Here is a 144,179-nt window from a genome sequence, read left to right on the forward strand (position 1 = left end):
AATACATGCAAAATTACAACAGAAAAGATCCACACATCAGACAATATAGGGAAATTTACATATTGTAACTAAGGCCATATGTTCACACAATATTGTTACAGAAAACCCTATATTACATAAGTATTTATTTTTCCTAATAAACCTACTAAGATCTTAGCACCACAATTCATCCAGGTTCTAGAACTAAAGATCTAAACTTTATTTTCCTTAGAAGGGAAGAGAAACCACCCTTTCCAAGTGATCTTAATATACCTTTCCAAAACCTGTTATGATACAAAGAATAGCTTTGCATTGTGTAAAACTTACTAAAATTAAGTAAGCACCATATAAATATTCTTAAAACTTTTTTTGGTAGAAGCTCATGCCAAGCTCAAGTTTCCTTGACAAGATTTTCACTTTTTATTCCTACAAGAAAAATGAGTAACATTTCCTTCTGGGTAAGGGTAAAGTGGTGAGACAAAACGATAAGATGAAGTTAGTACCAAAGGCAATCTTTAAAATTTAGGACTAATTTTTAAACAAGCAACTTTTATGGGGGAAAAAAATCCATTAATTTCATAAATTTTTATGCGACTGTCTGAAGGTCTTTTGAGGACTTTTACCTTCAATTATTTTTCATCAAGAGCACAAAGTTTAATTTAGGGAGATTTATTAGACATCTGTAGTTAACATGGTGCTGATTAAAAAAAGAAAAAAAAAAAGAAAAGAAAAGAAAAAAGGAAAGAAAGTGAAAAGTATTTCAAGATCACATTTTCATGGTGACTATTGCCTAGAAAATCAATTGTAGTTGTAGTGAACAGATAAGCCTTAGACTCATGAAATTCTGGACTGGAATAACAACTCTAAAACAGAATGGCTATGAGAAATAGGCCAAGTTCTTTAACTTTTTGATATCAAACATGAAGACCATTGTGTAGCCCAATCCAGATTAAAATATAATTGGAAAATACTTAGCAATATCAATAAAACTACAATAGTTTCATACAAAACTACAATACAAAAAACAAAAAATACAATGTTAAGATGTAGTTTTCAAAGTTAACATGAGGCCCATAGGGATCCCAAGATCTAGTGGCTCATTTCCATTTGAGTGTGCTGCCACTTCTTTAAGAAACTCTCAGGCTCTAAGCAGCAGAGAAGGGACCAACCTGAACTGGCAGAAGTATTTCTTCACCTACCCTTCTACAGCATCAAAGAAAGCCCAAGTCTATTTGTCTCCCAATCCTACCCTTTTCCTACCCCTAGATATTTACTTAAGTCTCATAACAAATTTTTGCCATTACTTAACTTATCTAAACCAGTAAATTACAGATAAAAATACAGTATATAATCTTAAAATTCAAATACCACATTGTTCAACTCAACAGATTAAACAAAAACATTTAATATTAATACAGAAACAAGTTCCAAAGTATAGTTTGTATTTCTGCTACTCATGAATTCATTTCAGGAGTAGACTGGAGATGGGAACAATTGACAAATCAAAGCCAGTTATGTTGTTAGAAGAGTTACCAGTTCTGTCCTACCTTATCCTCATGGCTTTAAAAATACCAGCTCCCAGAAAAGAGTTGGATTTAATCACAGTGTAAAATTTAGAAAACTAAATGTAGACATTATGTTAAAACACACACAGTAATAAAACCATAAAAGACAGTATAAAAATACCTCTGCATTAAGTTCATAATGCAAAAACATACAGAAATTTTAATGCCAATTCACAACATAATACAGTATTTTTTTTTTTTTTTACAAAGGAAATTTATACATACTGTTGAACAAGCAAGAATACTACATTGTGGAAAAAGGCTTTCACTACTGCTAGGGTGCTTATGCATTCATCTACATTAAGAGGAATGTTCAGTTTTTCCTTCTTGCAGGATATTGAAGTTTACTTCCTAATGAAAATTTGTTATAACCACCTTCTTAGACGTAAGACTTCAGTTCTGTGTACTATATACAATAATATATAAAGCCCAATATCAAACTTTTTATTAAACAAAGTAAAATTCTAACTGCATGATGAAAGAATTCTTTAACACTCTAACTTAGAATGTTACTGATATACATCAATTTCTCAGGTCACATTTTGTTTCTATACGTGTGTGTACATGTGCACATATATATATACACACACACACACACACAGAGATATATCTACATACATACATGTATGTATGTGTATTATGTACAAACACACACACACACACACACACATATATATATCTTTTTTAAAAAACAATAATTCAGCATCTATTACCACAACCTTGGTAATCCTTGGATGGTAATCTGGACCCTGCTCAAAATACTCCATAAAATTGGAAAGTTCTCTTAACCACTGATCCTAACTGGGAAACTCAAGAGCATCTTCGATTTTTGCTTTCCTAACGAAACAAGTTTTCCCAAAGTGGAGGTTTCCTTTAAAAGGATGCGTTGCTCCCCTGGATCTTTCTTTTCAACCCCGTGCCTAACTCGCCTCCCAAAAAGACAGCTGGAGTTTATGGAGGCTACATAAAGATAAGGCTTCAAAACAGGAGTGAGCAGATGAATCCAAGGTCCCTCTAAAAGGCCTCTTTGCCACTTCTGCAGTTTTTCAGAAGGTAAAAATAACTTTGACATAGCCACATAAAACTGAAGTCTATAACACAAAGCAAAATAGTCTGTTTGGACTTAAGGAAAGAGGAGATACTTTTCCCTGCCACATCTTGCAACCTTCTCCCCCTTTCAAACTGGAATAAACTTTAAAAAGAATTTGGCCAGGAGAGAATATTGTGAGTGTAGAAGAGAAAATGCTCCTTTCCCTCAGCTGGGAAAGGTCCTTGTGACAACAGTCTAACTCCACCTCCACAAAGCCAAGGTGTTTCAGGATGATATGACTACCATAAGCTAGAGTCAAACTGCTTTGTTTTGTCACGTACATTTATCACCCATTTAAAAAAGAAATGGATCAGGAACCCTACACCACTGATTCTTATTTGGATTCAAAAGTAAACTCAGAACTTCAAAAAGTGCTAGTTGTTCTGACGACCCTAGAAACATAGAAGTGGTATCAGTTCTGAGGTTCAAAAATTAACTTACTGCCATCACTGCAGCAGTCAACATATTCATGGTTAAGTGATAAAGGGAATAGAAATTTCTCCAAGAGTTGGTCCCCATTACTAATATGAACATAAATATTTAAAGCAGACAGAATATCTGACCAATCTGCAACAGATTAACAATTCCTCCCCCCTCAATTAGCACCCTGCCAGCTGAGCAGCAGTTAGTGCCTTCCTGGTTTTGTATATGACACCACAGCATCGTCAGGAAGCATCTTTGAATTTGAAATCCATTGTTCCAAAGTGCACAAAGTTCAAGGCACAGAGTGGAAAAAAAAGTGAACCAATGAGAATTCAGAATATTTATGACAAAGCAGTTAAGTAATCTCTTTTAACACACTTTCTAATGCTAAACAAAGGACCAACTCTTGAAAAGGGGTATTGTTTTGTTTTTGGACAAAAAATACTGTATTGTAATGATTTTTTTTAAGTAAAAGATATCTTGACATATGGAACTGATATATACACCAACACACTAAACAGTCCACAAATAAACAAAAAATAAGTGCAAAAAAATATTCTTCTGGTCTTTTGCAGGAAGCTGCTGAATTTGGGCTGCCGATTTTCACTGAGTAATGTTTCTCAAGATACCTGTTCCTCACAGAAGAGGTGTGGATAAAATTTACTGTTGAAAGATTGTCACCTCTCAAAATTATCCCCAGGTCTAGCAGCAACTGACTTTTTAGGAAAAATTAGAAAACCAAGTATGAAGTCCAACCTCCTCTTCCAAGTCTAACTTGGCAACAGAGCCCCTGAGTCTTAGCAGGGCCCAAGTTGGTGCTCTGGATACAATTCCAGCTCCTCCAGGGTCTCCTTTAGGAACGAAAGCACATCCAGGACACATTCACTATCTGTACCCTCTGGAACTGGCACATGCTGCTGAGCCATCTGAAAAAACATTTTAATAGTAAGTAATTGTGTACATAAAATGCCATTCAATACTACTTTAGGGGTTTTTGCTATTCCCCTAGCCCACATGACCTCCTCCCCAAATCCCCATGCTACAAAGAAGGGGTTTTATAAAAATATTCTGGATAAAACTAAATGGCACAATATGTAAGGGTCATGAGAGGTGCAAGACCACCCAGCACATAAAACTGGGTCAACATTTATTCTGGTTAGATTCTGAACAGTGCCAACTTCTTCACAACCACCCACCACCAACTTGACTACCCTATTGCAACTACCTGCAGGACAGTCAGTTTGAACTTCATGAAAAGTTGGTCCTTATGTGGACACCTGTTTCATCAAGAAACACATCAATGTTAAAACACTTCAGAACAAAGACAACATTTTTGACTTTTAAAAATAAAGAATAAAAAATGTTATTACTTACTATAAGCTAATTCTTCTCCAGCTCTCTTACGTGACTGATCACCTCTAGGAAAATAAAAACAAGGGTAAACAGGACTGGTTTACTGGCAGAGGTACAAGGGAAAAAATGTTCTTAATTATGATATACATTATCATAATGCAATGCCATCCATTAGAATATCTAGGTTTTTTAAAAAGATAAGTTGTGCCATCAAGAACATGAGGTCATTGTCAATCCTCCCATCTTCTAGTGACTACATGGCTCACCAATGACTTTAAATATATTAATATAAATACATGAGATTTCCCCTGTTAGAGGGAAAGCTCTTTGAAGACAGGGGACCATTTCTCCCTTGTCTACATATTCCCAATGCATAAAACATAGTAGGCATGACTAATCAATTCTAATCCAAGAAACAACTTTAAATCAAGATAATAAAAAGCAATATGGCCACAAACTCGGAACTTGAATCATATACATTTTAAAATATAGCCAACTCCCAATTATTTACACTTAATGGAAGGACGACGACTATGACAATTTATATTTTGCTTTGGAATTTTATTTTTGTATAATATGACAGATTTGAATGGGATAAGAAATGTATGAATCTATTAATGCAGTGTTTCCATGTTCTCAACTTGAGTAAGCATCAATTCTGACAAACGAAGTTTTTTTTTTTTTTTTTTTTTTTTTTTTTTTTTTTTTTTTTAAATCATGAATTTATGAAACAGGCAGAGAGGAGCCAACCCCCTTCTTTTCCTGGTGCTTGTTCATTTTCTCCACAAATCCTGTCATTTATCTTAGAGGTGACTGGGTTGCCAGCACTGCTAGTGATTTCTACAATTTTAGACAAATCCTTAGATCCACCAACAAGTAAACACCTGAAGGGCCATACCTGAGAAACCTATAATGAAACTAAACAAATTTTGAAATGTTGATAAACATCACCCTAATGTACCATGCCTTTCTTCAAAAAAAGAGGGGGAAAGGGAGGAGCTGGATATAGATATCTAATTTTCAGATTCCTCTATTTCTCACTTTATAGGTAAGTAAAAAAAAAAAAAAAAGGAAGCTAAAATTGGTAAATCCATAGTATATTAGTAGCAAAAACTGGAATTAGTCATTGCATTACCTATAATCCACGTTCTTCTGTGCCTTCATCCAGGCATTTTATGCAATATATGAAATCTCTTTTATGCTTAAGATTACTTAAGTAATGTTTTAATTTCCTATAGTAATTATTTATGAATTATTAAAGTACAAGTATAAATTTCATAGTTTTGAATTATCTCTCCAAATTTATGTATTTTCCTGATCTGAAAAATGCTAAGTTGAAAAATACATTATTTCTAATACTCAACATGGATAATTTAGATTCAAATGTTATCAATGAGGGAAATTTTTCATTTATTAAATAATATTTAAAAATAAGTTTGTAAAACTCTAAATTGTTACCTGCAATACTTTGCTAACAGCCAAATCAATTTCAGCTTATTGTAACATTCTTCATAGGAATAATTCTTAACAAAGGATGTTCAAGGACCCTCCATTTGTGATATAAAGATTCATGAAAATTTTTCATTATTTCACCTCAATAAGACAATTAAAAACATAAAACAGATACCATGGAAGACTACAAATGTACACAATGTAAAAAGTCTACAAATATGGAAGAACTCTGAAAATAAAACCATAATCATTTGAACCTATCCACCTATCAAATCAATATACAACCAATTGGTATGTCATCTAACCCACACTTAGAGACAAACTATGAGCTATTCTTGAATCGTAATCTCTATTGCCATGTGGATATAGTAAGTTTTTTTTAGTTTCAATTACATAAAGAAAAATGGACCAACATATTTATGGTATTTAATTTTCTTTTATAAAATAAATTATTCATTATACGATTAGGAAATTTTAATTTACTATTAAAAGTAGTTGGTGGTTACTTCCAAGTACACCAAATGCAGGTGTAAATTAGGAATGGTTAAATACCTTTTCAAGTTGAGCACACACTTTAAAAGCTCAGAATTAAGCTTACTTTCCATTATTTGATTTCAGATGACAAACCATAGCATGCAAAGTTAATTCAATTAAAGAATAGGAAAAATTTGACTCCAGGAAAGAATAAAGAATGAAACAGTTAAATAGGAAAAATGACTTCGACTCATGATATTGTGTTTTAAAACAAGGCCAATCTGTAGAATTCTATTCACTAACATCTTTTCCAACTCACTAGCTCAAATGTGAATGTACTCACTAGCAACTAATAACACAGTATGAATCCAACAACATTTATATATTGGACAAAACACTGCAAAGACTTCTGTGGCACACTCTATTAAATCTTGGGCATAGTGCTGGATTCCAACATAATGTGATGGGAATATAATCTTAAATGAAAAAGTGGTTTGCAAAGCTGTGCAGTATAATCTTGTGGTTGGCTGAGCATAAACCATAAAATGACTGCTCATATCAGAATAGCCAGTAACAGAATTATTATTAGATAACTGTACTATATTCTTGATTTTTCTCGCTTCAGTGGATACAATTTCTTCAAAAACTGCTCTGGCCAAATAATGATCAAAAAAGCAACTGAATTTTACAGAGCATAATTTATAAGACCCATCAACAAGCTCTTAGGAGTAAAAGGGTGACTTTTGCATTAGCCTAAGTATGGTTTCTGTAAATCCCCTCTGAATAGTAGTGGGAGGATAAAAAGTTGGACTGGAATAGTTGTATATGATGACATGAGCTTATATTGCCTGTTCCAACCAAAGCACTGTCAGTATAATTTAAGAGGAGAGTTTAATCCTCACAATAAACGTATAACCATAAATTTAATTATATAAAAGCACAATTAACTTGATTATAATTAAATCTATTTTAATCTTATTATGTCCTGGAATATTGCTTGATACTTAAATTTCAACCAGAAGCTGAGCAAAGGAAATTGAGTTTTTCCAAGTAAAATAAAACTTTTAATCATTTTTATGGATGTAAAGGATTTGGTCTTAATCACATGATTCTGTTATGCATTTAAGTTGGCATTTATTCTCAGAATTTATACCTGAACAGATCTGATGAGACATTTGAACTGTGCCTAAAGCCTCCAAACCCCAAGCCTTAAAATGCCTTGTCCCAAGGACTGGAGAAATGTTCTGCACATTCACTTATGCTAACAAATTATTCTGGCACACAGCATGTTCATTCTTCAGAGAAACAATAAAATGAAAGTGCCTTGAGGACAGAGATTATGTCATCATTTACCCATCAAAGGGCATAATATACAAAGGTATTTAATGAATATTTGCTAAATGATATGGCTATACTCTTACACCACCTTCCTCACAGTTCAAATATGAAAACAAACAAACAAAAAATGTTTAAAGCAGTATAAATTATCCCCAGTCCCATGCAGTCTACCTTTTATTGGCAGAAACAGGGCTTCGGGTTTAGGAAAATTACTTTTTAGCCTATGGATACTTACCCTTTATTGTGTTCTAGACTCCTTTGGCAATAACCTATATATCTCTTTCTCAGAAAAAAAAAATGTTTCTAAATATATAAATAACTAAGATTACAAAAGAAAACAATTATATTAAAATATGGTTATAATTTTTTTCCCTGAGGCTATCGAGCTTAAGTGACTTGCCCAGGGTCACACAGCTAGGAAGTTTTAAGTGTCTAAGGTCAGATTTGAACTCAAGTCCTCCTGACTTCAGGGCTCCATCTACTGTGCCACTTAGCTGCCATGTTTACAAATAATTTTTTAAAAATTAATGGTACCCAGGTTTCAAAAAAACAAAACAAAACAAAAACTACCCTTGTTTTAAGCCAGGGGTTCTCAAACTACAGCCCACAGGCCAGATGCTGCTCACTGAGGATGTTTATGTGGCCCCCCAGGTTATGGCAAATGGGCTGAGGGGCGGAGACAGAGTGTGAGCTTTTGTTTTTACTACAGTCTGGCCCTCCAACAGTCTGAGGGACAGTGAACTGTCCTCCTATTTAAAAAGTTTGAGGACCACTGTTTTAAGCCATCTATAAATGCTAAATCATCAGTACATTAAATAAAAATGAGTAGACAAAAAACATAAACCAAATCATATCAATATTGACATTCCCATTATAAAAAATTAGAGACAAAAAGGAAATTTCAGCTAAATGGAATTAAAATTATATGGGTTCTCTAGATCCAGAGGAGCTGGTTGGATACTTATGCATCCAAAAGCAATGAAGAAACAGGTCATGAGACACTGCGTAATCTTACATTGGTGAAATGTACAAAAAAAGATCCACAATGAAAATAATTGCCTCCATCATCACCTGTTGCAGAGAAAAAATGAGGTTAGAAAAAAAAAAAATACATGAAAAAAGTTGATAAGCCTCTCCATATTAAATCAACATATACTTTTATACTTTGGAATTTCATTTCATGGCTGAATATGAGGGAAAGTAACCAAAAAATCTAGGAAGCATGGTTTAAAATTAAAAAAATGGGAAAAGCCAAAGTCATATATAGAAACATACTCAAAAGCAAATAATAGGGGAGAATTCTGGAAAGATGGAAGGGTAGATTGGTAAATTTCAAGCTCTCCAGGTTTCCCCCATAAATAGAACAAATTTGTGCCTTAAGGCAAACATAGACTGGTAAAAAGTCAAGAAGACTTGGGTCAGAACAGGGGTCCTCCCAACACAACCTGAGATGATCCAAAGAAAGACTTATGGCCAGGGATTAACCCTCGTGAAGTACAAAAATGCCTATTATCTCCAAAGAAACACCAAGTGAGGAACCCTAGGTCTAGGTGGGTGTCCGGAGCCTCCCAGGAACCACAGAAACTATCAGCTCCTTATATTGTGTGGAATCCAAGTCTGAGACCAGAAAGACTGAGGACATGTTGGCTGACAACCAGGCCCAGCTGTGTCACAGAGAAGTGGCCCTTGGCAAGAAGTACCAGCACTTGCTGAGCACACTTGTGGAGGAGAAGGGGAACAGCTCTTGATAAGAAAGAAGAGCTGAGGTAAAGTCAGAAGCCCCATCCCCCCACTTCAGGATTAGAGTTATTTACATTAATACCTCTCATTTAAAAAAAAATAAAAATAAAAATGAACATGCTTCAAAGAACCCCACCATAGAAACTTAATATGGGAACAGGGAAGATGGGTTCATTTTCAGAGGACGCTGAAGTAAAAAGAGCTGCTTCTACACCCAAGAATAATGTGAAATGGCTCTCTGCCTGCCTAGGGAGAATTTATAGAAGAACTGAAAAAATTTAAAAATCAAACGAATGACAATGAAGAAAAACTAAAATAATAATAAAAACCATCCAAGAAATGATTATGAAAAAAAAGTTAACCAACTAGAAAAGGAGGTAGAGAGTCTCAAAGATGAAAGCAACTCTTTGAAAATTACAATTGGGCAAGGGGAAGCCAATGAAATTATGAGAGACTAAGAAATAAGATTATAAAAAGAATGAAAAAATAGAACAAAATGTGAAATATAAGAAAAATAACAGATCTGGAGAACAAATCAAGAAGAGAAAATATAGGAGCAATTGGATTGCCTGAAAGTTGAGACCAAAAAAAGGGACCTTGACACAAATTTATGCAAGAAATAATACAAGAATTTAACTTATACTTTTAACATATTTAACATATATTGATTGGTCAAACTTGCCATCTGGGGGAGGGGGGGAGGGGAGGAGGGGAAAAATTGGAATAAAAGGTTTTGCAATTGTCAATGCTGAAAAATTACCCATGCATATATCTTGTAAATAAAAATATATTTAAAAAGAAAGAAAAGAAAAGAAAAGAAAAGAAAAGAAAAGAAAAGAAAAGAAAAGAAAAGAAAAGAAAAGAAAAGAAAAGAAAAGAAAAGAAAAGAAAAGAAAAGAAAAGAAAAGAAAAGAAAAGAAAAGAAAAGAAAAAAAAGAAAAAAAAGAAAGAAAAGAAAAGAAAAGAAAAGAAAAGAAAAGAAAAGAAAAGAAAAAGAAAAAGAAAAAGAAAAGAAAAGAAGAAAAAATAGAAGAGAAATGTCCTAGAATGTCAAAACATTAGGGGAAAGTAGAAATAGAAAATATTTCTTCACCACCAATCATCACCTCAAAGAGATCCTTTGTGAAAAACACATGGGAATATTGCTGCCAAATTTGGAAAGCCCCAGATCAAAAAGAACATTTTGCAAGAAACAAGAAAAAACCAATTCAAATAAGCTAGAGCTACAATTAGAATTGTACAGAACTTATCAGTTGCTACATAGTAAAAGACAGCAGATCTTGGAATCATACCTATAGAGAATCAAAAGAACTAGGCCTACAGCCAAAAATATCATATCCAGCAAAACATAATACTGGATGAGGAAAAAAATATACATTAATGAATTTTCAGATTTTCAGAATTTTCTTTCATGCAAACCTGAACTTAATAGAAAATTTAATCTATAAGAGCCAATATCAAGGATCAATTTCAAAAAAACTCAACATGGGCAAATTGTATGTTTTTGTTGTTGTTGTTTTAACAAGGGAACTAAATACCATATGTTTAAGATTGAAATCAACAATAAGGCAGTTCAAAAGAAAGACTGGCAGTCTGATGTACAAATGAGCAAAAGAACAGACACAGAATCATTAGAAGGGGTACAAGGGGTCATAGTCCCAAAAACCTATTCACATTGGGAATGGGTTAAATAGGCAACACTAAATATATATATATATATATATATATATATATATATATATATATATATATATATATATATATATATATATATATATATATATATGCATATATATGTATATGCAGGGTATAGCATCCTCCAAAATCTAGAAAGAAATAAGCGAAGAAGGATGTGTGGATGGGGAAGCAAAGAGTGAGGGAAGAAGACCCATAAGTGGAGAGAGATTAAGAAAGAGCAAGGCAAGTTAGGAGCAGAATTAAAGACTGAGAAGGTAAGCGTACTTTTCAGAAGAAAGTCATAAGGCAATCATCCAAATAACATTGGAAAATAAAAAGAAATTATATTTCAAGTGAAAGGAAGTGATTGGTTACTAATGTAGAAGTCATTTACAAATTAACTCTCTACATAGTCAGACAGAATATGACACATGACTGAGACAATTTTGACCTAACCTAGATGGGTTGTTTATGTACAAAACTGAAAAATGGGGTAAAAGATTAATTTTGATAAAACATTAAATCATAGCTACAATAAGGAAACAAAAAAAGCCTAGAAACACTCGCTGTTGGTAAACATTTGATTTCTTTGTCAAAGTAAGGCAGAAGATAAAGGCACAAGTTTTTATAAACTCAAATCTTATGGAGATTTCAATGGTATAAAATTATGATTAGGAAGTAAATGAATTAGAAAAAAAAAGGTAAACAGATACTATAAATGGAAAATGACAAGGATTCAGAATTCAAAAGGAAGAGAAGAGTTGTATAGCAGCTTTGCAACTAGGAAGAACAACAGTTTGGGTGCTAAGTCTGGAGTCAGGAAGAGTTCAAATTCAACATCAGACACTTATTAGCTATGTGATGCTAAGCAAATTATTTACCTGTTTGCCTCAGTTTCTTCAACTGTAAAACAGAAATAATAATAGCACCTGCCTTTCAGGGTTGTTGTGAGGATCACATGAGAGTGCCTAAATCACAGTGCCTAATAGATGATAAAGATTTTATTGATTTATTCCCTCCCTCTGCTCACTCCCATCCCGTCCCCGACAGTGCAGAACTGCCCCGCTCTCATCCTACCTAAGACAAGGGGCTATGCTTTTATCACCCAGTGATACCATATGGCTAAGGGATATAAAATGTCAGTTTTAAAAGAATTTAAGGGATCACTCAAAGGTCAATGACACTGTATGTGATGGGCACACAAAGGCTGCAACAAGCTACCAAGAGAGAACTGGGCAGGAAGAAAAATGCCAGACACATATGAAAGAAGCCCAAGTAAGGCTACTGATATCCATGTAATGTCACAACTACCAGAGGTAGGCTCCTTAGGACCATGAACAGACACCCCTCTGTGGGGAGTTTAAGGTGGACATCAATAGACTTTTCTGCACAAGTGGAACCAACACCCATATTGATGAAAACCTAGAACCGTGTAAATAACAATTTTTAAGAGAATATCTAGCTTAGAAGGTACATATTTTTAAGATGATCTCTAAAAATAAATGCAAATGCTTTTGGATCATACAAGATAGTGGGGTTTTCTCCAGACCACTTAGATTCTTTGAAATCTCCAAAAACAGATTTCAGTTTAAAATAAAAGATTCCGGTAAAGCAATTTACACAAAATCCACAATTTAAAAGTAATAAGAAGCAACTACTGATTCTGCTAACTACTATTGTATAAAGTAATATAGAGACAACCTAGGAGAAATCCAGAAGTATTCCAAAAGAACATGACAAATCAAAAAGCCTGAAATCCATAATGCAGGAGGAAATGCAACACAGCTGATATGTATAATAACTTTGCTGAACTTTTTTATTCCCCTTCTTTTTTTATTCTTTGTTTGAAGAAACTTTTTGAAGGGGAGTAGAGGGATATAGAAATGAATGGATGTTAAAATCTAGATTTCCACCCCCCCAATATCTTAAAAGACTAATTTCAGTTTAATGTATTTGTGATTTCATGGGGACCACTCTACCAGGACAAGTAGCAATGCTTGCTTGCTTTCTCATGTTATCATTCCTGCCCATATCTTTCCATAAATTCTCCACAAGACAATCTATCCAATGCACTTCAGGCTCTGCTTCAGGACTTAATCTTTCACAGGTACCTGTGAAATGCCTAAGCTGCCCAGCCATTTTTCCTCAAATGGTTAGTTGAATTCCTTTTCATCCAAGCCCTTTAGTATATCTTTTATACTTCTTTTCTTTTTCTTTTTTTTTCCTATGGCTGGGGTTAAGTGACTTGCCTAGGGTCACATAGCTAGGAAGTGTTATGTGTCTGAGACCTATCTTTTATACTTCTTAAGTGCATATTATGGACAATATGTTTCACGATATCTAAACATACCTTGCTCCTTCTTTTCATTGCCCTAAATCAGCTTTGATTTAAATTCCTTGAAGAGAAGCTACAATTTGTAAAACACCACATTTGTCTCATTACCAGAAAAATATAGATATTAAAAAGATTAGTTTGTGTTTCAGAAAGCAGACTAGGACTCAAGTGCTGGTAATTTCCCAAAAGTATTACAGCTGACTCTCCTATTCGATTGGAGCCCCAGTTTACTGTCAATAATGCATATGGTCAATCCATATGCAATATCACGCCAATTTTTTGTACTGATAGACACGATCTAAAAATAAGCCATCTATCCAGATGCATGTCACAATCTAGATAATATGCATTCTCCCAATATCCACTTAATTTTTTCTGTGTACATCACTGAAGTAATCTTGGGACTTAGATTCAATCTTCACAATGTCATCCACAAACAAGAATCTAGAGAAACACCTCATTATGTTTTGCAAGTAAGTGTAAATACTTAAGTATTTACTTATTAAATAATCTTTCATTTAAAAATAGTGCTATCCCTTGGCTGCTCGTTATCTCCACTGAAAAGAGAGTTGTTGTTTTTTACCAGTTTAGGTTATCTGAGGGTTCTTTTGACTTCATGCCATGACAACTTCTTACATCAGTTAAACATCTCTAAGAAAAAGTAACTGATGGTAAGGTTAATGGTAAATTAATAATGGTAAATGATGGTAAAAAAGTTAATGATTTACCTGTCAATTTTTCAGAATCAATAACAAATAATATGCAATTATTTTCTCTTTATCCTTTTTTTTTAATAATGGTATTTATTTTTACTTTGCTTTTAATCAATTAGTCTGATGGTAGAGACAGATGATTTAAGAAATATTTCCCAAATCAGGAACCTATACTTTGCCATCAAATGAGAGAAATCCATTTTTTATCTGATAGCAACTCAAAATGAGAGTAACTCCTCTTTGAATTCTGGCCAGTGGAGAGTTATAACACTGCTGTAACTCATGCTACTCACTTGACAAGTAAGCAGTGAGACTTTACCCAGTCAATATATACAGACTGATAATGTAAAGAAGCAGCAGGATATGGTACGCTAACAAACAATGTAAGTGTATAGTCCTTCAACAAGCCCCCTCCAGAAACCTAAAAACAGAAGTATAGCCACCAATATCTTCATTTACAAAGGAAAACACAAACTAACCTTTTTAATATCTATATTTTTCTGGTAATGAGACAAATGTGGTGTTTTACAAATTGTAGCTTCTCTTCAAAGAGCTCACATCAGATGTTGTACTAATGAAGAGAATATAATTATGTTTTACTATTCATCACTGAAGGGAAAACATATATAACTGCAGATTTGTAAAAGAACTATTATCTCAGTCAAGGTTACCCCAAAGATTCAGGTAAACACCAGAATCTTTGAGAAGTCCTTGTTTGCAAGAGTATGTTCACCTGCAGCTCTGAAATAAGGAGTCAAGAAAGAAGTCAAAAGAGGCCATGCTCGCTCCTTTCCAAAATTTAATATCCTATCAGCAGTTGATATACAATTATTCCTTTAAAAAGAAATACTCAATCATCTTCATCTTCACTAAAGGCAAGCCTGGTTTTGTAACCATGCTAGGGAATCTTCAATTTTCTCAATGGAGGGAGGGAGGGGAGAAGGAAGGGAAGAAGGGAGGAAGGGAGGAAAGGAGGGAGAGAAGAAAGGTGAGAGGGAGGAAGGAAGGGAGGAAGGAAAGGAGGAAGGAAGAGATAGAGGGAGGGAGGAAAGAGGGGGGGGAGGAAGGGGAGGAAGGAAGGGAGGAAGGGAGGAAGGGAGGAAGGGAGGAAGGGAGGGAGGAAGGGAGGGAGGGAGGGAGGGAGGGAGGGAGGGAGGGAGGAAGGAAGGAAGGAAGGAAGGAAGGAAGGAAGGAAGGAAGGAAGGAAGGAAGGAAGGAAGGAAGGAAGGAAGGAAGGAAGGAAGGAAGGAAGGAAGGAAGGAAGGAAGGAAGGAAGGAAGGAAGGAAGGAAGGAAGGAAGGAAGGAAGGAAGGAAGGAAGGAAGGAAGGAAGGAAGGAAGGAGAAAAAATTTTTCAGGGAAAAATAAAAACACAAATCTTTTTTTTTTAAAAAAGGCACTCTTTAGGAACATTTTATTATACTGTATTTTAACTCAACTGGCTAAAATGTTACTTACCTATTTAGAAATACCAAAGTCCAAAAGTAATTAACTTCTTTACCCAATTTTTATGATTAGGAAATGGAGGCAATGTGAAGTCTGTATAAGTAAAAATTATCTTCCCTTCTGGGAATACCTACTCTAAGGGAAGCTCTAAAAAAGGATTCTTGGTCTTTTTTGTGACATGAACCTCTTTAGAAGTCCAGTTAAGCCTATGGATAGTTCCCTTCCCAGAATTTTTTAAATGCAGAAAATATGAAGAAATACAAAGGAAATCAATTACAATGAAAGACAGCAATCACACTATTTCAAAAGCAAATTCATTAACTCCAGATAAAGAACCCCTACTATGGAACTTTATAAAATGCAATAAAATCTCTTCTCTAACCTGCCATGGCACCCATTCCCTATTTTAACACACTAAAAATGTTTTCCTATCTTGTGGCAACCCACTGATCACTGATCAAACTACTGAAGAAGCCTTCCTTATACTGAGCTGCAGCTGTAGCCCTAGTTCATAAGAGTTCGTACTGAAGCATCATCAAATGTACCTTGCAAATCCGTTTTGTAAAAGGTCTCTCTGGAGTTTCTGATCTTGAGCTGCATATTGCTGAAGCTCTGATTCCACTGCAGGTGGAAGTATGTTTGGGATGAATTTAGAAAATAAAGCTGGTGCCATCTGAACCCACTCTGAAAGGAAGAAAAAAAAAATGAAATGGAGAGTTTGAGAGTTTATTTTGTTTGAAAGGCAAAATTATATCAATGTAAGCTTTAAGATAAAAGTATATCAATGTAAGCTTTAAGATAAAATAAAATTATGATTAAAAGATTTCCCTCCTCTACTACTAAATTAAAAAAACTTGCTTATCTACTATGTATATGCCACTTAGTAGGCTATCAAAGATGAAGTATTGTCATTACTCTCCAGAAGCAGGCAAATTTAAACACACAATTAAGTATGGAACAAAATAGCATGTGCAAAGAAGGACAAAATGAGAGTTTTAGTGAGAGGGACAAGGACATCTTTTGAGGAATTTTCATATAAGCAGTCATAGGGATTGTGAGTGGAAACACAGGAAAGAAGGCTATTGCTCCCTTTGTATTACCAATGGTAGTACTAATTTATTACCTGCTCACAGAAAAAGGGGGGGGGGGGAGAAATGGTACATGTACAATTGTTGTTTAGTTGTGTGCAACTTTTCTTGACTTTATTTGAAGTTTTCTTGTCAGCAATTCTGGAATGGTTTGCCATTTCCTCCTCATTTTATAGATAAGGAATGTAAGGCAAACATCATTAAGTGATTTGCCCAGGAGCATACAGCTAATAAACATCTTAGGCTAAACCTGAACTCATGTCTTCCTGTGCTCTATCCACTGTGCTGCCTCGCTGCCTATATACAATCACATGCCCTAGGAGATGTTGGAAGAAATGTGAATCTAGACAACTGAATTTTTGTTCACTTATCTATCAGAAGAATTCACAACCCCTTTCTTCCCACCCCAATTGTTATGAAAATTATTTTACATGTAATATATACATACACACAGAGACAAACACAATCACCCTGTTCTGTATTTTTTCATATAACTTTTTCATAGAATGTAAAAGATCTTCCTTACTTCGGAAAATAGTCATGAGATTTTAAGCCATTGTTAGTTAAAACTTAGCTCTCTTTCTACTGAAAAAGAAAGAACTTTTAGGTGTTTTGGGGAGTTTAAGATAAAAGAAACAAGCAGTGTGCCTTAGTGGAATCAAAGAGCCATGGATTTAAGTCTTCTCTATGACTGGACTATATGACTCTTAACTCACCAAAGAGTTACTGATCAGCATAGGGAGACAAATCTGGCTCACCAGAAGTTTCTTTTACGAATTAAATCCTAAGTTTAGATCCTTTCCTCCCTCCCCAACAAAGATTAAAGCAAATAGGTAGGATTTGAGGTTTCTAAAACCATAAACTATGTCTTAGGAACTGAATCTTTGTAAGATGAATACAGTACATTACAAACTCTTCAATGTAGAAATACAGTCTTGAAAGTCTTAGCTCAATTTTAAGCAATCAAAGCTTAAAATTTTAACTTAACTTTTCAACTTTTTAAACATTTTCAGGACATCTTCTGTAATGGCTATTGCTAGTAATATAAATGTGCCAAAAATAAATTTCTCAGAAAATATCTAAAATAGCAAAGGATGTCTCAATGGGGGGAAAAATTGTTTAACAGGTCAGTTCTTGAACATCAAGTTCTCACAAGAACACTGAATCCTATTACATGAACTCCAGCATAGATAAAATAGATTGTAAAGAAATATGTACCAACATTTATTTTTACCCTAAGAGATTAACTTTAATCTAAGATTCTTTTCATTAGTTGTGTTAAAAACCACATCCAATGTAGCCATCTATTCAGCATATAGAAGTCTGAAATACCATAAAATATCTAGTTGCCTTCCAACATGAAAATATTATTCATAGGCTAACTCTCAGTAATCATCACATGACCCTTTCTAGCACTACTGTTTAATTTTTTTTTTTTAAGTTCAGTTCAATAAGATGTGTAACAAATTACTCAAGGGATTTTGGTCAAAAATTATCAGATATATAATCTAGTAAAAACTTCATAAAAATTTATAATAGTATAACATTAAATTTTGTAAACAACTAGGGAGATAATGGTATACAACTGTTATATACACTGGAATATAACTGTCTGTGGGCATTAGGAATTTAAGAATTTGTAGAAAATTAGGAAGGGAAGCAGGCAGCCTTTATATTCTACATCAATCTTGATATGCTTCATGTTTAGGTTGTCTAGCACAGAAACTCCTTGGAATCCTCAACAGAAATATAATAATTAAGACTAAATGGGATGATTACACCACAGTTATTAAATGTTTTAGATTCATCCAAAGAAATATTATCAAAGTTTATAGGTTTTAAAATAGTGCTCCAAATTTTAAAAATTATTTCTAGAGAGTATTGTTTAAGTTTTTTTTTATTTTTTTAAATTAAAATAGGAATTTGCTTCGGGTAACTTCCATTCAGATGGAACAAAGATTCAAAACTTCTCAGTCTGATATTGAAGACTGTCCATAATCTGCCAGATTATCACCTTTGAAAAATCTCATTCTATTCTAATCTCCCATTACTAATTTTATAATTTATTTTAATTACTCACTGACTCCAGCTATCTTCTGTACTTTGCTCCTGCCATCTCACAAGCTTAAGAATGACCTTAATCCCACTCCACCCCTCCATTTTTTACTAGTGAAATACTACCATCTTTCAAGATCTTATTCAAACACTGCTTCTTTTACAAAGACATCCTTGGCTCCTCTTCTCTCAAAAGAGTTCACAAAATTGAAGCTGGACAAGATAGCCATGAACATCTAGTCCAAATCATAACAAAAAACAATCTCCTAAAAAACATACCCAATAAGTAGTCATTTAGCCTTTGACTGAAAACTTCCCAATGAGGAGAAACCCACAACTTCTCAAGAATCTGTCCTACTACAAGGAAATATTAATTAGAAGAATCTACACTCTTACACTCTATTTACTAAGAAGTTCCTGAAGTCTCTTCTATGAATATTCTTGGCCTCTTAAAAAAATTCTCCAAAAGGGACTGTCTTTGGAGGACATATTCACATCAATATATCTAATATGCAAATCCAGTAAAAACTAAGTAAGTGCCCATGAATAAGAAAACAATAATCATGATGATGAGGACTAACATTTATGTAGCACTTGTTATATATGCCAAACACTTGCAATCATCTCATCTGATCCTCACAATAACCCTGAGTCCTATTATTATCCCTATTTTACAGATGAAAAAACTGAGACAAACAGAGGTTAAGTGACTTGGTCAGGATCACAAAGCTAATAAGTGTCTAAGACTGAATTTGACTCCAGGGTCAGTACTAGGGACACAAAGACAAAAACTGAAGTCCCTGACTTCAAGGAGTTTGTAATCTATCAGGTGCACAGCATACATACATAGAAAAATATACTACTAAAAAGCAATCTGGACAAAAAATTAACCCCTTAGATGACTTGGGGAAGGTTGCACCTGCAATGAGTTTTGAAAGAAGCAGCTAAGAATTCTGAGAGGCTCATCTCAGGAAAAAGAACATTTTAGTCATGGTGACAGATGATACAAATGAAGAGGCAGGAAATAATGTCAAGTTCAGGAAGAGTAAGGAGTCCAGTTTGGCTGGAATGAAGCATGCATGAAAGGGAATTATATGAAATCACAATACATTAAGATATACTGGAGACATCCTAATAGGGCTTGAATCCAGAGTATGAAATTTGTATTTTGTTGGAGAGATGATAGAGATTATCTTGTGGTAAAGAGTGAATTGGATTTGCTTTTCAAATTCCTTTGGTAACTGAGGACTCTGTGTGACATCAGACAAGTCCAAACTATCTGAGTCTTAGTTTCTTTATGTAAAAGAGGATGAACAACAATGCTATACACTTCGCATCCTTACAACAGCCCTGTGATATGAGTACTCTTATCTTACAGAGATGAAACTGAACCTCAGAGGGATGCTGAGTTATCGAGTTTGACAGTTAATAAATGTCAACCCCCAGATCTGCCTCAACAGTAACAGCTCTCTACTTAAAGGCCATTTTGCCACTAAGTCCTATGACATCAGGAGCTATGTTTTATTCATTTCTGCATTTTCTATTGTGACTAGTGCAATGGTTTGGGCCTGGTAAATTACTTTGAAATGCCTGTTAAATTCAATAAAGTCTTTTGGGATTCCTGTCACATTTATGCTGCTCTTATTTCAGGACAAATATACTAGAAGAACATGCAAAAATATCCATATGCATCCATGGGCCTTAGGTACATCAATGCATTTAGAAACATTTGTTCAAAATCAGCATTATTTTGACACTTTCAGACCAGCAGTTTATATTTCTGCCTGGTAAGATAAAAATTCTATATGCAAGCAAAGAAGATGTAGAGACTCTTTAAAAGAAGTGTATCAATCCACAAAAGTTAAAACATGAAATCGAGTTTCTTCAAAGGACTTTTTTGCTACCATTTAACTTTTCCTTTTCCTAAATCCTACTTTAAAGCATAATTTTGCCTAGACCATCATTCTCATGTCACAATGATCAATACCAGAGAGACAACTAGTTTGATGTCAACAAGACCTGGGCTCCAGTACTACAGCTTTGCTAGCTAAGTGAATTTAGTTCCAGAAAATTATCTAATATTATAGGAGGCAGAGTAATTATATGATGACATTGATCGAGGGAGTTCCCTCCCTCAGCATTCCATAACCCAGTGAAATCAAAGGAATAGAGCTACTCAACCTCATTCCCACAAGGGCAATGAAAATTTAATCTTTTCCAAGTAATTACTTCAAAACTCTGGCAGTTACATGATACTTAACTTTTCTAGCCTCAGTTTCCTCATCTATAAAATGAGGACAAAATATCTCCCAAGACTATTATAAGAATCATATGAGGTAACATAGGCAAATTTTAAAAGTGCCATTTAAGTGCTGGCTAATATCTACCACTTGAACAACCTATAAAGCAGCAAATTAAATAAACACAATTAAATGACATCCTATCAAGCTTCACAGAAGAGAAGATTTAAAATACATCTTTAATTTTTTAAAAAATTAAACCATTACACTCTTGGTTGAGGGTGACTCAATCTTTTCAATTCTTTTCAGAGGAAAAAGGTAATGTTTACCTGGTCTAAGTGTATACAAGCCTTTCACAATATTTGCCATAGTTGAAGGTGTTATTTGAAATGGTGTTGACTGGGCTTCTAAAAGCAAAGCTGAAAATAAAAAGAAAAAAATTGGTTACAAAAGCTAAAACACATACTGATCCCCAAAGCTGCTGTTTAAAAGTATTTATCCTGTTTCACCTGCTCCTCTAAGAAAAGCTTGTTTAAAACTTCTACAAAAGATTTACATGTAACTAAAGAGACATTAAATTCTGACATACATGAGGGTCTGTGGAAATGTCTAATGAAAATGACCCAATGTCTACATGTTCTAGCATATGTCACATTTTAATATTATCTCTCATGTTACTATAAGTTGCTAAATCAAAGGGTTTGCATTACGGCAATAGAATATTTTCTAGATTTTAATTTTAGACCATAAATAATCTCAAAAGGTCATTATCCCCTATCTTTTCATAATATAAGTTTCCTATCAAGTGAAGTCAATAAATCATGACAAGGAAAGGTCAGAAAAATAAAATTTCCAGATTGAAATAGTTGAGTTTATGCTTTGAATGAGATAATTAAGCTGCTTTAAAAATCCCAAATGAAAAAGAAAGGAATGGTCTCAAAGTTTCCTTTTTATTAATAAGGATTTACTGAAATTCATTAACATTAATGTATTCATTATAAAAATTATTAGAGTAATTACTCTAGATAACCAACCACTAACATAAAAATTATAACTACTAATTTTCCATTAAGTAAGCTCTTAGTAATTTTTTGGCAATTACGAAAGTATGAAACAATATGGACACTATTATTTATAGCTAGTCTTCCAAATAAGTCAATAGCAGAGTTTTACTGTGTAGTAAAACAAATAAGTTTTGAAAAACTAGCTGTATACTCTGGCATAAAATTACAAAAAACAATTCTTGATTTATTTACATTTTATATATATATATATATATATACACACACATATACACACTCAAATGTCTCTGTGATCTCATTGATTAAGGAATTCATTCCAAAATAGACTGCAATCTATCTTATCTGCCTATTTCATGTTACTCAGGTCCATGGCTTCAACAAAGGCTTGTCCAACAGAGTTCATCTGATTTGCTGGAGGCCTTGTTCTCTTTGCCCTTAAAGCATCAGTGGAACACGCCAACGGCCTATCTGAAACCCTCTTCTCTCTTACTATGTGACCAGCCTTGAAAATATTTTTAATTCCTAATTATCAGTTTCTTCTTAGATATGTGCTGCAGGCACCATGGGCCTCTCTACTGCCCACTCTGTGATATTCATTTTTAGTTTTCCATAGCAACACAAGTAAAATGTGAATACTGAAAGTATGGGCTTTTGCTCTCATGAGAAGTTTGCGAACAGTAAAAGAGCTTGGCAATTTCTCTAAAGTAATCCAGCCTGCTCTCCTCTGGTTTGCTGAACAAACTCTTTAAGACATATATCCAAATACAAGTTAATATGTAAGCAATAGGTGTTCTTCATCTACTTGATCTTCCCTAGGTGGATGACTAGGCCATACTTCTTTGAATGGTTACAGAAGGTCACATGACTTCGTGCAATTAGCACAATGCTATCCAAAGACACAAATATCTGGAGGACTTCAACATCCAGAGATAAAAACCCTCCTTGACCTAGATAATGAATGCTGGATTTCTTCTACCACAATGATAAATACCTTTGGTAGAGAATAAATCTCCCTGATTCATGCCTCCCTTGATTTTTACTATCAAAAGGTCACTGCATATGGAGCAGCTAGGTGACACAGTGGATAGAGCACCAGCTCTGAAGTCAGGAGGACCCGAGTTCAAATCTGGTCTCAGACACTTAACACTTCCTAGCTGTGTGATCCTGGGCAAGTCACTTAGTCCCAATTGCCTCAAAAATAAATAAATAGAGAGAAAGAGAGAGATAAAAATCAAAAAACAAAAACAAAACAGAATTATTTCTATTAAGTTTTCTAAGAAACCTAAATTTTCTTGCTGCATAAACAGGAGATATCTTGTAAAAGATGTAATAAAGTTGTGTCTTGTCTTAACAAGGCAAATTTTTTCATAACCAACAAGCGCAATGAGATCACTCTTAAAAAAAGAAGCATTTTTTCATGAGATATGAGAAATATCTTTTGACAAGATAAGCCTTTTGTAATTTAAAAAATGCTCAAAGTGAGTTACACTTAAAGTTAACCTAATGAAGTATATCACATCCTTAGTCATTTAATTATAATTTCATCTGGAAAAAATCTTGATTGTTTAATGCTATAACAATTTTTACGGTTATATCCAAATTTAATTAATAACAAATATTCAAGAAAGTGAATTTTATTATTGAATGCCAAATGTTAAGTCATATCTCTAAAGGCTCCCCAAAACTTCAAGATGTTAGCTCTATCCTAGTAGTAGAGCAATTATCATGGGCATTCAATAAACACTGCTGTCACTAAATTGTTACTATTCAACCAAATGTTTCAGTAAAGCAAAGGTAAATGCCTGGACTGTGCTGCCAAGTTAGATAAATATCTAGATACGAAAATTACACATCTTAAAATACACTATGCTTTGGGATAAGCACAAGTTTAAAAACACAGATAAATTTAACTAAAGCCTCTTTTAAAATTAAGAAAAACAAGTACACCTAAGAATTTATTCAGTAAGAAAAGATGATAGTATTGTATAGTAAAGAGTAGTAGAGTCAAAGAATCTAGATCCAAAAGCTGGCTCCAACATTTAACTCTGTATACAAACTGTTAGTTTCAGTTCTCACATCTCCAAAATGGGAATACACTCCCTACTTTCCAGTGTGAAAGAAAAATGGGAGTGAGGAGGAAGCACTTTATAATTATGAGCTCATGGCAACATAATAAAATGGCATAAATGTGAAAGTGCTTTGAAGTCTCAATGCTTACATAATACATTTAAAATTAATATAAAAGAAGCAGTTATTAGTACTGATAACCACCAAAGATGAATTGTAAACTTTTGCTTGACATTATTTTTCTCCTTCTTCTCTCTTTTTTTCCCTATCTCATATTTCTCTTTAAGTAAACTCTTCTGCTAATTTTAATGTGCAAAATGACATCAATCTCTTTGTAAATCAAAACACTCATCTCCCCAGACACTTTCTGAAATTAGCTGATCAAAATCTTTGTATGTTTATCTTAGTTTGTCCATTCCCCAAAGATTATCACAATGTGGCTTCTTTTGCCTTATGATAATCTTAGTTCCAAAAGCATATAACTAGTTGAAACCAAAATAACTATTTTCTTTTGATAGAGAAGACAAATGTTTTAAACTGGCTAAAAAAAGGTATGATTATTCTACTCAGCCAGATATTCAAAGAATACTACAGGTATCTAACATAATATTTTTATACATGCAATCAAAGATCAGTGTTCAGAATTATTCATGAAATAAATGAAATAATTACTCTCTAAAACTCAGAGATTCAATTTTGACATTTCGTTCTGAGAATTTTCTGCACCCAGCAATATATCTTTGATGACCAGGTCTTCTACAGAAACCTCAAGCTACAAGAGAAGTTACCAGTTAGTTGATCTGATAATCCATTTTCCACAGGAGAAAAAAAAAGATATCTACTGGCTGGATAAATATGGAGGGACTGGGGAATGTTTTAAATTCCTACTCCTAAAGAAAGGCTTATAGTTAAGCTCAAAGATAAAAAGAATAATGGATTTAAATCCATAAAACAAGAGTAGTTGTTTTTTTTTTTAAAGAAAAATTAATAAATGTAACTGCATCACTATTGTTTAGATTATTTATTTGTTTGTTTATTTGTTTATTAAGTCGTAGAGTTTTTAGATCTGGTCACCTTTTCCTTGCTGGGTGCTTTAAAGAAAGTAAAAAATGTAACATAATTCTGCAGACTAAAGAAATGATAACTCTTAGAGACCAGACCATTTCTATAAAACTTTTATGCCTAAGAAGGAAACCAAAAAACCCCTCTGTAATAAAAACAGGTAGGTGGTGCAGTAAAGCAATCGAGGGCCTTTAAGTCAAGGATCTGAGTTCAAATATGAACTTGTCACTAGCTGAGTCTCTTAGCCCTGACTGCTTAGTCATAAATAAATAAATGTATGCCCTATAAAGAGATCCACAAATTCAACCATTTGGATATGTAAAAAGAAACTGAGGGAGTTATTTACTAATTGTAAAAATTCTTTCCAACTTTTTTTAAAAGATAGTATAACTAGCTGATTGTTAGCAAGTCACTTAATCTCTGTGCCTCAGTTTCTTCATCTGCAAAAATGGAGGTAATATCTGTACTATCTCACACAGCTATGGTAAATGAGACAAAAGATTTAAAGCAATATATGAAAGTCAGCTATACTTTCTAAAAATTATTCCCTTTCATCTCTAATTCACAATATCACCATCTAATATTAAAGAAAAATTTTAATGAGCAATGGAGCTTTATGGAATAAAATGGTATACAAAATGAAAAACATAACAGAACAGTATTTATGAACTGAACAGTAAAGTCAAGTAATCTGGATATTAAACCAGGTTAAAAAAATTTAAATATCCTCAAATATTTTAAAATGTAAAATATGTTGCATGCTAATTTAGATAATTTAGTTTTATCTACAATATAATTTTAAAATTTAAAACAAAATAATATTAGACTATTCTTTTGTGCCTTTGATGCCAAGTATTGCCAGTTTTCAGAAATAAAACAAATGATATAATCATGAAAGCACGATTCTTCCAAAAGATTTAGGTTTAATCAGAAAATTTTTGTGGAACAATTTTAAAATCTCCCCAATTTTCATAAGTTAGATAGGTTTACTTACGCATTAGACTGTAAATGTGCTTTTCTGCAACATGTTCTGTAAACAGCTTTATAAGATCATCTTTTAAGTCTCTGTTAAGCTTGGTTTCTATGTAAAATTTATTCTGCAAAATAAGATAAACAACATTTAGAAGCAAATAATCATTACAATTAAGTAATTCACTAAAACAATTTTTACTTTTAAGTAACTAGGAAGGAGTGCTATATCTCCAAAAATAATTTCTACCAAAGTCATCTTTAAGTTTTAGATGTATAACTTTGTCCAACATCATGAAATAATGCTAACACCTATAAGATTTTAAGAGAAATTATGTTGTTTCTGGTTCATAGGCAATTCCATAGGACTAAAACAAGTAGAAATGAAGACTTCTTAGTAGAGGAGAAAACAGCAGAAGTTGAAACTTACAATCTTCCAATCATTCTCAAGTTAAAAAACTGCATTACAGAAGAAGAAAAGGGGGCCAGTGATACAATAGGTTAGTGTAATAGATGAACTGAGCTTGTGTCAACTTATTTAACTTAACTGTTTCAACAACATTTAGGGGAAAAAAAACTTATCCCGAGTGAGGTCTTTTCTCTCTTCCCCATTCAGTTCTCTATCTCCCTTCCCACATCCTTCAAGCTACTCATTACAAAATAATGTATTATTCTAAAATCTTTGGGCCCAACTTGAATCAACAAACTTTATCAAGATGTGATGAAACTTCTAAGAAAAACCATGCTCATCTTTTTCAAGGATGACACAAAAGCAAAAAGCCCTTGATTGATCCATATAAGAACACCACCTTCATTCTCTATGCACTGACCAAAGTACAGCATTGGGAGAATAAGCAAGAAATCTTTGATTCTGATGTGGGGAAACCCTGAAACTGTCCTGACTTAGGGGTAAATGCTTGAGAACTCTTTGAAGGAGGGAAACTCCTTGAACTCTCCTGGGAGAGGCCTGCTAGTGGTTTTATTCTGTTATCTTGATGGGACTAGTTGAGTCCAGGACCACTCTGCCTATTTAGCTCAAATTTAAGTAATCTCATTTAGCTGGAGATCTATATTTTTATAGCTCCCTATTGAGCTGAAGATTGGCTCAGGACTACTCCTAGTAAATCGTCCCATTCTACAGGAAATCTAGGCCTGGGGGCAGTAATCTCATTGGGACTCATTTCTTTGCAGAGGCCCATAGCAGGAACATGACATGCTAAAGAACCTGTCTCTCTCCTTGGCATAGCTGCCTGTGAGGACCATCTGCCCCCTGAGAAGTCATTCTCTTTTCAGTGTCAGCTTCCATTTCCCTAACAGGACCTGGCAGAGGGCCAAAAGCAGGCCTCATTCCAGGCCAAGGGATCTCTCCTTGTCACAGCTGCCAAGAACCCTCTGCCCACTGTGAAAAGATTCACTTTTCTCAGTGTTAACATTCCTCTTTACCTCTCTTTTGGGATTTTTCTGCTAGGAACTTTACCTTGCCACTGAGGAAGTCAGTCTTCCTAGCAAAGGCTAATCAATTCCAACAATAAACTTTTTTGCCAGTCTAACTTTTCGGGTTTGTAAATTCTTTTATGACAGCCCTGTGCTGCCCAGAAGGGGGTTCTCCACAACTCTCCACCCTGTGCCAAACCTCATCAATTCTTCAGTCCATGCAAATATTTCTAGATCATCTATGATGAGATTCAAAGGAAAATTCTTTGTGTATCTCTCATTTCCTATCTCTCCTGACTCCTCTGTTTATTTCTACCCACTACCTTGCCCTTTTCTTACTTAACCTATTACTTATCCCCAAGGATCCCTCCCTTATCCTCTCCTTCAACCATTTTCCCCTCACCCGCTGCATCCACACCTCACTGTTTCTGCACGCATGGGCTATGTGGTAGATCCTTCTCTCCCAAACATGCTTCTCAGCAGCACTGCTGGGCCTGGAGTATCTTATCAGCAGAGTTTCCCTTAATCTCAGAAACATGACTCCCCAGCTGTGTGAGAGATGAAAATTCCTATGGCAGGAGCAAAGGCTACCTTCCAACCCAGGAAGCCACAGTCCTCACTGCTTCCTGATTCGGAGGGGCTGACCTGGAAATCTTTACACTTCACACAGGCCAAATCTCCATCCAGCAATTTTTCTTCAGGTCTTCTCTGTTTGTTCCAAGGGAGACCACTATTCTTCCCCAACTCCTATTTTTTTTTTTTTACCACCTCTCCACTCACCATGAGGTAGTATTTTGCCTTGTTTGTGGGGAAAATCTGGAGAGCTTGGAATTTTTTGACCTATTCCACCATTTCCCAAGAATCCTCCTGTACAAAATTAACACATTCTTCTTTAAAGAATATTGGCAATTCTACTGTTAGTGTGTGATACTGTTTTCTACTAAGTGCCAATAAAGGGCACTGAATAGTAAGCATTATTTATGCTCAAGCATCTCAGAAAACAACTAGTTCAATATCTTCATTTTACAGATAAGGAAACTAAGATCTAGAGAAGTCAAGTGACTTATCTAAATTACAAAGACACTAAACAGAAAAATTGAGAAAAAGCTAAGGCTATATAATCAGTCTCTAAATTCACATCTATCTTTCTATTTTTGTTTCTTACTGTTCTTAAGAGGGGACCATTCTAAGAGGTCCTTGGTTCAATATAATTACATTTTAAACAAGTGGCACAAGTTGGACACTTCTCAAGCTGCTTATTTCTCCATCATTCTCAGCCACAGCTACACAAAGAGCTGGTCATACTCTTGATTTTGCCATCAAACACAAGTGCAATGTTCTGAATTCTTGAAATTCCCCTATTCTCTCTATTGTCATTCTACCTGTCTTGCATTGCAATCCCAAACCCTGTTCTTTGTCCTCACCATTACTTCCAATCCTTCCATTTCTTTCTTTTCCAGGCCATCATCTCTGCAGTAGCTACATTTTTCCCCTTCTCTATTCTGACAACTTGAAGAACCAATCCCTCAATACACTGTCTTCTCAAGTCCTTTGTCATCTTATGGCACTATTAAACTTGCTTCACCCACCCTTAAACTTGAATTGTTCACTATCCACTGCCCTTGCTCCTACTCATTTGTTGAACAAGCAGAGAAAATTATTAAACCATGCTACACAGGTCTACTACAAGTTTGTGTTAATCTCATTTGAGCCTAACTTTGGCCAGGTAGCCTTTTTAGACCTCCCTAACTCATTCTTTCTTTCATCACAGCAGCTCTTTCAGACCTTTTCCCACTCTCCATAAGTCTCCCATGGCTTGCTCTGTCACCCTCTCAGTAGAATAGCTTGCCTCAAAGCTCATTGAAAAAATGAGGCCATTTCTGAGTGCTGCTGCTGCTTCTCCCCTCTTTAACCAATAGTTATCTTCCTCATCTTACATGAGGCAGTTATTCTTTTCCTTGACTCTAAAATAAAATCCTACAATTTTTTCCACAAGTGATCACATTCCATTCCATCTTCTCTTAAGATTGCCCTCAGGGAAGAGTCTGAGAAAATGGCAGGCTTTCCCAATTTCCCCCACAAATAGAACAAATTTGTGCCTCAGGGTAAACACAGCCTGGTGAAAAATTAAGACGACTTAGGGCAAAACTGGGGTCCTTTTGATACAACCTGAGAAGATGTGAAGAAAAACTCCGGGCTAGGATTAACCTGCCTAAAGAGCACACAGATACCAAGTGGGGATCCCTGGGGTATCAGCAGGAACCACAGAGTCTTTCATCTCTGGGATTGTCCCCTAAGGATTTGGGAACTCCAGGCCCAGCTGAGTTGCACAGCCATTCCTGGACAAGATGGAACCAGCACACCAGGAGTACAGAAGCAGTGAGGCAGGGACACTGCTGGCTAAGGGCACTTGCAGGAGAAGGGGAGCTCTTAGTTTGTGATTCCAAGTCAGAGGGGAGAGCTGAATGGAAATTAGAGGCACCATCCTCCCACCCCACAATTAGAGGTTCTTATACTAACACTTATTTTAAAATAAAAAATGAGCCAGCAAAGAAGAACTTCACCATAAAAACATACATGGGAACAGGAAAGATAGGGGTTCATCTTCAGAAGAGAATACTTTAGTAAAAAGAGCTTCTTCTACCCCAAATAGTAATATGAAATGGCTCCCTGTCCAGAGAGAATTTATATAAAACTCAAAAAAGAATTCAAAAATCAAATGAGAGACATTGAGAAAAAACTAAAAAAGGAAATAAAAACCATCCAAGAAAAACAAGAAAATTATTGGGGGGGGGAAGGGGGAAATCAACCAGAAAAGATGATACAGAATCACAAAGCTGAAAATAACTCTGAAAATTAGAATTGAGGAAGGGGAAGCCAGTGAAGCTATGAGAAACCATGAAATAACAAAATAGACTATAAAGAATGAGAAAATAGAACACAATGTGAAATATCTTTTAAGAAAAATAACAAATCTGGAGAACAGATTAAGAAAATATAAGAATAATTGAACTGCCTAAAAATGTGACCAAAAAAAGGACCTTGACAAAATAATGTAAGAAATAATACAAGAAAACTATCCTGAAGTGATAAAACAAAAGGGAAAAATAGAAATAGAAAAAATCCACCAATTTCCACCTCAACAAGATCCTTTGTGGAAAACACATAACATTACTGTCAAATTTTGAAACCTCCAGATCAAAGAGAAAATTTTGCAAGAAACAAGAAAAAAAAACAATTAAAACATGCTGGAATTACAATTAGAATTGTACAGGACTTGGCAGTAGCTACAATAAAAAACCACAGGTCCTGGAATCATATCTATTGGCAATCAAGAAATCTAATCCTATCATCAACAAAATTATCTATAATATTGAATGAGAAAAAAATGAACATTCCTTGAACTTGCAGATTTTCAGAACTTTCTATCAACCAAATCTGAACTTAGTAGAAAATTTAACATATATAGCCAATATGAAAGATCAATTTCAAGAAACAACATGGACAAATTGTCTTTGTTTTTTTGCTTTTAACACTGTTGACATCAACAACAGGGCAGTTAAAAAAAAAAGATTGGGGAAGAGTTAAAATAAAAATAGTAATTATGTCATACAAATGAGGTGCAGAGGAAAAAAAGACACAGAAGCATTAGAGGGGGGAGAAGGAAGGTTCTGAAAAGCTATTCACATCAGGAATGGGTTAAATAGGCAACACTACATATATACTATGAAGGGTCACACACCCTCCAAAATCTATGAAGAAGTAAAAGGAGGAATAGATAAACAGGGAAGCAAAGGGTCAAGGCAGAAGACAAAGCAGAGGTCCATGGAATTTAAGTAATAGCAAGGCAGGTGCGCCAGCATGCATGGAGTTATACGTATATATCTACATATGTATATTTAACTATTTCCTTTCTTAACTATAACCTGTTGGAAGGTGGGGTGAAAGGGGGAAAAAGAATAAAGTAAATACAGTGAGTAGAAGAGAATAAATGAATAATTTACAAACAAAGAAGTAAAGAAAAGATGGGCACTCATGAATATAATTTCTTTTACTAATATATACACTTTCTGGAACTGGTATTTCTTGTTATGTATTTTGAATCCTCCCTTATATTCTGTTAGGCACATGACAATGGTCTCTTTTGTCTTGTTTCACTGTGCTTTGTATTTCTTTGTTTAAACTTTTTTAAAAAGGAAAGAAAAAAATTTTTAAAAGATAGTGAGAAAAAAGACTGCCCTCTCAATACCAATGTCTTTCATCTTCAATCTTTTCCTTTTTAGTGGCTGCTTTCCCATTGCCTACAAACATTTGTTTCCCCCATTCTCAAAAAACTCTTATTTGATCCATCCTTCTCAATGAGCTACTGTTCTTTATGTTGTCTCTTCCTTTTTGTGACCAAGAAGGCTGTTTGCAATAGAGGTGCCATCACTAGTTCTGCTCCCAATAATCTTCTCTACAGTCTGGCTTCTGATCTCATCACTTCATTTAAATCACCTTTTCCCAATTTACTAACGATCTCTTAACGGCCAAATCTGGTGGCTTTTTCTAAATTTTCATCATTCTTGATCTTTCTTCAGCCTTTAACACTATCAAACACCCTCTTCTTCTTGATGGTCTCTCCTCTCTGGATCTGTAACACTATTCTTCCTGTTTCTTTGCCTAGAATTCTCTCCCTCCTCATTTCTTCCTCCTAGCTTCCTTTAAATCATAGATAAGATCCTATCTTCTATAGAAAGCCTTTTCCAATTCTTCTTATTGATCATTTCCCATTTTTCCTGTATAGAGATTGCTTATACATAAAGTGTTTCCATTCTGCCTCCCTCATTAGACTATGAGCTTCTTAAAATCAGGGACAGCCTTTTACCTTTCTTTTATCCCCAACACTTAGTACAGTGCATAGTACATAGTAACACAGTAAGTACTTAGTAAGTGTTTACTGACTGACTCTAAAAGAATACTGAATCATTAATTAATTAACTAATGTTATCAGAATATCAGAATATATCAGAATATACACCTGTTAGTAAGTTTCATTAATAAAAGGACAAAATATTACATACTGTCCATGTCCATTCTATGTTTATTCATAACTTAGAGGCTCAGCTACCTTAAACTATACAAACACCAGTAAAAAGTATCTTACTACTGAATATATAGAAGGCAGAAAGATTTAGAAAAAACTCGACTTTTAGAATTTTATGTCTATAAAACACAGGTTCAAATTCTAGCTACCAACTTAGCTGAGGCAGTTTCTTTCTCTAGGCTTTCACTGTCTCACCTATAAAATGGAGTTAAAACAGATCAACTATAATATCCTTTTCTGCTCTAAATTATATAATTCTCTAAAATATGTTAAATAAATCAAACCCACATACACATCTTTCTCTATTTAAAATTATAGTGGTACACCCAGAGATGGAATACTGGGAAGTGAATGTAAATTATTAGCACTACTGTCTATCTACCCAGGTTACTTATACCTTCGGAATCTAATACTTAATGTGCAACAAGAAAATGGTATTTACACACATATATTGTATCTAGGTTTTATTGTAACACATGTAAAATGTATGGGATTGCCTGTCATCGGGGGGGGGGGGGGGGGGGGGAGGGAGTGGAGGGAGAGGGGGGATAATTTGGAAAAATGAATACAAGGGATAATATTATAAAAAAAAATTACTCATGCATATATACTGTGAAAAAAAATTCTAAATAAAATTTTTAAAAAAGTATTGGGAACACTTAAAATTACAGTGGTTTTAAAAAGGTAACATGAATGAATAATGATAAACTGCTTATATTCAAATATGGGGGCATGTATATCACCTGAACCTTATCATCATCTGATCTCAGATAGAAAGTCCAATTAAACAAGACCTAAAAGTGATTCTGTTTTGTCTTGATATTAAGAAAGGAATAACAAAAAAGGTGAAGAGGACTACACTGGGGAGAAAAAGGAAGGTTATAAAAAATCATCTCACATAATCAGTATGTGCAAGTAGATTATCTATACAAATGAGGAGGGAATAGGGAAACGTCTAACTCCTGAACTTCACTCTTATGTGAACTGATCAAAAGGAGAAAGAATACATAACTTACATGCAAATGTTTACTCATATATATACAGCACAAAAATACATTTTATTCAACAAGAAAACAGGAGAGAAAAGGGAGAAGATAGGAGATTTAGAAGAAAGGTAAATGAAGGGAACAATTGAATACTAAGCAAAACAAATTATAAAAAATGTACAAAAATACTGACAATTCTTTCTGAAGTAGCAAAGAATAGTAATCTGACAGGATGCCCATAAATTGAGAATGATAGAACAAGTTACCATATATGTTATGGAATAATCATTTCCAGAAATATAAAGTTGATGAAGCAAAGTTTAGGGTTGATTTTTAGAATTAAATTAACAGAAATATTTTTCCCTAATTTTTGAACATTTTCATTTAAAGTTTTGAGGTCTAAATTCTATCTTTCCTCTCTCCTCCTCTTCCACCTTCCCTATTACAATAAGCAATCAGATCTAAGTTATACATATGGAATTATATGAAGCATTTCCAAATTAATCATATTAAGAAAAATCTTATTGTTGTTCCAATAAATATTTCAGGAAAAGAATTATTTAGTTGTATGAGCATTTTCATCCTTTCAAGTTAAACAAGTTATCCGTGATATTAATGTGTGTTAACAATAAGAAATGAAATCATTTTGTTTATAGAATTTCCAGAGGAAAACACTTCAATATATGATTTGTTTTCACTTCTGGGTTATTATACAATTAAAATTTTAATTTTCAAGGCAATAAACTTTGATGTCACTACTCATTAGTAGGAATACAATATTCTGATTTTAACAGAAAAGTTATAAAATTATTGAAGTTTATGCCCTAACAAAAAAGTGTTCCTAATTATATTCTGTAGAATAACTTAAGTGTTTACAATATTAGGTTCTCTATGCAAAAAGCACTATAGAAAATATTAAAGAGATATGACTAGAAAAAGGATTGTTTCAGTCATTATCAAGATTTGCAAGGGACAGCCAAGAGTCAGGCCATGAGCTTCATTGGAACACTCATAAAATACTAAGTGGTCAAAAAGATAGCCCTCAAGACTGTGGATGAACATCCCCTTCCACTGTATTGAAATTTTACATGAAGATATGGACAAGAATCATTCAGTTTCAGAAGGCCAGAAGAGTTGAAATTTGCAACATTGGAAGAATTACACATTATCAATGAAATAATAAGTATAATGAAGTATTTATATAACATACCCTGAGACAAACAGACACTAAGCCTTCTTTCATCAAAATAAAAACAATAAATATAAAACTTCAATTCACATTTTTAAAAAGCAAGACATTACTTGTATGCTCTTGGATCACAGACAGATCTTAAAGCTGTAAGTTATCACATTATTTTCTTAATTCCTAGTATTATCATTTATGTATATAACAGAGTTCGAAATTAAATTATAATATCTATTCACTCCTAACTCTCTCACCCAGAAATACCCTCTAGCCCTATAATCTATTTCTGATATGCCCTCTCTATGGTGAAAACACAAGAGATCACGAGTTTTAATTTATGGAAATAAAAGTATTTCCTTATCAAGAGGATATTACTAACTGTTTTGACATGTTTATATATATATTGTATTTAATTTATACTTTAACCTATGTAACATGTATTGTTCTACCTGCCATCTGGGAGAGGAGGGTGGGGGGAAGGAGAGGAAAAATTGGAACAAAAAGCTTGGCAATTGTCAGTGCTATAAAATTACCCATGCATATATCTTATAAATAAAAAGCTATAATAATTTAAAAAAAAACCTATAAAAAAAGAGGGTATTATTACTCTGTCAACATTAACTATATCCCATGTATACATACATTGTATTTAACATATACTTTTAACATATTTAACATGTATTAGTTCTACCTGCCATCTGGGGTAGGGGGTGAGGAGGAGGGGAAAAAATTGGAACAAAAGGTTTTGAAATGCTGAAAAATTACCCATGTATATATCTTGTAAATAAAAAGCTATAATAAAAAAAAAAAGTGAATGTCGAAAACTATCTTTGCATGTATTTTGAAAAATAAAAAGCTATTAGTATCACTGTTTAAAAAAGGAAAAAACACAAAAATATTAACTATATCCTAAAATAACTAATTTTCCTAAATGAGGTGCCAACAAACCCTTAACAACATATAGGTGCTATACCTTTTCTCCCCAAAGCTGACACTCCACTAAGAGGTAACTACTCTCCAATCATTCACATAGAAAACAGTTATTGCCATATCCTTAACAGGAATGAATAAATATATTTTTTTAGTCTGAAAAAAGAGAACTTTTTAAAAATTTGACTCAACTTCTCATAAATGAAAGACAATACTAATTTGTCTAACATTCTATTAACAAAGCTCTATGAGCCACCATTTTTTGCTTAAATTGCAAGCATTTGTTTGTGTATTTTATTTAATCTGAAAACAAATTCATGACGTTGACAACCATAACTCATAAAAACATTCACTAAATCAATAATAGCTGTAAATTGGTCACATATCTTCTAAAGCTCTTTAAAAGTTATATTGTACATGTGGCATATATACATTTTTTATCTGCCTAAGTTGTTAGTTAATTAAAGTATTTTGCTGCCCAAATCATGTTGACAATGCCACTTCAATGAACAAGGTCCCAACACTACAAAATATAACCAAGAAAAAGATTGTAACTATGGCCCATCAATCAATGGGACTGGAACAATATATAAATTTTCCTTACTTTACAGCAATTGATATTATACCCCTCACTTGATACTTAGCGTTTGCTGTCTGGTATCATTTGTTAATCTACAAATCTCATCTCCTTAACTAGACTACAAGCTTCTTAAAAAAAATAAAATAAAATAAATCAGGATTTTTAAGGATATTCAAGAGTTGTTAACTGATTATCAAGTGGTTTGTTCTAAATTCTAAAGTTGTTATATTAGCAATTTCAAAATGGGGGGGGGGGGGAAGAGAGAAAACACCACAAATATCTCAAAGGGAAGGGTACTCCTCTCACTGATCAGATTATGGTTCTCATTTATATTTTTTTGTCAGGGTCCTTTATTTTTTTTAAATGCCTAAACTTACCATATATATGAAAAGAGGCACAATGCTCTGCAATGCTCCCATATATTGTCCAAGTGCTAAGTTAAATCTTTCAATATAGAGTTCTGGAGGGCTGGCCTGTAGGAAGCAATAAAAAAATGTGATCTTTTTTCTGGCCCAGATAGTAAGTAAAAACCTAGATGAAAAAAGCATTAAGATTATAGATATAAGCTGACCTCTTACCATGATTTGTAAAGTAACAAAGGCAAAATAGTACTGAAACTTGATAGCTGAATGAAGTGAAACTTTAGTTTTGAAGATTATAAACATTAGAACAAAAGTTAGAAAACTCTCTACTACTAAATCTGTGACAAATTATATAGTTCAGTTAAGAGACTTTAAACATATATATCATGTTTAAAAAGGTTCATTGAAAATTTGACTTCTTCCTAATCAAAAACATTTATTAATGTTTAAATAAAATATGCTTAAAAGTTCAATTATTACTGAATTGCAATACTATCTTCAGCAGCTCATCTTGCCCAACGCAGGACAGAAAGTCAAATGTGAACAAGTTTGAGAAGACTCCATACGATATGAAATCCCAAGTCATAAGCCTACCCTGTGAAATAACACCAATGCCACCTTGCATTTTACATTTTCTTTAAATATAATCCAAATACATATACATTTTCATAAAGTTCTCTAAGAAGCTCGGGCAGTCTTAACATCTGACACTAGCTATGCCACTCTGGTACAAAGATATTTCACCTGAATCTCAATGTCCTTATTACTATAAGAATGAGAATCATTTCCTTACCTCCCTTTCTAACTCATTAGGTTACTTTGAAGAAATGGCATTTGTCATTATTTTATAAATAAACAGACGGAAAGAATAGCAATGCCAAGTTGATGCCACCTGATTTGGAGGCTCACCAAAGGCCCTTTCCTCTTTAGTCCATTCAGCCACAAAACATTCACACAAAGTGAGATCAGCTATATAAAGTAGAATATATATTATTTTCTTTATTTGGTCAAAGAACCCAAATATCTTTTTTCTCATTAATCTCCTTCATAAAGAAACCTTACATTCTTTATAGTAGTAAGAAAATATAACATCTCATATTTATATAACACCCTAAGATTGTGCTAAGTACTTTTCATAATTATTTCAATTAATTCTCCTAACAAAGCTATGAAGAAGATGCTTTTATTTTTCTTTTACAGATGAGGAAATGTGGTTCAAAAAAACTCTGGGCAATCACACAGCTATCTGAAGTGGTATTCAAAACCCAGGTCTAGGTTTTCACTACAATACCACAGTCTCTTTCTGAGAATTAACTAATTGCAATCCTGTCTCCTTCACTTATTAGTTGTATGATATGGGTCAAGGCACATCCTTTGTACTTCTCTGACTCACAAGACAGTTACATGAATCAAGTGAGATTATATAAAAGCACTTCAAAAGGTATTAAGTACTAAACAAATAAGATAAATTTTATTTAAGTAAAATTTTACAATAACAAAACTCAATGCAACCAGAATTAAAGAAAATATTAGGGGGGGGGTTGCATAAGGATTTCATAAGCACCTGATAACAAAGATGTATGGAAGACAAAAAGTTATTCCCCAGTAGACAAACAAAAGATATGAAGAAATCACTCTCCAAAGAATATAAGATTTTTATTCCTCCTAAATGTAATAATTTTGTTTGTAAGAGTAACTCTGAAGTTTTACTTAAATTCCAGAAAATTAGCAAAAACAACAAGTAAGAATCTAAGTGGGAAGAATTACTGAAAGATAGGAACATTAATACACTACTAGTGGCGCTATGAATTTATCCATCTATTCTAGAAGCACATGGGAATTATAAGCAACTAAAATGGCCCAAAAATCCTATTCTTAAACATATTAAACAAGCAAAACTTAAGTCTAATGGACAATAAAATATTCAAAGAATCATTTTTATAGTAGCAAAGAACTAAAAACAAAATAGATGCCATCAACTGAAACTAAACAAATTGTGATGAAATGCAAACATGAAGGAATATTCCAATGTCAGAAAAAAATAATGAATGCAAAAACTTCTATGAACTGAAATAAAGTGAATAGAACCAAGAACACTAAATATATCAATATAATTTAAACAGAAAGAACAATTAAAATAGAAATCAAACACTATAATAAAAATAAGCTTGAACCCTCTACTTCCCAACTTCAGAGGATTATGGATGTGGAATATCAAACATACTAAGAATTAACTATTTGTTAGTTCTACTGAACTTCTTTGTTTTCTCTTCTTAATTCCATATTATAATACATAATAGTCTTGGTGAGGAAAAATATATTAAACAAAAAATAACAATGATGTAAAAACAAAAGAATAAAAAGAAAATGGAATTGGCTTGTTACAACTTAAAAAAAAAAACCTACTCTTAAACAGAATATATTAAGTTTACATACTGAAATTGAAAAAAATAAATAAAAAGAAAAAAACAAAGGTTAACAATTTCTAACTAAAAACTATTTAGCAATCTTCAAAAAACTGTAAGAACAGAATGTCTTCCAATAATAAGTGAAGGAGCTTAAGAAGTAATCAAATTAAAGCTAAAGAAACAAACATGCTTTTGTTTCTGCATTTATAAAACATATAAAGATGAGCTGAAATGGTCTTTGAAATCCTTTCCCATGCTAACATTCTTCCCCCCACCCCACCCCCGGAAGCTGGGGTTAAGTGACTTGCCCAGGGTCACACAGCTAGGAAGTGTTAAGTATGTGAGACCAGATTTGAACTTGGTTCCTCCTGACTTCAGGGTTGGTGCTCTATCCACTGCACCACCTAGCTGCCCCGCTAACATTCTTTAATTCTAAAAAATACCTAAAAACAAGCCCAGTTCCTTGATACATACATACATACATACATACACACACACACATATATATATGTATGTATATACATATATATACACATACACACACATATATATACACACACACATACATATATACACATACATCTCTCTCTCTCTAATGATTAAGATTCCCAAAGACTAACAATAGTTTACTCTTCCATTCAATGCAGTCTATACAAAAAGTAAGAACAGTAATAATAATTATTGATAATGTGATAATATAACTAATTAAATTATAGGCATTATTACTACATTAAATAGGGCCTACTATGTAACAAGCACTGTACTATTATATGCTTTACAAATTATTATTTCATTTAATTCTTTAAAAAAAAAACTCTTATAAGGTACATGCCATTATTTTCGTCATATTACAAAGGAGTAAACTGAGTTAAAGAGAGGTTAAGTGACTTGCCAAGGATCACAGAACTGGTGCAGTGTCTGACACCCTATTTGAGCTCAGGCCTTTCTGATTCCAAGCCCAAGGCTCTATCCACTACACCATCTAAGCTAGCTCAGGAAGCCTGAAGAGGGTCTTGTAAGAAGCATCATCATTAGTTATGGGGACAAGAATAAACAAGTCTGATTATTACAATTAAAAGTGTGTTGGGGAGATAGTAGTATGAAGTGGAATCTGATCTTAGCCCCAAATCTCAAACCAGGAACTGAAGCATCCTTTGCCTCTTTTAATATCCCCAGTTTTTAACTTGTAAACTTTTTGCTTACAACCATGAAAAATTTACCTTACAGGAGAGAGCATAATCTCAAAAACAAATACAAGAATAAAGAAAAACCAAAAGGGGCAACTTCTGAGAAAACAGAAGGGACTAAAGTTGATCGTTTACATGATGGGAGAGAAGACAAGTACACTTTTAGAACTCTGGGTCAAAGAGGTAGTTAATAAAGACCAACACACAAGGTCTAGGGGCAATTTTCATTTTTTTTTTCTTTTTAATGATTTTAAGAGGAAAGAAAAGGAAGGAAAAAGAATTACATTAGGAAAAGAAATCCATTAGTACAAATAATTGGAGGGCCTAAGAAGAGTATACAAAAACATGGGGGATAAGGTGAAGCCTTATTGGACCAGACAAAGGGCATAGATAGATAGATAGATAGATAGATAGATAGATAGATAGATAGATAGATAGATAAATGAAGTTTGTGTAAAAAAAATACAACAGAGAAATATGTAGGAATAGAGAGGAAAGAAAGAGGCATTTAAGAGAGAGGAAAGTGAGGAAGAGAACAGCCCCAAGAACAAACTTTTTAAACTTTGAAGCATAGATCATAACTGGGAATTTTTTTTTTTTTTTAAAGAAAAAAGGAATCAAGGGAGTGCTGATGCTGGAAAAAGGCCACACAAATCATAGAACATAAATATAATGGAATATTACTGGGTTGTAAGAAAGCATGAAAAATGTAGATGAACAAATGTAGAGTGAAGCAAGCAGAGCCAAGAAAACAATATACTGTACACATTAACTACAAAAGTATAAATAGGACAATACAACATATAGACACCAAATAGTACAGGATCTAATTATGTCAAAAAAAAAATTAATTGAATTACATGGAGAAACAGAAGAACTATAAAAGTTGAAGATATCAATGATCACCTTTCAGACTAAACCAAATCTAGCAAAAAATAAGACAGAGGTTAGATGTGAATAAAATTCTCACAGGGGATCTTGCCTAATCATTAAATAGGAACAGAAAGGACTATCCATATTCATTAATTACGGATGACAACATTTATAAAATATGGTATGTGCGAGGGCGTTACAATGTCAAACAAATTAGGAAAAGTAGGAAAATTAAAACATACTTTACTGATTACAAAATAATTTTCTTAAATAGGCTAAATACTTTAATCCTAAATATTGTTGATTCAAAAAATAAATCAATTAAGATATAATATTAAGGGAAACAAAAAGGAATTGGGGAGGATGTGAGATTTAAGGGTCACATTTATAAATATTTCTAAATACTTTCATAACAAAATAGAAAAGACTGAGCAGTGAACCGAGCATAGACTTTTTTTAAAAAAAAAAGTTGAAAAAGCAACAAATTTTAAAACTTCACATTAATACACACAGAGAAAGAAATCAAAACAATAAATAAAATTATCAACAAAAAATCATTTAAAAATCAAATGGAGATATTTTAGTGAAATAAAAAACTTATCTAATATGACAATAAAAAATTTCTAATATGAACAAGCAAAAGAGGATTCACAAAAAATGTAGAGAAAAGGAAATTATAAACAATTTTTCTGAATCACATGCTAACAAAATTGATACCTATAAAGCAGAACATTTAAAAAAATACAAAATACCCAGATTATGTATTATTAGTTTACTGTCAGAAAAAGAAAATGAGCTCCCAAATAAAAAACCTGGGACTTGATAGCTTCACCAAGGAATTATATCAAATAATCAAAGAAAATTTCTGAGTCAAATTTTTTGCTAAAACAGAGCAAAAAAGGGTTATAAACTTCTTCTATTAAAAAAAAATTATCTTGGCAAATTAATAAGATAAAAAACAGAAGAAAAATAGAGAATAGTCCTAAATAATATCAACAGAAAAAATACTAAATAAAATATTAACAAAGAGACTACAGAGTATTTTAAATATTATATGCTATGACCAAGAATTCAGAGCTGATTCACGATTAGGGAAAGTGTGTGTGTGTGTGTGTGTGTGTGTGTGTGTGTGTGTGTGTGTGTAAACAGTATATTACATTATATATTAATTTTTTTAAAAGATCATATTTATACACCAATCTAAAGTTTAGAAAGTGCTTTTACATATGTAACTCACTTGATCATAGTAACCCTAGGACATAAATGTTATTATTATCCCCATTTTACACATGAGGAAACTGAGGCAAATTAAGTGACTTGCCCAGGGTCATACAGCTAGTAAATCTGAGGCTGGATTTGAACTCACGTCTTCCTGACTCCAGGTCCAGCACTCTATCCACTTCGCCACCTAGCTGTCTAAAAAACAATAAAAATTATATGATTATATAATTAAAGGCAGAAAAAGCTTTTGTTAAACACCCATTTCTGTTTAAAAAAAAAAAATTAAAATTACAGGCACAAGTGGACCCATAACAAGTAAAAGCTTTTCCAATAAGATAATCAGCAATAAAATAAAACTTAATCCAATTCTATAATTTTATATACTTCTAGAAATAAAAACTGTAAAACAATTTAGGACAATACATTTTTGGACACAGGAAAAAAATATCAGATGATAATGGTTTAACTTCACCAGGGATTTAACTAAAAATTAATAGCAACCCTTCCTATCTTCACAAAAGCAGGATATAAAATAAATTAATACAAATCACCAATTTTTCTGTATATCACCAACAAATCCTGTAGCAAGAGACAGAATGAAAAGTTCCATTCTAAACAAATACAAAGTATGCAAAATACCTGAGAATCCATCTACCAAGACACACAGAGGATTTATAAAAATTTATGTATAATTTATATAAAAATACAACTCACACTCTTAAAACATTTTTAAATAATTAAAACAATATTAACTGCTAATGCCTGGTTGGACTTTATCAATATAATGAAAATGACACTACCTAAATTAATTTGCAAATCCATTGCCATACCATTCAAACTATTACAAAACTAGGGGGGAAAAAACAATCTGGAGTCAAGACAAGATTGACTGATTAAGCATTTACTATGTGCCTGGCACTCTTAGGCACCAATGATACAAATAAAGATAAAAATGGCTCCTGTCCTCAAGGAGCTCACAATCTAATGGGGGAGACAATATGCAAATATCTATATGCATTCAAAATAAACAGGATAAACTGGAGGTAGGTTAATTTCAGAAGAAAGGCACTATGGAGAGGGAGTAAGAAGACGACTAAAAAAGTAGGAATGGGTCATGTTATAAACAGCCTTACTAGTCAAACTGGATTTTATATTTGATAGTAATTTAACAGGGAGCCAAAGGAATGTACAGAAAAGAGGAGAAGAAAGGCACATAGGTATGCCACACAGACCTATGCTTCTGATAGCTCAGAACTGCTTTTGTTTGAAGTTGGGGGGTGGGGGGGACAGGGGGAGGCAGGAAGAGACCATTCACACACACAATGGGGATGTAACAGTGATATTACTTTTAAAAAAAGAAAGAAAATATGAAAATCAATGAAACTTTTAAAAAATGTTCAGAAGAAAACAAAAATGTTCCCAGAAACAAAGAAGACAAACTTGAAACTCCAAAATTATCATGCTAAATTTTTCAATTATTTTCTTGATCTAGTTTCTGTAAGAGACGGGCTGAAGAAAAGGGAAAAAAAAAACTTAATTTAATGAAAAGAAAAGTGTGTAAGTAATTTAGAAAGATTTGAAATAATGAAACAGTGGTAGGTTGAATTCAGTAAGGAGAAATTTGGAAAAAATTTAAAGGACAATCCCCCAGAACCAGATACTAGTTGGTTCACATTAGGTCTGTATATTGCTAGAAAAATAAAATCAAGGACAATTAAAGAGAACTAAAGATGATCAAGGAGGAGAATAAAACCCGATGAGATAGAATCAAAGATACTAAGAAAGGAACAGACAACAATGATAATAGCTAACATCACTATAAAGTTTACAAAGAGCTTGATAAATTTTATCTAATTTCATCCTCACACCAAATCTGGAAGACAGATTCTATTACTATTTATCCCCATTTTAAAGATAAGAAAACTGAAGCTGATGAAGAAATCAAGTGACTTGGAAAGGATCACAAGGTTAGTCAAGTGTCTAAATCGAGATTTGAATTCAACTTCCTAACTCTATGTCTAGCATTTTATCCATTATGCCACCTAGCCGTCAATAAGTATAAATAAAGGCAAATAAAAGCAAAATAAAGTACAATTAAAGAATACAAATTGGCAGAATGGCTAGTGAGGCAAACTGTTAACAATCAACAGATTGGAGAAGTCAAAAGGAGGTAGGTTTTACTTTGGAGTTCAGACAAAGGAAACTGTGTGAGTTCCATAATAAATTTTAGGCAAATGCTTAGGATTAAACTACAATAAAGGAAAGGGCTGAAAAAAAAATCTCAAGGCAACAGAAAATGGGGAAAAGTGCGTGGTAACTTGCACTAATTATTTTATATTTTTATTCTGCTGTGTTCAACATGTAGTTTGATCTACTTCCTGGAGTAGGTAAAAGGTCATAAGTTGTAAATTGTTAGGGAGAATGTAAGTTTCCTAAGGTAAAAATGAGGAAGGATTCAATGCAAGAAAAAAAAAAGTATCTGAAATGAAGAAGGAAAGATCTGACCCTTTTCACAATGTTGGATAGTAGGAGAATATTACAAAGAGGACAAAAGGAAGGAAAAGGACAGCTGTAAAATTTAAGCTTAAAAGGAAATTTTAGATCTCTTTTTGAAAAGGAGAGATCTTGAAGTTCTAAGAAATAAAAGCTATTTGTCCTCTTAAGATTGACAGTCAAAAGCTTTCAGGGTAAAAGATCAGGGTAAGAGGAAGAATTAGTAGTAATTGATAATTTCCCTATTCAGACACTGAGACAGCAATTTAAGTATATAACAATAAAAGATATCCCTTCTTAAATCCAAGACAAAGAGAACCACCTAAGACTTAGCAAAACAGATAAACCACCCATTTCTGATAATTCTGGAGTCACAAAGGACACCACCATAATAGTATTAATCAAAATACACTACTATCATGACACCTCAGCCAAGAAATTGAAGATCATGGGGCACAGATTATATTTTCCTCAACGTCATCCATTGAAACAAGAGATACAAATCTGTATCAGATTACTTCCTGACTAGGGGGAGAGGAGGAAAAAGGGAGGGAGAAAATTTTAGAATTCAAAATCTTATAAAAAATGAATGTGGAAGACTATCATTACATGTAATTGAAAAAATAAAATACTATTTATATAAAAACACAGGGAAGAAAGGAAAAGATAGAGAAAAGGAAATACAAATGCCATTATCGGATGTAACTTTCTTAGTCAACTAATGACTTCCCAAATATAATGTTTTTTAATTTTTAAACTAAAAAGAATGCTTAAGACTGCTTCTGTGTATCTCCTAAATTACACAGTCTAGATTTCAGAGAGAAGAATGATTGTGACACTCAACAATTCACAGGAATAAAATTCAAAAAAGAATTTTAAGTAGTAAAACCCATGACCTCCTATACATATGAACAAAATCTCAAAGTTTAAGCAATGAACAAACTACAGATTCTAACATAAAGTGGAAAGAGGAAAGGTATATTACTGAGATCTCTTTGGATGAAATCACTAACTGGATCATCCCCTAGAATGTATTTCCTACTTTTGCTCTGCCTCAGAGTTCTTTTTTTATTCTTTTAAAATACAATTCAAGTACTATTTTCATGAAGCCTTTCCTAATGTCCCTGATTGTTTTTGCCTTGCCTCCCTAAGTACTTTATATATATTTGAATTTATGCTGGGGTTTTTTTCATACATACTTGTCTTTCCCACGAGAATATAAGTTCATCAACAGTACCCCTCTCCCAAGTCATTCCCCTGAATTAGATATATTCTCCTTTCCTCATATTAATCCCTCTTGATGAATCAATTCAACTCCACACTTTTTCTTGAGTCCTCTTATAATATTGCCAACTGTACTTTGCTAAGCTTCGCCTTAGATCATTCCCACCATTCCTTTTGCTCCTATAGACAATGCTATCAAATGAAGGTGGAGAAAAACCACACATCTATCCTGACTGGGTCTACTACAAATTAATGTGATGTAACCCCAACTTGGCCTTAATTGATACTAAATAATCCTTTTACATCTCCCTAATTAATCTATTATCCCCCCCCCCTTACTACAGTGGCTCTTCCAAACCTCCCATATATATCTCCCTCTCTGAACACCTCAGCTGAGAACTGTCTCATACTTTTATAAATGCATCAGACCATCTAGTTCTATAAACAAATTTTTCTTGGAACAGATCTATTCTTCTACAAATAATAGAAAAAAAGTTTAATAAATGATTCGTTAGTAATTATCCCATACAAACAGTTGAAAAATTAAGGAGTAACTATCTAGTATTTTGATTGCAAGAGTTAAGACAAAAACTTCATGTATCAACGATTACTAAGCATAGCTGATCATTATTTGCAGATTACTTTATTTGCAAATTCATTTACTCACTAAAATTTGTAATCTTAAAATCAATATGGTGCTCTCAGTTACACCCAGTGAAACAAAAAAGTTTAAGTTACTTAATGTACAAGATGGATATACTGGCAGCTGAGATTAAATAAGGCAACATTTTTATCTTGTTTTAACTTTCATATTGCAAATAAGTGTTTTTTACAGTCTATTTAGTGCCATTTTTCAAAATTCTTATGTTTTTGATGGCAATTTCTCTATTTGAACTGACCCTCTAGTATAGTACTGAAGTGCTACCTAGTATTAAGTGAAAGAAGGCAACAAAAAGTCAATCTAAACATTTTTTATCTACTTAGTCTTTCTTGTAAAGCCAACCAGGCCAAATTATCTTTAAGGAAGCTTTGGAGTGTTCCTAAACTTGATGAAAGCAGCACAATACAATTTACAAACAAAAACGTGTAGAGAATCTCACAATCACAAGGAATCCCTTTTCAAATCCTAGATTACATTTCCTCAAGCTTAGCATCAACTATCTTTGATAGGAATACATCTACTCCCTGTTTTATGTTTTGCCCAATGTTTTTGATCAAAATGAAAGTCAGTAGTTATTTCTATTACTATGCCTTTCAAGAAATCTCAGAAGTTTACACTATATAATTATTGGAAGAGAATATTTAGCATGTTATTTTGTTCTGCTGAATCAAAAGCCTTTTCATTATCAATAATAACTACAATGGAATTTTGTATTTTCTACACCATTCAGGCAAATCCATGAAGATGAATGATAAATATGTGGTTCAGAGTGGAACTTGTGAAGTCTGTCTGTTCCCTAATACTCTTAACATTCATGATATCTTTGACATATGATCCTCAAAGTTTTTGTAGAATGGTAAAACAATAATATAGGTCAATAGTTGTTAATATTCTCTTGGTTGCCAAGTGAGTTGATATTTTTTTCTTGATATTAATAAAGTTAAATTAATCAACTCCCCAGGAAAAAATCCCCAGGACCAGATGGATTCACATGTGAATTCTACCAAACATTTAAAGAACAATTAGCCCCAATGTTATATAAATTATTTGAAAAAATAGGGGATGAAGGAGTCCTACCAAACTCCTTTTATGACACAGACATGGTACTGATACCTAAACCAGGTCGATCGAAAACTGAGAAAGAAAATTATAGACCAATTTCCTTAATGAATATTGATGCCAAAATCTTAAATAAGATATTAGCAAAAAGACTTCAGAAAATCATCTCCAGGATAATACACTATGATCAAGTAGGATTTATTCCAGGAATGCAGGGCTGGTTTAATATTAGGAAAACTATTAATATAATTGACCATATTAATAATCAAATTAATAAGAACCATATGATATCTCAATAGATGCAGAAAAAGCATTTGACAAAATCCAACATCCATTCCTACTAAAAACTCTTGAGAGTATAGGAATAAATGGACTATTCCTTAGAATAATCAGGAGCATATATTTAAGACCGTCAGTAAGCATAATATGCAATAGAAATAAACTGCAACCTTTCCCAGTAAGATCAGGAGTGAAACAAGGTTGCCCACTATCACCATTACTATTCAATATAGTACTAGAAACGCTAGCCTCGGCAATAAGAGCCGAGAAAGAGATTCAAGGAATTAGAGTAGGAAATGAGGAAATCAAACTATCACTTTTTGCAGATGACATGATGGTATACTTAGAGAACCCCAAAGACTCTGCTAAAAAGCTATTAGAAATAATTCAGAATTTCAGCAAAGTGGCAGGATACAAACTAAATCCACATAAATCCTCAGCATTTTTATATATCACTAACAAAATGCAACAGCAAGAGATACAAAGAGAAATTCCATTCCAAACAAATGTTGAGAGTATAAAGTATTTGGGAATCCATCTACCAAAGAAAAGTCAGGAATTATAAGAGAAAAATTACAAAACACTTGCCACAAAAATAAAGTCAGATTTAAATAATTGGAAAGACATTCAGTGCTCTTGGATAGGCCGAGCGAATATAATAAAGATGACAATACTCCCCAAACTAATCTATTTATTTAGTGCTATACCAATCAGACTCCCAAAAAACTATTTTAATGACCTAGAAAAAATAACAACAAAATTCATATGGAAGAATAAAAGGTCGAGAATTGCAAGGGAACTAATGAAAAAAAAAAGTCAGATGAAGGTGGTTTAGCTGTACCTGATCTAAAGCTATATTATATAGCAGCAGTCACCAAAACCATTTGGTATTGGCTAAGAAATAGACCGGTAGATCAGTGGAACAGATTAGATACAAAGGACAAAAAAGGGTACATCTATAGCAATCTAATCTTTGACAAACCCAAAGATACCAACATTAGGGATAAAAATTCATTATTTGGAAAAAACTGTTGGGAAAACTGGAAATTAATATGGCAGAAATTAGATATGGATCCACACTTAACACCATATACCAAGATAAGATCAAAATGGGTCCATGACTTAGGCATAAAGAGTGAGATAATAAATAGATTAGAGGAACAGAGGATAGTCTACCTCTCAGACCTGTGAAGGAGGAAGGAATTTATGACCAGAGGAGAACTAGAGATCATTATTGATCACAAAATAGAAGATTTTGATTACATCAAACTAAAAAGTTTCTGTACAAACAATACTAATGCAAACAAGATTAGAAGGGAAGTAACAAATTGGGAAAATATTTTTAAAAGTAAAGGTTCTGACAAAGGTCTCATTTCCAAAATATATAGAGAACTGACCCTAATTTATAAGAAACCAAACCATTCTCCAATTGATAAATGGTCAAAGGATATGAACAGACAATTCTCAGAGGAAGAAATTGAAACTATTTCCACTCATATGAAAGAGTGTTCCAAATCACTACTGATCAGAGAAATGCAAATTAAGACAACTCTGAGATACCACTACACACCTATCAGATTGGCTAAGATGACAGGAACAAATAATGATGAATGTTGGAGGGGATGTGGGAAAACTGGGACACTGATACATTGCTGGTGGAGTTGTGAAAGAATCCAACCAATCTGGAGAGCAATCTGGAATTATGCCCAAAAAGTTATCAAACTGTGCATACCCTTTGACCCAGCAGTGCTACTACTGGGCTTATATCTATCCCAAAGAAATACTAAAGAGCGGAAAGGGACCTGTATGTGCCAAAATGTTTGGGGCAGCTCTTTTTGTAGTGGCTAGAAACTGGAAGATGAATGGATGTCCATCAGTTGGAGAATGGTTGGGTAAATTATGGTATATGAAGGTTATGGAATATTATTGCTCTGTAAGAAATGACCAGCAGGAAGAATACAGAGAGGCTTGGAGAGACTTACATCAACTGATGCTGAGTGAAATGAATAGAACCAGAAGATCACTGTACACTGCAACAACAATACTGTATGAGGATGTATTCTGATGGAAGTGGAAATCTTCAACATAAAGAAGAGCCAACTCACTCCCAGTTGATCAATGATGGACAGAGGTAGCTACACCCAGAGAAGAAACACTGGGAAGTGAATGTAAATTGTTAGCATTAATATCTGTCTGTCCAGGTTACATGTACCTTCGGAATCTAATGCTTATTGTGCAATAAGAAAATGGTATTTACACACATGTATTGTATCTAGGTTACATTGTAAGACATGTAAAATGTATGGGATTGCCTATCATCGGGGGGAGGGAGTGGAGAGAGAGGGGGGATAATTTGGAAAAATGAATACAAGGGATAATATTATAAAAAATATATAATAATAAAAAATAAAAATAAAAAAATAAAGTTAAAGAATTTTTTATACACCTTTGGTATATTTCTTCCTTCAGATACCAAGTGAATGGAAACTTCAATGCCTGTCATCTATATATACTTGATCCTACTAAGTAGATGTTTTCCCATCTTTGTTCTTGCTAGTGTTACCTTCTATAAGCATTCTGGCATTATACTGGAATTCCAGCGCCAGTGGCTTTATTCCTTGATTATAAAAATTGTAAAAATTTTTGTCGTTCATCCCCTCTCCCATTTTTCTTCTAGTTGTTGTCCCTTTTCCATTTGCCTCTTTAAGTACCTCAGGTTGCCTTTGCTTTCCTGGATTTTTTGCCACTGGTCTTAACTTCCACTGCTTCATGAGGTAACTACTTATAATTAACCAATATCATTATTTATAAAGTAATAATTTTTTTGTATTTGTTTTATTTAGTATTTGTGAAATACATAATTATCTGCAAAAATATTATGAAATTAGTTTATATTCTAAGCTGATGTTATCTCTGATTACATTTCTCTCTACTAGGAAGATTTTTAAAAAGTGGAGTTTTTTAAATGACTTTTTAAGACTTTTAAGTCTCCCAGTTATAAATAATGAGTGTTAGAATTCTTACAAGGTTTAGTTCACACCTTTAAAGGAGTTCAAACCTTTAAAAGAGCTCGCTCATTGGTCCTTTAAGGAGCTCCCACAAGGAGTACCCACAAGCACATTCTCTGGGAAGATATAAGGAGCCAAGATTCAGAGGGGAGAGTCAGTCTGGATTGAGTCAAGGAGAGGACTTCTTGGGAGAACTTCAGGGAAGCTCAAGGAGATTCAGAGTCAGGATTCAGTGGATTCACAAGTCCAGCAGATTCACAAGTCTAAAGGAAAAGCCTGTTCATGGACTTCCGGGAGATTCATAACTAGGATTGAATTCTGGGAAACCCACAATCTCACACTCTTGGAGACGGAGTCTGATTCATTCCCACATCTACCTTCATGCTGGTTGGAGGCTTTGGATTCAGAGGGAGCTAGAGACTGAAGCTGGCTTGAGATATTCTTTTTTTTTTTTTTTTTTTTTTTTTTTATTTTATATATATATATATTTTATAATATTATCCCTTGTATTCATTTTTCCAAATTACCCCCCCTCCCTCTATTCCCTCCCCCCGACGACAGGCAATACCATACATTTTACATGTGTTACAATATAGTCTAAGTACAATACATGTGTGTGAATATCATTTTCTTGTTGCACAATAAACATTAGAATCCGAAGGTACATGCAACCTGGGCAGACAGATATTAGTGCTAACAATTTACATTCCCCTCCCAGTGTTTCTTCTCTGGGTGTATCTACCTCTGTCCATCATTGATCAACTGGAAGTGAGTTGGATCTTCTTTATGTTGAAGATTTCCACTTCCATCAGAATACATCCTCATACAGTATTGTTGTTGAAGTGTACAGTGATCTTCTGGTTCTGCTCATTTCACTCAGCATCAGTTGATTTAAGTCTCTCCAACCCTCTCTGTATTCCTCCTGCTGGTCATTTCTTACCGAGCAATAATATTCCATAACTTTCATATACCACAATTTACCCAACCATTCTCCAACTGATGGACATCCATTCATCTTCCAGTTTCTAGCTACAACAAAAAGAGCTGCCACAAACATTTTGGCACATATATGTCTCTTTCCGCTCTTTAGTATTTCTTTGGGATATAATCCCAGTAGTAGCGCTGCTGGGTCAAAGGGTATGCACAGTTTGATAACTTTTTGGGCATAATTCCAGATTGCTCTCCAGAATGGCTGGATTCTTTCACAACTCCACCAGCAATGTATTAGTGTCCCAATTTCCCCACATCCCCTCCAACATTTGTCATTATTTGTTCCTGTCATCTTAGCCAATCTGACAGGTGTGTAGTGGTATCTCAGAGTGGTCTTAATTTGCATTTCTCTGATCAGTAGTGATTTGGAACACTCTTTCATGTGAGTGGATATAGTTTCAATTTCTTCCTCTGAGAATTGTCTGTTCATATCCTTTGACCATTTATCAATTGGAGAATGGTTCGGTTTCTTATAAATTATGGTCAGTTCTCTATATATTTTGGAAATGAGACCTTTGTCAGAACCTTTGTTTTTAAAAATATTTTCCCAATTTGTTACTTCCCTTCTAATCTTGTTTGCATTAGTATTGTTTGTACAGAAACTTTTTAGTTTGATGTAATCAAAATCTTCTATTTTGTGATCAATAATGATCTCTAGTTCTCCTCTGGTCATAAATTCCTTCCTCCTCCACTAGTCTGAGAGGTAGATTATCCTCTGTTCCTCTAATCTATTTATTATCTCCCTCTTTATGCCTAAATCATGGACCCATTTTGATCTTATCTTGGTATATGGTGTTAAGTGTGGATCCATATCTAATTTCTGCCATACTAATTTCCAGTTTTCCCAACAGTTTTTTCCGAATAATGAATTTTTATCCCTAATGTTGGAATCTTTGGGTTTGTCAAAGATTAGATTGCTATAGATGTACCCTTTTTTGTCCTTTGTATCTAATCTGTTCCACTGATCTACCAGTCTATTTCTTGGCTTGAGATATTCTGATAAGAGCTTACTGGGGAACCAAAGAGAGAGAGAGGCCTCTAAGAAAGCTAGCTGAGCCCCAAGTGAAGGAGACAAGGATTGAAGAAGAAAATAAAGGATTTGGAGATAAGATCTGGAAAGAGACAGTAAAGGACTTTAACTCCTGGCTGCATTCTAGGATTATTGAACTGAACTGAAACTAAGGCTACCTCCCCAGAAACTCCCCAAGAGACCCTCCCAGAGAACAATTACAATTTAGAGAAACAGAACATTACATTTTGTCTCCCTAACAGGTGAGTTAATATCTGTATAAAATTACATGTGTTCTCAATGTCATTTCTGCTCTTCATTAGTCATTATTCATTATAAATTTAGTATAAGAATGAATTCTTTCAATTTCATGTCATATATTTTTTCTAAAACTCTAATGTTTGTTCTAAAAAGACATTAGCCCAATTACCTCCAAACAAACAAATCATAAAAGATTTCTCCTCTGAATTAAAATGTTATCAATTTCATTTTTTGTGGTATTATTTAGTGATAATCATGGGTTGTACTGATAATTCTCTTGTTTGTTTTGAGGGAAGTAGTCATGATACAGTCATAAAGTTTTTATCACTCAGCTTTTAGTCTCTTCTAACCCTATTTCTGATCCATACTACCTGATTTATTTCTCAATAGCTTTACTTATTTCTATAACTTTGCATTCAAATTACTAACAAAATGACTAAAGATCTAATTTGAAGAGTTTTAATTAAGTTCTTCATAGGATGTCACTTCCTCTTCAAACTCAGAAATGGATATTAATCCATAAACTGCAACTATGGAGCTTAGTTAAAATGGAGGGTCATTTTATACATATTTCTGTGTACTATAATCCTACATCAATACATTATGCCTTATCTCAAATCGTTCCTTTAAAAAAAAATTTTCCTAACAAAAATAAAAGCATTTTTTTTCTGAAATGAAGTATTTGAAAAATTGGCACAAGTTTAATTTTAAGCAATGTTGTTTTTCATAGTAGCACCTAATATCCAAAAAACATTAGTAAATTTTAAGTTTCTGCAAAAAAAAAAAAAAAGAGAAAGAAAGAAAAAAGAAAGAAAAGAAAGAAAAATGTAAACAGAATAAGAATATGAAGATATAAAAAAATAAGTTCCTGGGGACAGCTAGGTAGTACAGTGAATAGAGCAAAAGCCCTGAAGTCAGGAGGACCTAAGTTCAAATCTGACCTCAGACACTTAACACTTCCTAGCTTTGTGACCCTGTCACTTAACCCCAATTGCCTCAGCAAAGAATTAAAAAAAAAAAAAAAAAAAAAAAAGTTCCTAACATCTTTCTACAATAAAACATTATCAATCTATTAAAATGGCTACATTTTGTAAAAATCAGCCACATCATTTAACCTATGAACTCTGCTTTTTAACCCATCCTCCAAGAGACTGCCTGAGAATCCCAAGTGTTAAATAATGGAAGCCAAGGAGGCTTCAAGAATGCCTTCCTGGCAAAAGGAAAATTTTATAACCTTTTCAAAGCAACATAATGGGTTTCAAGTTCACAAAAATAAATGTTAATTTAATAAGCTGATTTTTTAAACTAAAGTTTTCTAGCTAATATTCTTAATTGCTCCTCTACACTTGACTATCACAAAATAAAGCATATTAATTATCTCATATTTTTCCTCTCATTTTACATAGAGCAATTTTATTATAAAAGGATTAACTGTAGCTCTGTCCTTTATACTGACATCACAATGTAAGTTTAAAATTATATCCTAGATTTGTGTATATGTGCAAATGTATACACACACAAATTTATAACTTTTTTTAGAAGCAGCAATAATTATAAGATTGTTTCACTTTTCATTTTCATATTCCTTCAAACTAGTAAAACTAAAAGAAGACTGCTTCACTAACACAAAGATAAAGCCTCTGAAAAGTACTGACCTTTGAAAAGGTCAATAAATTACAATATTTTAGAATTTGGACTTCTGAATATTAAAATTATTATCAAAGTAAAAGAAATCATCTCATTTGGACATCAAATAACAGACATGGTTTGGTTACTCAGATTTATAGCCCAAATTATTCCAGTTCTGTAATTATTCATATTACATCAGTATGTGTTCATTTCATTATATATTTTAAAAAATGGTTTTATCCCATAGTCTTTCAAAATAGAGAAAACAGTTGTTCTTTATAAAATTTTTCCTTTACAATAAAATCAATCTCATTCTAAAAATTTTCTTTTATGTCCTAAAATAACCACTGATTTACCATACTGCATTTACTTTATTTGCTCTGCTTCAGAAATTTAAAACTCACATGCTTACCATCAGCAAAGATTTTTGAGCAGACCCAGACGTAAGCAATTATATTTTTTAATCTAAATTTGCTTCCTCGGCTCCCTACAGCTATTTCCAATCCATTGTCTTGATTTTAAGGCAAGATTAAAAAGCCAGGACATATGTGTTTCTCTGTAAGTCAAGAATAATATCTGAAGACATAGAATATAAAATCGCTTTCTACTTTACATACTACATATGAGAAAATATTACATCATGAGAAAAGTACACTCTCTAGAGTCATAAAATCTGGATCAGAATTCTAGCTTGGCTAGTGATCTTGATCAGGACATATTTTCTGTAGATATCAAGTTTCCTTATCCACAGAATAAGGTAGATTAAATGATCTAAAGACAATCTCTATGTTTAAATGCTACAGTTTAGAGATAATAATTCAACTACATAAGATCTGTTATATGTTGTATCTATACTGAAAATTTTGAAATGAAATTTACAAGGACGTAGGTATTATAGATGTTAGCGGAAAACTCAGAAGTAAAATCTAAGTCATTTTTACAAATGAGTGAAGTGATGTTTGAAGAAAAAAAAAAAAAGTTGAACCAAGGTCACACCAGTAATAAGCTGTAGAAACAACATTTGAACCCAGGTTCTATGACTCCAAATACTGTAATGTGTATCACGAGTACAATATAGAACTATTGTTTTATAAAATATTGGAATACTTTTGCTTCACATAATTCACTACTTATAAAATACGGTAAAATTGACATTCATGAAATTACACAGTATTAATCCAATATTTTAATTTACCTAATTCTTGATTTTCTTATTTTTAATCAAATTCTTATTAGCAGAAAATACACATACAATGTCATTTGTAAAAACATTAAATCATAGCACTTAAGTTGCAGTATTTTCTACTCTCTAAACAATTTGCCCCATTATATAGTCGAGAGAACCTTTCCTACACATGTCAGATAGCCTTTCACCATGTAATAAGTTTGAAGAAAATTATCCTCAAACAAGCAAAAGGCAAAAAGATGGAAAATCTATTAAGCAGCTGATCTTTTCAATTTACCTTGTTCTCATCTGTTTCCACCTAAGAATTATATTTAAATATAATTTTTTTTTCCCCTGAAGCTGGGGTTAAGTGACTTGCCCAGTGTCACAGCTAAGAAGTGTTAAGTGTCTGAGACTAGATTTGAACTCGGATCCTCCTGAATTCAGGGCTGGTGAGCTCTATTCACTGCACCACCTAGCTGCCCCTAAATGTAAATATTTTTAAATGTTTTTTATTATTTCTAATATCAGGGTGTTCAAATTTAACAGTTCAAAAATAATTTACTTTTCATGTTTTGTCTGAATTGCTTTATCAATTTGCTGTGGTAGAGAGGGAATCAATTTTGCTAAGAAAACAGTGGAGGAGATAAAAGAAAAAGAACTGAGTAAAAGGAATGTATGTATAGGAAAAAAAAATTAGCCAAGGTAAATCAACCACTAAGGTTATACTATTTAACCCAGGACCGGCTGGTTGCTCTCCAGGGCAAAATAGCAAACGTAACTGAGCACATTGAGCTGTTGGTTCAAAATTTAAGTGATCGTAGGGTGAAAAGTATCTATAAATGTTAAGTATCCACTAAACATGAGAAAGCTCTACTGCTATTTTCTTGGGGAGATACACAGATCTTTAAATTAGTACAAGGTGCATGACCAGGTCCCATTCAGTAGCACTCACCAGTTACAGTCAGATATAGGGGAGGGGAACTGCACCTCACAGCAACAGAAGTAACTGCTAGTAGGCCCTATCTGAAAAATAAGCAAAGAAAGAATTTGGAAGCAAAAAGCAGCTGTGTGGCTCTGATCACAGGACAGATGCAAATTGGGGTTGGGGACATTGGTTCTAACCTCTTGTCCAGTAAAATGTGTATTGGAATAATCAGGGCAAAAGACTGACCAAAGGGAATTTTGTAAATGGGAAAAAAAAAAAAATTAACAGCTTGGAATAAGAGGTACGAAACTTTATCCAAAAAAAAAAAAAAAAAAAAAAAAAAAGGCACTAAGAATTAGAATTGACCAAAGAAAAACTGACTCCATGAAGCATCAAAATATAGTTTAGCAAATTCAAAAGAATGGGAGCAAGGAAGAATAAGTTAAGTATCTCACAGCAAAAACAAATAACCTACAAAACAGATCAAGAAGAAAAAAATTTAAGAAATGGATTACCTGAAATCCAAGAGTACAAAGAGCCTATACACCCTATTTCTAGAAATCATGTAAGAAAAATTTCTAGATCTCCCAGAATAAAAACAGAGAGCAATGTCAAAAGCCACTCCTAAAAGAAAGCCTTCCCTACAGGGAAGGGGAAAAAAAAACAACAGGAATATTGATACAGAAAAAAAAAAAAAAACCAACCCCAGAGCTCAGAGGTCAAAGAATACTGCAAGCAACCAGAAAGAAAAAAATTCAAGAACCTCAAGAAGCCATAGTAAGGATTGTATGATCACAAATCACATGATTTAGCAGCTACCATTCTAAAAAAGCAAAGAGCTTGGAAAATGATTTCTAAGTTTATAGCCAATAATAACTTGCTCTGCAAAACATTTAATATAATTCTGACAGAGAAGGAAAACTGGATCTTTGATGAAAAATAGAGAGCTTCTAAGCATTTCTACTGAAAACATCAGAGCTGAGTAAAAAAAAAAATCTCACAAACATAAAAGTCAAGAAGTATAAAAGTTAAATATAAACAGAAAATCATAAAGGACTTAAGATTAAAATGTTTATGAGAAATTTTATATATATATACCCCCCACTCTATTAGCATCAGTGTCATAGAGACCATCAAAATAGACAAGGGGAGCATGGGAGTAATTCCATTATTCTCTGATGAGTTTAAAAGATCCAAAAAAAAAACCCAGAAAAGATAATGAAGAAAGAAAAATACACTGGGACAGGGAGTAAGTAGGGGGGAAATTATCATAAATGAATGGATACACAAGTAGAAATCAATACAAGAAGAAATGAATGGGGAGGAGAGCAATGAAAATGAAAGTGTGTGTGTGTGTGCACACATACACACAAGTACACACACACACACACACACACACACACACACACACACACACACACACACACAAATACATTTTACCCAAAAGAAATAAGAGGGAAAGAAATTAGGGAAAGAGGCAAATGAAAGGGACAGTAATGAACTTCCAAAGGAAAAAAGTCAGAGGACCACATGGGTTTATATACTAAACATTTGAAAAACAACTAATTCCAATACGAAAAACAACTAATTCCAATACTACCTAATTTGTTTGACTGTCATTTTCTTTCTATTACATGAATATAGTCTTGATTCCTAAATCAAGAAGAATCAAATCAGAGAAAGAAAACTATACCGAACAAAAACAACAAAAATCATTATGATGAAAAAAATCTTTAAATAAGGCACAATATAAATTCTAAAATTACTAGAAAGCAAATTTGTAATGCAAAGTTTTGCAAGGATAAATGTTGAAAACTATACATATATTTGGAAAAGAAAAAGAAAAACTAGAAAGTTCAGGAATAAATGAAGTTTTCCTTGAAATGATAAGTGACATATGTCTACAAACAAAAGCTAGCACAATCTGTAATAGGGATAAGTTCTGAAACAACAAGGGTTCATGAAATAAGAATGTCTGTTATTACTATTACTATTCAATATTTAAAAAGTGAAAAGAGAAATGGGAAATGGGGGAAATCTTTGCAACAAATATTTTTGAGAAAAAGTCTCACTTCTAATATATTCAGAGAATTGAACCAAATTTATTATAAGAGTCATTCCCCAGTTGATAAGTGGTGAAAAGATATAATGAGATAGTTTTCAGAGAAAGAAATCTATGCTATTGATCATCATGCCCTAATTCACTAATAATCAAAAAAACACCAAAAAGTACCACTCCATACAATCAGACTGGCAGAGATGACAAAAAGGGAAAATGACTTACTAGATGGATGAGAAGAAACAGACATTAATGCCCTATTGGCAGACCTAGAAACTAGTCCAGGCATTCTGAAAGGCAATTTGGAACTATGCTCCAAAAACTTCTTAACTATGCCGCTGTAAGTCTATTATATATTCTAAAAGATAAATTTTTAAAACTGAGGTGGCCCATTAAATGGGGAATGGCTCAATAAGTTATGGTATATGAATATGATGGAATACTATTATACTATAAGAAATGATGAAGGGGATATTAAAAAAAAAAAAACCACATTTGGGAAGACTTATAAAGTACACACACACACACACACACACACACACCCTGCTGGGAAAATTTGTATAAACTAATATAGTCATGTGAGCAGAACTAGGAAGACAATTTAAACAACAAGGAAATATTGTAAAGACTATATTGTAAAAACTCCACAAGGCAGAAACTGACAAACACAAGAACTAACCAATATTCTAGAAAATCCATGATGAAACATGCTATCCACCTTTAGTACTCAGATTAGATTGAGGTTTTTGGAGGGCCATAGCTAATATAAAAATTTATGTTGGCTTGACTATACATATTTTTCTTTGATTTCTTGCTTTCTCAATGGAAAGAGTAGGGAGTACAAGGAAAGGTATAAGGGGCATGAAGTCTGGCCTAGTTCTACCTTCTGACACATACTGATTGTGACTCTGGCCACGTCATTAAAACTCTCAGTGTTCTAGAACAAAGCTTCTTAAACGAGTGAATATATTTGCCTTTTCTAGACTTGATGAGGCAGAAAGGCTAAAAATGGATGACAAAAGTCAACAAACAAGATATTCTTATTATTGCCTACTTCTTACAGAATAGATACTATTTTATCAGTAGATTTGAATCCAAATATTTTTAAAATTAAAAAATTTACAATTTAAATTAAAATTTAAAATTCTACTCGAATACCTAACTAATGGGGAGGGAAGGTCTACATAATCTATATTAGTTGTATTCAACTGTTCAAAATTTTCTACTTAGTTAGCATAACAAGAATAATCTTGCTCACTATAACCATTAGAGCTCATTTAACACAAAACTCACTTTAAAAAATTTAATAGTTCACTATGTATAATATATTACATGAGAAACCTTAGGATAAAATACAATCCTTGCCCTTAGGGAGTTCACAAATTAGTAGGAAATCATATATTCAAATAAAAATATAACTTTGTGGCTGAAATATGCGTTATCTAATATGTTATCTAATAATCTAATATGCATTATGTAATTAAGCCTCAGAACTAACACTGGCAAATACATTAAAGGAAGTATAATTTTAGTGTTCTAATTAAATATTAGATATTAAGGGGAAATTTTATGGAGTGACACACAAAAGGAGTCCTGAAAGATAAATAAAATGTTCACAGTTTAAGGGCAGGTGTATCTGATGGGAAGGAAGAAGTAGTTGCCTAATTTAAAATGTCATTAATGTAGCGATTAATTTGCTTACTCTAATTTCTCCACTGTGGAGAAAAGAAAAAAAAAAAAAAAAAAAAAAAAAACTTGCACATTACTATAAGCCTAAGCCTCAGGTTAGCATCCTAACAATAAAACATGGTGTAAACAAAGACACAGAAGCAGGAAGTAGAGATAAGAAGACTAGTATCACTTAGCTGATATCAGTTCATGTAAATCTTTCCAGAGTTCTCTGAAATCATCCTGCTGATAGTTTCTTAGAGAACAGTAATATTCCATAAGATTCACATACCATAACTTATTCAACCATTCCTCCACTCAGCTTCCAGTTCCTTGCCACAAAAAAAGGGCTGCTATGATCTCTTTGGGAAACAGACCAATGTAAAGACAATGATGGATCAAAGGTATGCACAGTTTGATAGCCCTTTGGGCATAGTTCCATTAATTTCTATATTCTGATTCTACTAAATGACTTCAAAGGATTAAATGACACAAAATAAAAGATCATATATCAGTGATGTATCTGTATGATATACATTCCACCTTTTCCTATGGATGCAGACATCACAACTCCTTTATGCTTTTATATACCATGCAATTTTTAAAAATTATTTTCATTTAACTTCTCCAAGGAGAATCTAATTCACTGAAAGTATTTTTCTTTTAATGTTATGAGAGTTTTAATATACCATTCTTCCTGATTTTCTACCAGTTGATTCTCATTCTCACTAAATTAATGACAACCATCTCCTCCTTCCCATCAGATATATCTACCATCATTTTTATAACACTTCTTGTTGGTAGCAGGCAGCCACAGGTTAAAAATACTTGTTTATAAGGAAGTGACACACTCTATAAACAACACTTGAGACAAGTGTTATTAGGACTAAAATAATGATCTACTATAAAAGAGCCAATACTGTGTAATAAAATCTAAGCCAAAACCAAAATCAATTTGAATTATTACATTAATAATAGAATGACATATTTTTGAAAAACTTATTCTTTTCACCAAAGTCTAATTTAAAATGTCATTAATGCTACTATTAATTTACTTACTATAATTTCCTCACTGTGGAAGAAAAAACTTTCACATTAATATAAGCCTCAGGTTAGCAATACACTCATAAACTTCCAAAACAGCAGCATTGGCAGTCAACCTTTTCAATCACACACCATGTGAAAGAAGTCACCAAGATTTTTAAGTTGTTTTACTTCAATTTTAAAATGCTATCTCAAGAAGAAAATGCCCTCAAGTCCACTACATTAAGAACTCTATGGAGTCTGAAGCCACCACAGTTGCTTTTATATGAGAAAAAATAAACCCATATCCTCAAATTGCAAAGACTTAATAGCACAACTCAAGTACATCAACCTCAGAAGTGAAGTCAACTGTTACCCCACACATTTTATATTACACATACATACACACCCAAAAGGAAAAAAGCCATATATTTTTACAGAGAATACATTATCCCCACACAGCTGAATTTTCTAAATAACTAAAGTTTTCTTTTATCATAAAAATATATTAAATTTAAACTGATTTTAATCAAAGTCTAATATATTATGTTTTACTATTTTCTTAAACAGCAACATAATTAACCTTTTCTCCATGACTCCAGATTCATTATTATGAATATCAATTAATGTATTTTGAAAACTATAAAAATATATTTTCTAAAAACTATCACCTGTATGTTAACATCAACATACACTTTCAAGGCCATAAAATGGATCCCAATAAATTTGGAGAAAATTCTAACCAAAAGCGACAAATATTATCTTAATAAATAAAAGAAGCTCTCTCATTCTCTTTGTGATTAGATTTTTCATTTTCCTTGATAATTTAGCTATTCTAATTTTAATTTAGATGGCAGACAGTAGTCTCTATCACCTTCAGCTTTAGATTTAAGAATTAAACTTAGAATAACTAATAAAATACAACTAAGCATTTTCTACACAGAAACACTGGAGACTAGATCTTTGATACCAAAGCAACAGAGATGATGAAAGTAGGCACACTCATACATAATATATTACATTTTTTCATTTTTACTCATTATTCTCAAGAGTCAGAACATAAAATTTCTACTCCAATGTCTCCTTTAGCCATAATAAAATAAATTCCTTAAAGCAAAATGAGTTAGTGGCTTCAAATTTTGGCAAAAAAGCAGATTTTCAAAAGTTCTACTTAACGATAACATTTTATCTTATTTGACACTTGTGACAAAACCATGCTATCTTAAAAACTCTTAGCAGGGAAGTAATGAGCTGATGTATCTTGAAAATCAATGGTTTATGTGATTTTGAAATAGCATTACATATTAAACAGATTACATATTTTTAAATCTTTTGCAAAGCTTTATAGTATGTTATGATCCTCCACAGGGCAAGATAGTAATGGCAAAGTTTTCCTTATTTGCTCCAATTTTAAACTTCAAATAGACAGTGCTTCTCAATTTACAAAAAGATTCAATGTAATGTTTATTATACATACATAAAACAGTGTACCTTTCCTGGACAAATAGTTATATTTTCAGACTACTTTATCTAATGTTTCAGTGTTCAGTATTCTCCACCAAAATATTTTTAGGAAGCAAGAATGAACAAGTTCATGTAGTCCACATACCAAAATGATCAAGTGCTGCTCTAGATGACACAGATAGTGATACACTAGAACCATTTGCGATTTTTATCTGACCCGCTTACTTACATTGGAATAAGGTGCTGAAAGCAAAGAAGCAGAATTGCAACCAAGTAAATAGGAAAACAAGGTAGATTTTTCTTCTCTTTTCTTTTTCTCCCAGCCCTTTTTCTTTTCCCCCAAAACTCCTGACAAGCTTTGGCAAACAGAGACAGGGAAGAGGGTGGAGACAGGAAAAGTACACACAGAGAAACACAAACCAAGGGACAGAGATAGAAAAGAGAGAGAAGAGAAGGCAAGGAACAGACACTGAGATGATAGAATAAAGACAAAAGAGACTACTTTAACTACTTAAGAGACTACTCTTTCATATAATACTTAAAAAAAAAAAAAATAGTCTACGATTTTAGAGATCATTAATTAGTATATATAACAAAGCTAATAGCCACTCTTCAGTTTAGCAAAGTGCAGTAAAAAAGTGTGCAGAGATCATAAGATCTAGGTTTGAACTCTACTGTTTGAGTAGATTAACCTCTCTGAGTCAGTTTCATCATGTCACCTGAATTTATCTATATCACTTAATTATTCTGAGCAAAGTGTTTTGTAAAACTTAAAGCACTATATATAAATGTGAATTTATTAAGATCATTTTTAACTAAATACTCAAGCATTGAATTTTTAAGAGTCAGAATGTAACAACAATTAATTCTACCTTATTTTGTAGAGGCAAAAACTAAGACTCACAAAATAGTATCTTGCATTAATGGTCACAAAGCCTGGATTAGAACCGAAGTGCTTCCTAATATATACTATACTACCAAACTTGGACCAAATAACATTATAGCTATAGAATTTTCAACTTCATGGAAAATAATCTAAAATTGAATTTTCAAGTGAACTAGGAAAATGAAAAAAAAAAAAAAAAAAAAAAAAAAAAAGAACATGATAATATTAAAAATAACCAAATAGTGTAATAATAAATGTTCAGTGAATAAGTAACTATCAGTTTCCACATTGATTTAAAGAGGACAAATAAGTTATTTTGAAATATTCACAATCTAAAATCTTTTCAAGAAAAGCCTTGTGAATACGTATCTTTGCAAAAAAGTGCCACTAAGAGGAGTTTGTATAGCACTCTAGTACCCTCTAACTGTAAGAATTTTTTAAAATATGCCCTTATAATACATAAATACACACATATTAGACTTACACTGAAATCCTAAATTCACTGTTAAGATTATATACAGGTTTCAATTCAAAAGTCAGAATAACAATGTATAAGTATATCTAATGTGACAACAATAAAGCTGGAAATTTTAATGTTCTATAAACTTTATAAGAAAGCATGTCAAACTATATTTTACCTAGCAGTTTTCAATTACAATTTTTATACACCAAAGCATAGAAGTGTATTATTGTTTTTGAAATATTTCATTCACCGATATCTAGAAAAGTAGCAGTTTTGACCATTATATTTAGAAATTTCTCTTGAGAAGCAAATTTATTGAGTTTATATAAGTCTAAGAAATAGCTGCTATAACAAAAAAAGACAATTAAGTATCTAGTCATAAAAGCCAACATTCTCACTAAAATTAAGTTTGGAACTGTTACAAAGTTTCCATTAATCAAGTAAAAAAACAGTGCAAAACAACTAAAGAGAGAAAAGCACATTACATAATCTGTAGAAAAAAAATAGTAGTCTTCTATAGTTGGTATAAAGTAACTGAAGACTACAAGGACTATTTGGGTGAGTAGATACTAGGAATAATCAAACTGTAAGGCTATCTCCTACCTAAAATATAAAGGCCTCAGAGATAATCAGGAGAATGGAAACAGTCCAATCAGAGACATAACAAGAGTGGGTGGATCATGTTTTGCCAGAAGGGGAAATGTAGAGGGTGTCAACAATACTATCACAGGATATTCAATACCATCCACTCACACTTTATCCCCCCTCACCCCACATACAATGAACTTTCCAGAAAATAAGCTCCTTCCTGGTTCCTAGAAAATGGACAGTCCGTCAACAAAGAAGAAACCTTGAAGAATCCTGAGGTGGATTACCTCAGGCGCGCACGCGCACACACACACACACACACACACACACACACACACACACACACACACACACACACACACACCTGCTACAGACTCAAAAAATGCTAGTTAACCCTTCTGCTCTAGAGTACACTGACTATTCTTCAAGTACTAAAATGCTTCCACATCACCAGCCTGAAAATTTTAAATACTGATGATATACAGCAATAAATAACTTTTCAGAAAGCTAAATTACTATAATACAATGTAACTAACACTGGGGGGAGGGGGGAGAAATGGTACCTGACTATCACTCAAAACTTCATTGTGATAGCAGCAAAATAATGTCAGAGTTTAAGTGTACTCCTCACAGCAGAGCACCTTCTCCAACTTATTATCTGAGATGTTGTATCATGTTCACTGATAATGAACATATTTTATTTAAGTAAAGATTTTTCACTGTTTTCTAAATACAGTAAATATTGGAAACTAGAAGGCAATTCATACCTTATTATTTTTTTTTCCCAAAATACCATAAACAATGAGAAGGTTAAAGGAAAGGAAGATGGATTTGTTAAGCAACTACTAGGTGCCAGACACTATATTAATCCTTACAAAAACCCTGGGTGAGAGGTGATAATATTATACCTATTTTACAGATAAAGAAACTCAGGCAGAAAGAGGTTAAGGGATTTGCTCAGGGTTACTGACATGTATGAGGTCAAATGTGAACAAGTGTTCCTGATTCTAAGTTCCATGCTCTCTCTACTGTACTACCAGGTTACCTCTAATCATACTGCACCGCCTAGATACCATATTTCATAATAAATTCTAAATGGATCTATAATCTTTATTTAAAAAACAGAGATATTAAAGATGATTACAAAAGATAAAACGTTCAATTTTACTTGGCCATTTTCACACAATTAAAAGGCTTTTCACAAAATTAATACAATTGTTATTAGAAGATAAGTAAATTGGAAAAATATCTTTGCAATAAATACTTCTGATAAAAGCATGATAATTCAAGATACAAAGGGAATTGATAGAAATATATAAAAACAAGATAACTATCCTTGAATAAGTGGAATAAATAAGTGGAAAAAGGATATAAATAGCCAGTTTTCAAATATGAAAATGTGAACCATCAATGACCACATTAAAATGCTCCAAATACCAATTAGGATAATTAAAAATTTAAAAACTTTTAAAGTTCTGTCACATACATATCATACTAGCAAAGATGACAAGGAAAATTCCAAATGTTGGAAGAGCTTTGGAGATCAGGCACACTCATATAATACTGGTGAAACTGTGAATTGGTAACAATTTAATAAAGCAATTTGGAACTATACCCAAGAAATCACTAAAATGTAATCATTGTTCTAAGCCCAACTATCACTATTAAAGCCCCCCAAAATAAAGGAGCTTATATACAAAAAAAAAAATTTTTTTTGGCAATACTTTTGATAGTAGCAAGAAGTAGAAACAAATAGGTATACAATAACAAAGCAGGATCACAGATTTTAGAAATAGCATAGTCCTCTGAGGAAACTAAGGTTAAAAGAGGCTGCTTGAACTACCCACATATACCTGACTCAGAAGAACAGAATGGATTACTACACCAAAGTAAATGACAAATATTAAAGAATCTTTGTTTTCCTTGACTATAATTTCTTGTCATAAGGGTACTTTTCTACTGGGTGGAAAGAAGATAAGACAGCACTGTGGCTTTCCATGGGAGGACCCTTGGGAACTCTTGAGGTCCTCAAGATTCTTATTATTATAATTATTCTTATAATTATACTAAGATGCTTTCCTTTCTAATATGATAAATATTGTCAGATATAATCTATATAAACAAAAGTTTTTTGGGGTCCTGAATTTTTAAGTGTGAAAAGATCTTGAGATCAAAAAGTATAATAGCTACAAAGTTAATGGTAGTGCCTGAGATTCAAACAAAAAAAAAAAAAAAGCATTTAAAAACACTTAATAGAAAACAACAGTTCTAAGGAGACAAAATAGGGAAATTATATTACAACTTTGTTTTCTATATATAACAAACTATACATAAAAATGTCATGATTTCTTATGTAATATCCCACTTTAGTTCATATATTGAAATGTTTCTTGGTGATAAAATGCATAAAAAAGAAAAAAAAATTGATGAAGATGGGAAGCAATGTTACACAATAATATAAAGAGTGCTAAATTTGGAGTCAAAAGGCCTTGATTTAAAATCCCAAGTCTATTAAATTGCGTGCATACAATTCTTAAGATTAAAAAGTTATCTTCCTTCTCCAGATTCCACTATTGACTCTACATTTTTCCTACTAATGCACAAGATGCAAGTTCTCTCAGATTCTAACTTTACTCTGAAAGTTCACTCTTTTATCCTGCAATCCCTTCTAGGCTCAGTCCCTCCCAGAACTTCCATTTTATTACAACCTTCTTCAAACCACCCACTTATTGGGTTCCTATTATTTCTCATCCTCCCTCATTAGAATATAAGCTCCACAAGAGGAGGGGATGTATTAATGCTTGTTTGTATTACCAATGCTCAGCAGTGTTTTTCACATAACTGGAGCTTAAATAAATGTTTGATGATTTGTTTTTTTCTTGAATTGCAAGAGCTGCCAATTCTTTTTATGGTAAGTCATAGTGATGTGTCAAAGAGGGTTCTCCAAGTATATACCTAATGTATCAAAACAAAATGCACCAAACTTTAAAAAAAAAAAAAAAAAAAAAAAAAAAAAAAAAAAGCAATGAACTAAACTAAGATCCCTTCTGATGTGGGCAGTAGCCCCCTTTAAGATTCCTTTTCTGATCTCCAACCCCTTTTGGGACTGACCTTTGATTTATAAGATCTAGTCAAAACCACCTTTTTGTATTCCAAGGGGAGAGATCCGTATCTGAGCTAACTTAGGCTGTACTCAGCCCCCATTCTAATGATCTGCTCAGGTTTCCAACCCCCCACCTGCCCCTCGGGAATCAACCTGAGACTCCATCCATAGGCCTCTTCAAGCAAATAAAACAGCCAAGCTGGAATCATCTCTTTGCAGAGGGTTGAAACATGCAAGCACCATGCTTTGCATCCCAGACTCTCTGTCCACCACTTTTGGTGTATTTCTTCCTCTATCTAATACCTTTTACTAACCAGACTTTAACCTTACTTCCAAACCCTACAATAAATCTCTTTTTATCAGTCTAGATTTTCGGGCCTATAAATTCATTTACAGGGGACTCTCACGCCACCACTAGACCTCATTTAACCTTGTATCCTTGCGCCGAATCCAAAGGGTTACAGGGGAGCTCCATTTGACTCCCTGTACCCCAAACCTGCCATTAGACCTCAATTAATCCTAATTTTATCTAGACCTCCTCACCTTCTATCTAGAATCTATGATTCAATGTTGATATAACTAAATATAACTTATTCTCAGAGGTATTTAAGGAAGCCATCAACTTCTAATACAGGTTAAAAGAGAGATGGAGGAAGGGGGAATAGAAAAGGGAAGAAGAGGGAACAGTTTAAATGCAAGGTATGGAATTATAACTAAAAATAATAACTAACCATTATAATAGCATTTATATAGCACTTTTAAGATTTACAAAGTCCTTGACAAATATGTCATATGATCCTCACAAAAATTCTGGGGAAAAAAAAAAGGTGTTATTATTACCCTGTTTATTTAAAGATAAGGGAACACAGGCAGAGATAAAATGATTTGTCCAGGGTCACACAGTTAGTAATAATTTAAAATGGGATTTAAACTCAAGCTTCCCAAGTCTAGATTAAGCCCTTTATCAACTTCATCACCTAGGTACCTAGGTTTTTTTTCTTTCTTTCTTTCTTTTTTTTTTAAATAAACAAAACATAACAACAAATGTCATTTAAGACTCTATTACAAATCTTGGACTACAGGAAAGGGGAAGTAGAAAGGGAGAAGGAAGAGACTCAATATAAAAATCATCATAATTTATATTTCAACTTTTAAAAAGAAATGTACATCTCCAAACCAAGAATCATATGGTTTAATCAACTTTGAAAGTCTTAATAATTATGTAAATTGTGAACTATTCAATGAACTACTTCCCTAAAGCCATAATACACATGCTACTCCATTTGCACAAAACAGGTTTTGGGGGGAGGGGTGGGAGAAGATCAAGGAATTCCTTACCTGCAGCTCCTTTGAGACTCTCTCTAAGTGGTTAGTTATCTTTTTAATCAGATCATTATACATCTGTTCGGAGTGCTGCTGGCAAACACATTTATACACACAGCTGCAGAAAAACAAAAAACTGCTTTTACAGTGAGGTACTTACAGCAACTTAAATTTAATGCAACTATGCAAATGCATTGTAGACAAAAGAAAATTGAAACTTAGGGGCAGCTAGGTGGCACAATGGATAGAGCACCAGCTCTGAAGTCAGGAGGACCCGAGTTCAAATCAAGTCTCAGACACTTAATAGTTCCTAGCTATGTGACCGTGGGCAAGTCACTTAACCCTAGCCTCAGAAAAAAAAAAGAAAAGAAAAGAAAATTGAAACTTTAAAAAACTGGCCCCTAATAAATAGGTTTTACCTTTTGCCCTCAAGTAATATTCAATTATACCAAAATGTTTAGAAAGATAAAGTTAATATTATCACCTATTTAAAAAATATTGGCAGCTGTGCATAATCAAATGGGAGTGAGGTAGAGGAGGGAGAAGAAGCATTATAGATCTGTAATTGTCACTAAGAGGCTTGATTTTTTTTTTTTTCTTTCAAGAACACCAGAATAGTATTTATGACTGTAACTTGTAGTTAACCATTACAACATTAACTATTACAAGCTTTTGAAATACAGTAAGATCTTAAAATGTCTGTTTCCAAAGAAAAATGCATTTAAGTTCAAACAAATAGAAATGCTAGGAAATCTCTATTTCAAAATTGTCCATTTCCCTCAAAGCTCATTTTAACCAATATGCAGCTTAAAAGTTACCTTATTTTTTACTTTACAAATTAAATATATAGCTGTTTGTGAGAAAGCAGTGTTTAACACATTAGTATTGGTTCTGGACTTTAATTGTTCTTCAGTATTTCAGTCATGTCTCACTCTTTATAACCCCATTTGGGGTTTTCCTGGCAAAGATCCTAGCATGGTTTGCCATTTCCTTCTCCAGTTCATTTTATAGACCAAGAACTTAGGAATAGGATTAAGTGAATTGCCCAAGGTCACATATAAGTTGTTTAAGGTCAAATTTGAACTCAGGAAGATGAGTACACAACATAACATACCTAGTTGTACATTAACAATTGTATCTTTTTGTAGTTTTTCGGAATCATTGTCAGTTATCACAGTTGCTAGCAATACTTATTCTCCATCACCTCTATCACCTCACCATTTCTAGTAAATCAGACCATATGTAGCTCTAACAAGCATAGTCCAGATGAACAGAATTACAGCAAACTTTTCATAGAGGAAAAAAAAATATCAACATTTCTAATGCTGCATTTCTCCAAGACTGAATACATAACCATTTCCCCCTTTGATTGTACCTCCCTCCCTATGCCAATTTCCATAGTTCCCTTTTAATTATTTTCAACAGTAGTATTCTCAACATCTAAAATCATCTGCTCCCTCCTTAATCCCCTACATAAAAGCAGCTGACAAATTCTTTCAATTCAACACCACCAACAGTTACTCCAACTATTTCTTTCATTTTACTTTTGTTACTACCAATCTAATATAGGTCCTTATGTTATCCTAGGAAAATTGAGTAAATTTCTAGATGATTCTCTAATCCATTCTCCACCCCTTGACAAAGGAAACTGTTCCCTCCTGGGCTCAAAAGCTTTTAGGGATTATTTCCCACTGCCTATCAAACAAGATACAAATTTCTCAGTCTTAAATTTAAAGTCCTTCATAACTTAAGTCCAATCTATTTGTAGTCTTATTTCATATACATTAGCTCTTTAAACAGTTTGGGCTAGATTATTCACCATTCCCTAATCTCAATTTACCCATGACCCCTACATTCTTAAAAGATTGGGCCTATTTCTAAAATGCCTAATCTTCAGTTGTTGAAGTCCTTCCATTCCTACTTAAGACATAAACACCACCAAGAAGCTTTCCCTGTTCCCTCAATTAAAAATGAGACCCCTCCGGTTAAATTTCTTATGTCATTCTGTAGACATAGAACAGACACTCAAACATTTAAGTGCTTATTAATATGTTCATGTCGCATACCTCTTAATATAAGTTCCCCATTGGAGGGCGTTATGTTAGATTTTCATCTTTGTATCACCTTAATCATATTAATTAGTTGCTTAGTAAATATTTATTTAATTGAATGCTATTTTTGTGAGTTCCTTTTTTTTTTACTCATATCTAGATTGTTAACATTCTAGATGGCTGAAATGGAGAGGAAGGGCTGAATCTTCATTTCAATATAAAACATTGCACAGTGAAAAATAACTATCAAATTTTTCATACAAATTGTTTTTAAATTATATCCATTATACAACATGAGTTGTGGTTATAAAGCAACCTTTCTTTCTTATAAAGCAAAGTGCCCTGACATCAGCTATGCTAGACACTGCTAAAATAAATTACATTATTTTTTCTAATTTCACATGAGAACATAAAGATATTAAAAAGGACTAGTCTGGGGCAGCTGACTGGAGTAGTGGATAGAGCACCAGCCCTGAAATTAGGAGGACCTAAGTTCAAATCTGGCCTCAGACACTTAATCCTTCCTGGATATGTGTCTCTGGGCAAGTCACTTAACCCCAACTGACTTAAAAAAAAAAAAAAAAAAGGGACTAGTCTGAGTCTCATTAATGGAGGAAGAACATAAGTAATATGTGTAAAAGACAACAAATCTTTGGAAAATGAATATAGCTGGAAAGTATTTAATAGAAACATAAGGCTGAAAGACAACAATTTCTGACAACTATTCTTGTCAGCTATGTAAGAGGGTGATTCCATAGTTGAACTACCAAGAGTCTGGAAGCAAGATTAAGTTGGAAAGCCACTAGTGTTGGACTGGCAAAAATGAACTGAGATTCTTGGCAGGTGACTAGATCCAAATGGTAATACTAAGCTTCATGGTGACTTCCTTGAAGGCAAGGACAGTGTTTCCCCCTTTTCTATATCTCTAGAGTTTAGCATAGTACCTGGCACAAAGTAGGTGCTTAATAAATGCCTACTAACTGAATGTCCCTTAGACTCCTACTCTTTTTGTCCTTGCCTACCACATTGCCACCCTGAGAAGCTTCATTTCTGGAATTCTTCCCCCTCTCCTCATCAGTGTCTCTAAGTAACACCATTTTAGGTAAAATTCCAGCAATACTTCATTTCATTCCAGCCCAAACTATCTCCAAGACTTCTTGTCAGTAGTAGTATTACACTTGTACAATCTCTTCTTCCCTTTCCTCAGCCCACCTATGGTATGGCCTTACTCCATCAGAATATATGATCTTTGAGGGTTGCAATTCTTGTTGCTTGTATGGTTTCAATATTCCCTAGCATAGTGCCTGGCACACAGCAAACATGTTTACTATCTACACTAATATTGTGCAAGCTAAATCAGATACATGTTTACACAGCTTAGATAGAATGATGTCCCTAATGGCTACTCCTATAAATCTGGGTATAAACAGCCTGGTTCTTGTTCCCTTATGGGCTAGATAGAAACAAGCTTCCTCATAACAGAAAAATCGTCAGCCATCAGATAATTCACTGTAAAGGGCACTAAGATTTAAAGAGCTTCATATCTAAAGAGAAGAGTATGATATCTTCAAAAAGGAAAAGATGAAACCTTGGTTGAAAGAATTCTGACAATACCTTTAAAAAAGACTGGGTGAGTACTAAGAATAACTGTGGTTGTGGAGTTGACCTAATACTCTACTTATATGCATTAAAAATTAAATCACATTTAAATTACAATTGGACCAATAAATGAATCATGTTTAAAAAAAAAAAAAAAGTCCATTCCTTTAAAGATAATCTTACCTGTATATCTGTTCATATGATATAGGGATATAGTCACCAGGACTCTGAGTTAAAAGCTGATCTATGGCACCATCCAATTTTGGCCAGTATGTGCTCTTATAATCTTCAATAGTTATAACATTCATTACTAAAAAAAAAAAAAAAAAAAAAAAAAAAAAAAGTCATGTTCATCTATCATACTTAAAACAGTGATCCAATTTCATTATAATATTTTAACTATATCTGATTTACTCCCCAATTTTATACTTGTCCTCTATCACCTAATCATGACTTCATTTCTAATTGGCACCCCATTTGCCAAAAAACCATTTCAACAGAAAATAAAAATTTCCCAGTCAGTAATTTAAACCAACCATCAATTTACAATTTGACAAGAATTAAACATTTCATCTTTAACAATGAAAGTATTTGGCAAATTCAGCTGATACTACCAGTTTTTCTTACTCCTTTTCCTAAAACTTCAGTACCAGTAAAATATTCTCAAACTCCAGTGCATAATCCATTCATTTCCACTAAGAATATACCGACAGTATACTTTAAAGCTGAAAAGACAAGATCAAATACCCCAGAATGAACCCAATCTGAGTAGGACTGTGAGACTAAGTGCTTGGAGAGGCAGCTAGATGGCACAGTAGATAGAACAATCAGGATTCAGGAGGAATCTGAGTTCAAATCTGACCCTCAAACACTTAATACTTACTAGCTATGTGATCCTGGCAAAAATCATTTAACCTCAATTGCTTCATTGAGGGAAAAAGGAAGAGAGAAAAGAGAGGGGAGAAGGAGAAGGGAAGGGGGAAGAAAAGAGGGAAGGAGGAAGAAGGGAAGGAATAGAGGAGAGAAAGGGAGGAAGGGGAGAGAGGGAGGGAGAGAGACAGACACAGAGACAGACACTAAATGCTTGTGATAATTTAAAGACACATTTTAAAGACTGTCTGAAGCAACTTTGTGGCCAACACTCATAGAAGGGAAAATTTCCATAAGAAAAGAATAATCCCTCTAGATGTAACAGTTTCACTTAAAGCTCTCATTACTTTTCTAAAGTTTTTTTCACACTGATACAATTCTAAAAGGTGATTCACTATTAGCTCCATTCCAAAGATGAGTTGGCCAAGAGGCTAATGTCCAGAATGAAACTATGAAAAAGAGAGGGATAGCCCAAAATCTCCCATTTTATAATCTACGTGAGAATTAATGAGACATAACAAGACCTAAAACTTAAATATGGAAGTTTTTTTGAGGAAGAATATAAGGCTTTTAAACCAAGAAGCAATGTAATGAAGTTCCATTATAACAGTACTGATAAGTTTTTCATTATTAATTTGACAAATATGGCATGATTTCAGGGACACTTCCAAAATTATTTTTAAAAATAAAAGCAGGAAGTATAAGTGAAAGTTGAGAACTTTTGTGGTTATTTCCACAACTAACAAAAGTTGTAAGATACTTAATAGATGATTTGTACTATTAATATTTTTAAAATTTCCTAAGAACTAGGAAACCAATTTGGTTGGGCCACATTTTCCTCACCAGCAAAAGAAGGTTAAACTAGGATTTAACAACTTCCTTCTTAGGAAAACCATCAATATTTATCATGGGGGGGGGGGGGTGAGAGGGAATGGGAGGTTATCAGAGCAGCAGAACTTAAAAATGGCAAGTATCAGGAGTACCTACAGGGAATGAACTAGTTGATGAGAACAATATTGCTACCCGAAGGAAATATGTATAGTGAAAAGAAAAAAAAAAAAAAAAGGCATAATTTATATGATGAGAGAATTAAGTTTTAAAAATTAAAAGAGACTCTTAGCAGAAGTACAGAGTTGGTGATATGATTTCTGGGACAATTCTCTCAAACCTCTCAAGAATTTTTTGATTCCTGAATCTGGATTAATTATCAAAACCACTACTAAAAATGTTAAGCAATGCAGATGCAAGCACAAATCCATAGGGCACTCTACCGGAGACATCCTTCAAACCATTACTTTAGTGTAAATATTAACTTAGTTCCAAATAGCCCTAACAATATTACTGGTGCTCAAGAAGAGACTCAAATTATTTTTAAAAATCTAAGAGCTATACCTTGATCCCAAAAAATATACAAACCTGGTCTGACCTATTTTTTGATGCAACTGTGCTAGTACTTTGTGGTAACTATTCCTTTAGTAAATACCCACAAAACACTCTAACAGGATTATATAGAATTTAATTGAAGTCAAACTCACCAGCCTACAGTTTGTCATTCTTTTATGAAAATTAGGATATTTGTAATCCTCTATTCTCAATATTTCCTTAATTCTCCATCATCTTTCAAAGATTGAGTAACCAAAGATGAGATTGGTTCAACAATCCCATCTGCCAGCTTTTTTAATACTTGAGGAAATAGTTCATCTGGATGAACTGAGTTTATAGATCTATAGCTGTTCAGTGTTTATATAGACATAGATAGTTTTAACACTAAGGCCTAGAGATGTTAAGGACTTACTCAAAATCATAAGTAGTGTCAGAGTTGAGGTTTCAACCTAGGTCCTGACCCCAGACCAAGCTTTCTATTATAGTATCAATCCACTCAATTCAGCCTAAGTGTTTGCTGACAAGTTAAGGATTGCATACTAACTGCTAAAGGATAAAGCAACCATGACATTCCCAAAGTGGTCTGGGTTAAGATAAGAGTACAGGAGCCATCACCTCCCTACCCTTCTGTTATACTTCTCTGAATGTAATTTGAAATCACATTTACCTTTTTGAGCATCATATTGCACTCAATGAATTTATAAGTCTACTAAACTACCCCTCAATCTCAATTGCTATCTATCCATAACTCCCTTATCTTGTATTCATGAAACTGATGTTCCTAAACCCAAGAAAAAAACTTCATATTAATTCCAAGAAAATTTCTTATTAAACTTGGCTTAATATTCTAGCAGAAGTAGCAATCATTTTCACAAATGGAGAATATGGATAATAATCCATACAGAAGGATGCCTGTGGGGCCTATGGATTTCATTTTCAAATGCAATGTTATCTATGTATTATTACATTTTTATTTATTTGGTTAAATAGTTACCAATTACATTTTAATCTGGTTTGAGCTGTAGTAATGAGTATTACAAGTAGGTATATGTGACACCTCTGTACTTTTTTTTTAATTTCCAAATTTATTTTATTTAAAGAAGCAGGATATGCAAAAAGAAAAACAAAAAAACAATACAAAACAAAATGAAACTAAACAGAAGAGAATATTGTCATATGCCCAGTATTACCCAGGGAGGATTCAAAATATACATACCAACAAATATCAATTTAAGAAAATTAGTATTAGTATTATAGTAGAATAAATTATATTCATGAGTGTGTTTTTTTTTAACTTCATTGTAAATTTTTCTTTAGTTTTTTGCTGCATGCCTTATTTATTTTATTCTTTTTTCCCCCCACTTTTCATCCCTCACCATCACCCCTAAGCAGGCTAAGGATATTTTTATATATACATATGTAGATTAATACAAACACACACACACACACACACACACACACACACACATCCCTCCCTTTCATTCATCCCCAAGTAAACTACAGTTAAGATATATTTATATATACATATGTAGATATATACCAACATACACACACTCACATACACAAGTCTTTCTTATCCCTGCTGACCCTTCCATTAAATTCTGCTCCATAATTTGCCTTGACCCAAAGATCTCTCCCTTGTCTTCTTCCCCTACCCTTTGTCTCCCATCCACCTATTCTTCCTCTCTTATTTCTTTATAGATTTTGGATGGTGCTATACCCTTCATGGTACATAGGTAGTATTGCCTATTAAACTTATTCCCATTGTCAGTAGTGTTCAGAACTACAAGGTATACTTTCTTGTCTGTGTTTATTCTTCCTCTGCATCTCATTTGTATGACACTATTTTTACCTTAACTTTGCCCCAATCTTTCTTTTGAGCTTACTCAATTGTTAATAAGTATATATTTCTATATATATAAAACCAATCCATATAAAACCAACAATTGGTTTTTCACTAGTCTATGTTCACTCTGAGGCACAAATTTGTTCTATTTGTGGGAGAAATGGGGAAAGCTTGAAATTTATCAACCTACTCCCAACATCTTCCCAGAATCCTCCCAACACCTCTGTTCTAACCTGTCAATATCTTGACGTATAAATATTAGTTATAATTAAGGTAAATAAAAAAGTATTATTGCAGTCCTATTTCAAAGAGGGAGATATCTAGATATTTCAGGTCTCCTCCTTCCCACTATAGCATATTGCTATAGGGTTGTAAGTTACTTCTCTATGTCCTCAAGAATTTTTTTTTTCCCCAGATGGTCTATAAAATACTCAAATAATACTCTACTTATGCCTTCACTCTTCTTTATTCAAATGATCTGTACCATTTTTTCACTTCTCTGTTCCCTAGATTTCCATTAAAGTCTTACATCTCTTTAATGCTACTACCACATTACTATCATGGGTCCTCATTCTAAAGTTCTACACTTAAAAGGTCCAATTTGTGTCCCTGCATTAGTATCTCTAATTACTAATACAATATGTAGGATATATTTGAAAAGTATCCTGTCAATAACTTGACTTATTAATATCCATTTCTAGCTTTTTCTGTTTAGTCATCTTTCAGATTGTCCAACTTTTCATTAACTCCTTTTTGGGATTTTTATGGCAAAAATATTAGGGTGGTTTGACATTTCCTTCTCCAAGGTATTTTACAGATAAGAAAACTGAGGCAAAAGGGTTAAATGATTTGCCAAGAGATGCATAGCTAGTGTCTGAAGCTGTATCTGAATTCCAGTCTTTCTTACTTCAGACTAGGCACTGTGCCGCCAAATAAGTCACTTTCACGGCACATCTGTTTGTTGAATATCATCATGCTAAGAACCTTGACAAAAATAACTTAATTGCTCAGTAAAAAATATTACTTCTACTAGATCAAATAACAAACATTTATTAAGTGTCCACAAAAAGTGGTGGCATGGGATATGAATACAAATCCCCCCAAAAAATCCCAATTCTCAAGGAGCTTATATAAAGCAGATATTTATATAATATTATAAGTATGGTTTGTTTCTAGTATATTATTAGATGACATTACACTTATCACTGAAATGATTCAGATCTGAACAGTAAGCATTTATGATAATAAATTTGGAAGTGGGTTGAGTTGGTTAAAATATATTTGGTATTTTATGAGGTTTTAGAAATACCAGATTGCTAGTAATTAGGTAACAATTAAAATATAATTTATTCCAACATAAATAAAAGCATTCTTGAACTCCCATGCAACTTCGGCAACCAATGCCAAATTAAATGTTTATATATCAGTCTAAAGCATACATACATCAAGTTGATGCCATTCAGACTAAAGTAGCCAACTAGTTCAGTCCTGTCTAATAAATCAAGTTAACATGGGAAAACAATGAGGACCCATAATATCTTTTGGAATTGCCTACATTTTCACAATTTATCAGCTTTAAATTTTAAAAGAACCAAAATGGTTAAGCAACTTTAGCACAAATGAGTATTAAACTCAGAAATCATAGAAAGCTTTAATTCAGACTTGATTTTAACTATGGTAGTTAACTCATTGGCATTAATTCATTTATACCAATCTACTCAATCTCAGCAACTCCTCAAAGCCAGCCAGTGGTCACTGCTAAATATTCCATGAAAAACTAATGATATAAATCCAAATTTTAATCTTTGAAATCTTTCAAGTGTTATCAACATGTCTCATCAGGCAATGCCTAGACAAGTCTAAACAATCTGAAATGGAACTTCAAGTAAGAGTTGCAAAACCATGCCTTCTTTCTTCATGGCAAATGGAAAAAAAAAAAAAAAAAAAGGAACAGGGCATCTGTAAGTTACTTTTAACTGTTTTGGCCCAGGCAATATCATTTCATCCTTTAGTCATATGTTTTAGATTTACATTCCCCTCTCTTTAAAAAAAAAAAAAAAAAAAAAAAAAAAAAAAAAAAAAAAAAGAAAGAAAGAAAAAAAAGTAAAGTAGCCATAATTTTCAAAGAGTCACCTTAAATACACAAAGGGGTATGGTAATTTTAATAACATTAGACTCCAAGACAAATTATTATTAGTCCCTAATATTAAACAGGCTCATCCTACACAAATCCTGTCACAAATGGGAAAACTATCCAGCTCAATTCTATTCACCTCTAACAAGGCACTTAGGAAGCTGGACTGACTAGGTTCTGAGGTTCCTTTCAGCTCTAAATCTGTGATTCTTTAATAATGTATTAATAATGTACCAGGGGGGAAAAATAAGTTTAGTTTCTGCCTTGGCTTTTCTGATTGCAAATAAAACCTCAACTTCTCTCTATCTTCGCTTTCTCAATTGTAAATAAAATCCCAACAGGCTGGACATTTCAGATCTCTCATCCAAGGGAGAAAACCCACCAAGACAAAATGAAAGATTATATGTTAAAGACTTGAAGGAAATAAAACTGCCTACATGACTCAGCAACAAATTCAGAATTATTAAGTCAAAAAAATAAATAACATAAGTTCATGAGCTTTAAATTCAGAGGCCATTAGAAACAATCATGACTAGACAGTGAACAAGTTCCTCACTCCAATATGCTTTGCACTACTCTAGTTTGCCTTCTTAAGCAAGACTGAATATTAAGAAAAATGTTTCAGGAAGTTATGTAAAGGATAGAGATAATGGAAGCTGGATAGGATAACAAGGCAAAATGAAGGTTAGAGTAGATGACATCTAAGGCCTATTCCTAAAAGTCTGGAGTGGTAGCACTGAGAATAGGAAGGGTTAAATTTGACATATTCCAAAAGTTAGAAAAGTCAAATCCTATAAGACATGTTGGGGAAAAAAAAGGGGGGGGGTGGAGGAGGAAAGAATAATCAGGAGGTAGCAGTGTACAGAAAAGTGTTAGATTTGAAATAAACTGAAATGAGTTGTCATCGAAGTTCTACTCCTTACTGTATGACTCTAAACAATTTACCTTACTTCCCTACAATTAAGTTTTTCTTTCTGATAACATAAAAGACTATGTGACCACCTAAGGTCCCTAGCTGGGTCTAAATTCATGATCCTGTACCTCCAAGATTTCTAACCTGGAAGACTAAAGAAATGGTAACTGACCACTGAATACCTAAGAAAAACTAGTTTCTAAGGAGACAAACAATTTGAAAAGACAAATTCTATTTTGTTTCTACATTTACCCAAATCTCAAACTCTTCAAGTAAATCATGCTGCAGGTTGCTGAAAACATTGAATGGGAGGGCAGAGGAGGGAATAGGAGATATAAATTTAGGAAATATCTACAGAGGAAAAAAAAAAAATACCGACAATCAAGAAACAAGAATATGCTCTGCAGCTGTAATTAAACAATTCCCTCCACCAACTTTAGTATAACTAGGTAAGGTTTTAATAGATAATGGCTATAGGGCTTCACAAAAGTAATAAATTACAGAATATAACACATCTTCTGGACTCTAAGCCCACCACTTTACCTGCTACCAGACTGCTTCTCATGAGCATCTCATGGTACTTTTCTCAGGCCTGTTCTCTTGACCTAACAACAGCTAGCTAACCCACTCCACTTTGAAACTTTCTTCTCACTTGATTTCTGGGGTTTTATGTTTGCTTGGTTCTATTTTTTCCCCCAAACACTATAGAATTTTAAGGAATAGATTAGTCAATAGTTTCTGTTGCCACAGAGAAGTCATGGGGAATGAAAAATAAGAAATGTCCACTAGATTTATGAAGAAGAAAATCAGTTAACATTTTTAGAGAAAAAAAAAAATCAGTAGAGTAAATCTACTTCAATATATGTAAAAGAATAATAGTTGTATTTATGATTTATGGAAGGTTTTTGGTATGGAACTTGAAGAAAGTTTCTTCACTTCAATACTTCGCATATTTTCTTGCTCCAACATATTCAAGGCACAAAGATTAAAAGATTTTAGCCTAGATGTTGTCAAATTTGTCATATATTCAGAATCTTAAACATTGAAATTAATGTTTTAAATTGTCTTTAAAAATCTACATTACTTCAGTTTCTTTCTGATAATGAAAAAATAAGTTCTTTGACATTTATAACACAAGATGAGATTCACAGATGCATCTAAGAGTATGCCAAGTAAAGGGGGAAACAAAATCATGTTTGTCTACTTTCCACATATTTAAAAAAAAAAAAAAAGTCCCATTTATTGTTCTTTCTTTTTTGCCAATTTGTAAACCAAATCAAGGCAGATATGTTGATAAATCCCAAGGAAACAACAATAGTTAGAAAAGTAGGTTAAGAAAGACTATTCTAAGAGGTGTCTTTGTTTTTGCTTTTTTTTTTTTTTAATTTGGTAGCAGTATTAAATATAAACATTCTGGACAAGGCAAAATCCTTGAGTTTAACCTAAAGACACAGTGCAATCAAAATGTTTCATAAGATGAAATGAAATTTTAAAATTTGGCATAGATATAATAATTATATACATATTTCTTCTTCAAATTCCTTTATCCATCTCCATTTCTGCCCCCCTCCCAATGAAGATAAAAGAAGTACATTTATATGAGCTCTGGGTCCAAATTTAACTGCTACTTAGTGATTCTGAGAGAGAAAGAGTATCTCTTAGGGCCTTAGTTTCATCTGTAATATACAGGGGCTAGACAACATTTACAAGATTTTTTTCCATAGGTAAAATGTAATCTACATTTCAGAAATAGTCTATAATTATACTAGCTACTTAAAAGTATTTAATAGACGATCCATACTACAACCAACTTTTTAGAACTAGAAATTGCATTGCAAACATGCTCTTGTTCAGTCTTTTCCTTTATTGTTTCAGTCCTAACTTAGGTAAAGAGAAGTCTTGGAATTTGAGAATTTGTTTCACTAAGTGTTTTTAAGAATAGAAAGCTGCCTAGGATAGGTTAGTCTACCTCTTTCTACAGCTGGCAAGATTATCATCTGTTTACCTGCTGGGAGCAAAGTGGTAAGGGAGAGGAGAGGGGGAAGTTGGAACATAAAGGCAAATACAAATATTGAACACTGTCTTTACATGTATTTGGAAAATAAAAAATTATTGAAAATACGAAAATTTAAAAATATTTATCATTTAAATTCCTCTGGAACAGTTACCATACAACACAACTATGCACTTCTAAAATTATCAATATGGCTCTTTAAGCTGCAATGCAGTAATGTAAAGTAAACAAAATCTCTATGTAGTAGTTACAGCAAAAGCATAAAGACTATCAAGACCTCCACTACAAAGGTTCAATTTAAGAACATACTTGGCAAAAATAATAATAATAATAAACCAAAAGTTTACTCATCATTTGAATTGCTAGAGATTTTATACTTGAACTATAATAACTTCTTATTTTTCATGTTATCAGTTTAGAAGTGACAGTACAGTTAAGTTGGTGGGGAAAAAAGGACGGCAATACATCATTAGGCTAAGTCAGGCAGAAATAGCTTCAAATCCTACTGGATAGGCTTAGTCCAGTTCACAAACCCTCAGTGCCCCCTGGCAACTAAGACTAGAAGGTGCTGAGAAACTGCTTATTTACATCGGTAGAGGGAGTTTTCTGCAGTGAAATCCACAGGTCTTGTCCAAAATTAAATAGCAATTAAGCTGGACTTGGACTAAGTCCTGGCTCTGCCATTTAACAGTTGTATAGCCTTGGAAAAGTTATTTCAACTCAAATCTGTTTCATGTATAAAATAAGAGAAAAAATAAAAATAATGGTACTCACTATTTCTTGAGACTATGGTAAGAATACACAGCTTCAAGTGCTTTGCAACTATAAAGAGCTCTATAGAAACAATTAGTGACAATTTTTTGAAGAGTAAATTTGGAACATGAATTTGAAAAAGTTCTCTAAGCTGTAAGACTAACTATATTATGAAACATCTTTATATACCCAAACTCCACTGCAAAAATAATTGATGTTATCTACAAAATCAAATCTGGAAACTTAGGATCTTAATGAGTTCTCTGTAGCTAAAGTCGATCCTTCCATCTCAGAATACAATCAAAAGAAATCAGACCATTTTTAAGTCAATTTTTACAGTCATGCCTGAAGGGACAATGCAGTAGAAATTCTATTTGTAAGGAAGACTAAGCAGGAAAAAAGTGAATGAAATTTACACTGTAAATTGACAAATCTCAAAAGTCAAAAATTCACCTAAACCAGAAAAGCAACATATGAAAATCTTTGATGTTAGATATATAAGGCTGAAAGCAGTCAAGCTAGCAATCTATCATCTAAATATTTAGGTTTCAATAATATGCCAAATGTTGGAGTGAAAAGGGAGTAGGAATGGTTATGTGGTTAAGAAATGGTTAAGGAATGTTTAAGAAAAACCTTCATTATGAGACTGGCAGATAGAAATTAACATGATAAGCTACAGGTCAAGGTGAGTCCATAGAGCTTAAAAATAGGGAAAGTGGACCTTCTGCCAACAGAAGTGCATCTAGCTTTTCCAGGCAGGTTCATCAGGTCACCTCAGAGAAGGGCTTTTTAACTTGGTGACATGGATCTCTTTGGAAGTCTGGTGAAAACATGCATAATCTTCTTAAATATAATCTTTTTAAATGTTTAAAATAAAATAAAATATAGAGAATTATCAAGAAGACCAACTATATTGAAATATAGCTACCAAATTGGGGAGGGGGAGCTTGTGGACCCCAAGTTAAAAATTTTTGTACTTAGTTGGCATAGGATAACCAACAATGTCTTAGAACGGTGAATTTTTTCAAACTTAACCTTTTTGAAAAGGACATTTATTGTGGCACAGCTCCAATGGACTAAGCATGCAAAAAACAGTCTAGAGCAAAGTATCTTATAATGCCTATATATAAGAACAGCCACCACACAAACCTGCCATCTATCAATCAGAAATGAAATGCAATCTTAGCAAGGGTTTTAAGCAATCTGTGAGACAAACTGAAGGAAAGACAAGCGTCCATTAAGGTCTGTATGCACTAATTGGCTTCCTTGTAAACAGATCAACTTCCCCTACAAAATAATGTGAAGAAAGATTATTCAGGACAATGACAAATAAACCCAAATTTCCTTGAATTTTGATCAAATTATTTTCAAACATCTTTTAATTAGAAAAAAATTTAATGGAATCAAAAACATTCACTAGCACTTGGTTTTCATTTATTAACTTTCTTGCCAATTTAAATGTTTCTCATATTAATAACTAAATATTAAACATCAAATGAAGCTTTTCTTAGTTCTTATACAAGTCATCCGTCCAATCTTCCAAGCAGAAGTGCTGACCTGGACCTTAATAATAATTCAAGGATAAACATCTTAAGTGCCATCCTTTTCCACCCCACCCACGAAATGGAAAGCCAAATTAGGTATCAACATTATCTTCAAGTGACAAAAAGCAATGGGATACATTATCCTCCAATAAAAATTTGCATAATGTTATAATTGGATACTTTGATTCACCCTAATACGTGCTCTGCACAGCAAATTGGGCAATTACTAGTACAGCTTGACAAAATTAGTCACTGAAAACTTCATCTCAAAGTTGCTTTACCAGAGTGAAAAGCAAAATTCCTTATAATAATGGGGGGGGGGGGGGGGAAGTGCAAAAAAACCACATAAATAACCTCGTCATGACTGAAGTCTTTGACTTAGAAAATCACTAAAGAGAAGCTTTTTCAACTCTTAAGAATCAACTTGCTATTTCAGCAATTTTAAAAATAAGTCGTATGACGTCTTAGTTCAGGATGAAAAGACAGGTTTTTCTAAGGCGGAATAGGCTCACAGGGCTGAGACAGAGCACTCATCCGTCAGGAAGTTTTACATTCTGTAACAAACTTCCAACGGGAACAGGTGCTGGACAAAGTTCCCTTCAAGAAGGCCGCCTTGGAAGCGGAGATAGGACTTCTACCTGCCAGGGTCCTGTCGCAGCTTCCCGCTCACACAAAGCCCCGAGCTCCGCAGGCAGCCCGCCCCGCCAGAGGCCGGGCCGGTGTCCCCGGATATGCCGCGCCGCTCACACCCCGGACTCGCAGTTTCGAAAGGGAAGAGCCCTAGAGATCCTCCGGGGTGCCGCCGCCTGCTCTCCTCCCCCACCCCGGGACTAGAAGAGGGCCGGCTCTGCCCATTCCCCCCTCCCTGGCGGGGGTGGAACTCTAACAGGGGAGCCAAGGAGAGCACCGAGAGCCCAGAGCTGTTCCCCAAGGCGGCCGGGGGCACTATCCCGGCCGGCGGAGGCAGGAGGGGAGGGGGATCGGCGGGACCAAGACCAGAGGAAAGCGGGGGTGAGAGAAGACTCACAGAACTTGGAGGTGGAGGTATTGATGTTGATGGTGGCGCTAGGGGTGGGGGCAGTGGCCACCTTGGCCGCGGCCGCGTCGCAGCTCTTCATCATCATCATCGTCACCCCGTTGGCCTCCGGCGGCGGCCCCAACCCTTCCTTGGGGGCCTTCCTCTCGGTGGCCGCCGCTGCCACGGCCAGCAGCTGCACTCCCGGCGGCTCCCGGGGCGAGGAGGAGGAAGAGGAGGGGGGCGGCGGTTGGGGCGGCGGTTGCTGCCGGTAACCGTCCATGGCGGCCTCCCAGTTGTTGTGGTTCTGGTCGTCCATCATCGCCTCATAGCCGCCGCCGCCGCCGCCGCCCTCCTCCTCCTCCATGCTCTCCTCCATGCCTCCGGCCCCGGAGTGCCTCGCAGGACTCCCCCTCCTCCCGATACACACAGTCACACACTCACAGCCCGCCGCCCTCCCCTCGGTCCCTTTCCCCGCCTCCCGTGACACCTGCCGCCTTAACCCAGGGGCCGGGGCACCGCGGCCGCATGGCAGCGCTCACATCTCCGGAGACTGCAGAGGGACTGGGGGACGAGGGAGAGCGAAGAGGAGAGGAGGGCCTAAGAGGAAAGGGGAGGCGGAGGAGAATCGGGGAGACCGGCGCTAGCTGCCGGTGGGCGTCCCGGGCTCTCCTCGGGTACAGCCAAGCCGTAAAGTGCCGAGTGCCGCTCACGACATTTTACAGCAGCTCCCGCAGGGCAGTGAAAACGGACCGAGGGGAAAGCAAAAGAAGTAAGGGAGGAGGGGACCTGTCCCGGCAGAACACGTGGTGCGGGCGGAAGGGAAAAGAGGAAGAGATGGTGAGAGGGGCGGGGCCTCCATCGTCAGTTCCCCCCCCCGGGGTGCTATTGGCAGGAGGATTGCCAGGGACGCAGCTAAGCGATCACGTGTTGGGGGGAAAGGGTGTAGTATTGATTCAGCGAAGTTCTGACTTTCAATGGCGCGACCAATGAGGAGCTCTGTAACAGGTGACGGAGGAAGTAAACTGCGCTTGCGCAATTCTTGGGCCGGAGAGCGCTGTAGAAAGTAGGTGGGCTTGATAGTTTCTGGCTTCCCTCACACCGCCCCCGCCATGGTTGCCAGGACAACGCAGCACCTGTACAATTCACCCCCTGGAGAGCCCCAGGTAATAAAACGGCCTGTTGGGGTCGGTGAGCTCCAGGTTTGCTTTGAAACTTCAGGAGATCCATAACTCACTTCCTCTTCGCTCCATCTCCCCGTGCAGATTGCAAAGCACCCCATAAAACCCTTTCCATAAAACACCTTCCCACAAACCCCGTGGAGAGAGTTGTCCATCTGACCATCCTCTCCCGGTTACAAGGACGGCTCCATGACGTGATTTTATAGATTACAACGTCTGTTACGTGAGGGAAACGTGTCGTCTGTTATGAACTTAATTTATCCTCTTTTCTTCCGAAGTCCCGACTTTTTCTTTAGGCTCCCGCAGAGCGATGTGGGGTTACATCTAGTTCTATTGAGGGAGGAGACTGAATCAGATTCTAGTCCAACTAAGGAGATGTCCTGTTTCCTCAAAAACTGAGGTCAAAGGGTATGAACATTTATCAAAAGGACTCTTAAGTGATCCATGTGAGCAGTGCTGAGGTTTCACTCCATACCCTGAAATTGGCCAGGATAACCAAAACATGGAAAGCAATGAGCGTTAGAGGGGGGTGAAAGACGGGCACAAGCAACTATTCTACCCAGCCCGGTGCGGAATTATGCGAGAACGGTTACGAGGCTGTCTATGCGTTTTGACCCAGCAATCGCACCGCTGGGCACAGTCACCAAAGTTAGGGACATGAAAGAGAGAAATGCTGGGGGCAAGCAGTATGTGGACTAAGGAAGTGAGAGCGCCGTGAGGCCGAGGGGAAGAGTCCGGTGTAAGAAACCGCAAATGAGTCAGTTGGGCCGGAATGCGGAGGATAGTAAGTCTGGAAGGATCGTTGGGAAGGAGATTGTGCAGGATTTTAAATGCCAAAGACAAGGATGTTGGTTTTATTGCATAGCCAGTGGAAAGAGCTTTCTGAGCAAGGGAGTGACACAGACAGGGGGCTTTACTATCGGTCTGCTTATTCTATGGAGGGGGAAGATCGGAAGCAAGGGCATGTCTCTAGGAAGGTATAAAAATGTGATAAGGGATGGAGATACAAAGACATTAAAAAAAAAAGGCAAAACAATTACTTCCTTCAAAGAGCTTACATTCTCCTGGGGGAAAATAACATGATCATACATGAGTTAATACAACATATATTCGAATTTTATATATGTAAGGGTGTCATGCCTGCACTGTAATTAATGTAAGAACAGAAGGCTCAGAATGTTCTAGTCTCTCAGTAGATTAAAGATATAAACTAGTTTTGGGCAAGTCCTTAATCACTCTGGGAAGAACAAAATACTTCCATCATTGGAGAAAGGTGATATCCCAGGATTTATCTTGTGAGTGACTAAAGGAATCAAGACACTCTGGGCCTGTATGTAACACAGTAAGCCAGTGTAGTGATAGAACACCTGGAGCCAATTTAGCAAGAGACAGGACCTGGTCCTGGAAGGGTTTTGGAAGCAGCTCTAACACCAGTTCCCTCTTAGTTTAAGGTAAATATTGGGTTGAAATGAGGCACTGAAAAAGCATTCAACAATTAACAAAGGGGATTTACTTTGCCTTAGCACATCAAGAATATTCAACAAGGATACAGTGACTCTTGGTTTCTCTGGCCATGGCTCTTTATTGTCTCCATCTGGAAACATATTGGGTCAGTAGGTTATCAGAGTATGGTCATTCAAAAGGTCTTAGGCACCCACTGTGAAGCCCATGTTCCTCGCATCTGGGACTTTTTATACTCTTAGATGGCCAGAAAGCTTCATCAGGAAAGCTGGAGCAGATCAAGTCTGAAGGCCAGCTTTGTTCTGCTATAAGGACATTAAATTAATTAATTCTGCTATAAGTACATTAAATACAAAGTACTTTGAGGAAAGAATGCATTCAAAACTTGGGGAATTAGGAAGGGCTTCTCATAAAGGAAGTAGCCCTTATGTTCCTAGAGGAAAAGATATGGAGGGAGAACATCTGTCCATGTAAACTCCAGGTCTGTTTTTCCCAATTCCCACTCTCCATTGAGGAACTGTGTTCCTAAAGCTTGCCTCTATCTTCCCATCAAGATCCTAGAGGACTCTAAGAAATCAAGGGTGATTCGATCCATTAGCTTGAGCCCCTACCAAGATGCTTTTCATAAAGATAATCAGTTGACAATAAATTGTCAGTCATTTATAATCACCTTTAGAAATAGATATACACTGAAGTGGTATAGTAAAAATCAGTTAATACAAAAGGTCCCGCTAAAAGTCTGTGATATATTCAGACTAGGAAAGTAGACATGCTTAGAAGACACATGTGACAAATGCACATTTCCTGGTTGCTTGACAAAGTTTCCCTTAAATATGAGTTTCTTTGGTGGACTTGTTATGGAACTGTGAAGCTGAAGTCCCTTCTGTCCTTTGCTTTCAACGTAGATGCTGCTGCCAGCTGATCCGAGGACATCACTGGGAAGATGAGAAGTTCAACATCCTCCGAATCCTTCAAATTTCCCAAGAGCTTCCTCCAGCCAAAGTGGGGAGGGAGGAAGGACTTAAGCCAAAGCCAAAGAGGGGTCCTCCCAGCCCTCTAAGAAGTTCCTTCTCAAGGGAGTTGGGTAAATGCTACATTTATCCTCAACTTTCGCATGAATCTGGTTCTAAGTAACTTAGCAGTTCTGAATGATTACAGAAAATGTCCAGTTTTCCGGACCTCATCAGAACATGTACAATGTCAATTTGAGGGACTTTTTGAACTTAATAATAAAAGCCAGAATATAGATAGCATTTGAAGGTTTGCAAAGTGATTTACATTATATCATTTTATCTGGGATAACAATAACCTTTGGAGATAGGGGCTATCTAGGTACAGATGAGAAAACTGAGGCAAACTAAAATTGACTTGCCCCAGATCACACAGCTAATGAATGTCTGAAAGTGGATTTGAATTCAGGTCTTCCTAGCTCCTGGGCCAATACTCTACCCATAAGATATATGGGCTAAAATAAGGTGGGCTGGTTTTGACCCCTCCCTCACAGTGCATGGTAGAATGGGAGAGACAGTATTGTATAGAGCAATTGCACCAGGATGGTACATATGAAGGTCAGTGCTGTAAAAATCCATCTAGAAAGAAATAGAGCAACCACTTCGTGAGCAGCTTTAAAGTTCCAGTAAAGTAATTTGTGCTTTATCCTTGAGTCAGTAGAACATTTCCTGGAGCTTTTTTGATCAAGGGGATGTTTTAAGAGTTATCATTTCAGCAGCTTTGTGGAGAATGGATTATGGAGAAGAACTTGAGGCAGAGAGACCGAGGAGCCTGCTTCAACAAAAAGATACAAATGACAGGACTTAAATTGGAGTAGGAGTTATAGGGATGAAAAAATGGGGTGGAATCAAGATCTAACAACTTATTGGATGTGTGTGTGTGTGTGTGTGTGTGTGTGTGTGTGTGTGTATGTATGTGTGTATGTAGCTGATTGCAAGGATCAGGAATTGTCAGGGATGATTCCACAATTGTAAACCTGGGTAATTGAAAGGGTAATTTTTTTTGTTTTTTTTTCCTCAATAGTATTTTATTTTTCCAAATACATGTGAAGATAGTTTTCAACATTCATTTTTGTAGGATTTTGAGTTCCAAATTTTTTTCTCTTCCCTCACTTCCCTCCTCCCCAAAACAGCAAGCAATCTGATATAGATTATACATGTACAGTCCTTTTAAATATATTTCCATATTTGTCATGTTATGATCAAAAGGGAAAACAAATCACAAGAAAGAAAAGGCAAACAAAAAAAATGAAAATATTATATTTCGATCCACATTCTGTCTCCATAGTATTTTGTCTGGATACAAACAGCATTTTCAAGGTGATGATACTCTTGATAGAAATAGGAAAGTTGGAAAGTAGGAGAGGATTTATGGCGAAGATGAGGAGTTCCATATTAGACATCCTAGATTTGAGATACTTATGGGGGCATCCCTGTGGTCCAGCAGGAGATTGGTGATATGGCCCTGAAGCTCAGGTGAAAGATGAAAGTGGACTATGTAGATTTGGAAGTCAGCTACATAGAGATGACAAATCCATGGAAGCTGATGAGATCACCTAGATAGAAAGCTATAGAGAGTGAAGGGAGGCACTCGACCCCAAAAAAGAGAGTCCCGGCTAGATTCCTGGAATGTATCAAGGAGAGGACACAGGACAGATGAAAATCCTGCAGAGGATACTGATACAGATGAATATTTAACAGTTCAGAAGAAAACCATGTTAGATCATTGACCTGAAATGCCAGACAGGAGAGACCATGTCAGTGGTATCAGATGATGCAGAAAGATTGAGAAGGAAAAGGACTTAAATAAGACCAACCCTTGGTAATCTTGGCAACGAGTCTCAGCTCAGTGATGGAATCAGAAACCAGCCTGAAAAGGGTTACAAAGAAGAGGGGAGGATGAGGAAGTTCAAGAATGAGCAAATTAGCTGCTTCTAAGAGTTTGGGCTGTGAAAAAGAGGAAACATGAGAGGACAAAGTCAGGGGAAGGCATTCTAAGAATGAAAATCTAAGCATTTTTGTAGGTAGCAAGAAAGGAACTAGTGGATATAAGAAATTGAAGATTAGAAAGGAAATGATTGAAGCCAAGTCCCTGGAGAACATGAAAAGGGATGGGATTGAGGGCACAAGAAGAGGAATTAGCCTTCTCTGAGACAAAAGCAAAGGAAGAGAAAATGGAGCATGGTATTGAAGGGATAGGAGTATAGAATTGGGGAAAAATGGGATAAATGCATAGTAAATAGCCTCCATTTCCTCAAAACAGTATGATAGAAGGTTCCCTGCAGAAAGGGAGTTATGAGAATTTTTTTTTCACTCGAGAAAACAGACCCCACAGACATGAAGCAGTTTGGCTGGGGCACACATATAGACTGGACTAAAGCCAGGACTAAAATTCTTCAGCCTGATATTTAAAACCCAGGGCCTCTCTTTCCTAATACAACCTATTCTTTTGCTAATCCCTAGGTTAGGCTGATCTATTTTATTGTCTCTGGGAAATAATCTTGCTTAAACAAATATTTCAAGGCACCCTGCTGCCTTTGCTCCTGCACACTAACACTCATGCTATCCATCTAGAATGCCAGAATTTTTAAATTATAGCTTGAAACTGACCTTGGTCATGAAATTTCCCCCAATACTGTTCCATCACTGATCTTCCCCTTCCTCTGAATGTATCTTAGTACTTAGATATGTCATTGTTGCTCCACCAACACGCAGTTATTTATGTAACTATATATACCACACATAGATATGGAATCTACCTGTCACCTGTGTCTCCAAGAAGCTGTAACCTTGCCCAGCAGCCACACCCAAGCAAACCATCTCGGCAGACTGGATAAAATGATCCTCAAGTCCTTGGTGGGTTAGGGGATTCTCTACCTAAGCATGTAAAGACTTGTCCAGGTGAAATGGGCAGGTGGGAACAGTTTGTTTCAGCAGCCACAAAAATGCTTTGCGCTTGGCCCACTGCAATCCCAGGCCATTGCCAGGCTTCTGTGACTGGACTTTGAAGACTCAGGCAGAGAAAGTGAGAGGGACAACTTTGTGCAGATTTCCCATACTTAAATTCAATTTACTGGCCATTGATCCTCTTCAATACAAAGAATAAACAGAGGCAAAAGGAGTGAGATTGGAATGCACTGGGAGAAAAAGAATAAAGGGAGAAAATTCAGTTAGCAATAGTAATTGTAAAAGGAATTTTGAAGCAAGTTTCTCTAATAAAGTCTAATTTTTCAAATAGAAGGAACTGAATCAAATTTATAAAAATAAGAACCATGCCCCAATTGATAAATGATCAAAAGATATGATCTGTACCCAAAGGATTATAAATTCATGCATTTTCTTTGACCTAATAACATCATTCCTAGGCATAAATACCAAAAAGAGACTTTTTAAAAAAGGAAAATGACCTATATATACAAAAGACATTCATAGTGACTTTCTTCTCAGGGCAAAAAAATTGGAAATGGAGGAAATATCTATCAATTGGAGAATGGCTCAATACACTGTGGTATGTTTGTGATGGAATATTATTCTATGGGAAATGATGATGAGGATGCTCTCAGAAACAAAAACCTGGAGAGGCCTCCATGAACTTAAGTAAAGTGAAATGTACTGTATACAAAATAACAGCAATGTTCTGGGGTGACTAGATGTAAATGACTTTGCTATTCTCAGTAGTACAATCATTCATGACAATCTTGAAGGATTTATGATGAAAAATTTTCTCCATATCCAGAGAAGGAAATAAGTCTGAATACAGATTGAAGCATTCTCTCTTTCTATATCTCTCTTTTTTTAAACTTAATTTTTCTTGAGGGTTTTTATTTTCATTAGGGTAGGAGATCTATGTTTTCTTTCACAACTTGACTTTTAAAAAAAATGTTTTGCATAACTTCGTATGTGGTTTCTTAACTGTAGGTGGGAATAAAGGAGAGAAACTAAAACTCAAAAACATTTAAAACAAATGTAAAAAAATTTTTAAATGTGATTGGGGAAAATATTAAACAAATCAAATACTAAAAAAAAGAAGATATATAAATAAAAAGAACACACACCTTACATTTGTTCCCTAATTATTGAGTTTGTGTCATCTCTTCAGTTATACTAGTACTGTATAGTACAATGAGAATAAACTATTCATTTTTTTATTATAGCTTTTTTCATATGCATGGGTAATTTTTCAGCATTGACAGTTGCAAAATCTTTTATTCCAATTTTTCCCCTCCTTCCCTCCACCCCTTCCCCCAGATGGCAGGTTGACCAATACATGTTAAATATGTTAAAGTATATGTTAAATACAATATATGTATACATGTCCATACAGTTATTTTGCTGTACAAAAAGAATCGGACTTTGAAATAGTGTACAATTAGCCTGTGAAGGAAATCAAAAATGCAGGCATATAAAAATAGAAGGATTGGGAAGTCTATGTAGTGGTTCATAGTCAACACCCAGAGTTCTTTTACTCAGTGTAGCTGGTTCAATTCATTACTGCTCTATTGGAACTTACTTGGTTCATCTCATTGTTGAAGAGGGCCACGTCCATCAGAATTGATCATCATACAGTATTGTTGTTGGCCTTTCTGAAATCATCCTGCTGGTCATTTCTTACAGAACAATAATATTCCATAACATTCATATTCCACAATTTATTCAACCATTCTCCAACTGATGGGCATCCAATCAATTTCCAGTTTCTGACCACTACAAGGAGGGCTGCCACAAACATTCTTGCACATACAGGTCCCTTTACCTTCTTTAAAATCTCTTCGGGATATAAGCCTAGTAATAACACTTCTGAATCAAAGGGTATGCACAGTTTGATAACTTTTTGAGCATAGTTCCAAATCGCTCTCCAGAATGGCTGGATATATTCACAATTCCACCAACAATGTATCAGTGTACCCAGTTTTCCGACATCCCCTCCAATATTCCTCATTATGTTTCCCTATCATTCTAGCCAATCTGACAGGTGAGCAGTGGCATCTCAGAGATGTCCTGATCTGCACCTCTTTGATTAATAATGACCTGGAACATCTCCTCATATGGCTAGAAATATAAACTATTTATTCTTTATAAACACTTCATTCTTTTAAAAAGGAAAAGTAATACTTGTCTAAGAGTCAGGATGCTTTCATTCCAACTCTGTCATTAACTGGCTAAATGACCTTAGGCTTTCCTAACTTTTTAAACTTTTCTAAATCTCAGTTTCTTCATCTTTAAAGAAAAGAGTTTGGTCAGAGCTAATTAAACTTTTCCGATCTTGATTCTCCTTTGCCTGAGAAATTTTTATATAACCCTATTTCAAATCTGAGTCCCAGTGTTTCTGGCAGGGATTCTTATTTCCTTCTTTGACACCCCACAATGTACTAAAACCAAAGAAAACATTCATCAGAAACATGATAAATTGAAGAGAAACTTTTCGATATACATATTTGAAGTAATACTAGAAATAGGTTCATTCTTTGTATTTGTATTTTGTGCCTAGCATTGTATAGGTTATATAGCAAGAGCTTAATAAATGTTTCTTTATTGCTTTATTATCATAGTAGCATATAGTTACTTATAACTTATTATATTAATGTAAACTATAGAAAGTTTGAGATTCTTTATCCCAATTCCTGCTCTCACAAATGAGTTTCAATCAAGGCTACATCTTTCCATCAAGGTCATAGGGATACGAAGACAAGGATGATTCTCTAAAACCATAGGCTTGAGCCCCCGCTAGTATGTTCTCACTAGTATTATCTTTAATAATGAATTTAGTTAGTCAGCCTTAAGTAGCTACCAAAAAAAAAAAAAAAGTTCTAAGAACTTATAATACATTTTCCCACAAATACACAATATAATTCAGGAGAAAACCTCAAATTTGGTATATGTGGTTGGAAATCCTCCCCTCTTCCCCCATGCATGGGATACACACCATACCATACAAGGTGGATTCTTTTATTCTTGGGCTTTTTGTAAAACCACTGTGAACCTACATTCAGTCTGTCCCTTAGCACCAAAAGTAAGCATTGCTGTCAGCTGAACTGGGAAATGCTATTAGGATATATATGGAAAGAAGTCCAGATTATTTTCTGGACTCTTTGAAACTTGAAATGTCCTCCCAGAGATGAGAGAAAATGGAAGAGTTTTAGACTAAGGCTCAAGCTGAAATCCATCCCTATCCCTGCTCCACAAAGTTCCTTCTCTTGCTTGTTTTAAGTCTTTAATGACTGGTTATAAACTAGCTTGATAATGTATAAAAGATGCATGGAGAAACCAAGTTTTCTCAACCTATTTGAAAGTGATTGCTGTGTAGTTGTTGAGGTTGAAAAGGAGACCCCAAAAGGTTGGGGTCACAGATGGTGTCACAAGGTATCTCAAAAAATTTTGCAGGCTTGAATCCATCTTCAAATCAAGGGGCAAAGTTTATTGTAATTATAATGCCAATTGAAGCAGGCTAATTTCCAAAAGGATTTAGCAAAGAACCTGGAAAAAAAAAAAAGATAAATTCATAAGACAAAGTTAGAGAAACCAGAGCTTCATGTTACTTATTTGCTAATCTTATGGCTTACAGGTAAATTTGAGGGGTAGTCTATTCACTATTGTTTCAGGAACTTGGCTGTCACTGACCAACAGATTATTTATTTGACAGTCAACAATGTTTGTAGGACTATCCTAAGGCCAGAAGAATTTAGAATCATTGGCAGACAGATTGTTAGAACAATAACACTCTAAGGTCAGGGACATCGGGATCACAGCTATATTTCCCCTAGAAGCTGTACCCTACCTATCACAGTCAATTCAGTTTCAAGGACTTTTCTCATTGAGTCTAAAGTCTGTGATTAAGATTGATTGATTGGGCATCTTATCACTTTAAGTGTAGTGGAATAACTTGTTAGAGTAATTGACTGAGCCCTGATAAGCTCCTTCTGAAAAGCAACCAGCCCTTGTGGAATAGTATCATTCCTGGAGTTAGAAAACTTGGATAGAATTCCTTGTGCTCCCATTTGCTGAGTGACTGCTATGGACAAGTCACTTAAATTCTCTGGGTTTGAGTTTGCTCTTCTCTAAAGTGGGAGCTACACTATTTAAAGTGTCTCATAAAGTATTATGAATGTATATGTGTATACATGGAATTGCATGTATGTGATATATATACTACATAAATGTGAGTTATTATTACTTAAATTTCTTTACTATCATTAAAGAAAATGCATCTATTCAGTCTTTCATTATCAGAGAGAATTATTGGATTTGGGGGTTTATTTGTTTTTCTTTGCTTCTCTTTCAATTTGTTTCTTCATTTTTGGTGGAGAAAAGGACTATGAATTCAATTTCCTATGTAAAGAAATCAAAAAAGCAAAAAGAGTAATACAAGTTAAAACAAGTAACTCTCACATTTTTAGGATTTCCTGTATTCTCTTTTTCATTGAAATTTTATATTGGCCCTAAACATACTGTGCCTCCATGGTGAATTACTATTTTTCTTATTTTAAAAATATATCTTAATTTTTTTTAATAATTGCTTGTCAAAATAATCAGAAGGTAAACATGGAGGAAGTGTATTTGTGTATATAAAGGAAACAAATGATTAGTATTACCCCATATTGGAATGCCCTCCTTCCTTACCCCTCCTGAAATCCCCAGCTTCATTCAAAGCTCAGTTCAGGTGTCTCCTCCTACACAAGGTAGTCTTTGTTGATCCCTCTAATCATTAATACTCATTTCTACTTGAATTTACTTCATGTCTTTTATATACTTTGTACTTATTTATCTCTAAGCATGCTTTATCTTCCCAGTGGAGTATAAGTTTAGAGACAACCAGTTGTCATTTTTCTTGTATTTCTAGTGCCTAGTACAGTGCTTTGCACATGATAGATCTTTAATGAGTATTCATGGAATTGAGTTTTAAATTTACACAATGAGACTTTTGTTCCTTCATAGTGTTGCTACATGAATCTGTGACTATAAAGAGAACTAATGACATTCAGAACCATTCAAATTGGGCCCATTCCAAATTCATTTTGTCTAATCTGAACTGGATTATGGACAGAGTGCCATCATTTTTGTATTTATTTTATAGATTCTGTAGCTAACTCTTATGTGTTAGTCTAAATTTGATCTTTTTTTTGTCAAGCCCTTAATTCATCTTTTCACTTTCTCCAGTAAGATAACCCAATCTTCCAGTGTCAAGTTATTTTTTTTTATTATAGCCTTTTATTGACAAAACATATGCATGGATAATTTTTCAATATTGACCCTTTGCAAAAACTTCTATTCCAACTTTTCCCTTCCTTCCCTACACTCCCTCCTCTAGATGACAGGTAGTCCCATACCTGTTAAATACAATATATGTATACATATTTATACAGTTATCTTGCTGCACAAGAAAAATCAGATTTAGAAAGAAGGTAAAAATAACCTGGGAAGAAAAACAAAAATGCAAGCAGTGTAAATGTTATGTTGTGTTTCATACTCATTTCCCAGTGTTCTTTTGCTAGGTGTAACTAGTTCTGTTCATCACTGATCAATTGAAACTGATTTGAATCCTCTTGTTGCCGAAAACAGTCACTTCCATCAGAATTGATCCTCATATAGTATTGTTGTTGAAGTGTATAATGATCTTCTGGTCCTGCTCATTTCACTTAGCATCAGTTCATGTAAGTCACTCCAGGACTTTCTATATTCAGCCTGCTGGTCATTTCTTATAGAACAATAATATTCCATAACATTCATATAACATAATTTATTCAGCCATTCTCCAATTGATGGTCATCCATTCAATTTCCAGTTTCTACCCACTACAAAAAGGGCTGCCTTAAACATTTTGTGTAAAGTTATTTTTTAAAATTTATAAATTTAGAATAGATGTGAAGAATAAGAAAATCACATCATTAAGCAATAGTATCTTCACTGCCTTAAATACTATAATATTAGATATTAAAAATCCACCAAAGTCTATTCCAAGTCTTTATCATGGAATGGAGATGACTTTGGGTTCTCAAAAATCATGATGATGGAGCTTAAGGATCAGCAGACCTTACCAGTGAGGAAAGAATTCAGCAAAAATTGATTGTGTCCTGTGAGGACTGTTCTAGCCAGGGTCCAGAGAGCCTCATCCCTGTAGGAAACTAGTGATGAATCTGCCTCATTATTAAATTTAAATTATTAAGCAAAAATTATTAAGCAAAGATATTCTGTAGTTTCAAAGTCAGCCTAATGAATCAATATGAATTTCTTGAGTTTTGTCTTTTTGTTTTCTGACAGTGTTAAGCTGTTTTTTATTTTATTTTATTTTGCAAATTATTATCTAAGCTAATAAAAAGTCAAAAGAAAAGTACATGTGTAAAAAAGAACACTTTAATGATTAGATCCATCCATCTGCCCCACCAGTCAGGCTTCATTTTTTCCATTTACTATCTCTAAAAATATTCTCAGACTTTAATAAAAAGCAAATTTCATGATTTAAAATTTCAGCTTTCCATAAACTCTCCTTTCCATGCACTCGCTGGGATGTGAGCAACAAGTTACACAGCCCAGAGACTGACAACCAAAAGGAGGAGGAGTTTTAAGAAGCCCTGCTATTGCTTTCTCTGAAATCCTCCTCCTCCCTTTGACTTCCCTAATCTGTTTCTGGCTCCACTCAGCCAAGCCCTTGTGGAGGACTTCCATGTCTCCTCCCCTCCCACACGAGCCGAGTCTCGGCCATTTCTCCTTAGAATTCTCTCTCCCTTCTGGGCCCTCCTTCCCGGGTTCACTGCGCCCGTCCCCTGTACTCACCCCTCACGGAGACGCCTGCACTAGCTTCCTAACCAGTCTTCCCACCTGCAGACTCGGCCGTCCACTCCATCTGCCACATCCTGCCAGCTTAATGTTTCCTCATGAACACGTCTGATCATGTTACTCTAAATGTCTAAATGAATCCCATTCCCTGCTAAAGTCACCTTCAAGGCCTACCCCATGATTAGGTGCTGCTGCTCCCCTCAGAGGATTCTAACTCCAGACCAACTTTCCTATCTCCATACTTTTGTTCTTTCTGACCCCTGGGCTTAGAATGTTTCCACCTCTACCTACAGACTTTCTTCTAATCCATTAAGACTCAGATACAATTCCATTTGCTCTGTGAAACAAATTTTCCTCCATCTTGCTGCTAGAAAGTATCTTCCCTTCCTTGGACCTGGATTGCTCCTGGGTTGTCATTTTGAGAAGTGGCAGGGAGATGTGATGGATAGAGAGTTGGGCCTACTATACTTGAATAATCCTGGACAAGTTATATAACTATTATTGGTCTCGATTTCCTCTTCTATAAAATGGAGTAATAATAGCACCTACTTGTGAGAATCAACTAAGATAATCATTGTCAAGTGTAATCATAGTAAGTGCTAAATAAGTCTTACTTATTATTACTTATTACTTTTGTTCACATTTTGATACATATGTTTATATTATTTTATATATTATATATAAAAATAATGTATTTATATATTATATATTAAATAATGTATTTATATATTATTTATATTTATATGTTAATTAATTTATTTACATATTAAAGAATAAAGCATTTATCTTAAGCTTTTTTAAGTTCCCCTAACCTTAGAGAGCTTCTATTGTAACAATCTGTCAGTGGTTCTAAAGTCTGCTTTGGAATCTGTGACCCTGAGGTCCCCCACCCCCAACCTATTGTTCTAATAATCTGTCTGTCAACAAACATTACCGTATGTTGGTCAGTGATAGCCAATTTCTTGAGACCACTCCTGGGTTCTACCCCTAGGCCATAAAATTAGCATTGCAATGAACTTGAAGAACTAGATAAATGTGTCTCCTTGCTTCTGTTCTTTGCTAAATTTTCTTGGAATTTAGCCCGCTTCAATTGGCTACAATTACAATAAACTTTGCCCCTTGACTTGGATAACAGATTCAAGCCTGCAAATTCTTTTGAAATACCTTGCAACACTGGTCTGTGACCCCAAATCTGTGGAGTCCCTTTCCAACCTCAACATTGGGTGGCCAGGTACAAGGAGAGTCTAGCTTCCCCTGGCTTCATTCCCTCCTTGTCAAAGTAAGGCCCCCATTTTTTTTTCTACAGTCCTATGGCTAGGACACCCCAAGCCACTGGGAGAAGACTTTTACGAGTTGAGCTCCGTGTTCAGTAAGTTTTCCTTCACTGCATACTTGGAAATTCTTACAATTTTATGCAAAGTTCCTAGGGACTTTTGCCACCTTTTCACCTTCTCTGAGACACCAAAGGAGACAAAATATTATAGGATAACTTTTGGCAAAATTTCATGACGTTTGGCAAAGATGAGACAATCTTCTTTCATATTATTCTGTGTGTGTCTGTGTCTCTGTGCAAAATGTCTGTGTCATGTTTGTTCTGTGAGCTGCAAAGATTTAAAATGCAACCAGCAAGAAAAAAACCTATCTTGTAATTAGAATGCTGGGAAAATTTCTTAAAAAGCCTAACTTTTTTCTATGGACTTCAGCTCTGGCCAAGCTAGGGGCTACACAAAGAAGTTAGCTAATTAAAATTAAAATAATATCTAAGCAGATACTCAAAATTTTGAAAGCAATGATTAAGAAGTTTGGCAATTAGTCATTTTAAGATTGCAAGAACAATTCCTGAAACATTGTGGATAATTCCAGGAATTTACCCCATTCTGAAAGAAAAGAAAAAGGAAAAACAAACCATATAAACAGCAACTTTTTGCCAACCCTTCCTTGACTTTATTTTCCCCCTTCACAGAGTTGGGAGAGCTATCAAACAGCACAACCCATGAAAACATTAAAAATAGTTGGAGTGGGCAACTGCGACACAGTTTCTCTCATATGGGGACCCTGAACAAACCAAGGTTTTTAAGACCCTGAAAACTAAACTAATTTCTTGCCTGGCCTTAGCCCTACCTAAAGCCTTTTAATTCATTTCCCTTAGTATGGCTTTGAGTAAACATCTATACAGTCTGCAAATATATTTTTCATATTTTGCACACTCATGGAGCTATATGGAAAGAAAGGGGACTTTTGATAGCAAAAAATTCTCTTATTAAATATGCAAAGGGAATTCTACAACTACTGCAAGATGTTCATGAACCTAGAGAGATTTCTGTTATATTTTGTAAAGGACAGCAGAAGGGAGATTCACTTCAGGCCAAGAGGAACAGGCTTGCAAATTCAGCTGCCCGTGCTGCTGCCCATTTGCCCCTGACTATGGCAACTTTAATTCCCCAGCCCTAACTTTTACACTTGTTCATATAGTTTAGAAAGGGCGTACAACCTTTTCCCCTCTAGGTAGTTTCAAATACCCTTAGGCCAGTTTCTAATCCCAGAGACAAGTCAGTGGGAACTTTTTTTGGCCTATACCAAGCTACCCACTTGGGAAAAAATGCTCTCCAATCCCTTGTGAAACCTATCTTCACTGTTCACAAGCTAGGAGAAACAATTAAACTTAACTGTCAGGTCTGCTCAGTTTGTGCCCAAGTAAATTCTGAAAGGGCTGTTAAGCCCCCCATCCTGAAGCCCATCTGGATGAAGGGTGCATATTTGGGGAGACTAGCAGATTTTACATACATACCCACCTCTCAAGGGCTTCAAATTGCTTTTGGTTTTTGTTGACATCTTTACTAATTGGATAAAAGCCTTCCCTTTCAAGACTGAGAAGGCTCAAGAGATATCAAAGTATTTGCTCATTTCTTGCAGAGGGACAATGGCTAGGCCTTCACTTCTAATGTAACTCAGAAGGCTGCTAGAGGCCTGGAGATGACTTACCATCTCCCCTCTCCTGGAGGCCTCAACCTTCTGAGAAGGTGGAGAAAATGAGTCACATCCTCAAATGATTCCTTCCTAAACCAAACTGGAAGGGTTCTCCAGCTGGACTCATGTTTCTAGAATTAAAAGTGCTGCTCCTGTTACTTCTTCTCCGTCAGACATCCCTGAATATTCCTATGAAAGGACCTGAAACTACTCTTCTGCAGGCTCCTGGAAACCCTGGAAACTGGATAGAGAAGGCTGAAATTGTCTGTGTCCTTCTCTTCCTTATTCCAGCTTGCTTTCTTGTTATTTTCCACTTTTTCCAGGTGTACCTTTTACAACACTCCAAGGATGAGAGTTTTGTCCCTAGTATTTTCTCTCCAGATCTCTTGGAGTCGCTCTGTGGCCTCCCACCAATGGGGCAATAACTCCTTGGTCAGGCTAAGGAACTCTGTGAGCAGTGGAGACATTCAGAATTGTTGGATGTGCCTTCAGCACCCCCAAGACAGCCCACAGATGCAACCTGATGCTTTATTTGCAAATGCCCCATTTCAAATGTCACCATTCCCACCCTGGATGCTGCCCCATTTGTACTCTCCCCTCCCCCCCACCCCGGGGAAATAACTTTAACCAGACTATTCCCTGTCTTCTTGCTGAAAAGGATCTCTTACCCACATGATAAATATAAGATATCCATTCCAAAATTACTCTGGCAAACTCATAATGTTTCCACACCATTTTCCTTGAAGCGTCTTCATAATCTCCTGAGAACAAACATTCTTATTGGTAGACTTATTTCCTCCAGGCTCCAAGATATGAACCTCCAACTATTTGTTCACCCTGAATACCATTGGCTAACTGATTCTGGCACCCAATACCCTCTGGATGCTACTGCTGCTGCCATCTTTAAGTCCCACTCTGGACCCATTCTGGAACCCACTGGGCAGGGCCAGCTGGTAAGGGAGCTCAAAAGTAGGGGAATCTAAGGGCCAGATGGAATGCACCTGGCAGACCAGGTCTCCTATCTGTCTAAAGATATTCTAATCAATATCTCAAAGGTTGTTTAAAGATGCACAGAGGTTCAAGGATAGACAAAAGAGTTCCAGCCTCACAATCACTCAATCCAAACAGAATAGTCGGGAATTGGTTATATCTGATATGGATTCTTTGTGACAGGGGAAGATAGTTTATTCCATGAAGACATGGGTATGGCGTCTCATTTCAACTTTGTATTTCTTTCCTCCAATAATATTTGTGGAATTGAATTGAACTAAAATAAAGATATTTTACTCTTTTAGACTATTGTAAAACCCACTTACTTGTTCTTTGTGTCTAAAGTCTCTACCCTTTAGGTCCATCAGGTACTTTGAGAAATGGATGGGCATTTTGGGTTTCCAGTTATGAAAATTAAATTGGAGGAATGAAACAAATTAGAAAATTGAAATCCTCATGGACATCAGGGAATAATCAAAGGTGAAGGTTATCTTCCTCAAAAGAATGTAATCTTCCCCCTAAAAGAATGCCCCTTCCTTGGGGGCAGAGACTTTTTAATGAATCAGTGTCCTGATATTTGAAAGGAATTTTTTGTTCTCAGCTCTTAACCCTCCTCTACTACTCTTCCCTCTTCTAGAATATAAGCTTCTAGAGAGCAAGGACTGGCTATGTAATGAAGGATGGATGGGAAATTGTCAGGCAGAGACTTGTGCTTCAGTGCACTTTTGTAATTTCAAAGGTGTGTCTACTCACCTTAGGACCCTTTCTTGTAATGTAAAATAAATCAATCTTGCACTCAACAGTAAATCTGTGGAGTTCTTGATAAGACAGGTTATTTCTTACAGATACCAAACTGGTATTCTTTTTTTCCCCCCTCAGGCAATTGGGGTTAATTGACTTGTCTAGAGTCACCCTGCCAGGAAGTGTAAAGTGACTGAAACCGGAATTGAACTGGAGTCCTCCTGATTTCAGGGTTGGATGCTCTATTCACTACACCAATTAGCTGCCCCTAAATTGGTCTTCTTACAGGATGAATTTTGCTTATGAACCTCTATTGCCTGCCTTTTATCCCTAAGTTAAAATATAAAATCTTTAGTTTAACAACTGTGGTACATGTTTAACACATATTGGATTACTAAAGGAGGGGATAGGGTAAGGGAGAGAGAAAAAAATTGGAACACAGGGTTTTGCAAGGGTGAATGTTGAAAACTATCTTTGCATACATTTTGAAAATAAAAAGCTTTTTAAAGAAAACCAAAAAATAAAAAATAAAAAAATAATTGTGGTCTTTTTCAATTTGATTACTAACTGCCATTCCAGGCACATTATTTTCCATCTATTCTATATTTGTAGCCAACCTATAATGTTTGCAGTTGCCTGTATGTAAAGCTCATCTCCCTCCTTCCTCCTTTCCCCCCATGTCTGGAATCCTCTCCTTAAGAGAATGGCCTGGCTTCCTCAAACAGGCCTATCCTGATTCTCCCAGTTGCAAGTGCCCTTGATGAGGAAACCCCAAAACTCTTAAAAAAGAAAAAACCTCCTTGGACCCTGCCTCAGGGAAGGGACTCCCTAAACACAAATAGTTTTCATCTTTGTTATCTGGCTCAGTCCTGAAACCCATAGAATTCAATTCAAATTCTAATCTGGGTTGAAATCCAGCCCAGAGCCAACCTGGGACTTTACCCACAAGCCCCTTCAGCTTGTCCAAAGCCTCCTATTATAAAAGAGCCAAACTGGAGTCTTCTCTTTGCAGAGGTCCCAAACATGGCATCCTTATGCTTTCCATGTCAAAGGATTTCTGCACACTGGAACCATTCTGGCTCTGGTGTCTTTCTCTCTCTTTACCTAACACCTTTTAACCTTACTTTCAATAAATCTCTTTTATCAATCTAAGATTTCGGGTCTGTAAATTCCTTTACAGGGGACACTTGTAATGAGGGAAAGGAAAGGGGGAAACCCCATTTCTCGGCACATAGATAGTAAGATAATCCCATGAGGCGCAGTGTCCCCTGTAAATGAATTTACAGGCCTGAAAACCTAGATTGATAAATAAAAGATTTATTGTAGAAATTGGAAGTAAAACTCAGTTAGAAAGACGCCAGGGCCAGAGGTGGCCGCTGGGCGGGCAGGAACCCTTACATGGCTGGAAGGATACCATGTGTTGGGGGAAGGGCTCCTGCAAAGACAGCTTGTTTCTTTTCTACCTAGAAGATGATGGGCAGTACCCCCCAAGTTCTTGGCGGGCTTTTCAGTTAGCTCAGATCAGGTGAGGGCTGGGGGAAGCTGAGCTGATAGTGGGGCTGGGCCTGGATATTCAAAGGGTGCCTTTGACCAGGATTTGTGAATCAAGGCCAGCCATGGGTTGGGCAATTAGAAAGGAATCTTAAAGGGACCTCAACCCCCATCACTTGTACCCCGCTACTAGACCTCATTTAACTCTGTATCCTTGCACCAAATCCAAAGGGGTTGCAGGGGAGCTCTAGTTGACTCCCTGTACCCCGAACCTGCCACTAGACCTCAATTAAACCTAATTTCATTAAGGTGCCCCTTATCTAGTTCTCATCACCCTTACTTTTGAAATGACTTCCTATTTGGTTTGGTTTTTATTTTGTTTTTATCCCCCATACAAGTTCCTAGAGGCCAGGACTTTTACTTTTTTTCTTTGTATTTATGATTCCCACTTTACCACAATGCCTGGAACAAAGCAGAGATTTAATAAATGCTTGTTGAATTGAATAAATGACTTAATGAATGAATAATCATTATCCCAAACAAGCCAGAAAGAATTCATTTGAGTTACAGGTAATTGTGAGAAACAATTTAATTAATTTCTTAATCTTTATTATTACTATTTTATATTGACATTTCATTCAGTAAAAGAATTGGCAGGGGGCCACTTAAAAACAAGATCTTTGGTGGTGATAAAGATAAGAGACAATAAAGGATAATCAGTAAAATGAAAATGTGGGTGTGTGTTTTAAGTTCATTGAGATGATGAAAGTGCCTACTACATTAACTGACAAAGAAATTATTTATAAATAATACAATTGGAAACCTGATGCTATTGGAATGATCTTGATTAGAAGATTAAAGGAATAAAAGAGTGAATAATTCAACTCTCAAAAGCTCCTTGTGGAGATTATTACTTACAATTTATACATGTAACCACTCGGGGGAGCATTTTCTATTTGGTCTATTTCTTTTTATGTCAGGTATTGTTTGTGCTCTCTTGATCATAGTGTAAGACTGTTCCCCAGCAGAGAGAAGATAGATAAAGACTCAGATCTCTAACTCTGAAAAACAAGAAGAAAACCCTTCAAAGTGAGGTCTTCCAATGGACTAGATGAAATAGATCTGCATGTTAAAGAGAGAACAAATATAAGCGTCAATCAGAAATTTATCCAAGTGGTACATAGGATTTCTCAGAGGATTTGAGTTTTTTAAGGTGATTCTTTTAATTCCTGGGATTGAAAGGAAGGAAGGAAAAGGGGGTGAAGAGAAAGAAAGAGACAGATAGACACACACACACACACACACAGAGAGAGAGAGAGAGAGAGAGAGAGAGAGAGAGAGAGAGAGAGAGAGAGAGAGAGAGAGAGAGAGAGAGAGAGAGAGAGGAGGGAGGGAGGGAAGCAGGGAGAGAGAGAGAGAGGGACAGAGAGACACAGAGATAGGAAGAGAGAAAGAGAAACAGGGAGAGGGAGAGACAAAGAGAGTGTAAGTACATATGCATTTATGCACTTATTTTTCTCCTAGGTAAAGATGCTTGTAATAATAGTGCTCATGTTCAATTGTAGTAAATATGTGTTAATTACTTGCTAAATAAAGAGATCTGTGATAGCTAAGGGAGGAGATGGTTTAGGTTGACGACCAAAGCCATTGTTATTCAGCAATCAATGGTAGCTAAGAAAAACTTAATGGTCTGTGATACTACTGGTACCTAAAATATGTTTAACTCTGCTGATGTCACACAAGCCTAGAGAGCTGACTCCTAGTGGATAATCAATACAGTCAATGTATAACCTTATTTCTTTATTTCTCATATTTATCACCCAGATCCCTTTAGTGTATATCCCAGACCCAGAATCATAGGATCCAGAGCAGGAAGGGACCTGTTAACAATTTGCTACTCTTCTTTTGAAATATATTTGTTTATATCCTTTGACCACTTATCCATTGGGGATGATTCTTTGTCTTGTATACTTCTGTTAATTCCCTAGAGATCAGGCCTTTATCAAAGACATGTAATGCAAAGCTTCTTCCCAGTCATTCATAACAAATATCCCTCAACAGGAGCTGCAATGTCAAGGGAAAGCCAATGCTACTTTGCAGCTTGCAGCTTGGGATCCAGTGACAATTGGGCTATATTGCCACCATACGGACATTGGCTCAAGACAGTTATACTCTGGTTGCCCTTAAAATAACCAACTATTTAAAAATAAAGATAATCAAGGATACATTCTACCCTCAGCAAAAGGGGGGACAATTGTATCAAGTATTTGTTAAATTCTCACAATGTTTCCGCGATAACTTGACTAGAAGTGTCAAGAACCTTTACACTCAAGCTTAATTTAAAACAGCTCCTCAATCTGAATTTATAACATAACCAGTCTTTTGAATCTCTAATTGTAACTGAATTAAATTGTCGGTTTATTTCATATAGGGTAACTGATAGCACAAAATAGATAATACTTTGTGAGGACTGAAAGTGATTGGAGTATCACTAGTGAAATGCAGTCAGTGTTGGAATGGAAGGGACTGCCAGCAGAGGGAAAAGGTGGGAAAGTAAGGCTGGAAAGGTAGTTTGGAGCCGGATGCCGGTCGCCTTTGGCTGCCAGGCTGGGAAGTTGGGGCTTTGGTGATCATTAGGGACAACGGGGAACCTAGGTTTGCGCTGAATCTAGCCAAGTGGGTGGAATAGTTTGAAGGAGCAGAGTAGAAGATGCGAGCCTGGTTAGGAGATGGGAGCGTCCCGCGCGAGTAGCACAAGTCAATATCCCCGGGGATTTGTGAAATTTCAGGCAGGACCAAACCTAGCCAAATGTGACGAGCGCCCAGACTGCAAGAAAGCCATCAGTCTTGAAGCACTCGTCCGCGCGGTTTGAGGGCCTGGTGATTTGTTCCTTGCAACCGGAGAAGAATCACGAGTTCTTGTGTTGTTTTGTATTTACACCAAACCACGAAGTTGCTTACTTAGGAGAGCATCGGCTCGCTCATTAGAACAGGGCGGAAAATCCCCGCATGCAGAACCGCAAGGCCCTCTCTTATTGGCTCCTGCCGCCAGGGGGCCTTGGAGCTTCGCCTCTGAGAGGCGGGAGGCCTTTCTGCAAAAGCGAACTGGCTACATTATGCAACATGCGTGCAATCTTCCTCGCGTTTATTTCAATCTGCGGCTTTTAAACCCCAGCCGCGGAAGGCGCCTCACACAGATTGCCGCGCTGAAAGGCTAGCTGCCTGTCAAGGCTCTGGCGCAGGCAGCTCCTGCCCGAGCAAAATGAGTTGGCTTCATTTCCCGGCATAATGCGCACCACCTGTGTTCCAGAGGAACGGAATTGGCAGCAATTTGTTTTCATTGAGGCCGGGCTGTCTATTTCATCCCCGTTCCTATCGCAAGTTTCGCTTCCTCGCGAAAGCAGGGCAGCTTTATGCGCTAATGCAATGTTAGCCGAGCTGATAGCGCTGCAGTCCAAATGACCTGATTTCTGATGCTTTGCCTCCTGCTTAGCAGGCGGTGCCGGCTCCGCCTCGGCTGTCTCATTATACTCGGTGTCGGAAGCTCGGATCTCCGGGACTTTGGACAGGTGCTGTCCCCCATGACCGGCGCGACGAAGAAGCCTAGCCAGGCTCCCAACCTTGCTCGCTCTGGGCTGTCTCCGGCAGCCTTTCTCCTTTGGGGAAGAAGCCCAGAATCTCAGATCTGAAAAATACCCCAAGGAATCGCCTAATCCTACTCCATTTTTCAAAAAGTGAGGCTCAGTGGGAATTCACTTGAGCAAGATTACAAAATAAATCATCAGCGGGGTTAGAACGCGACCCTAAGGTTTCCTGATTCCTGGAACAGGATTCCTTTCCTCGGCTGCAGCTCTCTCCTTCCCTATTATCTCCTAATAAAACCTTTCCCACTCACCTCCTCCATTTGTCTCTCTACTACAAGGAGGACTTGTTTGGAAAATTCCCTACTTTATCATGCAGATTCCCTGATTCCAGAATCCTTCAGTGCGTTTCATGATTACCCAGTGCTTCTGATTTAAAGTGTTCCTGGGGTTTAGAAAAGCAATTTAGGGACTATGAAAATAACCGTTTTTTTGTTTTTTTTCTTTATCCCATGCCATATCCACTCATCATTTCTCTTACTCCAAGCATACTGGAAGGATTGCTCTAGGAAATCATGCAGTGCAACAGCTCCTGCTGGGGGAAGGAGCCGGCCATTTTGTTTTTATCAACACGTCAGCAAAATGGTAAGAAACCAGAGGAAAGGTGTATTTTGCGCTAAGTTGTTGCTGACAAGGTAAGGGAATGGTAAAGCTGAGAAAGACTTCTACTTGGCCTTGGGGGTAAGACTACTCCCAGATGCAACTGGATGTCTTTCCTTTAACTTGTGGAGAAATCTAATTTTCTTCTTTTTTTTTTTCCCTTTCTTTTTTATGTAAGGTAAAGAGAGGAAATGATAAAAGACTGCCCCTTGGAAGCTCTACTCAGTATCCTGGCACCTTGTCATTCATAACACACTCTATGTGGGTTCTCTGTGTCCTATATTAATGGCCTTAATTTGCACAATTTATCCTGATGTCTTATGAGGATGAAAGGGGTTTGTGAATCTCTGACTTGCTCAAGTGTGGTCTTGTTGGAGCTATCCCAACAAAAAATCCTAAAGAAATAGAGGGTCAGAATCAGGGAACCCTTAAACCCAGCCCCACCAGTGCCCTAGCAAGGGTGAGCTAGACGCCATCCACACTTATGGATAAAACATCACAGATTCCCTATCCCGTCTGTCCTCTGGGTATCATGGAAAGACCCAGTTTCCTAATGATTTGATAAAGAACAGACAACCAAACCACAGCCAGAGAGATAACACTCTAAAAAACTATTATATTTACTAGGTGATTACTGATGGGGGTTGAGGCCCCTTTCAAGATTCCTTTCTGATTTCCCAACCCCCACGGCTGACCTTGATTCACAAATGCTGGTCAAAAAGCACCCTTTTGAATATCCGGGCCAGCCCCCATTATCCACTCAGCTTCCCCCAGCCCCCACCAGATCTGAGCTATCTGAAAAGCCCACCAGAACTTGGGATACCGCCCACAAAGCCCCTTTTAGGTATAAAAGAGCCAACCTAGAGCTCTCTCTTTGCAGGAGCCCTTCCCCCCAACACATGGCATCCTTCCAGCCATGTAAGGATTCCTGCCCACCCAGCAGCCACCTCTGACCCTGGCATCTTTTTAACTGAACTTTACTTCCAAATTCTTACTTATTTATCAATCTAGGTTTTCAGGCCTGTAAATTCATTTACAGGGGACACTGGGCCTCATGGGATTATCTTACTATCTTAGCGTCGGCCAACAGGGTTCCCCCTTTCCTTTCTCTCATCATTACTAGGAAAATGGGGCAGTTAATTGACCAGTAGATAGAGTGCCAGGTCTGGAGTTAGGAGAACCTGAGTTCAAACATAGCCTCAGGCACTTCCTAGCTGTGTGACCCTGGCAGGTTTCATTTTCCTCATCTGCAAAATGAGCTAGAGAAGAAAATGGCAAAATGCTCCAGTGTCTTTGCCAAGAAAACTCTAAATGGGGCCACAAAGAGTCAGACATGATTGAAAAACAAAACTAGAAACATAATGAGTATCTTGGGGAAGCCCCACCAACAGCTGAATTACAAAACACTGTGAAATCTATGTAATCAAGAGAAATCTATGGACCAAGTTTGGAGATGGCTGTATTCACTAGTGGTTCCTGATCTGAGCATGAGTAATTTTAAGGTCCCTAGAAAAAAGCTAGGAGATAGGGCCAATAGCACCAAGACCACAATTAGTGGTATATATTTGCTGACCAGAGAAGTGTGATCGCCTGATCATAATATGAGCCTTTCCTTGACTAAAGCTTCTGGAATTTTATGATGGAAGCCCCTCTCTGGTCTGGCCCTTTTATTCTAAACAAATATAGTCCAAAGCACCCTTTGAGGTGCTTCTTTAATTTATTTTTAGTGTTTTTTTTCTCACTATTTTCTAGCTTTTTCCTCTAAGTTTTTTAATGTCTAAATATACTAAACATAGTATTATGAGCAAACCAAATTATATAGAAACTACTTTTATCTTCCTAACACAAATATATATATATATATATATATATATATATATATATATATATATATAGGACATTAAGAAAAAGAAGTATTGTAGATATTACTATTCTTCTTCCTTGCACTTCCCCCATATATTTATATACTTATTTATTTATATCTGCTTCAGTAGCTTCAGAGTTTCTGTAAATTTCATATCTATTTATGAGTAAATGAGAATGTTTAATGGGTCCCCAGATGGCACAGTGATTAGAGCATTAGGCCTGAATTCAGGAATTCTAATCTGGTTTCAGACACTTACTAGCTGTATGGGCAATTCACTTAATCATTTTTGCCTCAGTTTCCTCATCTGTCAAATAAGCAGGAGACCAAAAAAAACCCAACAACAACAACAATAACAACAACAAAAAAACCCCCCAAAAACTCCAATATTTTTGCCAAGATCCCCAGATAGAGTAATGAAAAGTTGGACAGTACTGAAAAACAACCCAATAACAAGAATATTCAAAGGAAAGGAAAGATTAAAAATGAGATATCTAGGAGTTGGCAGGTTGTATTTTCCATCCTTTCTGATCTGTCCTAGACTTAGCACTAGAAGGGACCTTTGCAAAATCACCTAGTCCATCTCCATCCTCTCACAAGTGAAGAAATGAGACCCAGAAATTACCCACAGAAAAGATTCAAACTCAAATTCTGTGACTCCACCTTATGTACCAGGCACTATCCCCTGGTTGTAGCTGTAGAACTCTTTTTAATGGTTATTAAAGGAAGGGCTAAGAAAGCACCCTCTGCTAAGATGACAGGAGAGAGGGATATCATATCTTTTGAATTTTATTTTGAGAGGATTTTCATCATGCAAATACTCTGCACATGCAATGTCTAAAATGAGTCCTGGTATGCCTTTCTGCAATGATGTCTCTCTTTGACCCAGGCTTTGGATTATTAGCCTAATCAGTAAATGAAGGGGAAAAAAATCAGTTAAAATAAAATCCTTTCACAATGGTTCCTTCAACCAAAGGAAGACCTAAAGTCAATTAGCCCTTGAAGTAATGGAAGTTGGCTAGATGGCACTTGCCATTATTAAGTAAACAGTACATTATTAGTGGTTGGCAAGATGATAAAAAAATACAAAGAAAAGCAAATTAAGGCCACAATGGTGATTCTTCTGGTGGCAATTAACATGCTTTTTTATAAAGCAGCAGGTAAAAGCTCACTTACTCAGTATGATGTTTCACATTTCACCTCAGTAGAGAACACTTTAAGAAAAACACATTAAAAGAAAATTAGATTTAATTTAAATTAGCTGATAATACAGTCACTCATCTACGGGTAGGATTTTGTTGGATTTTCTTTTTAATGCCCCTTATAGTAAGCAGAAAAGGGTTAAGCCAAATTATTGTGCATAGCATGAAAAAAATAGGAGGATGATCTGCACCAAAAGGGGGAAATCTTTGTTTGGGCTGAATATACTTTCCAGGGTCTTCGTGTATATGCTAAATAGGATTTGATCCATGAATAGGTTTCCTCCATTTTACTTAGAGTTGTTTTCTACCTTCTCTTTATTTAAGGAGCTCTACTTTAGATTTCTTGAGGCTCATTCTTTCCCCTAATACTTCAGTCATATCCTAGTGACATTATTTGAGGTTGGAGGAAAACAATAATTCTACCAGTCTATTATGAAAACATTTCCTGAAATGTTCATAGTAATAGCAATATGCATCAAACCAACAAGCATTTACTAAATAGGGGACTAAGTATAAGCCACTATACTAGGTGCTACCTGGCATATCAAGATCAATGACATTGTGCCATAGTGGGAAGAACATCGAACTGGGAGGCAGAAGAACTCTAGCTGCAGCATTCTGGTCCCAGGTTCTTCATCTATACAATGAAAAGACTGGTCTAGATGTGATCTCTAAAGTCTCTTCCAGCACTAAGAATTCCATAACCATATGATTCATTGGCAGTTATTCCTGTCTTTAAAGAGCTGTCCTTCATGACATCATAGTGACTTTTTTGAATCATTGTAAGTAAAAATCAATTGAATTCTGCTTCAAATATTTCAGTTTTACAGAGTGGAATTGGTCAGCTGAAAAACTCTTTCCCTCCTCCCTTCCCTTCTTTTCTCTTTTCTTCTTTCCTTCATTCCTTCCTTCCTTCCCTCCTTCCTTCTTTCCCTCCTTCCTTCCTTCCTTCCTTCCTTTCTTCCCTCCTTCCTTCCTTTGTGCCTTCCCTCCTTTCCTCCTTCTTTCCCTCCTTCTTTCCTTCCGTCCTTCCCTTCTTCCTTCCCCTTCCTTCTCCCAGTACCATCAAAGAGTAGCCATGATTTACATATGCTTTCTGATCCCACATATGATCCCATGTATTTTCAAGAAGACTGCCCACATTTAAGAAATAGTCTAACATCAGGAGACATTCCTCTACACAAGATAAATGTCTCACTGCAAACAATGACAATGTCCCTTTTCAGTGATCCTCAAATCACAGTCAACCTACATTGATGGACCCCAGAGCCAGAATGGTCCAAGATAATGTCATTTCTAAATCAAACCATTAACACAAGAATATGGCAAATAGCTCAAACTTATATAAATTTAGGACTTACATAGAACAAATCAGAATGAATCCATCCAGATTGTAATTTTGGTTAGGCAAGATTCTGCACTCTATGCAAGGCAAGGCATTACTAAAGCATAGATTAAGAGACACTTGGTAGGAGAGGTGGCCAGCTGATGCTAAAGAATTACCAAGGATTTTCATCCCCATAAATCTCTATCTCCAATGCCATTGTAAAATGAAACATCCTGGTTCTTTCCTTATACATTACTCAATACAATTTAAAAAGCGCGAAGTGCTCACTATCATGGTAGACCACAATGCTAGACTCTAGGGTAGATACAAAGTTTTCATAAGAGTCAAATTATTGCTACCTTTTGTGACTTATTTCCCTCTTTAAGGCAGCATGAATCTTCACTTTATTCTGATATTGACTTGCATAACAGAATTGTGAAGGGAGCACTTATAAGTTTATAAACTTTATATGAATGTTTTTTGTATTTGTATTTTGTATTTTTTGTATTTGTATTTGTATTATAGAATCATAGATTATAAGACCGGAAGGAAAGGAACCTCAACCAACTAACCCAACCTATTCACTAAAGAAGGGGTTCAAATTTGGGCGCCACTAATCCCAAAATGTGTCTATAAATAAGTTTCAAGGGAGCCATAAACTTGCTAAATTATTTTAATTATACATAGATATTATATTAATTTATATATATATATATATATAAAACACAAGAATTTATAAGTACACACATATGTATATAAATGTACATATATGTGTGTGTGTGTGTGTGTGTGTGTGTATGTGTGTGTGTAAAGAGAGAGAGGCTCCATTTTTTCAGTATTTTTCAAATTTCACTGACAGCAATTCTTACCTGCTAGTTTCTTCAAACCTGAGGATATAAGAGGTCTGGTCTAGGCTACTTAGGATGGTCTTGGACATCACAGAGCAAGTGCTTGGGTCACTTGGCATAGAAAGTCTCCCTGAATTTGGGTTGTTATTTCCCAGTCCTCCTGTGTGCCAGTATCTGCAACAAATTCTATTGCTTCTTGTAATTGAGTCCTCTCTTCTCTTACTCTATTGAATTTTCCTTGTTTTCTACTTTATTTTGCTAATTATTAAAATGTCTTTTGCTTTTAACTTGGTCAGATCTGATGAAAGGAACATTGATAGAGATTTGTGAGCTTTGATTTTGAGTGGATACTGACCTACAACATGCTATGAACCCAACTAGCTTTAAAGAGGTCCATGGAGTCCAGGAAAAAAGTGTTGAGACCCCTAGAGAAGAAAAAATTTTCTCAAAAGACACAGAGGTGTAACAGATCTAGAACCTAGAATTGTAGTGCTCTGATGCTCAATTTTAAATCTATAATTAGATACCAGTTTGAGGGGGGTTTAACAGTTTGACAATGTGATTTGTCCCTGGCCTTTACTTTCTACTTCTCCCTCTTCCAATGGCACTGAATGACCGACCTTAAGGACTTTTCTGAGAACAAATCAGTGAGCAAAAAGACTGATTTTTCTTTTTGTGCAAATGCCACGATAGATTAGCACAGGCTTCTAAGAAGCTCCTTAGAATGACCTACTCCAGAATGTCTGTGAGCTGATGTCTTTTGATAATTCTCTCTGTGGTTTTAACATGCCATACAGAGCTGCTGAAATGATAACAATGATACTGTTGATCATTATGGGATGTTCCTATCACCATGGATTTAATGATAAAATATACTGGATGAGTGTTCTCTTTATGGACTTGGCTGACAAGATAAGACTCTCAGATGAAAAGGCAACCAATTCTGTTTCATTCTTCTGTTTTTAGCCCTAGGTTCCTTGTCCTTCAAAGTAAGGAAATAATATTTTCAGCTGCTACTTCTGTTACCCTTGGGTGTCAGTCAAGTTGGCATTTAAATCAACAACAACAATAATTCATGTTTCTATAGCACTTTGAAGTTTACAAAGTGCTTCCCTGACTATTGTTCTTTGACAGACAAAGGGATAAAGACTAGACTTAGGATTTCATTAGTATAGGGAACTCCCAGGGGAGGAAATTCCACCTATGCAGGTGAGCAATCTCTCTGAAACTCACAGCTTTAGTTGTCATTGAGCACAGATGACAAATATGAAGCACATTGGCTACAAGCACCAGCAACACTTCTGGGTGTAGTGGCAACCAGATTAAAGTGTAATTAGGAAATATTTAACAAAATAAAAATCCAATAAATATATAGATAACATTGCATGTTAAAACCAAGCCAATTGGAAACCCGCAGGGATCTTTGGGTATGAATTACTGGCCCCTGTTCCCACTGGAGTTTGACACCACTGTCTTAGATCCCGCGGTGGTTAAATGACTTGTTCCAGCATCACAAAGCCAGTATGTATCAGAGGTAATCCTTGAATCCTAATCTTTTGGCTTTAAGGCAGACTATAGCCACCCCAGAGAAGCCACTCTGCTTCTTTCTGGGATGTGTATATACAGAATCATATGTATATAAAAACACATGTATATATGTATATCAACATGTATTTATATGTTGGTGTATATGTAGGCAAAAATGTATACATATAGGAATACATTCCTATAGATGAACATGTTTATACATAAGACTGTGTCCATATAAACACATGTATACCCATATGCATATTTTGTGCATGTGAACATATGCATATAGGTATGCATATATATACATAATGTTGATTAATATATATATATATATGTATATATGCACATATATATGTATTTAAATATTCCTAAGAAGCCCTATGTCCTGGGGAACAGATGATGTCAAATGATTGACAAAAAATTCACCAAGTCACAGAACTTTAGATTTAGAAAGGAACTTAGAGATTTTCTAGTTCATTCTTCACTTTACAGATAATTGAAGTGATTTTCCTATGGTCACATAGTGAATGAAGCACTTAGGTGACCCTGGTGAGAGAACACTGAACCCAAAGTCAGAAAGATGAGTTCAAATAAGGCCTCAGACAATTATGTGACCCTGCATGATCCACTTAACCTCTCTCTGCCTCAGTTTCCTTGTCTGTAGGTTAGGGATAATAACAGCATTTACTTCCCAGGTTGTTGTGAAAATAAGATAATATTTGTAAATTTCTTTGCAAACTTAAAAATGCTGCAAAATTCCTAGCTTCTGGTAGTAGTAGTTGGAATTAAAATCCGCTCTCTGGACAAAGTTCATTTCTAAGCAATCTTAGTTAGAAATAATTAAAGGAAATTATACATTTTCTTTCTCTGCCCTAATTATTTCCTCCAAAGAGCCAATTCTTCTTTTTTTGTGGTAAGCCAAATTTTCTGCCTGACAAAATATTGAAACAAAATATTGTTGCCAGACTCAGGGCAATAAAATGAGATAAATGGGAAGAAGAGAAAGAGAAAGCAGGAAGCAACTCAAAATATAAGTTTTTGAGATCCTGTAAGAAAAGGAAATAAATTTTTTTAAGATCTATACCATGAAATTTAATGTGAATTGAAAGACCACAGGTTTTTCATCTATTTAGATTTGATGAAGAACTTAGAAATCTTCTGATCCAATCTTCACTTTATAAATAAGGAAACTGAGGCTTAGAGGAGTGATTTACCTATTCTCACATAGGAAATATAGGGTTTGTACACATCCTCAGAAGTATAGGTTTCAGGTTGTTCTTGAGGAAATGTAGCCATTTTGTCCCTTAATACATAAAGATGATTAGATAGCTGCTTTTATTATTAGGAAAACTTACCCAGCTCATTCTGTTTTTTAAATTGTACCATAACCCAGATTAGCTATTTCTTCTCCCTGGGTCTGTTCCATTTGTGGCAAAGCAAAGGGATTGGGCTAGGTGATCTCTAAGGTCCTTTCTAGATCTACCAATTCTAGGATTGTGGGATTAGATCATGGCTATAAACTTATCAACCATTCCTAAAAATGTTACATGGTTCTGTGTTGAGTACTGCCTTGTTAAAACATAAATAAATAGGCTATATTCCACAAGATATGCCCCCCACCCCACTTTCATCATTATGGAACTTCAAGGGGAGAAAACAGCAGTTTTTAAATCTAATTTAATTTTTTTTCATCCAAGCCTTCCTCCCAGTCATCTCATCTTGCTAATTAAACTCAGTGAATACTCCAAGGAGCTGCTGGAAATGAAAATGAAGCCTTTTGAAGTCCCCACCATCACCACTATCCCCCCAAAATGGCAACAGGCACTTATTTCATTATTCTCCAGCAAGTTGGTTTCAAAGTGGCAAGCATGCCGAATAAATAAAACTCATCACCTATTCCATTCATTAAGCGTGCTAAAATCCTCCCCATCTGGCAAAATGGACCACAAGCCTTGCATGAGATCTGGAGTCTCTTAGCCATTTTGCCCAACAGCTAGCCAGGGATGCATGTCCTGCTGGGATGATTTATATTTATAATTTGTATCATGAAAGTTTTTTTTTTTTCAACAAAAACGGTATGACTACCTAACCTTCCCCATAGGCTTCAGGTAATCTCCTTCTGAAACAGAAACCCAGAGATTACCTCTATCCCTCATGATTTAGATAAGTTAAAATAGAAAAATTCTGATTTTCCATCTTTTTCATCATCATTTGCTCCATTCTGTATGGAGAGGAGTTGGAGCACAGAGGCAAGGAAATGGGGTTACAAGCAGCCAAGCTCATAACACAGTGCCTCCAAGGACTCAAGTCTCCCCTTTTAGCCCACTCTCACTTTCTCTTGAACTATTACTTTTAAATATACAACCAAAGACCAGAGCCCTCAGCCTCCACACTGATAAGACTCAGTCCATTACAGAAACATCCCAATGCTCATTTTTACTTTATCAAGGTCATCCATGAAACATGCAGCAGCAGACTCCAGCTCCCTAATCAATCACTTTCACCTTGAATACACTTTCAATACCACTAATCCTCTCCTTGTCTTCTCAGTTACCATATTCACAACCCTTGGGCTGGCTTCCCAACCATATAAACCAATACTCTTGTCCCTTCGCTGCCATGGGACAGTGGAAAGATACCCAGCTCTAGAATCAAAGGTTTCCGGTTTAAATTTTGCCTCTGCTTCACAAACTACCTATGTTAGCTTGGGTACTAAATCACTCATCTTCCCTAGTTTCTCATCTGTAAAATAAGATATTATTAATATAATATATATTAATTAATAAAATATTATTAATATAATAATATATGGTAACATAGTCATGTGTTCTTGGAATGAACCTATGATCTGATTCCTTTCTACAAAATTGCAATTTCTTGTTCCTTCTTGTAGTTGCCTCTGGAATAGTAAGAAATGGAGAATAATCTGATTGTAGGAAGGACAATATCTACTTCCATCTTCCCTTCTCTACACAGTGTCTCCAGAAAGAAAGAAAATCAAATGGGTCAGTTAGACATGGATTATTTTCTTTTTAAAAAATCATATTTTCCTCCCAATTACATAGAAAAACAATTTTAACATTTTTCTTTTTTTTGTAAAAAATTTTTAAAATTTATTTAAAAAAAAAAAGTAAGAAAAAAAGAAAAACAGAAAAGAAATACAAAATAAAATAAAGCAAAACATAAGAGAACATTTTCATATTCCCAGCAGAACATACATAAGGAAGGGTTCAAAATATATAACAACAAATTACCATATCAAGAAAGTATGTATATATATATATATATATATATATATATGTATATATTTTAGAAGAAGGAATATTCATGAGTGTCCACCTTTTCTTCACTTCCTTATAAAATGTTCTTTTGGTTCTCCGCTTTATTCTTTTTCCCTTTTATCTCCCACCACTATCCCAAGCAAGCTACAGTTAAGAAAAGATATATTTATGTATGCATATGTAGATATATGCATACATTATACACACACACAAGTCTTTCCTATCCCTGCTGCCTCTTTAATTAAATTCTTCTCATTAACTTGTCTTGCTATTACTTAACCTCCCTCCACCCAAAGATCCCTCCTTTATCTTCTTCTCTTACCCTTTACTTCTCCATCTGTCTATCCCTTCCCCATTATTTCTTATAGATTTTGGAGAGTGCTCTCCCTTCATAGTATATACGTAGTGTTGCCTATTGAACCCATTCCCAATGTGAGTAGGTTTTCAAAGCTATGAGCCCTCCTCCTCCTCTAATGCCTCAGTGTTTATTCTTCCTCTGCAACTCATTTGTATAACCTGATTACTATTTTTACTTTGACTCTGGCAATCTTTCTTTTGAGCTACCCTATTATTAAAATGAATCTTACACATATAGCTTACATTTTCCCATGTTAAAAATTTGTCCATGTGTAAAGTTTGTCAATGTTAAGTTCCTTAAAATTGACCTTTCATTTTGACTCTTATATGTTAAATTTTCTATTAAATTCAGGTTTGGCTTATAAAAAGTCCTGAAAGCCAGCAAGTTCATTAAATGGTCATTCTTTTCTCATTCAAAGTTATAGATAATTTTGCTGGATATGATATTTTTGATCACAGCCTAGTTCTTTTGATTGTTTGTAGATTTTATTACAGGACTTGTGGTCTTTTATTGTATTGCTGATAAATCTTGTAAAATTCTAATCATAAGTCTGGACTATTTGAATTGGTTTTTTTTTTTTTTGCTTGTTTCTTACAATTTTTCTCTTTGATCTTTAGGTTCCGAAATTTGGCAATAATATTTTTGTGTGTTTTTTCACACAAGATCTCTTTAAGGTGGTGATTAGTGGATTTTTTCTATTTCTACTTTCCCCTCATGTTATGTTACTCCAGGACAATTTTCTTGGATTATTTCCTGCATTATTGTGTCAAGGTTCTTTTTTTTTTTGGTCACAACATTCAGGCAGTCCAATTATTCTTATGTTTTCTCTTTTTTGATCTGTTCTTCAGATCTGTCATTTTATTTGTTTCACTGTTCTATTTTTTTCATTCTTTATAATCTGTTTTGTTATTTCTTGATGTCTTATAACTTCACTGACTTCCCCTTGCCCAATTCTAATTTTTAAAACATTATTTTAATCTATGAGACTGTGTCTCCTTTTCTAGTTGGCTAACTTTTTTTTCCCCTTGTTTTTCTTGAATTGTTTTTCTTTATCTTTTTGTTGCTTTCCTCAATGTCTCTCATTTGGTTTTTTTGTTTGTTTGTTTGTTTGTTTTTTGCTGAAGCAATTGGGATTAAGTGACTTGCCCAGGGTCACACAGCTAGGAAGTGTTAAGTGTCTGAGGCCAAATTTGAAGTCAGGTCCTTCTGATTTCAGAGCTGGTGCTGTATCCACTGCGCCACCTAGCTGCCCCTCTCATTTGATTTTTAAATTCTTTTAATTTTTAAATTTTTAAATTCTTTTAATTTTTAAATTTTTAAATTCATTTAAATTTTTTGAGTTCTCTAAATATTCTCTGCACAGAGAGCTATTTCATGTTATTCTTTTGGGTAGAAGCTTTTTTTACTTCACTGTCCTCTGAAGATGAACCCTGGTCTTCCCTGTTCCCATAATATGTTTCATTGGTGGGATTCTTTCTTTTTTGCTGATTCATTTGTTTAAAAATAAGAGGTATTTCTGAAGTACCTTTAATCATGGGATGGGGGGATGATGCCTTCAGCTTCCCTTCAGCTCTCCACTCTGACCAGGAACCCCAAACCAAGAGCTCCCCACTCTTGCAGGTGCATGCAACCAGTAGCATCCCTGCCCCACTGCCTCTACACTCACCAGATGTGGGTTCCTTCTCACCCAGGGCTGCATTTCAGCAGCACAGCTGGGCCTGGTGTTCCCAATGTTCACTAGATTCCTTCCTAGATTCAAACTGGGACTCACCTCAGGGCTCCCTACTTGGTGTTTCTAGCCCTGGAGCTAGCCCTGAGGTGTTTGCACTTCAGACAGGTTATTTCCCTGCCTGGAGTTTTTCTTCAGATCATCTCAGGTTGTGTCAGGAGGACTCCTGTTCTGTCCCAAGTATTTTTGATTTTTCACCAATCTATGTTTGCCCTGAGGCACAAATTTGTCCTCTTTGGGGGGAATTGGGAGAACTTGATATTTTCTAACCTACTCTTCCATCTTCCCAAAATCCTTCGTCAATTTTAACACTTAAAAAAAATTGAATTCCAAACTCTCTTCCTAGCTTCCTCTCCCCTCCCTGAGGTAAAATGGTAAGAAATCTGATATAAATTTTACATGTACATTCATGTAAACCATATTTTGATATTATTGTGGAATGATAGGAAAAAAGAAACAAAGAAACAAAGAAAGAAATAAAGAGATAGAGAAAGAGCAAGAGAGAAAAGAAGAAGGAAGGAAACAAGGAAGGAAGAAAAGAAGGAAGGAAAGAAGAAGGGAGGGAAGAAGGAAGGGAGGGAGGGAGGGAGGGAGAAAGGAAAGAAGGAAGGGAGGAAGGAAAAAAAGGGAGGGAGGAAGGGAGGGAGGGAGGAAAGGAGGGTGTGAAGGAGGAATTTCCACAAATATCATGCTGCACAAGAAAAATTAGACCAAAAAGAAAAAAAAATGAGAAAGAAAACAAAAAGCAAGCAAACAACAACAAAAAGATGAAAATACTATGTTGTGATTCACATTCAGTACCCACCGTCCTCTCTCTGAGTGCAGATGGCTCTCTTCATCACAAAATCATTAGAACTGGTCTGAATCATCTCACTATTGGAAAGAGCCACATCCATCAGAACTGATCATTGCATAATCTTGCTGTTGTTGTGTACAATGTTTTCCTGGTCCTGCTCATTTCACTCCGCATCAGTTCATGTAAGTCCAGGCCTCTCTGTATTCATCCTTCTGGTTATTTCTTATAGAACAATAATATTCCATAACATTCATATACCATAACTTATTCAGCCATTCTCCAGCTGATGGGCATCTGCTCCGGTTCCAATTCCTTGCCACTATAAAAAGGACTGCCACAAACATTTTTGCACATGGTGGGGGGGGGTCTCTTTCCCTCCTTTAGGATCTTTTTTATAAACCCAGTAGAGACACTTCTGGATCAAAGGGTAGGCACAGTTTGATACCATTTTGACATAGTTCCAGATTGCTCTCCAGAATGGTCAGATCAGTTCACAACTCCACCAACAATGCATCAGTGTCCCAGTTTACCCACATCCTCTCCAATATTTATCATTATCTTTTCCTGTCATCTTAGCGAATCTGAGAGGTGTATACTGGTATCTCAGACGTGTCTTAATTTGCATTTCTCTGCTGATCATCATTTTTTATAGCATAATAGTATTCCACAACAAGATGTTCAGCCAATCACCAATTCATGGATATCCCTTCAATTTCTAATTCTTAGCCACCATAAAAAGAGTTCCTATGAACACAAATACAAATAGGTCCTTCTTCTTTTTTGACCTCTTTATGATACAGACCTAGTAATGGTATTGTTGGATCAAAGTTTTATGGCCCTTTGGGCGTAGTTTCAAATTATTTTCCAGAATGGTCGGATCAGTTCACAACTCTGCCAATAGTGCAGTAGTGTGCTAATTTTCTCATATCACTTCCAACATTTATCATTTTCCTTTTCTATCATATTAGCCAATGTAATAGGTAATAAGATGGAAGCTCAGAATAGTTTTAAATTGTAATTCTTTAATTGGATTATTTTCAAGTATATCTAGGAACCAGGCAGTGGGAAAAATTATTTCCTCTCTACCTGAATGATCACCGAAATTATTCCAGTAATTACTTCATTTCTTTATTTTGCACATCTGATGGATACATCCATATGAAGCAAATGTCTTTCCGTAGAAACTCCAGTGTCTGATCCAGCATTGTTTCTTTGCCTTCTTTATTTTTTAAATTATTTTTGTTACCATATCATCTATAATTTTTATAGTTTTCTAATCTTCAACCAGTCACACTCCTGCTCTAAAGCTTACCTAGTCAATGTTTTTAAATTGCTTATTGTATGAAGCCTTAGAACGGGTTAAAGGTTTGACTGACTTCTCCATATATATTCAATTTGGGAAAATCAGCATAACTCTCTGGGTATCAGCCATTATTTATGAAACAGAGATGAATACCTACCCTTTATATCTCACAAGGCTGTTGTCAAGCTCAAATGTGATAATTACCTCTAAGGTCTGACATTTAATTTTTTCTAAAATTGGCCCCTTCTTACCTTTCCAGTCTTTCACATTGCCCATTTCTTATTCTTTTCAATCCAATAATAATGGCCTACTCTTGTCTCCATACCTTTCCACTGGTGGTCCTTTATGCCTAGAATACAACTTCTTCATATCTCAGTTCTTGGAAATCCTGGTGTCTTTCAGGACCCAGATCAAGTGCCCCCTTCTTTGTGAAGACTTTCCTTGTTCTTCTAGTCACTAGTATATCCTTCCCTGAACCACTCTGTATTCACTTCAAATATACACTATATTTGTAGAAGTATACATATATTTATATGTATATGTATATATATATATATATATACATATGCACCACATACACATATAAAAATATAAATACTTATTTATATAAGTGGCCATTGTATCCTCCATTAAAATTTCAATCTCCTTTCTCTTATTATAGGGTAAGCTCCTTGAAAGTAGGAACTGTCTTCAACCTGGCTTTGTATCCCCAAAGTTTAGCACAGTGCCTTACACACTGTAATTATTTAATAAATATTTATTGACTGATCAGCTCTTTTAGGATCAGTCCTTTTAGGACAAGGACTATTTCATTTGTGTCTTTGTATCCTCACTGCCTTAACACAATGCATAATATAATAAATACTTGATAAATGTTCATTGATTGATTAATGAATAATTTTACAAACCATAAAACCCTATAAAAAGCATTTTATTATAAATAATATAAATTATAAATAAATAATATAAATATTAGTATCTGTACAATTGGGCAGCTAGGTGGTGAAGTAGAATGCTGGACCTAGAGTCAAAAAGAACTGAATTCAAATCTCTCTCAGATAGTTACTAGCCATGGATACTAAACAGGTCACTTAAACCTGTTTGCCTCAGTTTCCTTAGCTGTAAAATGAGCTGGAGAAGGAAATGGCAAACCAGTCAAGTATTTTTGTCCCAAAAAAAAAAAAAAAAGAGATCATAAAGTCCATGGGATCATAGACTTAAATGAATAGCAACAAAAGCTACATAATCTACTTCAGAAGTAGCATGGAATGGGTGACCAGAGACCTGACCTCCAAATCAGGAAACTATTTCTTACTTAATGGCCGTGAGACTCTGGGGAAGCCATGGAACATCTTAGTGTCATAGGCAACTCTAAATCTATAAATTGCAGAGCATATTCAGATCTTCATTGGCAGAGTAAGAAGCACCTAACACCAAAGCAACACCAGTTTTGAACCCAAAATAAATAAACAAGTAAATAAATAAATCTATTGAGAGTCATAGGTTTAGAGCTAGAATAGAATCATCCAATACAACTTTCTCATTTTACAGATGAGGAAACCTTGGTCCAAGGAGCTGGAAGCCCAGGTTCTCTGATTCTACATCTGATGCTCCTTCTTTTTGTTACATCTTGCTATTCCTGTTTTCTCCCCAAACATATGGATGTGGCCCATATAATATAACACAGGGTTTTGTTAAGGACCATTCCTAAATGAAGGGGCAGGTCAATTCTCCACAAGCCTCCACAGCTGTGAATCATATACTTGAAGGAGTTGCAAAGCAGCTTTCGAAGATGTTCCTTGTGGATTGGGAATGAAATAAATTGGAGGCAAGAGGGAAGAGGAGAGAGGTCAGACAACAACTGCTTCTAAGTCTCCTTGTATCATCATCATCCTCTTACATGAAGAGATCTATTCTACAGGTCTGAACTAGACCTCGAACAGCCACGGCAGGTGGCTCCCATATTACAACAGGGTTTCTCAAATTTTTTCTATTCATGACCCATTTTCACCTGAGATATTTTTACATGATCCCAGGTATATAGATATAAAATAGGTATGCAAAATCAAACATTTACTGATAATAAATCATAATTTCACAACCCCGACATTCAGTTACAAGACCTTATATGGGGTCACAAACAGTTTAAGGAGCTTGGATATAACATACCCTAAAAGAGTTCATTGGGCTCCCAGGTGGAGCAGCTCAGTTCCCCAGAAACATCTACATCAGAATAAACCCTGCTGTACAGGTGCAGAGACACCTGCTGCCACTGAATAAGCAGTCTGTCTGCCTTGGAATCATGATGAGAGTTAACCCCTCAAAGACACATTTGTCATCTTTGGAATTCAGAGGCTCAGTGCCTCATTATTCTGATGATGCTCTGAGTGTTCTCCAGCCCAGGAAACCTATGCAATGATACTTCTTATTGTCATCACGTCTGCAGGAGATACCAACTGTATGTGGAATTTCTAACATGGAATGGCAGAGCTTTGGTGCAAAAATATATATAGTACTGATGGCTCTGGATAGTAATAACTTCTGGGGGTTCATGGTTTACAGGGAAGATGTTCCTAATACAGTTAATATCTACACTAAAGCTTCTTAAACTGTGGGTTGCAACCCCATATAGGGTCACATAATTGAATGTGGGGGGTCATGAAATTATGATTTATTATCAGAAAGTGTTTGATTTGTATACCAATTTTATATGTCTATATATACCCAGGGTCATGTAAAAATTTCTTGGGAAAAAGGGGTTGTGAATTTAAGAAGTTTAAGAAGCCCTCTTCTACACCACAGAATTAAATGATTCTTATGCATAATCACCATAGAGTAGAGCTGAAAAGTACAAATATGAATTTCCAGAACATCAGATATGGGAAAATTAATCCACCAATCATTTATTTAGTGCTTATTGTATAACAGATATTATGCTAGATACTGGGATATAAAGAAAAAGCAAAAACAGTCCCTACACTCAAGGAGCATATAGTCTAATAAAAATGAAAAAGACAAGATACACATAAATTAGTACATGAAAGTCTACTTGTTTACAACTAAGGTATATTGACTTCCTCAGAGAAGAAAGTTTAACTCCTATGTTTCAAGCATAATATATTCTGGTTTTAGGACCAAAGAAAGATCTAACAAATGGTTAGACCATTTATTGTCAGAAATAATTATTTTAATCCTAGAGGTAAGAACAGCTTGGTGGTACAATAGAGAGAGTAAGGAAGACCTGAGTTCAAATGTGACTTCACATACTTACCAGCTATGTGACCTTCAGTAGTCATTTAACCCTGCTCCTTCAGTTTCCTTATTTGTAAAATGAGCTAGAGAAGAAAATGTCAGAGTACTTCAGTACCTTTGCCAAGAAAACCCCAAATGGGATCTCAAACAGTTGGATATGATTGAAACAACTAACCAACAACAAAAGCTCAAGGTAGGGTAGCCTTATTCCCCTTCACTAGGCTTTTGCTCAAGAAAGACAAACCCTAAATGTCCAGAGTTTCCAACATGATGTTATTTCAGTTTCAGCCACTTTTTCAATAAACAAGCTCTCTTCCCCTGATGCTGACCCTCTAGTCTCTTCCTCGAGATATTTTAAGAAAATGGAGCATTCTCGCTAAAGTACCTCTATTTTTTTTCTTTAAAAAATTTCCCCCCAATTGCTTGTTTAAAAAAACATTTTTAACATCCATTTTTAAAAATTTTTGAGTTTTTATTTTTTTGCCTTTCTCACTCTTTTCTCCCTCACTGAGAAGACAAGCAATCTGATCTATTTTATCCATATGTAGTCATGTAAAACATATTACTATGTGTTAAATTATGTTGTGAAAGAAAACACATTCCAAAACCAAAACAAGAATAAAAGTTTTTAAAAGTATGCTTTGATCTGTATTCAAGTTTTATCAGTTCTTTCTCTGGGAGTAGATGGCAGTTTTTATAATAAATCCTTGAAAATTGTCTTAAATTATTGTATTGCTGAGATAGCTAAGTCATTCACACTTGATCATCATATAATATTGCTGCTATTGTGTATAATATTTTCCTGGTTCTGCTCATTTCATTTTGGATCAATTCATGTAAGTCTTTTTAGATGTTTCTGAAAGTATCCTACTCATTTCTTAGAGCACAATAGTATTTCATCATAATCATATATCATATCTTGTTTTGCCATTCCCCAATTGAGGGATAGCCCCTTAATCTCCAATTCTTTGTTACATCAAAAAAGAATACTTATCAATATTTTTGTACATATCACCCCTTTTCCTTAAAAAAATCTTGTTGGGATATAGACCTAGTAGTGGTATTGCTGGATGAAAAGGTTTGCTTGCTTTTATAGCCCTTTGGTATAAATGCAAATGCAAACTAATGGACTAAAGTGCATCAGTATTGCAGTTTTTCCTATCCCTTACAACTTTTATCACTTTCCTTTTCTGTGGCTATCTCAGCCAATCTGATAGGTAACAGATGGTACCTAAAAGTTGCTTTAATTTGCATTTCTATAATCAAAAGTGACTTTGAACATTTTTTTCATCTAACAATAAATAGCTTTGCTTTCTTCCCCTGAAAACTTTCTATTCACATCCTTTGACCATTTATTAATTGGGGAACTTAGATAATTTATCCCAGTCTATCTTTTCTTCCCCACTTCTATGCAGCACATCTCTCTTTCTCATCCCTTAATTTAATTTTTTGGGGGTACCATCCTATTATAGTCAGTTCACATTCATGTGTTCTGCCTATGTATACTCCTAACTGCCCTAATAATAATAAAGTTCTTAGGAGTTATATTGTCTTCCCATGTAGGAAGATAAACAGCTTGACCTTCCTGAATCTCTCAAGATTTCTTTTTCTTATTTGCTTTTTATATGCTTTTTTTGAATCTTGTATTTGAAAGTCATATTTTCTGTTCAGCTCTGGTCTTTTTATCAGGAATGCTTGAAAGTCCTCTATTTCATTAAATATCCATTTTCCCCATTGAAAGCTTATATTGAATTTTGTTTTTTAGCTGATTATTGGTTGTAAACCCAACTCCTTTGCCCCCTGTGATATCATAATCTAAGTTCTCTGATCTTTTAATGTAGAAGCTATTAAGTCTTGTGTGATCCCAACTGTGGTTCTACAATACCTGAATTGTTTATTTCTGACCACTTGCCATATTTTCTTCTTGACCTGGGAGATTTGGAATTTGGCTATAATATTTCTGGTAGTTTTCATTTTGGGAACTCTTTCAATAGATGATATGTGGATTCTTTCCAGTTTTATATTACTCTCTGGTTCTAGAAATTGAAACAGTTCTCCTTGATTCTTCCTTCCTTCCTTCCTTCCTTCCTTCCTTCCTTCCTTCCTTCCTTCCTTCCTTTCTTTCTTTCTTTTTTGCTAAGGCAATTGGGGTTAAGCTACTTTTCCAGGGTCACACAGCTAGGAAGTATTAAGTGTCTGAGGCCAGATTTGAACTTAGGTCCTCCTGACTTCAGAGCTGGTGTTCTATCCACTGCACCACCTAGCTGCCCCAGATAATTTCTTGAAAAGTGATGCTTAGGCACTTTTTTTTGATCATGGATTTCAGGTTTAACAATTCTTAAATTATCTCTCCTCAATATATTTTCTGATTTGTTGTTTTTCCAAAATATTTCACATTTTTTGCCTATTTTTAATTTTCTTTTGTTGTTTTTTTATGTCTCACATTAGCTTCCAATTTCCCAATTCTAATTTTTAAGAAATTATTTTCTTCAATGAGCTTTTGTTCTTCCTTATCCATTTGACCAGTTCTACTTTTTAAAGAATTCTTTTATTCAGTGAATTTTTAAATCCATTTTTACATTTGGCCAAAACTACTTTTTAAGGAGTTATTCTTTTCAGTGAATTTTTGTTTCTCTTTTACCATTTGTCCTATTCTGTTTTTTTTAAGGTGTTATTTTCTTCAGTAATATTTGTGATTCCTTTACTAAGCACTTAACTTTTATTTTCATGATTTTCTTGCACTACTCTCCCTTCCCCTTCCCTGCCAATTTTTCCTCCATTTCTCTTATTTGATATTTAGAATTATCTCTTCTAGGAATTCTTTTGTGGGGCTTGAAACCAATTCACTTTTTTTTTTTGAGGCTTTGTATCTACATACATTGTTATCCTTTAAGTTTCTGTTTCCATATTCCATGTTATTAACATAGTAACTTTCTATTGTCAATTTTTTTTATTATTTGCTCATTTTCCTAGTCTATTTCTTGACTTCTAAATTATGACAAAATTGGGCTCTTCTCCAAGGTAGAAAGGGCTTCAGATTTTCCATGCTGCTGTTTTCAGAGTTAGTTCTGGGGGTCTGTAAGTTTTTGGTTTTTCCAAAGTGGTGTGATCTACTAAAGGTTGTCACTCTTCTCCTGGCCTGTTAGTCTATAAGAGATCCCAAACACTCTTTTCTGCCCTGGAACTGTAACCAGGGTTCCTGCTCCTGCGAATATTCTTCCTCACCCAGGAATTGCAACTTGGAGTCCCATATAGGTAATGCAGCAGAGTCCTGTTCCCAATGCGAGCAAAGGATCCCTTATAATTTCCTTCTAATCAGTTTTCTGATTCTCTTATCATTAGCTGCCACTGCCAATTTGGTTACCTCCAAGGTCTGCTGCTAGCTTTCCAGGTTCAGCTTTCACTAGACTTCACCTCAGTCAGACATATGGTGTCTTGAACTGGAAAATTATTTCCTTTTGTTGGTTCTTTTGCTTAAGAACTTATTTTGAGGAATTATTTTGAAGTTTGGAGAGAAATTGGGAGAACTCAGGTGAGTCCCTGCCTTTACATTACCTTCTTGGCTCCACTTCCTTTCTTAAAAGAAGACATTCAGGGGTCTTATCCAGCTGGTCCATGGCCCAGACATTACAGGATACAGACGTGGATTGACATAAAAGACAGTTATTAATAGAAACAGAAATTAATAGAGACTGACAGAAAAGGAATATGTAATAGATATTGTGAGAGCATCTTTGAAAAACTAAGTTTAACATTTTATACATCTGAGCCATTGTCTTCTTTAGTTGGGGATTAGTTTCCCTTTTTTGTGTTTCTGTTATGAACTGAGATGATCCTGGACATTATCAAGGTCAGCCTAACTTTTTTTTTTAATTATAGCTTTTATTTACAAGATATATGCATAGGTAATTTTTCGGCATTGACAATTGCAAAACCTTTTGTTCCAACTTTTCCCCTCCTTCCCCCATCCCCTCCCCCAGATTCAGCCTAACTCTTTTTTTTTTAATATTTTAACAGTTTTTATTTACCAGATATATGCATGGGTAATTTTACAACATTAGCAATTGCAAACCTTTTGTTCCAATTTTTCCCCTCTTCCCCCCACCCCCAGATGGCAGGTTGACCAATACATGTTAAATGTGTTAAAGTATAAATTAAACACAATATATGTATTCATGTCCACACAGTTGTTTTGCTGTACAAAAAGAATCGGACTTTGAAATAGTGTGTAATTAGTCTGTGAAGGAAATCCAAAATGCAGGCGGACAAAAATAGAGGAATTGGGAATTCTATGTAGTGGCTCATAATCATCTCCTAGAGTTCTTTTGCTGGGTGTAGGTGGTTCAGTTCATAACTGCTTTATTGGAACTGATTTGGTTCATCTCATTGTTGAAGAGAGCCATGTCCATCAGAATTGATCAATGAATAATCTTGTTGTTGAAGTATACAATGATCTCCTGGCCCTGTTCATTTCACTCAGCATCAGTTCATGTAATTCTCTCCAGGCCTTTTTGAAATCATCCTGCTGGTTATTTCTGATAGAACAATAATATTCTATAATATTCATATACCACAATTTATTCAGCCAATCTCCAATTGATGGGCATCCACGTAGTTTCCAGTTTCTGGCCACTACAAAGAGGGCTGCCACAAACATTCTTGCACATACAGGTCCCTTTCCCTTCTTTAAGATCTCTTTGGGATATAAGCTCAATAGTAACACTGCTGGGTCAAAGGGTATGCACAGTTTGATAACTTGTTGAGCATAGTTCCAAATTGCTCTTCAGAATGGCTGGATATATTCACAATCCCACCAACAATGTATCAGTGTCCCTTTTTTCCCCTCCAACATTCCGCATTATCTTTCCCTGTCATTCTAGCCAATCTGACAGGTGTGTAGTAGTATCTCAGAGTTGTCTTAATTTGCATTTCTCTGATTAATAATGACTTGGAGAATCTTTTCATATGACTAGAAATAGTTTCAATTTCTTCATCTGAGAATTGTCTGTTCATATCCTTTGACCATTTATCAACTGGAAAATGGTTTGATTTCTTATATATTAGAGTCAATACTCTATATATTTTGGAAATGAGGCCTTTATCAGAACCGTTGACTGTAAAAATGTTTTCCCAGTTTATTGTTTCCCTTCTAATCTAATATTATCTGCATTAGTTTTGTTTGTACAAAAACTTTTTAATTTGATATAATCAATGTTTTCTTTGTGATCAATAATAACCCCTAGTTCTTCTTTGGACATAAATTCATTCCTCTTCCACAGGTCTGAGAGGTAAACTATCCTATGTTCCTCTAATTTATTTATAATCTCATTCTTTATTCCTAGGTCATGAACCCATTTTGGCCTGACCTTGATGTTCGGTGTTAAGTGTGGGTCAATGCCTAGTTTCTGCCATATTACTTTCCAATTTTCCCAGCAATTTTTGTCAAACATTGAGTTCTTATTCCAAAGTCTGGGGTCCTTGGGTTTGTCAAACACTAGGTTATTAGAGTTATTAATTATTTTGTCCTTTGGACCTAACCTATTCCACTGATCAACTAGTCTATTTCTTAGTCAATACCAAATGGTTTTGGTGACTGCTGCTTTATAATATAATTTTAGATCTGATACAGCTAGGCCACCTTCATTTGATTTTTTTTTTCATTAATTCCCTTGACATTCTTGACCTTTTGTTTTTCCATATGAACTTTGTTGTTATTTTTTTCTAGGTCATTAAAATAGTTTTTTGGGAGTCTGGTATAGCACTAAATAAATAGATTAGTTTAGGTAGTATTGTCATCTTTATTATATTCGCTCGCCCTATCCAAGAGCATTTAATATTTTTCTAATTGGTTAGATCAGACTTAATTTGTGTGGGAAGTGTTTTGTAGTTTTGCTCATATAGTTTCTGATTTTCCCTTGGCAGATAGATTCCTAAATATTTTATACTATCAGTAGTTACTTTAAATGGAATTTCTCTTTGTAACTCTAACTGTTGGATTTTGTTAGTGACATATAAGAATGCTGATGATTTATGTGGATTTATTTTGTATCCTGCAACTTTGCTAAAGATGTAGATTATTTCTAATAGCTTTTTTAGTAGAATCTTTGGGGTTTTCTAAGTATGCCATCATATCATCAGCAAAGAGTGATAATTTGGCTTCCTCATTACCTACTCTAATTCCTTTAATCTCTTTCTCCATTCTTATTGCCAAAGCTAGCATTTCTAATACAATATTGAATAGTAATAGTGATAGTAGACAACCTTGTTTCACCCCTAATCTTAATGGGAATGGTTGCAGTCTTTCCCATTACATATGATGCTTATTGATGGTTTTAAATAGATGCTACTGATTATTTTAAGGAAAAGTTCATTTATTCCTATACTCTCAAGTGTTTTCAGCCTAACTCTTTAGCTCAGATTTCTGACTTTAATCTCTTTTGTAGGAAAAAATGTAAAAGAAAGGTAAAAGATTTTTCTTGCTTCCATCACCCTAAATCAATTTTTGGGATAGAGAGTGATCAGGGATGAGGATGGCTGCTCTAAGTAACAGATATATCTTTCTACACTTTTCCAATGAGATCTGGTGACTGGTCAGTCTATGGTTGTTTAGGAGGTTCTGTCTAATGTGCTTGGATGATTCCTATGATTCCTGTGATTCTGAGCCCTATTAGTCGCACAATTACAATGGAGTCCTGGATGCCCAGGAGAAGCTACAAAATGATTTTTTAAAAAGTACATAGGCTTCATACTTGGGTCATATCTTATACCTGTAGCTATATGGCAGAAAGGAGATTTCTCCCATCTGGAAACTGTGCTGGATGTGGGAACAAAAACCTAACCTTTTTATTTCATAGAAAGCACCACAAAGCAGTATCCCTTGGGAAAAAATGTGTCTAAACATGGTTCAAGCAGGCCATTCTTGATGGTGCTCCTCCATATGACAAGTCCTTCTTTCCCCCATGTTATACCTTTTTTAATGTAACTTCTTGGGCCAGTTTGTTGGTGATGTTATCCCCATGAGATGTATTTTTTCTTTCATGAATCTGGGAGAGTAAGTAGCACTCCATTAAAGGGATTTTGATCATCTCTTTGTGCTTGTGTATGTGTGAAAGACAGGCAATCAAATAGAGGTTGACTAGCACTGATGATAATTGACCTTTTCTTAGTCTGTAGATGTGGGTCGAAGAGCATGTGTTGAGCCCTCCCTTGTCCCTAGCAACAGAGGAAGTACCCCAGGAAGATACAGTACTCCCACACTAGGTAAAGGCCACTCTTTGGTGTCAGCTAGTGGCATTAACTGTCACAGAAAGCAGCGATGAAAGTCTGTAATGTTTTTAAAAAAGCACAGAGACATTATGAATGCTGAAAATAACATTTACAGAGAAAGGAAAGAAACAGAGAGAGAGAGGGGAAGAGAGAGAGAGAGAAAGAGAGAGAGAGAGAGAGAGAGAGAGAGAGAGAGAGAGAGAGAGAGAGAGAGAGAGAGAGAGAGAGAGAGAGAGAGAGAAAGAATATGAGGGAGGGAGGGAGAAAGGAAGAAAAAAAAAAGAGAGTTTGACAGTTCTTTTTATCTTTCAAGAACAAATAAATGCAGGCTTCCTTTCAGGACCTGCCTTCCATTAACTTAGGTATGTGTGCACAATTCGTTTCTAAGTGGAATCTTTGCTTTACAGTAGTTTTCATAAACCAAGCTAGTTTTTTAAATAGTCAATTTCTGTTGATATTATGAGTTTTTTCCTTTCCTCAATTTACAATAATATTTTGGAAATTAATTAGGGATGCCATACTTACACAAAATCCAGTCATTTTCATACTTATGTGGATAATTTTTTTTAATTATAGATTTCATTTTTGCTTGTTAAATGGGATAGGGCAAGGTATATTAGTTCCAAGAAGGTCTGGTATTTCTTCTTATTTTTCTGGAAATTTTTCCTCATCAAAGAGCTACACTCATCCCAAGTTAAATGATGTCCACCATCACTTAAGAGATCACTGTTGCTATGGAGAGTAATGCAAGTGGTAATTAAAATTTTTTTTAATTCCTAAATGTTGAAGTAAACAAAGATGCAAAAGACATAGTTCTTGTCCTATAGGAGCAAATTTAAAACAGCTAGGTGGAGCAATGGCCAGAGTTCTGGGCCTGGATTCAACAAGACCTGAATGGAAATACAACTTCAGATGCTTACTAGTTGTCTAATGCTTAAGTTCTGTTTGTTTCCGTTTTTTCATTTGTAAAATGGGGATAATAATAGGACTTTCTTCCCAGGACTTTTGTGAGGACAAAATGAGACAATAATTGTAAAATGCTTCACACATAGCAAGTGTTATATATGTACAATAATGTATAATATGTATTATATCTATTATAATATGTTATTATACATATATGAAAAAACAAATAACAAACCTAATCAGTGGGTACCAAGTATTTGAATGATATAGAGAACAGGCACTCTAGAAATTCAGAGGAGAGAAGGAACACTGGAGATTAGTTGGAAGAATTAGAGAAAAGTTTCCTGGATGACACTGTAATTGTACTGAGTCTTAGGGGATGGATAGGATAATGGGGATCACAAACAGAGCTGAAAGACATCACAGATGTTATTGAGTTCAACTGCTTAATTTTACAGATGAAGCTCTGGTCCTGGAGTCACTTGCCCAAAGTACACAGAGGTGTCATGTAAAGTAAAAGCTGAGGTAGATGGCAGGGCTGGGATTCAAACTCGGATCATGTTCCTCTAAATCCAGCTCTCCCTGTGGTTAGGGGTCATCCAAATGGAGGGGAACATGTGAGGAAGGGGACTTGAGCAATCTGTATAAGGGAATGAGGTGAGGTTGGACATGTAAGTTTGGAGCAAGATGGTAAAAGGTCTTAGCTGTTGTTGGGGAACCACTAGAGATTTTTCAGTAGGGGAGTGACATGATCAAAGTTAGACATTTTAAAGATTAATTTAGCCCAAAAGGAAGGAGGACTCAGAGGATAGAGAAACTAATTAAGACTGTATTGCTATCAACATAAAAGAACAAAGTTATGTGACCATTATCTGGTGAATAATGGAGATTATGCAGAAAGCCCAAGGAACTGAGTAAGATCAAAACCAAACTATCCAGACTAGCTGTGTCTACACCAAGCTTAGCAGACACTTGTCCAGTCTCCAATTCATTCTGAGCTCTGTAGATATGTGACTGTAAGATTTTTGTGGTTTTAGAAGGGGATTGGGGATGGTGGAAGATAATTAGCTTAACTTTTCTCTGGTGAGTGCTGGGCTATGGGGAGCTGACAAATGCAGGCAGCTGATATGGAAACAAACTGTACAGCAGGCAGCCCGAAGAGAGCCGAGGGCTCAGGAGAATTGGCTTTCCAATGGCCCCATCCTCCCCCGGCATTCTGGGCCGGCTGCCTGAGCCATACTTTTCACGCTTCATCATAAACTTAGAAGTCAGGAGTGAGGGAGGAAGGAGAGCCCTGAGACTTCAGACACTCTTGGGAAAGTTTGGAGAATTAGCAGCCCAAAGCCAGGGCCTGTGCAAGTGGTGAAAATCCAAGATGGCGCTCTCATTGACCTCAATCCACAGCCAAATGGTGCCATTTCACTCACCCTGGCAGCTCTGCCAAGGGCTGGCGTTGGATAGCTGCTTTATTAAAGAGCACTCATTACCAGAGCACAGCTGGAAGACACCACTGGGGTTTTGTAAACAATTAGGAGCCACTGTCTTGCTGCCATCAGAGACAAAACAGGGCTGGGAATGCTGCCTGGAAGGCTAGGCAGAGGCCAGAATCCCACTGGCTACCTCCCGCACCTGCCTCCACCTCCCTGCTCCCGGCAGACTCTGCCCGACGGGAAAGGACGCAGAGCTCAGCCGGCACCGAGCCAGAGCCGGATCCAGAATGAGGCTCCAACAAAATGACACAAACTCTGTGTTTCAGGTGCCCGATACCTTTTGTGCACTCCAGCCCCCTCCCTGCAGACCCCTTCCCTGGAACCCTGGGACACAGAGAGCATCGTATCACTCATCAGGCTTGTTGCTCAAAGATCCCAGATTGACTGGACCAGTTCACTTAGTGAGCACTTTTTTAGGTGCGTTCCTAGACTGAGAGAACTAACTGCAGGTTTGAGGTAATTCTCTGCATAATAAGGCCAGAAAATCCTGCTCCGAGAAGCACTTCATTTTCTTGGCCTGGGCTGCTCTGGGCTGGGCGGTCTAGTTGACAGGACTTCCCATGTGGCTAAACCACTGACCTCTTCATTTCTTTTGGCCTCTCTGGCTGAGCCTCACTGGGCAGGAGCTTCATTGTCTCTTGTATGATTGCCTCAGACAAGGGCAATTTCGTTGCACCTGCCACTTAGTCAGGTTATAAAGGAGCTCAAAACAAAGAACAAAGCACTCTCAGAAATGCTTTCCCGATTTCTCCCTGTTCTCATTTCTCAGAAGAATTTTTTTTAAAGATTAAAAAAAACAAAAAGGGAATAGGAAGGAGACATCTTCGTTTTCTAGATATCCTGGGAAATCCTTTCACTGCTATTTAGAAATTATTTATTGTTAGAAAATATTTATTATAATTATCTACTATTATTATTTATTATTTTAATATTATTATATTATGTTTATGTTATTATATGTTATGTTACTTATATTACATTTATTGCCTACTATTTATTCTTTATTTTATATTTTATTATTATATTTGTCTTATATTTATTATTTTAACATTAATATTTATTATTATTTTATTATATTTATTATTTGTTAATTTTTATCCATCCAGGAGCTGAGCTAGACCTCATGCAGGCTAACCCCAGCTTTTCCTCAAGGTGCTTGTATCCAGGAGAGAGGACACTCTTTCATCAAAACCGCCCTGCATTGCACATGGTCGCCCCACTGATCCCATGCCATATACTGGCTCCATTCCCTTATCCAGCATGATATACCATCCTTCCCCCTCCCACCATCTCTCCCCTGGGATCTATCTTCCTCCAACTGGGTTTTCTTGACATGACTACAGCCCACCAGAATGAACTGTTCTCTAAGCCATCTCATTCCTCTCTGCTTATCTGAATTTGTCTCACATTTCAGAATTCTGAGCAATAACTTCGCTCAGAAAATTATAAAGGGACAAAGTTGTCATATACTGGAGACTATGGGGCACTATGGATCCTTCAGAATGAACCGATTCCAATCCAATACTACATATTACTTAGTCACTTCTTTCCTTCTCTATTCCTCTGTCAGACAATCCAACTATACAAAGTAGTGTGGGAGATGCAGGGTTATTGACCTGAGAAATTCAAGTTCCCATCACAAGGCACAATATCAAGCTAAAAGAGGAGCCACTTCATTTCTGTTCAATATGATTTCCCAAAGTTATACTTAAAGGAGTATTAATCTAGGTCTGGGAACTATAGGAAATTTCAAACAAGGACTTGAAGCAAATGGCATTGGCTTGTTTCAAGTTCCATTTGGAGACTATTTGAAAGTTCTAAATGTTATTCCATCAAAATATTTTTTTAGAAAAAATATTTTTTTAGAAAACATGGAGCATCATATTTGAGTTGGAAGGAACCTTAGAAATCACCTGGCTAAAGAAACTGAGGCTCAGAAAGGGACCCCAGGGTCCCATAGCTAATTAGCTGAGAAAGATTTCACTTTTGCTTCATATTAGCTTTCTTGTTATTGTTTGCTTCTCTGATTATTTAAAAAAATTAGCATTGGGGCTCAGGGCAGTTCAAGCTTCTTTAGCAAGTCAGTGCAGTTTATTTGAGCTTTTGGTTCAGAAGTTCCTTTTCACTTAAAAAATTCTGGTTTAAAAGCCTTGGTAATTACTTGGATTGTTGTATTTAGAATCAGCATGGCACCCTGTCCTTTGGGAGGTCCTCTTCAAGTGCAGTAATTACAGTTTGCTCAAACATGGCAAATCACCCCAGCCTACAGAGCAGTTGAGTTTATGGTGACATATTTGTCAGATGCTAATTAAAAATAGAGCCAAGAAATGACTAATAGCTACTCTATCTGGAAAGTCAGGTAAGAGCTAAAGGATTTCTTAAAGAATATGAAAAGAGTAGCTTCTAACCCTTTTCAGTCCACACGTGATTTGTCAATGGCTAAATCTGACCACATATTGATTCAGGAGTATGAAGAAGAGTTAGTTGTCTTGCTTCTACTCCTATGCCCATAGTGTCCCACCCCCACCACACACACACACACACACACACACACACACACACACACACACATACACATACACCATGACCATCTACATTGGTAGGGGGTAGGACTTTGAAATGACTTTCATGGAATTATAGTGACTTGCTAAAAGTCATGGAGTACGGTAGCAGAATTTAGACTAGAATTCCTGCCCTTTGCCACATGGACCCAACGGCACCTACAATATATTGCTGTTGCTTTTAGCATATGAATAACTATGTAAATAAAAATGGAGGAGAGAAAACCTCAAGAGCACATTTGTTGAGAAGAGATGGAAAGGGCAGTGGGGATTCCTCCCCTACTTCCAGTTTGGGAAAGTGGGTGCATGTGCCCCTACAGGTCAAGCAGCAGTACTGGCAAATCAATTATTTGGTGATTACTCTCTGTTAAACACTTTTTGAGGCTCTGGAATGCTTCCCAATTTCCTTGAATATTGGATGTTGATCCTGTATTCAAAAACCTCTCTGACTTTGCAGAATCTCCCAGAGCTTGTGCTTTGCTTGCCTAACCTTCCAAAATTCAGGATCAGATTCCTATTATTGAATGATAAAACATTAGGGTAGGACAGTAGTAGCCAACAGCAATATGCATTGTTTAAATGGCAATACTTACATATTTATCAAATAATCTGAACACATGTAGAGGTTTGTTTTCTATCATTACAACTAATTTATATGACTTTTAAGACCTGATGCATACATGTAGTAAAAGAAACTTGCTCCTACATCATGGCTTGGCTACACAAATTTTGGGATGGAGGGAGAAAAGGGAGAATACCCAGTCAGGATGATTTTTGCATGTGACATTGTGAAGGAAAGATAACAAATAATTTTTGTCTCTCTCTTTTTTAAGAGGCTTCTACATCGGCTGTTTCTATGTATAAAGTAAAGAGGTAGGATCCAGGGGTCATGACTTTTGTAAGTGTGGAAGTGATCACTAAAGGGCTTAATCCAATATACAGATGGGACTATGTCTCTGCCTCAATGCTTTCCTTCCTTTAATATCTTTTTGGGATATAAGCCTAATAGAAACACTGCTGGATCAAAGGGTATGCACAGTTTGATAGCCTTTTGGACATAGTTCCATATTGCTCTCCAGAATGGTTGGACCACTTCACAACTCCATCAACAATGCATCAGTGTGCCAGTTTTTCCACATCTCCTCCAACATTTGTCATTATCTTTTCCTGTCATCTGAGCCAATCTGAGAGGTGTGTAGTGGTACCTCAGAGTGTCCTAATTTGATTTTACTAGTTCTTCCAATAGATCCTCAAAGGATAAGGATTCCAGATGCTTGACCATCTGGGGTGAATATTAACCAGTTTATCAAGATTCTTTATAAATTACGGTGTCCAGAACTGAACTCCAGATGAGATCTAACCGAAGATTTTTGGGAGGTGGGAACAGTTGTGAGACTGTGGCCCGGCTCTGTAATTTCATTGGTCTAAAGAGTTGCTCATTAGGAAATCCTCTCTAGCAATGCAAATCAGCAAGTGTTCTACAACTTAGAATTTGAGAGAGTTGTTCCAAAATTAACTGATTTATTTGTTCAGGGTCTCACAGCTGATAGTTTTTTGTTGTTTTTTTTTTGAAGGCTAATCTTCAAAGTTCTTGTTGCAGTTCATTTATATTTATATATCATGGAGAATACAGGACTAACAAGAATTATAAAATGAAATAGGGTTGTGTGAGGTTCTTATTCTTGTTACTGGGAATGTGTTCTAGGAAGAAGGATGCTTATGAAACAATGAGAGGAAAGCAGAAAGAAAATGTCAGAGGCTCAGCTTGCATGGTCTTGAGTGTGTTTCCTGTGGAATGTGCTTTGTATCTCTGATGCAGCTGTTGCCATGGTAAACAGCCATTTACTCTGACTAGGAGAGACAATCACTGAAACCCATGGAACCATTTATCTTGAAATACACATCGACTTCCAGGCCAATCCTTTATGAAACCATTCCTCTTAACCTGAATACATGCACAATGCCCATCCTTGGCTTTTGATCAGAGTCTGTCCCTTTTCATCTGGGCCTGACTCCATATGCCTTCAAATACCTCTTCACCAGCAGCAAGATGCTTCTATATCTTAATAAGAAGAAATACTGCATTCTGATTCTTAAAACCACAATGGCCTTTAAAAGGAAGTAATTGCTCTCTTCTCTTCATCCTGCTGGATGCTCTATGAGGGAAGAATACTAAAATGGGCTAGAGTCTTGAAACTGCATTTTCTTCCCCTTATGAATATACAGGAGATTATCTGATACCATGGATAATAGTTAGGTTATTTTATCATAGAAATAATAAGAATTCCATCCACTTGTTTTGTTCCTTGTGGTGACAAAATCATAACATATGTATCACTCACATAGCACATTGCTTGACATGCGTAATTATTTAATTAATGTCCTATAAGTCATCTACATTTAGGTCCTCATCACCTCTTCTGGATTGTTGCATTGGATTCCTAATTGGTATCCCAGCTCAATTTGTCCTTTCCTCCAATCCATTCTCTTCAGAGAGATCAAAATTATTATCTTTAAGTGTGTACAATAGATAGCCAGAAGACAAGATAGACAGACAGACAAATGGATGGATAGATAAACAGACTTATAGGACATTTATTAAATAATTACTGCATGTCAAGCAATGTGCTATGTTAGTGATACATATACAAGGAGAAAGAGAGTCTTTGCACAAGACAACATATATAGAAGAACTAGATAGAGAATAAGGTATATATGCTCCGTGGATAGCATAGTAAGGCAAATGCTGATCTATCAGAACTGAAGGACTCAGAAGCAAAGTCCAGATTATAACCATGTCCTTTTTGTGGGTGACTTCAGAGCTTTGGGGAGAGTAATTAGGATGAAGGAGTGATTGACACTGTCAAATGCTATAACAAGATCCAGAAGAATGAGATCTGGGAAGGACCGTTGGATTTATCACAATAAAGATCATTGATAACCTAATAGTCTTAAAGCTAAGAACTCCAATTTGTATATGACAAATGCCCTACTGGCAAAGGCAGTTGGTTTCTGGTGATTCTCATTGTGTTGATACAGGACAGTGCTCCCATGTCTACTGGTGATAGTTAAGATGGACCCCCAGAAATATGCTTTTTCCAGTCCTGGTAGAAACTGCCAGGGCTTATTTTCTATCCTTGTGGCCTTAAAGTAATTTTAACATATTTTAAAAAGACATTTAAACTTCTTGGGAGAGAGAAGAAATACGCCAATTTCATATGGCGCACCAGAAACAACTGCAGGATTCTCTGTCGGCCCTACTTTATTTGATTCATGGAACCACTCTACTCCTTCCAACTTGATGACAGTTGGCTCTGGCCACTGAAAGGCTTAGTCAGAGATGATTCTTTTTGTTGCTTTCTCCCTTTTTTCTATCCTCCACGTTTTAAAGCCATTATCAGCTTCATTCTCTGCAATCTAGTTTCCAAATGTGTAGCTATACCATTTTTGCAGCCCCTCTGGGATGTGTTTTTGGAACCAGATTCTCTGGTGAAAGCAGAATAGGACTTGTATCCCATCAAGTTGGGCGTGTTCTGTATTACTATCTCCTGACACATTTCACAAACCCAGCGAGGTGGGTCCATTCTCAGAACAGGAAGAGAACAAGGGAAGAAAGCCAGGAGAGGCTTGTTAATAACCCTTTCCTATCTGGTCCGTTCGTTGTCATTCTTCCGAATGAGATCCGTTTGGCTGCTGCTTTTGATAAACTATCATTCTGCACACATCTGTGACTGACTAACTTGGTTACCTTAGTTTAATTTCTGCCTGATATACATCGGCTCCCTGCACAGGAAGATTAATGATCTCTGTCATTTAGTCGGTTATGTAACTCCCAAGCACAAACACAGAATGACAAGTGCAAATGTTTTCAGTCCCAGACAAGGTGTGAGTGTCTTGGTGCTTCTCCCCAGAGGTGGCTGGAGCCAGCAGCTCCTAGAATAAGAATCCGCTCCTGGTTTGTAATTTCCTGCCTTCCTCTCTCTCCCTCATCCCATCCTCTTCTGGGAAACCAACTTGTTGGCAGAAGGATCCTCTCTATTTTCCCCTCAAGGCAACCGAGAGCAATGACGTTCATGGCTCTAGCTTGTCGGAGGAAGTTAGCGGTGTCTCCATTTCCATTTGTGGCTCTGTCTCACATTTCCAGATCTAACATCTCTTTTTACTTAAAGATAAATCTGGAAGACACAGCTGCCCCGTTCAGAGGATTCTCCAAATCAGTTTTGTCAGTAAGGTGACTTCTTAAAAGGGTCCTGTTCTTCCTGGATGGCTCTTAACATTCATTAGAGATGGGTGAGACCTCAGAACCCCAATGTCAGATGCAAGATTAGCCAGACTTGGCTAAAGTCAGCTCTCATCAGAAGATATCCCCTTTAATATAATCAGCTAAACTTCTCCCGCTTCTCATCTGCCCTCCATAAGTGAGTGAAAAGTACATTATAGATCCACAGTTTTCCAAGGAAGGAGAAAATGAGATCTTTCTCCCTTTACTCAGTGCCAGTGATGAACCAGAAGGAAGTATATATTTGTATACGCAGGGATGAAATAACAATGAACACTGCAAGGGTTCCTGCAGGCATTAAGTCCTTCAAAACAATCTTCACTCAGTTAAGTTTTTATTAAACACCCAATATATACCAGGCATAGTGCTAAGCACTAAGGATACTAAGAAAGGCAAAAACACAGTTCCTGCCGTCAAGTAGCTCACATTCTAATGAGGAAGGCAATTTGCCAAAAAAAAATTAGTGGCATATGAAATATACATATATATATATAAATATAAATATATATATAAATATAAAATAAATAAATATATATATAAATGGAAAGTATTCTCTTTTTTTGTATTATTAAATTTTATTTTTGAAAAA

General features: G+C 35.5%; 1 protein-coding gene across 3 annotated transcripts; it reads right to left on the reverse strand.

Moving 5' to 3' along the window:
* Positions 1–1,672: 1,672 nt before the first annotated feature.
* Positions 1,673–86,526, reverse strand: CACUL1 (CDK2 associated cullin domain 1). Of its 3 annotated transcripts, XM_074295726.1 has the most exons (11): positions 86,288–86,522; positions 85,758–86,126; positions 73,457–73,583; positions 69,639–69,741; positions 36,667–36,762; positions 26,113–26,215; positions 21,297–21,386; positions 16,130–16,268; positions 4,432–4,475; positions 4,283–4,334; positions 1,673–3,983 (listed from the first exon to the last, which is right to left on the reverse strand). In XM_074295726.1, the coding sequence occupies exons 2-10, from the start codon at positions 86,122–86,124 to the stop codon at positions 4,306–4,308; spliced, it is 1,098 nt and encodes a 365-aa protein (XP_074151827.1). In that variant the 5' UTR covers positions 86,125–86,126; positions 86,288–86,522; the 3' UTR covers positions 1,673–3,983; positions 4,283–4,305. The 3 variants fall into 3 exon arrangements, with proteins under 3 accessions (XP_074151827.1, XP_074151826.1, XP_074151829.1); XM_074295725.1 differs by having other exon boundaries at positions 85,758–86,522; XM_074295728.1 differs by lacking the exon at positions 36,667–36,762 and having other exon boundaries at positions 85,758–86,526.
* Positions 86,527–144,179: the final 57,653 nt, after the last annotated feature.

Source organism: Sminthopsis crassicaudata, chromosome 2, assembly GCF_048593235.1.
Source record: "Sminthopsis crassicaudata isolate SCR6 chromosome 2, ASM4859323v1, whole genome shotgun sequence".
Lineage (NCBI taxonomy): Eukaryota > Metazoa > Chordata > Mammalia > Dasyuromorphia > Dasyuridae > Sminthopsis > Sminthopsis crassicaudata.

Coding starts and splice junctions, on each gene's coding strand:
- CACUL1 (XM_074295726.1), bottom strand. CDS start 86,124: ATGGAGGAGAGCATGGAGGAGGAGGAGGGCGGCGGCGGCGGCGGCGGC. Junction 16,269..21,296: donor CTTGTATACACTTAGACCAG/GTAAACATTACC, acceptor TCTTCCTTTCAG/AGTGGGTTCAGATGGCACCA. Junction 4,476..16,129: donor TTACAAAACGGATTTGCAAG/GTACATTTGATG, acceptor TTATTTTCCTAG/AGGTGATCAGTCACGTAAGA.